At 38.4% G+C, this 113569-nt stretch overlaps 6 protein-coding genes across 8 annotated transcripts; 3 read left to right on the forward strand and 3 right to left on the reverse strand.

Annotated features, from left to right (window-relative positions):
- The first annotated feature begins 17723 nt into the window (after positions 1-17723).
- Positions 17724-20112, forward strand: LOC128742274 (DCN1-like protein). The gene is made up of 3 exons (XM_053838581.1): positions 17724-17836; positions 18045-18629; positions 18694-20112. Exons 1-3 carry the CDS (start codon positions 17834-17836, stop codon positions 19021-19023), a joined length of 918 nt encoding a protein of 305 aa, XP_053694556.1. The 5' UTR covers positions 17724-17833; the 3' UTR covers positions 19024-20112.
- Positions 20113-32123: 12011 nt separating this feature from the next.
- LOC128742188 (protein RFT1 homolog) lies at positions 32124-34632 on the reverse strand. Its single transcript, XM_053838455.1, has 4 exons — positions 34456-34632; positions 34187-34395; positions 33633-34128; positions 32124-33571 (listed from the first exon to the last, which is right to left on the reverse strand). The coding sequence occupies exons 1-4, from the start codon at positions 34513-34515 to the stop codon at positions 32642-32644; spliced, it is 1695 nt and encodes a 564-aa protein (XP_053694430.1). The 5' UTR covers positions 34516-34632; the 3' UTR covers positions 32124-32641.
- A 6868-nt stretch (positions 34633-41500) lies between these two features.
- Positions 41501-42796, forward strand: LOC128743152 (cyclin-C). Of its 2 annotated transcripts, XR_008412287.1 has the most exons (3): positions 41501-42160; positions 42211-42504; positions 42662-42796. XR_008412287.1 is itself a non-coding variant. In XM_053839676.1 (2 exons), exons 1-2 carry the CDS (start codon positions 41573-41575, stop codon positions 42418-42420), a joined length of 798 nt encoding a protein of 265 aa, XP_053695651.1. In that variant the 5' UTR covers positions 41501-41572; the 3' UTR covers positions 42421-42538. The 2 variants fall into 2 exon arrangements, 1 of the variants encoding a protein (XP_053695651.1); XM_053839676.1 differs by lacking the exon at positions 42662-42796 and having other exon boundaries at positions 42211-42538.
- A 5422-nt stretch (positions 42797-48218) lies between these two features.
- On the forward strand, positions 48219-87146 carry LOC128744410 (uncharacterized). The gene is made up of 11 exons (XM_053841406.1): positions 48219-48701; positions 74571-74943; positions 75039-75279; positions 81651-81886; positions 82496-82581; positions 82641-83080; positions 83146-83392; positions 83482-84573; positions 84637-84987; positions 85041-85354; positions 85415-87146. Exons 2-11 carry the CDS (start codon positions 74739-74741, stop codon positions 86259-86261), a joined length of 4059 nt encoding a protein of 1352 aa, XP_053697381.1. The 5' UTR covers positions 48219-48701; positions 74571-74738; the 3' UTR covers positions 86262-87146.
- Positions 87147-95853: 8707 nt separating this feature from the next.
- Positions 95854-96879, reverse strand: LOC128739929 (uncharacterized). Its single transcript, XM_053835430.1, has one exon. The coding sequence runs from the start codon at positions 96877-96879 to the stop codon at positions 95854-95856; it is 1026 nt and encodes a 341-aa protein (XP_053691405.1).
- A 13280-nt stretch (positions 96880-110159) lies between these two features.
- LOC128743299 (zinc finger protein 26-like) lies at positions 110160-113115 on the reverse strand. Of its 2 annotated transcripts, none has more exons than XR_008412294.1 (2): positions 112975-113075; positions 110160-110475 (listed from the first exon to the last, which is right to left on the reverse strand). XR_008412294.1 is itself a non-coding variant. In XM_053839853.1 (2 exons), the coding sequence occupies exons 1-2, from the start codon at positions 113092-113094 to the stop codon at positions 111066-111068; spliced, it is 1965 nt and encodes a 654-aa protein (XP_053695828.1). In that variant the 5' UTR covers positions 113095-113115; the 3' UTR covers positions 111021-111065. The 2 variants fall into 2 exon arrangements, 1 of the variants encoding a protein (XP_053695828.1); XM_053839853.1 differs by lacking the exon at positions 110160-110475 and adding an exon at positions 111021-112910 and having other exon boundaries at positions 112975-113115.
- Positions 113116-113569: the final 454 nt, after the last annotated feature.

Genomic DNA, 113569 nt, shown 5'->3' on the forward strand with positions numbered 1-113569 from the left:
TTTTGGTGTCGGTCCCATGGTGTCGTTTTTTCTGTTGTCGTATCGTGGGTGAGGTCTTGGCTGGTTCCGTTGCATGAATCAGCAGCATCACGCACTTGTATCCGAAGATTGCAAGTCACGTCACGTGTCGCCATATAACATCACTGTTCATTACTTGTTTTACGTTTATCGACGCGGACGGTTTATTGAGGTTTACTTTAGCCTTTGGACTTTAGCAATAGCCCGTGGTAGATCAACGGATCTCGGGGTTGCTTGAGGGACTAAGTTCTTCAGTTAGCGATAGCCCGATTGGGGTCGCATTGAATGCACAAAGTCTGAAGTCGAAATGGCTTGTTTTATTATCCGAAGGGTTTGCTTTTATAGCTAAATTTTGGTGGAAAATATCGGTAATGCATATCAATATTTTCCCTATTCTAAATGTACTCTTAAAGCTAAAAAGAGACAGACTACTGGGACAGAAAGATTCTTTGTTCGATACATTTGGTTCTGAAATTGTAATTTGAAACTTTACACCGAGTCACATAGGCCACCGACAGGTCGGAGAGCCAGCTCAGCAAAATGCGTGCACTTGTGAAGTGTATGCATGGCGCTGGTGCTTGCGTTCGGTGCCCGCCGTGTGTCTCAATACGATCGGAGTTGTCTGTTTTGTTTTGCCTGTTGCATAATATTTATTTACATGATGATGTGCATGGCTAGGGTAGAGTACGGATGGTACACAGGGCTCGAACCGGGAGTTAGTCATGCAACCTCATTCGTTTCCTTGCACCTTTGCTATCTAAACCATAGCGGATGTAATTGAGTGAGGTGAAATTAGTCGCATTTAAATCTTGGTGATATTCCCTCTCATATCATAGCGACTTGTCCTGCATCACCAATAGGGTAGAAAAAGGCGGCAACCGTCAGATGGAAGAGGGCACAAATAGTGGCCGCAGAATAGCAGAATAAGAAGTCAAGTACAAGCCGTTCATCAACACTTACGGCTCGTTTTAATGCAATTGACTAAATGCATTATATTGTTACGTTATATGCGCATATATTGCTTTCTTTAATGCTGATTTACGTTAATGCTTCTATGCATCAACAATGTTAATATACGTTTTATAAGCATTAAGATTGCTCATATACAAAAGTTTAGCACTTGGGATGCAGAATTATTTCCAATATACGGTTTTAGATTAATGCTTATGGTTACTTGGGTGGTACAGGTACAACGCTGGTACAATTGTATATCTGTCTCTGGTATTACTGGACACCGCAGAAAGAGAAAGAGTGAGTTTTGTTTTGTCAAATATTGTGCTTTGCAAAAAAACTTTTCATTCTCGGAAAGTTCATAGCAAGCTGTCAAAATAATTCTGCATTGAGCGAAGCTGACGAATTTTCGTTAATTGAATATCGATATTTTTCACATATCGATACGTATACTCAGCTGAAAGCATAATCAGCAAAATTGCTCGCATCATGGACCATCTGAATTTTACATTTATTTTATTGCCCTTTGCATTGAAAGTTGGATTTTGAGCACACTTGTTCAGTCACACATTTTGTAGGTGAGAAAAGTTGCCAAAATTTCGTGGTAAAAACCCAAGAATCTTGGTTGATTCCTATTTCAATTCTAATGCTCACGTAGAGTTGTTATCGACGCTACGAATAATATAAAAATAGTTTCTAAATACATAATTCCGCGCATAATTCATAATTTGAACAAATATGCAGCATATATGAAATAAATGAAAAATTAAATACTACACACAGAAAAATTTCATGGTAAATTCTACCATTTTAGGGGTAAGCTTGACCAGAAAAGTATGGTGGTTTTCAACCGACTGGGAAAACTGGTCTAGACAACATTTTCATGGTTATTTCGACTATAAGCTTGAACAATGGACGCATGGTACGGTTGACCACGCATAGTAGGCATAACTATAATCTGTATACCATAAAATTGTCATCATTACAATGCTTTAGTTATCTTAACCACTTTTTGTATAGTTTTACTGACAAGAAAATAGTCATCTTGGACAAAAAAATAAACGGAACTAGCTGGTTGCAGTGACAATTTTATGGTAAAAATGACCATGTATGGTTGGGACAACTATAATTTAAAACTATACAATTGTCATCATGACAATGGTTTTGTTATCATGACCAGGTTTTGTATGATATTGCTGACAAGAAAATAGTCATCTTAAACACGCAATGAACGGGACGAGTTGGTTGTCGTGACAATTTCGTGGTAAAAATGACGTTATTAACTATTGTTGAAATAACCATGAACGTAGTCATCTCAACTATAAATTTTATAGTTTTTATGATCATTCACGTTATACTTACTCCGAATGAATCAAACGAATCTTTTGCAATAAATGAATGTGGTGCACCTGCAGGTATACTTGCAGAGAAACTTTCAAGTATACTTGCAGATGCACCACATTCAATTATTGCAAAAGATTCATATGATTCTTTCGAAGTAAGCATAATGTGAACGGTAATATATAAATAAATTAGACGGATTTCTCATTATTTCACAATCCAAATAACAAACAATCGGTTATGTCTATACATATATATCGTAGATTACTATAATTTTAACAGGAATTTTACGTACGTTTTTGGTGTGGCTCTGCAGTGTAGGTTTGCTGACTGTGGTTACCTGCATTCCGAGTATAGATTCATCCGCGGCTAAAACCACAATTTGCGATGTTCAGCCTGCAGCAGAGCCGGTCAGATCTGGCATATTTAGCTGGAATATACTGAAGTGAAACCACTGGCTACCTATTAGTTTGAACTGCCTGAACATTAATCGAATGTGGCATAAACTTCACGTTATCCTATTTGGGATGAGAAGCGGTTTTAGACGTGTGCTAAACTAACACATACCAATATTTACCTCAAAGTTGTCGAGCCCGTGTAGCTACTACTCTAAAAATCCTTATCATGATGGCACATCCAATGACGATCATCGGTTATTGGGACTTCGAATAAATTGGAAACATCTCCCGGGGGCATTATGCAGCAGAATCCTGTACGGATGGGAAAATCGATAATCCTGGAAATAGTTTTCTGGACATATGCCGTATTCTTGACTGCAGACAACACGTCTAACTTAAGTCTATCCATGATGCCAATTAACTACAGGATAAGATTCTCCATCGTGCACCATGCATTGAAAATATTGTTATTTCAACTGTTATAAACGGCAAGCAAAGGTGATCTCCGTCAAGTGATTTAACAATTGGTTTCTGATCAATTTCATCAGAACAGGTTGGTACAACCGACATAATTAGCATTTTATATATGTTCGGTTCTAAGGGAAAGTCTGTCATACGGCAATCTAATCATGCCGGCTGTCTTTCGTTGTCTAATGCAGATAAAGAGTGCAATAGGTCTGAAGCAGGCAACAGTAATTCAACTAGCGGAGCATCCATAAAATCAAACTGCAGGAAATCGTTAATTCCCAACTGAAATATCATTGTGGTCAAATCGGTACGCTAAATTTTTGGAACCAGCATCGGAAGCGTTTTACGTTCCATTCTAGTTTTTGAGATGAAGACTTTTTGCTCAACAAATCCTGGATTAACCACATAATAAATACCATCGACTGTGAGCGATGTTTTCGTTATGTCCGTTCGTAGTGTGTCAGCAACTTGAATAACAGACGACTGAAATGAACAAAATTGAATAAACATTGAAATACGACAAAAATTAAATACTCACTTCGTTCGTTCGTTGGATATGCCGTAGTTTCGGGGTAGTTTAAAGGCCGGCCGAAATCTTCCGATCAAGTAGGACGTCATAACTGCTGGTAGAAGTAGATTTTACGATTGAAATATTTCAGTCTCGGAGTTGCTAATTGTGACTCTGATCGGTTTTAGAAGTCTATTGTGCTCCAGTGTCTGCTGACGGAAATAGTTTGACGATGGTCTAGCTCAGTGGTGGCCACGGTACAAGCATATTGCGGGCTAAATCAGATCTCCCCAATAGATCCGCGGCCCTAAATGACTTCTGACATTAATAAATTCAACCTATAGTGTCCGTCCGCCATCTATCAAACCAGTTCGCGGGCCGCAAAGGCCAAATTCAAGAGCCGCAGTTTGGCCATCACTGGTCTAGCTGGTGTTACATAGGATGTCATTTTGAATTATTCGACTGAAGGTACCGAAAGTGTAATCCTCAATTCCCGACACGAATCAGCCATCGTTGGCAGTTCCAGAACCTGCTTTTTGTTTGTACGTGTGGCAGGATGTTCGAACTGGTTTGTCTGATCATCTGGATGCTACGCTTGCCACTCTACCGGTCAGGAAAAATATGTACCAACTTTTGATTCCTGTCGGTCTACTATATTGCCGCTTTCCTCTGTCGAAACGTATTTACTTCTGTTTTTTTTTTGCTGAAATATCCAGTAAAACACTGTACCTGGAAAACAACATATTAGCCTCAACCGTTTGAAACAGTCCTAATCGAGTTCATTGCTGGTCCTAAAAAGAGTTATTATGGTGTATTTGAAGATAATAAAAGATGATTTTTCTATTTCTTTACCTAAAGCACAAATGGTGCTTCTTGTAGTCCGTACGGTATGGAGTTATGATGACGGCGATTAAAACTTTGGATTGATTCTTTTTTTTTCACTGGCCTAATAAAATAAAAAGTTTCACTGGCCTGTGGATTCCGATATAAAACATCTGTTGGTGAGCAAACCGTGATCATTGTATTGTATTTACGACGAATCAAGAAGATCTATGACGTGGATCTTGGACCCGGCAACAATACCGTTCGCACAATAGAGGCTAAATGTTGTGATTGCTGGATGGTGTTGGCTCATTCCTAGTTTTTGTAAAGAGCTGCAATCCGGTTATGTTCGATATTTCGGAAGCAAGTAACAGATGCAAATTTTCTTAAAAATATGTTGCGGAAAATATAAAGAAAAAGAAAATATTGTACCCAACAAATATTTTTGTTATATAACAACTTATCAGGCGTTTGCTACTCGGTATTAGCTATACAATGGTTTTAATAAGGTATACTATTAAACAAAAATGTTTGTTGGGTATACAGAAAAATGAATTTTGTCTGTTCTGCATGTGCCTTATAGACTAGGAAACTACTAAACCGATCGGAGTGAAAATTTGTATGCGGTTTTTAGGGCCAGGGAAGGTTCTTATTGTACTAGCTAGTGCTGCTAATGAAAATACGTCTGAGCCGCCCAGTTGTAAAGTTTGTACTTCCCAGTATGTATATTAAATATAATACCCATACCATACCCATATGATTTTGGTTCGTTTCGACCACGTTAAATGAATGGGCGAAACGAACTAAAATCACTCGAAACGAAAATCGCAATACCACCCCTGATTCAAGAGCCCTGGGTCTACAAAGGAAGAATACAAGGTATTCAAACAAGAACATGTAAGTTCTTCTATGATGACAAATATGATCCTCCGAGAGCTGCTGTCTTGGCCAACGCAAACATTAATTGTTTGCCCATTACAGAGTTCATCAAACGAGACATAGTGGCGATCAGAGTTGAGGTATCAATCGCCAAGGGAAATCCGATATTATCGTAGCATCGCCCCATTTTCCTGGAGACGTTCCTAAGGTTGCAACTCAAGAGGTTGCGGCGTTCGTCAAATTCTGCATAGAAGTCAACAAAGACTGTATTATCGGCTGCGATGCCAACGCTATCGCATTTTGTGGGGAAGCACCGACCAGGGGTGTGAAATTGTCAAAATTTTGCGGACTAAACATCCATGAATGGCGACAATTTGGAACCAGCCAGCGTATCGAAAATAACAGCTAATAATAGTTAAATTATAACTAAAAGGTTACGTTTAACTGCTTTCTAATTAATTTCAGTTGTTTTAAAACGAATCAACCTTTAAGTAGGTCCCAGCACCAAAGGTATTAAAACCAATGAATGGGACATGGACAATGTACAGTATCCCCCCGCTAATCCGACACCCAATAATCCGACGACTCGATAGTCCGGATCTCGCTAATCCGGAAAATTCTGAATTAAAAAGCATTGTACTTAGCTTCATTCAACCGAACACTGCTTTCATTGGGTGTCTTTATTTGAGTCAAGATGTTACTCATTCCAACTAAATGGAAAGGGTAAATGGTGCTCCTTATAACTGCGTTCAATTTTGCCAGGAGCTCCATTTTTCATCACTCTTCTCAAAAGATTGACGTTCTTGCGCTCATTTCTGAGCTAAACAAGAATTTAAAAGTATTTTATACAATAAATTGAGCATTTCTTAGTACAACACAAATTTGCGTATTGCGTATTTGCAACATTTTTTTCGGAAATTTCCGGAATTGTTTATGTCTGGATGTAAACAATACGACATCTCAAAACCCCGCTGACGTTAGTTTGATTGCCGGATTATCGAGTCAAAATTCGTTAATCCGGCCATGAATTTGTCGGATTAGCGGGGTGGTACTGTATGTGATTTGACAGCCACACCACCTCGCTGGCACCGACATCAGCAATCGAGATGAGTGCCTTTTAGAATTTCTCTCGTTAAACAATATCGACATTGCTAATAAAAACAATGAACCTACATTCATGAATGCTATGAGGCAGGAAGTCTTGGACCTGATCTTGTGAGAAGCTAAGAGGCAAAAGGTTTCGAATTTGTGGGTTTTGCTGATGATTTGGTCATCATGGTTCTTTGAAAATTCGACGACGTGATATCGGATCGGGCCTTGGTGTAGTAAAGAAGGCCTGGGCATCAATCCCTCTATAACAACAATTGTTTGTGTTGTTTCACTAGGAAGAAGAAACTGAAATTACAATCTCTACACCTTAAGGAAGAAATTAAATGTAGAGTCTCGTCTCAGGAGTAATCCTATACGCTAAACTATCTTGGCACGCACACTTAGATTTAATAATTAGCAAGGCAGACTGCCTTATGGGTATGTTCTAGACTGGTAGGAAAAAAATGGGTCCTCAAACCAAAAATGGTGATGTGGGTCTATACCGCCGTTGTGAGACCTAAGATAGTTTATGCCTCGTAAGTATGGTGGCCAAAAACTAATAAAAGCCACAGCTATTGAAAATTTGAACAAACTTCAACGATTATCATGTATGGCCGTAACTGGAGCAATGAAAAGCACACTTTCAAAGGTTCTAGAAGCTATCCTCCACTTACTACCCCTGAACCAACATGTTCAGTTAGAGGCTAAGAAAAGTGTCCTAACACTTAAACGATTGTAGACAATACTCGACGGAGATAAAACCGGTCACTTGAGTATCCTGAATCTTCTACCTGTTTGTCGGTCCAGCTGCGGAAATGAATAGTGATTGGATGGAAGCTAGAACCAACTATGACATCCCATACACATTAAACGAACCCTCACGTTCGGTATGAGTTGGGGAGGGGCCTAGCCTCCACAGTGGTTCAATCAAGTTCTATACCGACAGGTCAAAAATGGAAGTCAAAATGGGTGCTGGAGTGTACGGTCCCAGAACAAGAATATCTGTAGCTATGGGAGACTGGCCCACAGTCGTCCAGGCAGCGATAACAGCTATAATAGAATACAGGGTCAGGTGGAGCAAGACGGGTCACCTAAGGAAAGTACCCGATGCGTTTTTCTACGAATTCAATTTTAAGCAGCTTATCATTTATTTAGATAAATCACTAATAATATAAATCCAAAAATAACCAAAATAAATAAAACGAAACAAAATAAAAGTTATATCAGACAAAAAGTGAAATGTCGGAAAACTACCCTTTTGCCGCATTAACTGTTTTGTGGATAAAATATATGCCGGGCCAGCTAAAAACTTATTTAATAACAACAATAAATAAACTCAAAAATATAGATATATGGACAAACATAGAGTGCCACACAAGTCTTTTTCAGTCTAACCCATCTTGCCCCTATTGAGCTGGTAGAACAAAATACATGTTTATTTAAAACTTTGTAGTATATAACAAACTAGCTGACCCGACAAACTTCCCCCATTGCTTAGCCTGATAAAATAAAGCGGATAGCATTTAGATATTCGCCATCATTGCAAACCATTTAGCCGAATACCATTTTGCGGAACACCAATTCTCGGTTGACTATAACGCGGAATATAGAGTTTCGCAAAATACTATTTCGCGAAAAACCTTACGCGGGATGTACCATTTCACGGAAAATCTTTTCGTAGAAAGTACCATTTCGCAGGGGTGACCCAACTGAAGGAAAGTAATAGAGGTCAGTAGATCTAGGAAAATAAATAAACCTAGATAGAGGTAATCTCTACGGGGGGCTGCCCCTCACAGTGGCCGGCGCTTCCGACTGCAGGTCGCCGGCAACACTCGCGGCGTGTGGCCGTCGCACGCTGAATTATCTAATGTTACTATTGATAGTTTTTGGTGGTTAATCAATAACAAGATTAATGTTTTATGAAAGAATCTAAAATTGCTCGAATTCGATTAGTTTTTGAGTTACGCAAAAATTTCTGTTTTATTTGTATGAGAGTCCTTATCCCCCTACCACAGGGGTGAGGGGTCTCAAACCATCATTAAAAGAATGCTGGCTCCAAAACCCCCCCACATGCCAAATTTGGTTCCATTTGCTTGATTACTTCTCGAATTATAAGGAAATTTGTATTGCATGTGCATGGGAGCCCCCCCCTCCTAAAAACCGAGAGGGGTCCAATTTCATCATAGAAAAAATTCATGCCTCCAAAAACACCCACATGCCAAATATGGTTCCATTTGATTAACTAGTTCTCGAGTTATAAGGAAATTTGTATTTCATTTGTATAGGAGCCCCCTCTCCTGAAGCGGGGAAAGGTTTCAATTCATCATAGAAAACATTCTTGTCTCCAAAAACACCCATATGTCATATTTTGTTCCACTTGCTTGATTAGTTCACGAGTTACGAGGAAATTTGTGTTTCATTGGTATGGGAGCGGCACTAAAAGCCTTTAAAGTTTTTAAGTGCTCCTCAAAAATTGTCTGGGATTGCAATTGCTTCTTACGGCAACTAAGCCAAGTGAACTCGGTAAAATTGTACTAGGTTCCTGGTCATTGCGCTATAGAGTGGAATGAACTTGCAGACGAACCAGCCAGATGTGGATCTAACCCTCCATTCACGGTTCCAAATCCATTTCGCTGCATCTCTGACTGTGTGCTGAAAAGTGAGCTGACACAACGGGAGAGCCGAACATGCATGGCCAATTGGATGGCCGTACAATCCCTCAAACAATCAAAAAAATTATAACGCCGTGTATTAGGGTTACTCAAAAGTTGACATCAAGAAATCTCAGCACGCTTACCGGTCTTGTGACAGGACATTGTGCGAGTAAATACCATCTTCGGAATCTCGGTTTCATACAAGATAACATTTGTCGCTTGTGTAATGCCGAGCGTGATACCTCGGAACACTTGCTCTGCAATTGTGGAGCACTAATAGGATGTAGAGTGCAGTATCCCAAAAATGGTCTACCAGAGCCAAGGGAGATCTGCTTTGCGTCGCCGATCAAGGTAACAACGTTCAAAAACCAAGTCATCCCTGATTGGTACCTGTCTCGCTCCAGCTACGAGCCTATTACTTACTTAACAAGTGATAGGTAAGCTTGAAGCGTACAGTAAAAGAAATAAACGGGGCATAGCACAATAGTTCAAAATAATGGACGCAGTGGTAAGAGTACTCAACAGAAGAGGGAGTTTCATAACGCAATTCTTGACAGTTATTCAAGATCAGTGTTATCGCTCAGAAGTACGAAAAATCGAGCAGATATAGTATAATGGGGACATGGCAATCGTTCGCATTATTCCAATTTTTCTCGGTGACGGTAATTGCGGCTTTTAAAAGTAGAGAGTGTTGGTTATTGGGTTATTAGGTTAGGTTACATGCTATACATGAAACTAAAACTGGCGGTTGCTGAAGGACTCAACAAACCACCTACTCATGGAAGAGAAATTAATGTATCTAAAGTAATTGCTCAGATTGAGTAATTTTTATAAAAGAGAATTTCAAATCAAAGCATATTAATAGCTAATACAATAAAAACATTAAATGCATACCTGTCTGCAAGATTCTTGTGTTTCGCAACTTTTGATGCAATTTGCAATCTATGTTCAGTAATGATTCTCTGCTCAATCGCTTGCGATAGTGCTTTTCCACTCGCGCCTCCACATATTGCGATCTCTCTAAGGCCTAACTCAAGAGCATGTTTGTCGCTTAAGGATTACTCGATCTGTATAAAACATTTCAATTAAATTATGACTATTAAATTTTCAACCGTTACTCACCAGGTCATTGACTAATTCACAAGGGTATATTTTACGCTCAAGGATTGCAATTGGCAATCGTAAAGCCATAGCTTAGCCAGTACATTTCCTAAAAAAGTTATTTATCACAATTTGCTCCTAGTAGTTTGCGTCTCATGTGTAGTAATCCAAATATACCTGACGAATATTAAAGAAAAGATAATACCAATAATTCATACAATCAAAAAATATCGAATACTACCTATAGATGATGGTCTGCATGCAGATAGGATATATAAATTGCCTTTATTACAGTTCCAAATATACGTTTCCAACAGTCTATCCCGCAGCTCCCTCGCCGCAGTCAAGTTAAATGGAAATATTTGGACATCATTTCGCGTTTTATCCAAAAACACTTCACGGACACGTCTAAACCACCGATTGAACTGTTTAGAGCGGAAGTCCAGCACCATCCGCAATTAAAAAAATAAAACAGACAAGCTATAAATAACACCGATTACACCATAACAGTTTAGCAGTTTGTTTTTGTTAGTACACTACACAGTAAAATAATTCAACCTGTTTTCACGTACCCAGAAAATAATTTAATACAATTTGTCACTTAAAGATTAGATTTTTTTTATTATTTGTTTTGCACTAACAAACTGTTCATAATATCAAAAAAATTTTAATAAAAACAAAAAAACTCACAACTAAGCACATCACTCGTTACTCAAATTTTTCGTAATGGCGGTGCGGTTTCAAATGACAGAAAGAAAAAGGGCAAAATAAACATAAAATTGTCATCAAGAAACGCGTTTCCATAGTCGGTTGAAAAGCACTAAGCTTATACTGTTACGATAACCCATAAAAATGTTAAAACTACCATGATATTCTTACAGTTAGTAAGTTACCAATTTTATGGTCCTGTTGACAATTCAATATTGTTATATCAAGCTGCAAAAATATTGTCATTAGAAGTATGAGAGAAAAGTCAATTTAACCACGGAAATAGTCAGCGATTTGCTTGTTGTCATAGTAGTTTTAACCACGAAACTTCTCAAGTTGACAATAATCATGGTAAGCGCTACAATATTGCAATATAGTTAAGATGACCATGCATACATGTTTCGCATTACCATGGTTTTTTTCTCAGTGTATTTGCTTTTCCTACAACTGGTACTGGCGCCACTGCTAAATCAAACGTCAGCTCAGATGGGAGAGTTGTAATGATGGGAAATGTCGATCAAAATCTATAACGATTATTGATAAAATTTTCTTATCGTTAATAATTAATAACGATAATATGAAAGTATAAGCAAAAATACGTAAGAAATAGAACAAAAATGTTAAAATAATAACAAGCCAAGAAGAAGATTTCACTTTAAACCGTCTAATTTTCGATACTCTTCCGTGACGATAAAGTTTGATGGTATTATCGATATAAGATTACTAGCGATATTATCAGTAGCACACTTTTCATCACAGTTTTGAACAGGGATGCCAGGAGATTTTTTGAAAAGTCTTCACGAATCAAGGAAAAATGTCTTCATTTGTCTTCCTTCAGCTTTCCGCCCATTTAAATTGCATGGTGAAGACATGTCTTCACATGTCTTCAAGCGAAGACATTTCACTTTTTTGTAACAAAAATGTCTTCAAAATGAAGACATGTCTTCACTTCTGGCATCTCTGGTTTTGAAGGTTGCACTTTATAAGTGTGCAGTCCAATTGAGTGTGAAGAGCGCAATATATTGCGATTATTATTGCAGATTGCAAGAAAAATCCTCACATCGCGATTATCTTGACTGTTGAGCCAAACCATCAAAAGATCACCGCAGAGCAGATTTCTTTAATTTAATACATGAAAATTTCAAGGGGTCGGTTACTCAGCACAGCCGTTTTTATGTTAGGCGACTTGAAACAAGCCGAACTGTGCCGATGCTGTACCGAAAGTGCCGAACTGCAAGATTTGTTAAATTCGTTCTAATCTGATAGATCTGGCAACCGTGCGAGATGATTTTGACAACTGGCAGTGCTCCCATTTCATATGAAAATTGAACCGGATGTGTGTAAAGCCCTATAAATGTTATTTTTATAAGGCTTTAGAGATGTGCCCGCTTGATATCTCTGAAGTGCCGGGCATAATGTGCTGAGTGTCCGACCCCTTGGAAAATTTACTAAATCAATTATTTTTCATCAAAACTATGCTACAAAACTGTTATTTTGTAGAACTGCAAACCATAAAACCTAAATTTTAATATTGCGTTTATCTCGCGGTTATCTCCTGAGCGCATTATCACCGCCGCTGCAGGCGGATTTTTCATAACCGCCGCAATATCTAAAATTTTTCTTTCGTCGGTTTAGTTGTGCGCCTAACAGTTGCGCGCAGCTCTGTTCTGGTTGCTCGCAGTCAAAGTATATCTTATCTTATATCTTATCTATATTATCTCTTTTACACTCACACGAAATCTCGTCAGAAACTGTCAACGCAAGAGTCATGAGAATAGCAACAATATTTCTCTCTCGCTCATCAGCTAAATGCTAGGGTAGCTTGCTTCGTGTTTGCCCGTTCAAACATGGACAAATTTTTTACAAACGCAATCAGCATTTAAATTTTATCATTTTCGGTTAACGTAAGACATTGTAACTGTGTTGTTTGTAAGTCTGTACGTAATAGAACAAAACAAATGTTATCTAAGCAAAGAATAAGAGCATAAACATAGAAAACTTACACGTGCTTACACTGTCAATAATGCATGATTTACCTTTGCGCACAACTATATAAAGCTGAAAAACGAAATATTTTCTCGGGAAGCACAATACCACTCCGTATAACGTGTTAACCAAAGGGGTCAGACACAGCACATAGTGCCGAGGCACTCCAGAAATATCAAGCGGCACACCTCTAAAGCCTTATAAAAATAACATTTATAGGGCTTTACACACCTCCGGTTCAATTTTACATATATGAAATGGGAGCACTGCCAGTTGTCAAAATCATCTCGCACGGTTGCCAGATCTATCAGATTATAACGAATTTAACAAATCTTGCAGTTCGGCACTTTCGGTACAGCATCGGCACAGTTCGGCTCGTTTCAAGTCGCCTAACATAAAAACGGCTGTGCCGAGTGACCGACCCCTTGGTTAATATATGTTTTATAAGCATTAAGATTGCTAATATACAAAAGTTTGACATTTGGGATGCGGAATTATTTCTAATATACGGTTTTAGATTAATGCTTATGGTTACTTGGGTATCCTTCTTACAAAACGCAACTCCCCAAGCAACCAAAAGTTCGAATTTCACTTAAGGAACAAACTTGAAAGTTCATATTTGGTTCAAATTTAGTTCCGCTGAACTTTCTTGCTGAACAACCAGACACTACATTTGTAAACCGAACTTCATTCTCATTAAAGTACCGTTAATATCTGTAGCAACTTAAAAGTCCAACATGCAGCTTGAAAGTTCAACATACAACTTGAAAGTAACTTAGAGTTCGGATAATGGTGTCTAAGGAAGGTTAACAAGCTTTATGTCTATGGAGGTATAGCTTGCTAAGCAGCTTTACCTGTAATTAACCGAACTTCAAAGTTGCCTTGAGTTCGCTGCATAGAGCGCTAAGCAGCTTTTGAAGAAACTTTGGCAAAAGTTTATAAAACAGCACTTGTAGTTCTATTTTTATACTTTTCCATTTTCTACCTCCGCCTCCTCCTAACTTTTGTAAAGTCGGTTCATGCGATTAAGATAGACCATTTAAAAAAAGTCTAACACCGACCGCTACTGGATTTGAACCCGAGCGTTCCTCGTTGCATGCCTGTCCTGATGCATTGCGCCATCTCTGACGCCGCTAGTGACATGAATTTTGCCGATGAGTTGTTTTTAAGTGTAAGTTCGTTTCGGGGCTGTGCTAAATGAGAAATTAGCACAACGAGTAAAAACGATGCAAATCGCATATTCCAGCAACGGAGCAGTGGTATGCGTCTAAGTTACCGAAAAGAAGTACTCGAGTTCAAATCCCCGAGGTTTATGTTGGTGGTGTGTGGTAAGTTACAATAAATTAATATTTATAAAAAAGCAGTCGATTATTAACCGAAATTAAATACCTTAGTTAATGAGAAATGTCATGAATCTGCAAAACAGGAAGAAGTGGAAAAATATTCCCCCAATCTTTTTTGTTTTGAAAATTATTGGAGTTTCTTTTTAGGCTGAACAGTGTTCTATATAGCGACTTAAGTGAACTTTTTGCGAACTTTCTAGTTCTGTTAGAAATTACTTTGTATTCCCTTCGAAGTTTAAACATCTTTAAACATCATCTATTCATGATCATTTCGTTGGCTGATTAATCCAAAAATCCCAAGGGGTCGGTTACTCAGCACAGCCGTTTTTATGTTAGGCGACTTGAAACAAGCCGAACTGTGCCGATGCTGTACCGAAAGTGCCGAACTGCAAGATTTGTTAAATTCGTTCTAATCTGATAGATCTGGCAACCGTGCGAGATGATTTTGACAACTGGCAGTGCTCCCATTTCATATGAAAATTGAACCGGATGTGTGTAAAGCCCTATAAATGTTATTTTTATAAGGCTTTAGAGATGTGCCCGCTTGATATCTCTGAAGTGCCGGGCATAATGTGCTGAGTGTCCGACCCCTTGAAAAATCCCCTTTTATCGGAACTTTTGGTTACTTGGGTCCTTCCTGTAATCTTTGTTGGGATGCAGAGGTTAACACGGTTCCTAAAACAACATAGATTACACTAACATTCCTTTCCCAATCCCACCTGATTGCAAGGACGTGGCCGGCGCAGTTATTGATCCTTTAAATATCGAGTCATTGAATTTTGCACAGTGAGAATGATCGGTCAATCCCAACCCCATTCATTTGATTCATTGTGCAATTTCACTGGCACTGGCAGTGTGCATCGTCACATTGGCAACGAAAGCCATCAAGCATTGCCATTATAGTTACGCGCGCGCGACGTATCATCGTAACTTCGTATATCAAGATCTATCGAGATTTCGTCCACAAATGAAGATAGAATCAACAAAAGGGCGAATGTCGCGAGCGTAAACAAACCGAGTGAGGGTTGATTTTCCTATGCTGGCCCAGCAAAAATAACTCTCACCCGTTTTGTTTACATTTGCGACATTCGCCCTTTTGTTAATTCTATCTAGAAATGTTGATACCAGTTATATCGATACATTATCGCCCAATGCTTGCCCACTGCTGAGCTCGCCAAATATTGAAGGATGTGCTTTTGTCCAAAGCTGCCATACAAATAGATTAATTTCTATTGTTTAGATATTTGCATCAAGATTGTCATCACCATTCCGTATTTCTTAAATTTTGTTACTATTTACACCAATTTTTATACTTATGATATTCAATGAATTTATATAAAACAGATTTTTGAATGTAAGAGGTTAAAAGAAGTTTTTTATGGTAGTTTTAGTTGCTAAAGCATTAGTAACCGTGAGTAACTTTCTCACGTCCCTTGTGGGACCTGAAAAAATCATTCGCGTGTTGTCTGTATAGTTTGTGGTAGAGTGACTATATACAGAGTGGCGACAATGTCAAAATTGGAATGATAATTATCTGTCAGTGTCATTCCAATCGAGCAGACGACCTATCCAACGCGTATGCAGGAAAGAGAAAGAAAAACCTTGGAAAAACCGCATTGCATACATTTGGGATGACTTGTCGCCACTCTGTATATAGTCACTCTAGTTTGTGGATATCACCCCGTAGGCAGGCAACCATGTTTTCGCTGCCAACATCTCGTGTGTGCGAAAATGAGATACCATGTCAGCACTGCGTTTCACTCAACTGCCAGCAGTCTGATTTGGGCCCGCTGTCAAATTTTGAGCCCCGAACATGCTGTCGCTGACGTTCACTGCAGCTCGATATAGAGATGTCAATGGGGTGGTGGATATATACAAATTACAAACTACAAGACTAATATTGTCAATTGCAAGAAAAATTGTCCAAACAATAAGTGCGCAATCGCTCATAAAAGTGCTATTTTAGCTTAAATCGTCTCGGTCTCTTCGGCGCACTTATTGCTGGGAAGATAACGAAAAAGCACAGAGAACGACATCTCACGTGAGGTGCACCAGTTGCGCAAAATCTACGTTGCCAAACTTTTTATATGTTCTTGTCATATTCAACATATTCAAAATACTACTGTTTTACCTGACTCACTGGGAATATGCGTGTTATTGAAATAAAACGCCACCATGCGTTTTATTCGTTTATAACGCATATGCAGCTAATATCGATAACAAACTGGATATCCAGCTTTTTACGCGCTATAATGGCGGACGCTATAAATTGTGTTCGTAATATTCGAACAATCTTTTTGACAACTCTGCATCCATCAAAACTGGGCACTCTTCTCATGTACGGCAGTGTTGCTCTTTCTTTCGTTTACGCAAAAGAAGGAGAGCAATAGTTTTGTTTACATTTCGCACATTTTTGCTCTCCTTCTTTGGCGTAAACGAAAGAAAGAGCACGGTAGTGTTGCAAGAGAAAAGTGCCAGATTTGATGTATGCAGCGTTGTCAAAAAGAGTGTTCGCATATTACGAACACAATTTATTGCAGATTGCAAGAAAAATCCTCACATCGCGGTTATCTTGACTGTTGAACCAAACCATCAAAAGATCACCGCAAAGCAGATTTCTGCAATTTAATAAATACATGAATACATGAATTTACTAAATCAATTGAAGATAGAATTAACAAAAGGGCGAATGTCGCAAGCGTAAACAAACCGAGTGAGCGTTGATTTTCCTATGCTGGTCCAGCAAAAAATAACTCTCACCCGTTTTGTTTACATTTGCGACATTCGCCCTTTTGTTAATTCTATCTAGAATTGTTTTTCATCAAAACTGTTATTTTGTAGAACTTCAAACCATAAAACCTAAATTTTAATATTTCGTTTATCTCGCGGTTATCTCCTGAGCGCGTTATCACCGCCGCTGCATGTGGATTTTTCATAACCGCCGCAATATAGCGACCATCATTATAGCACAGAGAACAGATTAACAGGCTCGAAGGAAGTAATCGATTTTTTGTGTGTAAAATCTGTCGGTAGCGCCCGCCAGAAATAGTTTACCAAACGCATCAAAAAATATCCATGTACCTTTATCAATATTTCTTTGTGCTGGAGTTACATAGCAGCGAAGGCAGCGACATCAAGATTTAGTTTGCCACTTACTGCTCGAGGGGTGCTCAATTGAAAGATTACTCGTAGATTACATAAAAACCTTTTACACACTTTTTGTCAATTACCTGGTAGTCTGTTCTCTGTGATTATAGCGCGTAAAAAGCTGTATATAAAATTAATCCAGGTGCAGCTGCAAAACCACAATAAATTAGACAGTAATTTTTCGCAATGTACTTAATTGTAATTGCTACTGTTGGTAACCCCTCTTCTAGCAAGAAAGTCGATTTGAGTGAAAATCACGTATATTTTGGTTTAGTTGTTTTTCTATCTAAAAATATTGTTCTATTTAGCACAGGGAGAATTTAGCGGTGTCATATTTTTGATAGATGGGGAATTTCTAAAAATTGTTTTGAAAGGATTTTGAAAATTACTGAATTAAGCAAGCTCTCCTTGGCATAAAACATGGTAAGCTTACATAAACAATTCAAATTAAGGACATGTCCATCTCTTTAATTAGTTAAAGATATCGAATGATGTAAATAGTAGCATTGGTACCTGCATATTTCCAATAGTTTGAAATTTGTTTTGTATATTGGAACTATGTAGGTAAGCTACAGAATGTAGTTGTTTTACTAGATGAGGAAATAATTTTACGTTCTACTGCCGATTTCAGCATAAACTAAAGCTAAATCAAAAGGATAAAGTAAAAAAATTTATATCACTCACACAGACCGGAGAGCAGACCGCAATTTACTGTTTGCAAAATAATGACTGGAAACTGGATCTGTCTTGTGACAATTATTTTCAGAATCCAGATATTTATTACCGTGAGTTAGATCGCAAAAAGATCGAACAGCTTTTTAGCAGATATCGTGATTCCGCCGACCCGAACAAGATAAATTCCGACGGTGTAGTCAAATTTTTAGATGACCTCTATCTCAGTCCGGAATCAAAGTTAGTGCTGATTATCGCATGGCGATTTAAAGCAGAAATTCAATGTGAATTCACCAAGGACGAATTTGTCAACGGATTCAGTGACCTAGGAGTAGACAGCATAGATAAGCTCAAGGCTAAATTACCTCTACTAGAGGTGGAATTAAAGGACCCGATGAAATTTAAGGACTTCTATCAATTCACCTTCAACTATGCCAAGGATCCTGGTCAGAAGGGATTAGACTTAGAGATGGCCATCGCATACTGGAACATAGTTCTTAAGGATAGATTTAAGTTTCTGGAACTTTGGTGCAAATTTTTAGTAGTAAGTTTAATTAAGAAGTATTATTCTTAAAAAATTTTAATTTTCTTATATTTTTCACTCAAAGGAGAATCACAAACGGTCAATTCCAAAGGACACATGGAATCTGCTGTTAGATTTCGCAACATATATCGATGACAGCATGTCGAATTATGATGCAGAAGGAGCCTGGCCTGTACTAATTGACGATTTCGTTGAATGGTGCCAGCAGCAAAATCAGATTAACCATCCATCGGTAATTACTTCTACCAGTTCAGTTGCCAGTAGTGTCTATTTGCCGTCCACGTCTACATCGGCCGTTACTTCACCATCATCGACAGTTCAAAATCCCTACAGTTCCAGTAAAGGTAACCCATACAGTAGCAGCAGTAGCAGTACAGCAAACATGTACTACTAAAACGTTTAGCGCTTTCATTCTAATAGTTACCCTTCTCAACCCTCTGATAAAAGCTGTTTCGGTATGTCTTTTAATGAGAAAAAAAGTTTTCGTCTAGCCCTTTTTCATCTATTCGGTTTGTTGATATTGTAGAATATATTTTCATTTTTATTCTTCAAAGCTAATATGAAAGAAGTGTTTAAGGAATAGATTTCTCGTTATTTGTGGCCACTCAAACCCCTGTTAAATCATTTTGCGCATTTCACGAAAGGTAAAAAGGTTCACATGTAAGGTTCAGGTCTGCATAGTACATTGTTGATACATACTAAATACGAAATATCTTGCAAAAACCCAGTCAAAATAGAAAAACTAGCGTAAATTACTTTCAGTTTGTTTATGAAACCAAATGCTTTAATGGCAAAGCTGATGATACAAGAGCTATTGAAAATCATTGAGTGTTGAAAAAATATATACTACACTTATCAAATATGAAAAGAAATGGAAAATGGTATGATGATAAAAACACTATCTGCGTAATAGAAATAGGAGAAAGTCTTTCTTGGAAATAACAACTAAATTATCACAGTTTTGCGATTTTGTTTTGAATAATATACTCAGATTCAAAAAAAACATTTATTTTCATTATTCATTTCCTTCTAGTAAATATTGTAACTTTTTATTGGAAGCAAATAAAATGTAAATAAACGTACAGATTAACATTTGAATAGATCGTTTGAAATTAGGTATATACCGTGCCAGCACCATATTCTAGCCAGTGCCTAATTCTGGACAGTTGCCAATTTTTCTAAAATATTAACAAAATATTTACAGAATAAGGCACTGTATTGAATATGGTGCTTGCACGGTACATATACCTAATTTAAAATTTGGTGTAGACTAGCAGGCAAAAATAACAATTTAAATTTACACTCAATTCGAGACTCAAACAACAGCGCTGTGATAAAATAGTTGGGTATATCCGCAATGCGCTTGAAACGCTGCTGTCGTTAAAAGTTTTTACTAGGTATTTATAAAGCAAATTAGAAATTCGTTAAAGAGTACAGCACAGGAAGTATATCTGTCTCTTGTTACAAAAAACGAAAGAAAAGAAAACCGCATTTAAAGTTGAAAAACTGTTTTTTCTAAAATTATGGATATATAAAAAGAAAGAATAGATTCAGTTTTCACGTTTAAAGATTAAGTAAAAATGCTAAAATTGCAGTTTTGTTTGTTCGATTAAAAAAACCTGTTTTTTTTTTTTGGGGAAACCGCCCCCCTTCACCCTTCACCCTTCCTTCCTGTGTTGGCCAACTGAAGGGGATGGGGAAACCCCCATCCCCTTCAGTTGGCCAACACAGGAAGGACAAAAACTTTTTTAAATATTTTTAATGGTCTTATTTAGTTTTTTTATCATTTGTCCCTCTTGGAAAAAATGTGGAAAAATTTACATGTATACATCTTGAAAACATTTTACAAGGAATGGTAACTTTATGCTATATGACAAAATGTAACAGACAGATATGCTTCCATAGGCAGTATTGGCTGCTACCATCACAACAATGGGCAGCCATGACATGAACCAGTAACGTCTGTTCCACAAAAAGCCAGACGGTGCTTATGTTTTTGTGAGCTGTGTCATCATATCGATGTATCGTCGTCGTCGTCAGCTTTGTACCGGGGTGGCTCATGCTATTTCAGGCAATTGTCTCCATTCAACTCGAACTTGAGTCACTGGCCCATTTCCAAGGTGTCGCATGTAGCTGGCCATCTGATGGTCGAGCCATCTCGCACGCTCAACCATCAGAACCGGTTGCGACGCGTTCTTGCTCAGTATCTTTACGACATATCTGACCTACCATAGTCTACCGACTTTCGACAAATGTGTGCTGCTAATCTCCATACAGTGCCTGTAGCTGTAAGCTGCATGCGGTGACGTATTTCGAATGGCAAAGTAGGCCCGATATTCTGCTAGAATACACGAACTAAGCCACCACTTCCAGTTTGCCGTTGCGAGACCTGTTTACCGACTCAGTAGCAGATGTACCGTAGATGATTCAGGACGAGACCTTCGCAAGTGTTTGCCGGTGACCCGCCGTCGCAAGCCAACGATAATAGATCGACAGGTTAGGAGGAAAAGGGGACATGAATATATTGGTAACGAAAACATAGTAACCAGTTCTGATGGTAACAAGCGCCAGGTCACAACGTCGAAAGCTTCGTTATGTTTCCTAACTAAATAGAAGTATTCGAGTTATTCGCAGTCAAAGATCTTTTTTGTATGATTGCGATTGGAACGATAACCGATAGTCTCTCGAACAGCTACCATAAAGAAGTCAGAAATCTCCGATTTTGTAGTCTTTAATTTTAACTTTAATACTAGTTCCCGAACAACAGTTATCAGGAATCTCGAATCTGTATACATACTTTACTGGTTGATGATTGAAAAATTTCCCTTCCCATCACACAGAACTGTGAATCGGGATCCTTCATCGGATTGCACTCAACACCAAAAGCACACGACGTGATAGATGTCTTGGAACTTGCCAAAAAATCCTTCATTTCTAGCTGGTCTGGTAAATAAACCTTTACCTGGTCTGGTAAATAAATAGACGCTACCGATTCGCTGAACCATCATGACAAACGATTTCGTCCGGGACAACGAGCGAATACTTCCAAAAAATAATTCCGGTTTAACTAGCGGAACCTTCCAATCCGCCCAGAGTGCTTCGTGTCTAGACAGATGTAGATCGCATTTTTAGCAGCCAGTGGAACTTTTAGTGAATTTGATATTTAAATTCTGCAAATGGTGGTTACCAAAACAAACGTTGTAACGAAATCCCCGATCGCTTTGATTGTTCTTCCTGTATATATACGAAACACGTGCTATTTTGAAGTAGGACTACTTCTTTGATTTCTATATTGGGGTGCACTTTAGAAAAACGAAAAGGGAACATGTAACGAAAAGTGGTTATGGTTTGCACGCTTATAACTCAGTCATCCGTCAACAGATTCTAGAGATATTGGTATCAATCGATTGGAAATTTTTCAAAAAATCCATAACAATACAATAGATTCCATGTTTTCCAAACAAACGTTTAATAATTGAGAAAATTTTAGACGGATATTCATTATTTCATTATTTTTATGTTTTTGCCTTCCCACGCCAATGCTTCCCTAGCACAGATGACAGAAATATATACGAAATGAGCTATGGGTTAAGCTGACCTTTGATTGTATTTAATTTACGCTCTATAGAATCCGCTCGAAAATTGTTGAGCTTCAGCGGTTGCTGCTTGCTCGGAATAAGGCATCGAAGACATTCAAATTCACCAAGCAAGACGCCAACAAACCGAAGAAGCCACCGACTCGTCCGTAGTGATGTCCAAAATTTTCAATTATTCGATTACCGATTAATCGGCGAGTGTTGTCTGCACTAATCGATTAATTCAACTATTCGTACTAGTTATATTCGATTAGAAATATTCGAATATTTTTTTTTCATTTATTCGATTAATCGAACGATTATGAACGATTAGCGGGCATTATTCGGGGATTATTCGCATTCATATTATTGTGCTTGGCAAGAAATCTTTTCATTCTCGGAAAGTTCATAGCAAGCTGTCAAAATAATTCAGTATTGAGCGAAGCTGACGAATTTTCGTTAATTGAATATCGATATTTTTCACATATCGATACGTATACTCAGTTGAAAGCATAATCAGCAAAATTGCTCGCATCACGTGATGATCAGCATTTTACATTTATTTTATAACACTCCGTATAACGTGTTAACATTTACAGAGCTGTTGTATTTATTTATATGCATACCGAAATTAACTATATTTCGAAAAAATCTATCGAGATTTCGTCCACAAATGTCGATACCAGTTATATCGATACATTATTGCCCAATGCTGAGCTCGCCAAATATTGAAGGATGTGCTTTTTTCCAGAGGTGCCATACAAATAGATCAATTTCTATTGTTTAGATTATTTGCATCACCATTCCGTACTTCTTAAATTTTGTTACTATTTACACCAATTTTTGTACTTATGATTTATATAAAACAGATTTTTGAATGTAAGAGGCTAAAAGAAGTTTTTTATGGTAGTTTTAGTTGCTAAAGCATCAGTAACAATTGCACATATAAACCAAAAAATATTTGGCCACCTTTCCTTGTTCTCGTTGCGGTGATTGACGATGCGGACTACCGCCGCAACACAACGAAAATTTATGTAAATAACCGCAATATTTCCTTTGAACTATTCGATTAATTCAACTACTCGTGCTGGCAGTATTCGATTAAAAATTATTCGAATATTTTTATAGTTATTCGATTAGTTGAATTAATCGAACGATTAACGGACATCACTACTCGTCCGCCAGCGAACGATATGGTTTTTGCTGCTATCAATACCCAGTAAAATCAATGGATCCTCGCTGCAAGCCGTTAGAAGTAAATCGCCGCTAGCCACAATTGTGACGTTGCAAGGTTGGACACATTCGTGAAAAAGGTTTTGAAATTAGCTGTCGAAAAGCTGGTCCAAAAAAAAGAACAGGCGATTCCGATTCGTTCAAGGTTGATAAAACGGACGAAAACAATTTATCTTTGCTAACTGCTGCAAAGGCGGCTTCGATTAAAGCTGTACTAGTAAATATGCGATGGTACCCCCGAACAAAAATCTACTAAGCCAACGAAAACCGTAGCAAAGGCACCGAAAGCCCCAGAGTCAAAGGAAGTCGTTCCAGCGGAGAAGGTGCCCGAAAAAAACTGCTGCCTAGATGTAAATTTCGTTGATTTGCATTACTAATATCTGGTAGAAAACAATCAGTTCTTTTAAGAACTACTGAATAAAAGTATACGAAGCATTTAAATTGATTTTTCTCACATTTTAAAGTGATGTTGGCAGTTTAGTATGAGCGTTCGAAGTACGAGCCCGTCAGAAATTACATGTTTAAACTGTATCAAAACAAACCTTCCGAAGAATATTTCTGTCTTCTTTTTCCTAGCGCGCTTTGCGGCCTTTCCACTGATTTTCGGTGGCATGAAGACGATGTCGATGCTTCATATTAGGTTGCTGTGCAGAAACTGGTAGCTCTTCATTAAGGAAGCACCGGACACCGATTTTGTTCAAACAATGTACGGTTTCGTTGTACGTTGCACCGCCTTTCTTTCGTGTCTATGATTCTCTGCCCTACGTTGATCCGCCTTTGTTACAACTTGGTGCCGTTTGCTCTGGTATATAATCAGAAGTAAGCCGGCGAACGGCATCATTTTCGCATTGACATCGGTACGGTACAGAGCAGACAGCAGAGAGTTGCGATTATATCTCCCTCACTGGACTCGGCAAACTGGTAAAACGCAGCGCAGCGGCAGCAGCAGCAGCAGCCGATCATTGTTTGGTGTAGAGTGAGCAGAACGCGTTGGTACCGGAGTATCGATCTATTATCTGCTATATTAGAATATTTGGTTACGGGAGCGGAAGAGCTTGAATTAATGGAAAATGCTCTGTCCGGTAACCATTGTCACCATTGCCCTAAGAGGTGTTGTTTCAAACATTCAAGCCATTCTGCTGGCCGGATTTTCAACCTCATAAATTACCACAACCCGTCCTTTTTAGGACGAACGAATTTGTTAATGAAGAGATGAAAATTTTCTGTATACTAAATTTCTTTAATTAAATTTCCAAATGTCGCTGATTCTTTAAATCATGAAGAATTTCTTCTGAATTGATCTATAAAACGTTAAATACGTGGTGACTCACCATGCGGTCTTCCAACTCATGACGTTGCTTTAATTTTATTTTTGCTAAAAATTTTTGCCTTCCCACGCCAATACTTCCCTAACACGGATGACAGAAATATATAGGAGAAGAGCTATGGATTAAATTCCCTTTGAATCAAAGGGTTCAAAGTTTGATTGTATTTAATTTACGCTCTATAGAATTCGCTCGAAAATCGTTGAGCTTCAGCTGTTCTTCCCCGGAATAAGGCAACGAAGACATCCAAATTCACTAAGCGAGACGCCAATAAAGCGAAGAGTCAACGGATCCTCGTTGCAAGCCGTCTAGAAGTATATCGCCGCCAGCTACAATTGTGACGTTTCAAGGTTGGACACATTCGTGAAAAAGGCTTTGAAGTTAGTTTTCAACAAGAGAAAGCTGGTCCAAACAAAGAACTGGCGCTTCCGGTTCGTTCGCCTACCAAACTTGCTAGCGAGAAGCAAGATTACTAAGTCAATGAAGACCATAGCAAAGGCATCGAAAACTCCAAAGCCAAAAGAAGTTCTAACGGAGAATGCTGTTCGAAAAAAGCTGCTGCCAAGCAGTAAATTTCTTCGATTTGCATTATTAACAGCTGGTAGAAAACAATCAGTTCTTTTAAGAACTACTGAATAATTATATGAAGCAGTTGAATTGTTTTTGCGAACGGCATCATTTTCGCGTTGTTTGGGTTACAAATAATAATGAGAGTTACGATTTTATCTCCCTGTCCGGACGCGGCAAAGGTGGTAAAACTCGGCAGCAGCCGATTATTGTTTGGTGTGGAGTGGAAATTACGCCGACCGTGTTGGATTCAAAACATCGATGTATTTAAAACAAAGCTGCCAGACTGGTGCAGTATTTTGCTTACGAATGATTAAATTGAAACTTTCATTCTTTACTTTACTTGTTTATTATTTAGCTGCGAAAATAGTAAAACTTCTGCGACCTTGCCATTTCCAGCACACCACAGACGACCTTCGTAGCGTAATGGCAAATTGCTGTAAATTACGGCATCACGAAACAAAATACAGATGCCAGCGGTCCAGTGCCAGTCCAGGCAGAATCGTAATCGTGTTCCCAACCTTCCTTAACAAAACAGCAGCGTGTCCATGATGTAGTCGAACGAAACAAATCGTATCACATACACATGTGTTTAAAGCTGCCTAGCGGAACCAGGGATGCCAAATTTTTGCAAAAAATAATCTGCATCTACCCGAAACTGTTCGAAATAATTCCCCAAATCTGCACCAACATGTATCACATGTAAGAACTAAGAACACAATTCTTTAATGCGCAACTTGAGTATCTATCTATGAAATTCATACAAATATCACCGGCTTTAGCATTGGGAGACGAATTGCACTACATTCGTAGTCCTACTTCAAGCCTGCGCCCGTGCCACTAGGCATGGACCCTTGTACTTTTTTAATATTTTTTCTAATACTAAACCATCATCTGCCTAACCTGTGCTTTATTATCATTGGTCGCAAGCGCCAGGCCCTGCAGGGAATCTTTAGGTGCATACATTGTCCTAGGTATAGGGCAACCAACCTATTTTGGACCCCATCAGCAGCTATACATAATTTGGACACTTCCATTTGATTTTGCTGGAAGTGTCCAAATTATGTACAGCTGCTGATGGGGTCCAAAATACGTTAGTTACCCTGCTGAATAGTATACGGGTCATCGCTTAGTTGACTCCCAACCAGCAGCAGCGAGTAAGGACAGCATATACGTAACATTTGTGCAGGTTGAAGTCCGTGCAATATTTTCGGCCGAATATAATAATCGTGTTCCGGTCTTTTGTGATTCGGCCATTAGACATATTATGCCACTTGTTATTTCGGCGTTTTATGTTTCGGCCATTCGTAGATAATCCGTGTTTATCGAAGAACTGCCTCCACTTGTCGATTACCTTGCGCTCATTTGTAATCTGATTCCCGGAGTTCAATATATCGGTTTGTTGCGTTTGTTGTCATTGATTTCTGGGATTTCAAAAGCAGTTTTTATGCTCCAAACAAAGATATGTTAACGAGCCAGATCCGACCAGAAATCGCGCTTCGATCGAAATACATCGTTTGCTATAACACACGTCGATCGGGACTTTTCTGATCGGAACGAGCCCGGTCGGAATGCAGAATCGAGGCGATTTATCATTGTATTCTGTTCTGACGTAAAGAACACAATACAAAATATTCTTGAACATCTTGAACCCAACATATTGAGCCTGGAAAAACCTGGTATTGTCAAGGAATTTAAAATGTCCTTGAAAACCCCGACAAACGTCATATTGCCACAATTTAAACTGTGTTGTACATAAATCGTGAATCTCGGATGACCTTTATCACAATCTCGAGTTTTGTAAGTTTCTGAGGAGTTCATGGGTGTTTTAATATACAAATTTTCCTCAAAGTAAAGTAGAAAACAACTCCCCCATTGCTTAGCCTGATCAATCTGATATAGTCCTACGTCACCCTTTCGTACAACCCTTAGGGCTGTATACCTTGTAGTTTTTCTGAAAAAACCATGTTTCGATATAAGACAACTTTTAGAAATTATAAATTGTCTTATATCGAGTTATCCCTGTACCGACTTTAGTAAGGCATTTGATAGAGTTGATACCCCTCTTTTACTTTTTAAATTATCTAAGATGGGCTTCAATCATAAACTATTAAAATGGGTTCAATCATACTTTTGTCAAAATTTGAAGGATGCTTATTATCAGTAGTGAATGTTACATCCGGTGTACCACACCGTTGTTTGTTAACGATGTAGAATATATTTTAAATCGTCTTAATGTTTTAATTTACGCAGACGATATGAAACTGTTTTTAGAAACATGTAAAGCATCGAATCTTGAACTATTTCAATGAGGAATCGACTGGATGAGGATGAGGATCGATTCAAAACTGGAATCTGATTGTCAACCCAGATAACACAAAATCGTAATAGAAAGTTCATAATAAATCGTTTTCATGTCAATTTCACATTGGAATTGTATAATAATTAGAGTATGTCAAATCGAAGTGAACAACAAGTTGTTTTGCAGTCGTGCGTGCCTTCATATACAATTCATGACTGTGAATTATAAAGCAGGATAGACAGTTGCAATATTTGATTATATCTTAATCATATATTCAGGAGTATTTAGTTGCGTGTTATAAAAACTACGCAAAAAAGAATTACAAATAATTGTCAAAGCTTTCGCACGTATATCGCCTCCACTTTGGTACATATATGTTCTTATATGGCGTGAAATATAACTTTTTCGTTCAGATATGATTTCGTATATCTCAGTTGCAATCGAGATATACAAACCAAATGGTTTACTGGGAAACTAAAAAGGCAACTCAATAAAAAATCCTTCTGCTTTACCATAAATCACGTAGGATAAATCACTCGATTTGGTCGTTTTGGGGTATTTCGTCGGCAGGAAAATTTTCTATTGGGCAATTTGACAATGTAGTTCCCGTATCCCAGACACGAACCAGCAACATGTTTGCCCACCCCATCGACATCTCTATATCGAGCTGCAGTAAACGTCAGCGACAGCATGTCCGGGGCTCAAAATTTGACAGCGGGCCCAAATCAGACTGCTAGCAGTTGAGTGAAACGCAGTGCTGAATTGCTATCTCATTTTCGCACACACGAGATGTTGGCGGCGAGAACATGGTTGTCTGCCCTGGGCTTGTGTTTGCCACCAAAATATCCATGAAACACCAGCGACACTGGCATTCTATATATATATATTGATTATACTGTTTGCACGACGTGCAAATTAAAAATGGTTCAAACGTCATACTCAATATGACATCATTTGCTTATGCAGACAATGCTCATAAACACGATTTGTTTGTGCTGATCTAGCGTGTTTAATCTGTTTCACATTGCGTTTTCCCAACGATTATGGTAGAAAGCCGATCGGAGAATGAATATTCGTTGCTTGCAACTGCCTACTGTATCAAACCACCAAAACAATAACAAAGAGCAGGGCAGCCAGTTCACACAAGTTCCAGCATATTTAGGGTTACCAGTTGTTCAAATTAAAAACTAACCCCGTTAGTTTGCATGAGGAATCGTTCAAACGAAGGGGGGTCCACTGTATCATCCACGAGAAAGCGTGTTACTAGACAAGAGAAAATAGCTATAGATCATAAAGTAGTGACAAGACACAATCAAGTTAGAGACTTAGGCGTTATACTTGACCCTAAATTAACTTTTGCAATTCATTATAACATTACCTATATATAAAGCAAGTAATATGGTAGCATTTATCAAGAGGTTTAGTTTACAATTTTATGATCCTTATACAATCAAAACATTATACGAAGCATATGTTAGGCCTCATCTAGAATATTGTAGCATAATTTGGGCTCCTTATCAGGATATACATGTAAATCGTATCGAATCGGTTCAAAAGCAGTTTTTATTGTTTGCACTACGAAAACTTGGTTGGGCGTCTTTACCGTTACCCTCTTACGAAGCACGATGTTCATTAATTAGGTTAGATGTGCTTAAAAAAACGGGAGTTTGCAATGATAGCTTCTATAAACGACGTCATTGCCCAAAGAGTAAATGACGCAGATATACTATGCAATTTGAACTTTTATGCTCCTACCCGTTCGCTTAGAAATAGGAATTTATTTTATATTCATAATCATAGAACAAATTATGCAAAAACTAGTCCTTTAAATAGATTGATGTCATGCTACAACTTATACTGTGAAAATATTGATGTTACCATGAACAAAAGAGCGTTCAAGAAATATTTATTTTCCAGATTTAGTTAGTTTAATTTCTGTTGCCAAATTGCTAGTTTATAATTGTAATTTTATTATTGTAATGTATTATGTATATATGTGGTCCACTTTGTTTGCCGACTAACAAATAAATAAATAAATCTATACCTATAAAAAAGGATTTCTGTCTGTCAGTCTGTCTGTCCGTATGTTCCTTATAGAATCGAAAACTACTGAACCGATCGGCGTGAAAATTTGCATGTAGGGGTTTTTGGGGCCAGGGAAGGTTTAAGTGACGGTTAGAGATCCCTCCCCCCACCAAGAGGGGGGGGGCTCCCATACAAATGAAACACATATTTCTGCATAACTCGAGAACTAATCAAGCAAACAGAACAAAATTTGGCATGTGGGTGTTTTTAGTGACAAGAATTTATTCTATGGTAAATTGGGACCCCTCTCCTTTTTAGATGGGAAATTATGACTCCTCTCCCCTTTAAGAGGGGGGGCTTCCATACAAATGAAATACAAATTTCGTGATAACTCGAGAACTAATCAAGCAAATAGAACCAAATTTGGCATGTGGAGGTTTTTGGAGGCAAAAACATTTTCTATGGTGAATTAGGACACCTCCCCACTTTAAGAGGGGGGACTTCTACACAAATGAAATACAAATTTCCTCATAACTCGAGAACTAATCAAGCAAATGGAACCAAATTTGGCATGTAGAGGTTTTTGGAGGCAACCATTTTTTCTATGATGAATTAGGACCCCTTACCTTTTTAGGAGTGGAGGGGGCTTCCATACAAATGAAATACAAATTTCCTCATAACTCTAGAACTAATCAAGCAAATGGAACCAAATTTAGCATGTGGGTGTTTTTGTAGGCAAGAATATTTTCTATGGTGAATTAGGACCCCTCCACACTTTAGGAGGGGTGGCTCCTATACAAATGAAAAACAAATTTCCTCATAACTCGAGAACTAATCAAGCAAATGGAACCAAATTGGACATGTAAGTGATTTTGGAGGCAAGATATTTTTCTATGGTGAATTGAGACCCCTCTCCTCTTTAGAAAGCGAGTTATGACCCATCTCCCTTTTAAGAGGGGGGGCTTCTACACAAATGAAATACAAATTTCCTCATAATTCGAGAACTAATCAAGAAAATGGAACCAAATTTGGCATGTGGGAGATTTTGGAGTCTTGAATTTATTTAATGATAGTTAGAGACCTCTTACCCTGTGGTAGGGCGATATGGACTCTCATACAAATAAAACAGAATTTTTTGCGAAACTCAAAAACTAATTGAACTCGAGAAATTCGAGACTCTTCCATTAAACATTAGTCAATAACAAGACCACAAAAGCTATCTATAGTAACACTAGATCATTCAGGATGAGACGGCCGCGAGTTTTGCAGGTGACCCGCCGTCGGAAGCGCCGCCCACTGGGGGAGGCAACTCCCCGCAGAAATCACTACTGTCTAGGTTTATTTGTTTTCCTAGGTCTACCTGGGTTTCCTGGAACGAGCAACAGCGAGTAAGGAGAGGATCGCGAAATGGTACTTTCCACAAAAAAGTTTTCCGTGAAATGGTACATTCCGCTTAAGGTTTTTCGCAAAATGATATTCGGCGAAATGTTGTACAATCATGGCGAATATTAGTATCCGCTGTCTGGCTATGCAATGAGGGGACAGGGGAGTTGTTTTCTACTTTACTGTGAGGAAAAATTGCAAATTTGTATATTAAACTACCCATTCCACTAATAAGCATTAACATAAGCAGCAAATCAGCGTATCTGGCGTTTTTTACTGCACGTTGTTGTATATTAGCTTTTTGACTGCATAGGTGTTGTAAATTGGCATCTAAAATTGTATTCAAATTCTTCGTGTCGGTAATTAGCTGTAAATTAGCATTGTCAGCATAAAAAGGTTATCAGTAAAGTAGCTGTATATTTTGCCAAAATCGCATTTAAGTAGCATTTAAGGCGACTTAAATGCTTATTGGCCTACATTGGTGATGTTTATTGGTTACCTGGGATGCTTTCATAGTTACGTAACTGCCAAAATAAATCATCTAAGGTTGAACTCCTCAGAAACTTGCAAAACTAGAGATTGTGACAAAGATCACACGAGATTCATGATTTATGTACAACACAGGTTATTTTGTGACAATACGAAGTTTGTCGGGTCAGCTAGTAAATAAATAAATAAAATCACAGAAATCAATGAAGTATTCCACCACGCACACATATAAAGATTTTTTGACATTAGCTGAGGCCCTCGCTGAGGCTGTTTGCAGTAGGAGTAATATCAACAACATCAAATTCCAAACTCCCGGACTCCTCCACTCTTTGCTCCCCTCTCACTCCTACATAAGCGATCCTCAGCAAATGTCATTCTCGTTGGTGAGGAAACCGCAAATTACTTCATGACGCATGTTGAACCTTAAGACTGTGTGTTGGTTATAATGTAACACATTATCAAGAGTTGTCATATTTGTTACTATTCACGCTATGCATCTGCATAGACCAACACCATCTGCAGTAAACAGGGTAAACCTTCTTGGAACTTTATTTTCGGAACAAAAGCCGGAATTGAAACTTTATCTATGTCGATTTGAAAAAACAATTTAATTACCATTTTAATCGAAACAAAGTTAGATAATCTAGTATCTATGTCAAAACTGTGCAACTCGATTAACGACGCGTCCAGAGTTTTTGTTGAGGGATTGGGATCTTTTATACAATACGTAAATCAGATTTTTTTAGCCTTCCGCTCCAGTCACCAAAATCTTGCGCCCTCTTTTTCCTTAAGAATAAAAAAGTCCAGGGCAGGTGCACTGGACCGTTCTGGTTTCGCTGCTTGGTCTTGCATTCGAGTGAATTTCACTTTACTATTTACTCAGCACACAGTGTAATTTTAGGATACTTTCAATTCTACCACATTCTTTGGTATATTTTTCTCTAATTGATTATGCTAAGCGTGGATTTACAGTAAAATGTACAATATAAGCCCTAAATAATCCTAAGAATTCCAAATCACACCTGAAAATAAGAATCACAAAATCTGCAATTATCTTCGATCAACCACAAACTAATTTGTCTAACACATACTTCAATAACGGGAAAAATTATTTCAATTCGAATCACAAGAGAGACTCAATTTTCGTTCCCGATATTTATTTATTCCGGTGCGCAATAATTGTCTATTTTCGAAACTCCATGTAAGTAAACTAATATTAACACACAATACGCCAACAAGTATATGGTACAATACTGAATGCCCGTTGAAGTAAGATTCAGAGATTTTACAGACGAAACCGCAAACGATTAATATAACTAGAAAAATAGGGCCCGGAAAAAAACTAAGTAGTGGATTGCAACCGATCTTTTGAAAATTGGTGCGTATGTAATACAGACTATAGCTGATACGGAATCCCATGTTGCAACAATTGGCCAATATAAAACCAACTGGACCAATCCAATTTGTTAGTTGGTATGATAGCATTAGAAAAGCAACAGAGAATACAGCCATATAATAATTATAGGTATCTATTTCTTTTGAAGTATTTGTTGCGAACATATATCCCTCTGTAATACCGTTCAAGGCCAAAAGAACGATAGCTAACGAATGCCATCGCAATAAAATTTCTGGCAAACCACCTTCGACAAAATCCGCTCCTCCATAGAGCAGCAGAATTGTTCCCGAATAAGTTTGTCCAAATACAAGACCTAGCAGACCAATGGAAGTGACTGTTTTACACACATATGATAGTACCAAGCAGGCTTCATTCACCTTGTCGCGATTTTGCTCGCAAAGATCAATATCGCGGGCGATTGTTTGGGTGAAATAAAAATAGCTACTATCCTCAATTGGACGGAATATGAAGCGAGCAGCTAGGCTACCCATATTATTTACTACATCGTAAGTAGCTTGCTCACTAAATGTCAAAACAGGACTTACAGACATCACATATTTTTCTCCTTCAGTTAAAATTTGCTTCAATATACCCTGTTTCGCAAAACTAAATATTAGAGTCTTGAGGTCAGCGTTGAACGCGGGATTCTGAAAAGGATAAAATTTAATCAATGAATAACAATGAATCAATAACTAATAACAAAATTACCGAATTTGGTAAAACTCCTGGGAACATGTCTCGAATCGAGTGAAATGGAAAATCATCCATATTTTCATAGTGTTTCCCATAGATTTTACGTAATTCGTACTTATCATCATTCTTTTTTAACTCTCTTCGGTAGTGCAATAATCGTGGAATATACATATAAAAAAACGTGTAGTTCCCAACTATAATAGTAACAGCGCTTATAACTTGAGCAATTCCAAAAGCATAAATCGTTATGTTTTTGTTTAGAAGTACAATAATGATAAAAACAAATGACCGGATGAAAATATGGCTGGTGTCCATAACAACTTTTAGCTTAACAAAACAGAAAACTTGAGAGACAAAAATTGGCACTTCCGCAACCAGCTCTATTATACAGGAAAAGGCTATCGCGTAACACCCAAACCGATATTGGACGTAGAAATTATCTTCTACTGCTGAAAGCCATTTGAGCCATACATATAGACAAGGTAGCGAAAGAATACAGCAAATCGGAACTCTAAAAATGAAATACTTCCATCTATCAAAAAAATAAATTATTTTAGTGAGAATCATACGTAATCCATAGTTGATTGACAAGTTGGGCCCAGTTGCAATGCTTATTGTGCTTAGAACTCAACGCTGCGCGAAAGATTGCCTCTTTGGATAAGAATAAAAGAGTACTTTCCAAAAGAAGTAAACGTACATTGGTGATACCAAGAACATCCCGTCCGACACTCCGGACGATAAAAGCATTGATGGCAAAGGTAACGCACCTGCAAAATATCTATCGACAAAATATTTAATTTAACGGAGCTTTTAATGGGTATATAAGAGGGTTACATACCTGAAATATTATGCTAAACGAAGCGTTTTGTAAGCTGCTAGCTAGTATATTCCTTGCCATATTATGGCTGCAGTGTACAATTACAATTTGATATTAAATATTTAAAAAAATGCAATTGCCATGCCAGCTGTTACTGCTTTTTTTTATTTGTGTTGTCTGTGTCTCTTGTCAGTTGTCACTGAGTCGGCTAAATGCCAGCTGTTTTTTAAAAAAATGGTTTCGTTTCACAGCACTTCACTATAGCAATGCGGTTAAAAAAAGGTATGGAAGAAAAAGACATCTCGGGAAATTATTCAAAGGGACGTAAGTCGCAAAATGTTATTGTACCTTACAGCAATTTTACGAGTCCTATACGCAAATTCATATTGTCAATTGCAAGGAAAATTGTACCATCCAAAGTGCGATATCGCTCATAAAAGTGCTATTTTGCGTTAAATCGTTTCGGTATCTTCGGCGCACTTATTGCTTGGAAGATAACGAAAAAGTGCGCCGAAGATACCGAAACGATTTAATGCAAAATAGCACTTTTATGAGCGATATCGCACTTTGGATGGTACAATTTTCCTTGCAATTGACAATATTGCTGATTGCAAGGAAAATTGTACCATCCAAAGTGCGATATCGCTCATAAAAGTGCTATTTTGCATTAAATCGTTTTGGTATCTTCGGCGCACTTTTTCGTTATATTCCAAGCAATAAGTGCGCCGAAGAGACCGAAACGATTTAATGCAAAATAGCACTTTTATAAGCGATATCGCACTTTGGATGGTACAATTTTCCTTGCAATTGACAATATTTTAATAATAATTATCCTGTACTTACTAAATACACTGAAACCATGCTTGTCAAGCAAGGAGAGGTGCAGTGGGGAGGCAATAGACCAAATCATCATACCGTCAATTGACAGATACTGGCGCCCTTGTTTATATTTTAGAAAACTTTCCTTTCCGTTTATAGCGAATGTAGCGTGTTTTTTAACATTTTACAGGCATAATGGCTTTTAGATTTAGTCCTAATGCTGTTTAAACTCGGTTTAAACAACAAACTTGCTGTTTAAACAGTTGAAACTTTTTTGGATTCTGCGGTCTGTTTGTAAACAAGGGCGCCAGTATATGCCAGATGACGTCATCTTGATTTGGTCTATAGACCAAATCATCATACCGTCAATTGACAGATACTGGCGCCCTTGTTTACATTTTGGAAAACTTTCCTTTCCGTTTGTAGCGAATGTAGCGTGTGTTTTAACATTTTACAGGTATAATGGCTTTTAAATTTAGTCCTAATGCTGTTTAAACTCGGTTTAAATAACAAACTTGCCGTTTAAACGGCTGAAACTTTTTTGGACTCTGCGGTCTGTTTGTAAACAAGGGCGCCAGTATCTGCCAGATGACGTCACCTTGATTTGGTCTATAACGAAAAAGATCATTTTGCGATGACGTCATTTTGCCGTCAAATGACACCACTTGGTGGTTTGTTTACATGTTTTTCGTCACATCCAGCAGTTTCGATTTAAAATTTCGTGAAGGATTACTGCATCAGTTGCTTTAAAATGCATGTAAGGTACTTTCTCTTAAATAAAAATTATAATTTTTTATCATTATCTGCCGGACAAAGATAGAAAACTCAATTCAAACTTTAACACCATGTAAACAAGCCATCAAGTGCTGTCAAAAAAGTGTGGTTAGGAGCTCCCGTGTAATGATCTATAGCTAAATAGCAAACATGTGTGGTAAACGCAGAAAATAACCACGCTAATAATTTTCGCGTAGGACTCTAAATAGGTGGAAACTCCGCAATAACAAACGGTTTTTTTAATGAAGATAGTACTAACAAAAGGGGGAATGTCGCAAGCGTAAACAAACCGAGTGAGAGTTGATTTTCCTATGCTGGCCCAGCAAAAATTAACTCTCACTCGTTTTGTTTACATTTGCGACATTCGCCCTTTTGTTAATTCTATCTAGAAATACTCACAGTAAAAGCGTCGATGACACTGGGCGAGTTTGCAGTCGGATAGCTAGCGAACCTACAACTCGCTTACTAGCAAGTAGCAACATAAAAACTCGCCCAGTGTCATCGACGCTTAAGCAGCGTATTTTTTGCCGGGATATAACTGGGGGAAAACAAAAACAAACATGTAAAATCTAACAACAGCAACAACAATTCGCACATCAATGTGTGCGTGAGGCAAACGTCAGCAAGCTTAATAGAGCGATATATCTTTCAATGTATTGTGCTTCCCGAGAAAATATTTCGTTTTTCAGCTTTATATAGATCATTTTGCGATGACGTCATTTTGCCGTCAAATGACACCACTTGGTGGTTTGTTTACATGTTTTTTGTCACATCCAGCGGTTTCGATTTGAAATTTCGTGAAGGATTACTGCAACAGGTGCTATAAAATGCATGTAAGGTGCTTTCTCTTAAATAAAAACTATAATTTTTTATCATTATCTGCCGGACAAAGATAGAAAACTCAATTCAAACTTTAACACCATGTAAACAAACCACCAAGTGCTGTCAAAAAAGTGTGGTTAGGGGCTCCCGTGTAATGATCTATAGTTGTGCGCAAAGGTAAATCATGTATTATTGACAGTGTAAGCACGTGTAAGTTTTCTATGTTTATGCTCTTATTCTTTGCTTAGATAACATTTGTTTTGTTCTATTACGTACAGACTTACAAACAACACAGTTACAATGTCTTACGTTAACCGAAAATGATAAAATTTAAATGCTGGTTGCGTTTGTAAAAAATTGGTCCATGTTTGAACGGACAAACACGAGGCAAGCTACCCCAGCATTCAGCTGATGAGCGAGAGAGAAATATTGTTGCTTTTCTCATCACTCTTGCGTTGACAGTTTCTTACGAGATTTCGTGTGAGTGTAAAAGAGATACTTTGACTGCGAGCAACCAGAACAGAGCTGCGCGCAACTGTTAGGCGCACAACTTAACCTACGAAAGAAAAATTTTAGATAATAATCGCAATTAGAGTGACTATATACAGAGTGGCGACAAGTCACCCTAAATGTATGCAATGCGGTTTTTCCAAGGTTTTTCTTTCTCTTTCCTGCATACGCGTTGGATAGGTCGTCTGCTCGATTGGAATGACACTGACAGATAATTATCATTCCAATTTTGACATTGTCGCCACTCTGTATATAGTCACTCTAATCGCAATAAATGTTCAATGTAAAATGCATTGCAATGCTTTATACACCCTGCGTCCGAGTATAATATTCTCGGTGCTCGATTGGCTCCCAAGATGGCTGTTTCCGCGTATCTCTCAGGGATACCAGACTTGCAGATTTGTCTGCAAATTATAGATTTTTGGAACGGTCTTGCAGATCATTATAAATTTGCAGTTATTTGCAGTTTTCATGACTTCTATTGTTTTGGTGCAGATTTTTGTTCGAAGCTCTTTAAACTTTCACAGACTTCCTAAATAAGTGTGCAGATTTTCGCAGATTATTGTTCTTTTCTTTGGTAACAAAACGCGGTGCTCACTTTTTTGATAGCTTGAAATCGTCGCAGAGAGAATTTGCTTTTGCAATACCGATAAATATTCATCAAATTTTACGAAAGTTTCCTCCTTTTTCAATACGATTTTGAGCCTGTGTCTGTAATCAAATTTTTCGGTCCCGCACCTGTAAACATAACCATAAACGCCTAAACTAAATCCGGATCTCAATTTACTTGTCCTAAGTACACATTTCATTTGCAACCACCAGTTGCTACGTTAGCTAGTAAATAAGATTTCTAACCCGCTGTAGAAAAATTAATGATTTTTTTTGATTTGTATATCTGTCCAGCGAAAAATTGTAACTGATCATCATTTTCCTAATTCGGACAGCCAAATGTAGGAGTCGCATGGGATTCATTAGTTTTGCGTTTATTCGCCTATTGTTTTTTATTTTTGTGATTGGAGGTCCGAAATCACGTTCCCCCCCCCCCCTCTCCCCTTGTCCAACAGTGACCGCTTTTTCCAACCCATCGACATCTCTATATCGAACTGCAGTAAACGTCAGCGACAGCATGTCCGCGGCTCAAAATTTGACAGCGGGCCCAAATCAGACTGCTGGCAGTTGAGTGAAACGCAGTGCTGACATGCTATCTCATTTTCGCACACACGAGATGTTGGCGGCGAAAACATGGTTGTCTGCCGATGGGGTGGCTTTTTCACCGTTTACTCAGGGATACCAGACAACCAGACTTGCAGATAGGGTTGCCAAATCTGAAAATTTAAAAAACCGGCCGGTTAGTCCGGCCTTTCAAAAAAAAGCGTCGTGGGGGGGGGGGGGGGGGGCGGTGTAGTGGAGCAAAACAGTGCGTTATTTGTCGCAGAGAGTAATTCAAACCTATCGGTAGCAAGAAGCCAAAATTGGTTGAAATTTTTACCCAAAATTTCAGTTTGTATTTCAGTTTCAGTTAGGTAGAATCACTTAAGAGTGTATATTACCGCTAAAAGCAACATAATATTGTCACTGCAAAACTGGCTATCTTCAATGTTCCACTGCTCAGGATTGCTAATAAATTTATCAGAAAATTTAGCAAATCAGGCAAAAAGTACAAATCCGGCTTTATATGTCGGAAAACCGGCCTTTTTGCCGGATTGGCAGGCCACCGCACGGGAATGACACTTCCAATACCAACCTGTACAAAAAAACGTAGCCAACATAGAGCGGGCACAAGCTGACAGCTTCATAGATGGGCTCAAGCTGACAACCGAGTCGGATGTGTAAATCTAATCTAATCTAATCTAATCTCACACTAACGCAGCCAATTCTTGAAGGCATCCTGGAAAATGACGATTACTTGAATTAATCATTTTTCTTGTCAACGGCCAGGCCAACTACGCAGCATGTACCGCAGAGAGAATTCCAAGGAATCAAGTGGAACCAGAAAAAATATCTAATTCCATTAAACTCCTTGAAATCAAGGGGAAGGAAGAAAGCGTGGACCTCCCGTACCAAACGCTTATACATAGATAATGATTTATTTACAATCGTTGGGAGTATCTTTGCTAATAAAGGTTAAGTGATACTCCGGACCCTCAGGGATGAACTAATGGTATTTAGACCAGAAGCCAGGCTGCAATTGGGTATTTTAGCGGTATATAAATTTTTACATATCCCGCATTTTGCACCTTACTGGACACCGCAGTCTAAAAGTGCGACTGGCACAAAAAGTGCGACAATGCGAATGCTGTGAGTGAGAAAGAGAAAGAGTAACAACTGCAATGTTGCTGTTTTGTTTTGTCATATACATTGGCATTAGAGAAAATAATCTGGATTAATCCAGGTACAGCTGCAAAGCACAATATTATGGTAACATATGATGTCACTGTATCGTCACGTGAAGACTTTTTCAAATTTGATGAGTGAAAGTAATAAAAATACCATTTTTTCAATTTGAAAAAAAAATTTGGGAAAAGACGATAGCTGAAAAATAAACCACTTTTCTTCTCAGCTCACCTCAGACAACACAGTGAATAGATAAACTATGGTCATCGGACGATACAGGTTTCATATGGGAGCTGTCAAAAGCTCGGTCAAAATGAAGAGCTCTATCAGAAAGATAGAAGAGAGGGAGAGAATTTCTGACATCATTTCAAGCAATCAGCTTGGTTGATATCTGTCAAACAGCAAATCATTCTATTTTTGATTTTTATTAATTTTTTCATTAAATATTGACTTAGTTGAAATAAAAAAAGAACTGTTAGATTCAGAAAACGACGGGCTATCAGATAATGTGAAAAAATCCACTTTTCTGGAGAAATTAAAATACCCAATTGGCCAAGGATATAGCGCCTTATTTCGCTCTCTGAAAATAGATTAGTTTGCCAAAAATATTAGTTTAAATCATATAATACTTGAAAGTAAAGTCGTGTGGTTTAATGGTTGCCTAAAACTACATTTGTAAGGTTAGGAACTGAAAACCGCACGACCCCGCACCTCCTAGCTTGGCTACTCAATTATACAAATTGAAGTATTTCCAGGTATGGCCACGTGGAGGCGCTAGGAAGGGGCTTGGGATGGCTAGAGCTATGTTGGGCGCTTCTTCCTAGTTGCCTTCCCCATTTCATACCCTGACAACCGAGTCGGATGTGTAAATTGTTAAATTTTGTTAGTTTTAGTTTGATTTTAGCCAAGGTTTTAGCATCACATAGCCAATGCCAGACAGGCAATTGATGCGAAATATGTGAAACCTTGAAAATGGTTAGTTAAATTCATGTTGTGAAATCGCTTTGCGTTTTTCATGTGAGCAACGAAAATGTGACGTCATATCAGCCCCCTGGGCCACCGGCTTTGCAAGTAATGTCGAATTTGTTTATAAGGTTTTGCACGGGCGAGCATAACCTCACTTCTTTAACGTCTATCAGTGGTTTGTTTACATGGACTTGGAACATGGGTTAACATGTTGAAACTGAATATTGCTTAAAGGTCTTAACGGCAGTCAGAAAAGCACTAAAACTGCCATTCCGAGCAGTTTGGAGGGCGACACTGCTGGATAATACGCTTTTAAAACGTTTAACTCCAATTTATGCATATCGCGTTCGTCTAACAAATAGTAAACAAACCACGAGTGGATGTCAAATGGGTGAATTCCGTTCATTCCGGTTCATTCGTGACGTCACCTTGCAAAACCTTATTCAATCCGGATTGGAACTGAATGAACTTTTTGTGTTCATTTGCTCCTATCTGACAGATTCAATTCATTCACTCTAGGCAACCCTACTTGCAGATTTGTCTGCAAATTCCAGATTTTTGAACGGTCTTGCAAATCATTATAAATTTGATGCAGATATTTGCAGTTTTTATGACTTTTATTGTTTTGGTGCAGATTTTTGTTTGAAGCTCTTTAAACTTTCACAGACTTCCTAAAAAAGTGTGCAGATTTCGCAGATTATTTTCAAACCAGAAAATTCGAGTAACCGGAAAACTGCTCGATTTTTTCGGTTTTCGAGCAGTTCCAGATATTTTTTTAGAAAATATGGCATCTCTGCGTTTACTGTTTGATTTCGATTTGCGGAGGCATTTTGACGGAAGCTTTGCTACTGAAAGTAAATAGGGCATAGTTTCAATTCACATATAAACCAAATCGAATCATTAAATATTTCAAATGGCTGGTAACTTTTGGCAAAGTTCTCACCATCAGCAGTGGATTTTGGATAAGCAAGATCTTATTCGTGAAAGACAACATGATCTTAAATCACTAACCGAAGAAGAGTATCAGAAAGTTTTTATGTTTTTTGCCAATGTTATACAAGTTCTAGGAGAGCAACTTAAGTTACGACAGCAAGTTATTGCCACTGCTACCGTTTATTTCAAACGTTTCTACGCTAGGAACTCTTTAAAGTGTATTGATCCACTACTTTTAGCCCCTACTTGTATTCTTCTTGCTTCGAAAGTAGAGGAATTTGGTGTTATTTCCAATTCTCGATTGATCACTACATGCCAGACAGTGATTAAAAACAAATTTAGCTACGCTTATCAACAAGAATTTCCCTATAGAACAAACCACATACTAGAATGTGAATTTTATCTTTTGGAAAATTTAGACTGCTGCTTAATAGTTTATCAACCGTATAGGCCTTTGTTACAACTGATTCAAGATATCGGACAGGAAGAGCAGCTTCTCACGCTAACATGGCGTTTAATAAACGATTCCCTGAGAACCGATGTAAGCTTACTGTATCCTCCGTACCAGGTAATTGATGTTTTGTACATAAAATTTATCATTATTAACGATTTATACAGATAGCTTTAGGTTGCCTGCAAATTGCGTGTGTTATTCTGCAGAAGGAATTGAAAGCATGGTTTGCGGAGTTAAACGTCGATTTGGAAAAAGTTCAGGAAATCGCTAGATCAATTCTCAATTTGTTTGAGTTATGGAAAAATTATGATGAAAAAGAGATTCAAGGTTTACTAGAAAAGATGCCAAAGCCAAAACCAGCTCCTCAACGGTGATCGAGTGAAACATATCTTGGAACAAAATTTGTTCACTTTAGTGTTTATAAAAACTGCTTTAATTTTACTATCAAAGGAATGCGTGTGAGTAGCTATACGATAAATTAACAATAAAAACTTTATTTTATCGATATCTTGAGATTCAAATACGGAACAACAAATACTAAATTTTAACTCGGGTCTCATGCATAAGCTGCGAGATGGAATAAACAAATTTATTTTTTTTTTTTTTTTTTTCAAGTATTGCGGGGTTTCCACCTATTAAGGCTGTGAACCATTTCGCGAAATTTTTAACTTTTTGGTTAAAATTTGATCTAGTTCAATCTAGGACAGGACACAGGACGTGCCAACTGGCTTCTTATTCTTCTTCTTATTATTACCGCCATCCTGATTGAATATTCTTTGTTACACTCTGCACCACTGTTGCCTGCACATATTATTTTAAGAATATTTTCGTTTGCCGAACAACAGCTCCCGAATTCGCCACAGTTTATGAGACCCAAGGGGTTTCCAACAGCAATGATTACTACGCACCTTTGAAAAAAGTTACTTTTGATTACTTTACTGATTACCTCTGATTACCAGTAATCAAACTCTTGTGATTACTATAAATTAATCATGATTACCAATTATTACTTAAGATTATCATTGATTACTCTACTGATTACCATTGATTACCTAATTCATTCGAAAATAATTACAAAAGTAATCTCTGATTACTACTCACTTATACGCCTTACTGGAAACCCCTTGATGAGACCAAAATCATGTTTTACATTTCATTTTGAAAATTAAAATTCGTGTACAAACAAAACTAATGGTGAACCAAGCATAGAACTACAGAATACAAAAGAAATCAAAATTTGGAAATAATAACTTATTGTATTCCCACTAATGAGTTTCAGCAACACTGGAAGCGATACCGCGTTACATTTTCCAATCAACGGTTGCTCGTCGCTTCCAGCCAATCAGAAATTGAGTCAATTTTGGGTCAACGTCGCGGTTGACACTTGTTTGTGAAGATTTGGTGCAAAGTTTTGTCTATCCTTTTCACTCTTTAACAAACCTGTGCACAGACTTCACAAATAGAACAAACTTGGGAAGGTGGCAGCACCGTTCCGCGCACATAGCGAATGGTTATTTCTCCTTGAGTGTAGAGAGCCTTAAGGTGCGTAGTAATCAGGTGCGTAGGGGTGTGAAATTGTCAAAATTTTGCGGACTAAACATCCATGGACGGCGACAACTTGGAACCAGCCAGTATACCGAAAATAACAGCTAATATTAGTTGAATTATAGTTAAAAGGCTGTGTTTAACTGCTTTCTAATTAGTTCCAGTAGTCTTAAAATGAATAAACCTTTAAGAGGCACCAGAACCAAAAGTACCAAAACCAATGAGTGGGACATGGACAATGTATGTAGTTTGACAGCCACATCACCCCGCTGAGTAATCACTGCTGTTGGAAACCCCTTGTGGCAAACTAAATCTTGATGTCGCTGCCATCGCTGCTATGTAACTCCAGCACAAAGAATTATTGATAAAGGTACATGGATATTTTTTGATGCGTTTGGCAAACTCTCGAGCCTGTTGGCTGTTAATCTGTTCTCTGTGCTAACCGTGCTAACACCACTTAACCAACATTGCCACACCTGTATATATTACATTGGATGTGGGTGCTTGAGCCTTGGCTTGAGCTGTCATCAGAAAGCTCTATCCAGCTTTTTACGCGCTATAATGGCGGACGCTATAAATTGTGTTCGTAATATGTGAACAATCTTTTTGACAACTCTGCATATACAGTGGATCCCCGTTCGTTTGAACGATTCCTCATGCAAACTAACGGGGTTAGCTTTTAGTTTGAACAACTGGTAACCCTAAATATGCTGGAACTTGTGTGAACTGGCTGCCCTGCTGTTTGTTATTATTTTGGTGGTTTGATTCAGTTGGCAGTTGCAAGCAGCGAATATTTCATTCACCAATCGGATTTCTACCATAACCGCTGGGAAAACGCAATGTGAAATAGATTAAACGCGCTAGATCATCACAAACAAATCGTGTTTATGTGCATTGTCTGCATAAGCAAATGATGTCATATTGAGAATGACGTTTGAACCATTTTTAATTTGCACGTCGTGCAAACCAACGAGGTTCAAATTAAAAAGTGTTCAGATTAAAAACGGTCAAACGAACGGGGGTTCACGGTATACACACTCAAAATATATTTCACGTCGAAGTTACCTGAAAAGTTATGTGAATATTTTCCATCCAGCTTTTCCTGTACTATTTACGTGATTTCCAGGTAGTACGCACGCATACTAATGCGTTAACGTGAAAATCAGATAGATGTTAGGGACCGTGCAATAATTACGTAAGGCCTTTTTCCTCATTTTTGAACCTCCACTCCCCCTATATAAGATTTTGTAAGATTTTGGCCAATCCCCCCTCTCCCCCGTACAAATTCTTAGTAAGATTTTTTGAAACATCAAAATTCAAGTTTTATTTAAAAAGATAGACATTGAAAGAATATTGAAACAGTCAACAAAGTTCAAACAAGTTCATAAAAACCAAAGTTCAAACAAATTCATAAAAAAAAAACAAATAATATCAATTATCTATTGTAAATCCCTTAATGGCCCCGTCACGAACAGAACGTATTTCAGCATCAGCAGGCAGGCAAGATATTTGAGAACAGAAGAACAATATATCCTAAGAAACATTTTTGTTGTATAGTAGCTTATCAAGCACTTGTTCCATTGGTACAGCTATACAATAATTGTGTAAGCTACCTTTAAACAAAAATATTTCTCGTAATATCATAAGGGATTGCGGCTGCCTTGCGGGATTGAGATAGGAAATTGCAACGAAATATGTTGGAATGATCCCGGGCAATCTGTAGAAACGAATTTGGTGAATTTCACATCGTTCTGCATTAATAGTATGAGCGCCAAAGCGCAAGTGGATACAGTTTATACTGATTTGAAGGCCGCTTTTGATACCGTTAATCATACTATTCTTTTAAGCAAGTTGGAGAAACTTGGGTGTACCACAAGATTGTGCAGATGGTTGGAAACTTACCTTACGGATAGGCAACTCTTCGTACAACTTGGCAACTGCCGGCCTGCCGCGTTTACAAATGGTGTGCCACAGGGTAGCAATTTGGGACCATTGCTATTCTGTATCTACATAAATGATGCAGCGTTACTACTCAATGAAGATGGAAGGCTTTTCTTCGCTGATGATCTGAAAATCTATCTTGAAGTCAGAAGAATCGAGGACTGCAGAATGTTGCAGAAGCTTCTGGACTTGTTAAGTGACTGGTGCGTAAGGAATCAATTGTTACTGAATGTGGAGAAATGTTGCGTCACCAGTTTCCATCGCACTAGAAGCGCAATAGAGTTCGATTACGAAATTTCCGGATCAAAATTGAATAGGGTAGAACAGGCGAAGGACCTTGGAGTATTACTTGACGAGAAACTCACCATGAAGTCCCACATTTCTGCCATCGTTGACAAGTCCAATCGTAGTCTTGGGTTCATATTTAAGATTACTGGTGAATTCAATGACCCGATCTGCTTCAAAGCTCTCTATTGCTCTATTGTACGGTCAACGCTGGAATTTGCGAGCATCGTTTGGAACCCGCACGAGTTTGTTTGGTCCGCCAGACTGGAAAACATTCAGCGAAAATTTGTTCGACATGCACTTCGTCACCTTCCGTGGAGGGATCAGCAAAACTTAACACCGTACGAAGACCGCTGTCGTCTGTTGGGTTTAAGCACGCTAAGTCGACGTAGAGAGGTTTCGCAAAGGTTGTTTGGCTGCAAGCTTTTAACTGGCGAATATGATGCACCGGACATCCTATCGCAAATCGGACTCTACGCACCTTCAAGAGTCTTACGACCCAAAATGATTCTACAGGAAGACTTCTATTCAACGCAATATGCTGCCAACTCTCCCATCGCTTCCATGATCAGAAAATTCAACTGCTTTGCTGACCTTTTTATTTTTGACGAACCATCACGCATTTACCGCTAACGAATTCGTGCACTTGACAATGTAAATACTAACAATTAAGTAACTTTTAAGAATTCATTTAGACCCAAATTGTCCTATGAATTATACGAATAAATTATAAATTATAAATAATAGCATAAACCGATGACATCAGAGACTCTGGAACAAGTAGGCCAACTGCTGTTTCCTTGAGTGGACAAGGCTAAAATACTCAGCAGGTTGCTATGCATTTCCTTGCAGCATGATAGATTTCGACACTTCACAACTTACCTCATCAATTTAAAAATTTTTGTAACAAATAACATAAGTTGCTATTAAAAATATGACTATTTCATAATTTTTTCGTGTGTGAAAATCTTACGTAAGAAATGGTTAAGCCCCCCTCCCCCCCAAATAAAATTTTGTAAGATTTCGCGGAACCCCGCCTCCCCCCATAATGCCTTACGTAATTAGTGCACGGCCCCTTATTATTTTTCCAATAACAATCAGCTGAAAGTCACGTAAATCCCTGTAGAGAAATTTACGTGATTTTTCACGTGGAAAGGACGTGTGGATTATTTTGAGTGCATCAAAACTGGGCACTCTTCTCCTGTACGGCAGTGTTGCTCTTTCTTTCGTTTACGCAAAAGAAGGAAGGCAATAGTTTTGTTTACATTTCGCACAGTTTTGCTTTCGTTCTTTGACGTAAACGAAAGAAAGAGCACGGTAGTGTTGCAAGAGAAGAGTGCCAGATTTGATGTTTGCAGAGTTGTCAAAAAGAATGTTCGCATATTACGAACACAATTTATTGTCAATTGCACGGAAAATTGTCCAATCAATAAGTGCGCAATCGCTCATAAAAGTGGTATTTTAGCTTACATCGTTTCGGTCTCTTCGGCGCACTTATTGCTTGGAAGATAACGAAAAAGTGCGCCGAAGATACCGAAACGATTTACGCTAGAATAGCACTTTTATGAGCGATATCGCACTTTGGATGGTACAATTTTCCTTGCAATTGACAATATCCAGCTTTTTACGCGCTTTAATGGTGGCCGCTATTGCGGCGGTTATGAAAAATCCGCCTGCAGCGGCGGTGATAACGCGCTCAGGAGATAACCGCGAGATAAACGCAATATTAAAATTTAGGTTTTATGGTTTGCAGTTCTACAAAATGACAGTTTTGTAGCATAGTTTTGATGAAAAACAATTGATTTAGTAAATTTTCATGTATTAAATTAAAGAAATCTGCTCTGCGGTGATCTTTTGATGGTTTGGCTCAACAGTCAAGATAACCGCGATGTGAGGATTTTTCTTGCAATCTGCAATATAAATTGTGTTCTTGATATGCGAACAATCTTTTTGACAACTCTGCATACATCAAATCTGGCACTCTTCTCTTGCTACACTACCGTGCTCTTTCTTTCGTTTACGCCAAAGAAGGAGAACAAAAATGTGCGAAATGTAAACAAAACTATTGCTCTCCTTCTTTTGCGTAAACGAAAGAAAGAGCAACACTGCCGTACAGAAGAAGAGTGCCCAGTTTTGATGGATGCAGAGTTGTCAAAAAGAGTGTTCGCGTATTACGAACACAATTTATAGCGTCCTCCATTATAGCGCGTAAAAAGCTGGATAGCGGCCACCATTATAGCGCGTAAAAAGCTGGATTACCTCGATTATACCATTTTACCCTAATTTTACCAACACAAAAAAAAAACTTTTCCCTCTGCTTCACCTTTAGTCCAACTCATTGGTGCAGTCGTCTCGTTTCGTGGTCGTGTCGTGACGTGAGTCGTGACTGAGTTGAATTTGGTTGGTGTTCGGTGGTTTGATGATGGTTCGATCTTCGATCCGTTCAATCGTATGGTGTCGTATTAGCACTTTAAAGTAAATTTTTAATCGTTTTTATGATACAGTGGTAAAAGTATTTTGTTAACCAGTCTTCAATAATAGTTATGTGAATTCAAAACGACGATTTTTAATTCTAAAATCTGGTGTCCCACGTCCCCTTATAACACGAAAAAATGCTAGAGAAAGAGTTGTAACGAAATGAAAGTATTAGTGAGCATTTTGCTTGGGCGTTGTATGTGTATGTGGTTTTTGTGATCTCGTCACTCACAGTATTTTCAACTGTGTAAATCGGGGGAAGAAAATTTTCGATTTTGTGAAAGATGTTTTTAAAGTGCGGTAAAAGGGCAGCTGGTTAATCTTAGCAAACGAATAGAAGATTCCAGTGCGTGGATGGTGTTTATCACGGATTACACAATTCAAAGGATTATTTGGATAACAATAATAGGTCAGTAGGCAAATTTTGGTGTCTAATTATGGGCTTAAGAAAATCAAGAAAATATGTCATTTGCTGCTGCTTTCCTACTGTATGAAATTTAGATTACAATGTCGTATTTTTTATTGCTAGATACCTGTTATGACTTTCTCTTCTGTCCTTTTTTTAAACAGATACTAATTTTATGGTATTTTACTATTAACAGGTTTGGAGGAGACAAGTATTGCTTTATATAACCCTTGGTTGGTGTTCGCGGTTTTTAATTACTAGATAACATGATTAAGGCTGTGAACCATTTCGCGAAATTTTTAACTTTTTAGTTCAAATTTGACAGTTCGATGGCTCCCGATAAAAAATCCCTCCTACCTTCCCCCTATTTAGTAGCTTCGCGTAGGGTGAATCGCCCGATTTTCGACCCGACGAATCGCCCGATTGTTGCAACGACGCTTATGGGAGTTTAACAGGGCGATCTACTGATTCATCGGTATGTTTAATCGATCGACTAAAACCGACCAAATTGGCTGTTTAGTAGGGTGATCTAATAGACCTGGCCAACGAAACCAGACGAAATAGGTTGATTAATCGAAAGATAAAATTCGTCAATATAGACGAAATAGGTAAATTGATTGGTGCATTCAATTGAGTTCCCTACTAAAGCCGATCAAATCGGTAGAGGAATCGTATGACGAAATACGTAAGTCAAACTAAATCGGCAGATGAATCAACGTAAGAAATTATGCAACCTACCGAACCAGACGAAATAGGTGGATTAATGGGTGCATAAAATTGAGCAGCCTACGGTACCAGACCAAATAGGTGGATTTTCGGATGTTTCAGTTACTTAAACAAATAATGCAGGCATTATCTATTATTTTTATTATTTTATTACACGTACTTACATCTGTTTCACCGTTGAAATTGTAGAGACACACGAGTTGTTAACGCATTGACGGTTTATTAACAAAGAGTTAGACTCACACCAGAGCTAGTCGTATTTATAGTAAACGTATAAATCAAAGATTGCTAAGTTTATAAAACTAATGTTGGGTCTGTATTTCAACACCCCCTCTCAGACCTATAGCGCTACACGGTGTTTGTTAAAGATATTTGCGGGAAGCGCTTTTGTAAACACATCTGTTGTCGCGAGCAACACTTATTTTGGCTAGAGATGGTCTTAGCCGGTGGTTTTCGTTGTTGCTCCAAAGTCAATTTTCCGACTAGGTCGTACTTTGAAATTGGATGTGATATTCACTCGTGCTGATTAACTAAATTCACTTCACTACTGTGGGAAACTGTTCCCAGGAAAACTTAACTTTATTGAAAAAGGTTACAATTGTCGTCTTAAAGCTACGCGTTGAATAATCGATGGATACTTATGTAAAGCATCCCAGAAAAATTTACTTATATACTATGTCCCTTTAGATACCAGACTTTTCTTCAAATATCCATAATTTTTATTTATTTTCCTTCTGGAGTCTAACGGGCGCTTATTCTAAAACACTATAATTGTTTGAACACTGCTCATTGCGTCCTAACGATAAAAAGAGAAAGAAATTCTAAATGCGACACATGGGAGTGGCTTAATCTTTCATGCCCTAAGCAGGTAGTCTAATCAGTACATAATCCCTGCACGAGATGGTTTTTCAGATTCCTTTTCATATTCTGATTTTCCTACTCCCGATCAGATGGATCGTTTTGCTGGCGTGTTTATTTTTTTTTTTTACATCGTTGGCGCGTCTAGCTAAGCAGCTTGTTTGCTCTACCTCTGGAAGCGATAATGCCTCCAGCTAAGTTATTTATTTTTATCATTCCGCTCTAGCAGCGACATTCCGGGGCCCGTAAATCATCCTAGATTTACTAATTAATTTGTTGTATTTTTGGATATAAATATGCTTCGGGTGCAGCCGGCAGATCGGCCTCCCTTGGTGCACTTTCAATATGTAGACTTATTTCATTTGTTTCATTCTTTTGGGCCATTCTTCTCATTGAATCTCGGTGGGACAAGAAGCTCGTTAGTGAATCCCAAAATGATGCTATAAGTTGCCAACCGAGACCGTATATATCATATAATATACGTCCGTGCATAAAAGTATCAATTACAAATTTAATTATCCTACCAATCATGTATATTCCAATAAATGTAGAAGTTATATTCCCCAGCCAAGTTGACCAGGACATCAACTTGCTCCAATATTTTTCGATGACGTTTTCAACTATCCTACTTGAAACAAGCGCATCGAAACGAAATCCTTGAACATCGGGTCGCTGACCAACTAGGATTTTGTGTAATACGTTAGACGCTATACGTCTGTCTCCCTGTTCATATATCATATTCCTCATTTTTTCAACACTGTCCGCATCATATACTCCACTTTGCATAAGATTTGGTAGCGGCGTGTAGGACCATGTAGTAAGAATATCCGTTGCAAGCTGTAACGGAGCGGTAGTCTCTCGTATACGACTATCTGTGGTATACCATCTACCACCGATTCGAAATTTGGCAGGGAGTAAAGGTGTGCAATCAATTTGCGTCCCTCTAATTTGCAGAATTCTGGTCACAGGTGATATAAACATTGATTTGTTATTATAATTTACTGGTATCTCTTGATAGCAGTTTTCTTCCGACCTGGGCATTACGTAAACTGGTTTACACTCCAAAATGTGTAAAACTTCACCTGCTACAACGGCCGTATATCCGGACCGCTTAATTATACTAGAAACAAATTCCGTAGGATTTAATCGTGCTAATGTTAATCTTGTTTCCATTAGCGTTTTATCGACTTTACATATTTCAGTCATAACTGTATTGTAAAGTTCAGTCATGCTCTGACCAATATAATTTTCGACGATTGTTATTTTTGAGTTGAAGTATGTAAACAAGTCAAAATTTCTACCTGATGTAGATCGTCTAATAAAGGGAGAGTTGAAGCCAACTACTTCTACTATTAATATTCGTGGGTGATCAGTTGTAAAACCAACATTACCACAAATTTTCGTTTGCTCCCTAGCACGAATAGAAAACAAATTCGACTTGGAGATTGTGCTGTAGATAACATTCATCGCTTTACGACCTTCGTGTTTATTTTCGTTTTTAGTTTTGTTTACTGTACCCTCGTAAATAACTTCGAACTCAGTTTCTTCGCATTTTTTATTAAGGTTTACGTCCCAGGTGATGTATCCGTCTTCTGAATCTAAACATCGTCCTTGGGAATAAAAGCAATTTATACTGTTTCTCAAATATACAGTATCGCTTTCGAAGTCAACTGTTGCTACATAATCTTGTAACGTTATCTCATACTCGTAAAAAACCAATGCATTCTCCCATGTATATTCGGGTGTCCAATGTCTCCCGCCTACACAACTACTTCCAGAAACGGAACCCACAATGAGTTTCTCACCTCTAACTGTAGAGTTTCGTTTTAGTTCGCGAATCGTATGAGTGTCTGTAAGTGTCACTCTATTAAGTTGATGTGAAAGTCTACATTCTTCTGCAGTAAACTCTTTCACCATGTAAGCATAACCCCTCTCGAATTCAGATGTATGTGAATGCATACCACAATGCTTAATTCGGCGCTTCATTATCACCTTGCATTGGAATACATGTATTTCGCTTTTGACATTACGTTGCAAGACCTGTATTTGCACTTCTTCCGTCGTTAAATTGTTGGAAGGTGGAATACAAGATGCTACATCTAATAATGAATAACTCGTTAAGTTAACTTCAGGATTGCCGCAGTCGTAAGCGATTAGCCCGGAACCTTCATAGGAAAACACGGATCCGAATGCCGCACATATAATGTAAATAAGCATAAGTAAATTACCCCACGTCCAGGGTCTAATTATAGCTTTTCTCTTACGCTTTGGTTCGGGTTTTGAAATTTGAGCTGCAATCCGTTTGACTTCGTCAAGATCAATGCATTTTCTCTTCCCATATTCGTATGGTTTAAATATTTCGGTTGGCGTTCTTTTTACTACACCAGCAAAGTTATGTTTATTGCCTGCACTTGACTTTACAGCATGCGGCTTCCTAGAACTTTGCTCTTCAAAATTTTGCTTTATTGTTTGTTTGAGTTCAACGCCCAAATTTTCTTCTCCTTTTGCGGTACCTCCCTCTTCACTCGGAGGGCTTACATCTAGTACGGCTAACTTAACAACGGGTCTTTTTAATATTCCTGTCGTCGTTCTGATTGTGGCCGAGCGAACCTTTTGGTCTTTGCCCGGATGTACTTCTATTACCATTCCCTTTTGCCACTTTGCTTTATGATGATCATCGGCTATCATTACGATGTCACCAACACGTATATTGCGAATCTCTTCTGTCCATTTGGATCTCCTTGCGATTGAAGGAAGATACTCATGTAACCAACGATCCCAATAATTTTTTGCTAGTAGTTGAACGCGCTTCCACTGTTGTCTTGACGCTTCCGCTTTGGAGGTGTCATTCAGGGAAGGTTCTGATTCCCCGGCGCATCCAAATAAAAAGTGGTTTGGAGTGAGTGGTTCATCATCAGTGGCGTCAAGTGAAATGGCTGTTAGTGGCCTACAATTTATTATAAATTCAATTTCTGCCAAAAGGTGTCTAAAGACGTGCTCAGGCATTGTTTCACTGGGCATTAAAGTCTTTATTTCGTACACCTGCCTCTCCCAGCATCCACCGTGGTGTGGAGAGGCTGGAGTATTAAAATGCCATTCAATTCCTTCAGTAGACAACCGACGTTGAAGTTTTTTCAGCTCATTATCTGCTCCAACAAAATTAGTTCCGTTATCGCTATAAAGGTACTTAATTCTACCTCGTCTAGCTTGGACTGTAGTGAGGCACAATAAGAATGCATCTGCACTTAAGTTCTGTGCTACTTCTATATAAACAGCTCTAGTTGTCATACATGTAAATAGAGCTCCCCATCTTTTCTCCGACCGTCTATTAACCGATACGTTATATGGACCAAAATAATCCACTCCCGTATGTGTAAACGGCTTTACGAATGGTTGTAATCTACACTCGGGCAATGGTGCCATTTTAGGCGCCTTTGCTCTCGCAGATTCATTCTTACAACGCTGGCAACGATTTTTAATTTTTCTCATACCGGCGTCAATGTGAATGATATGATATTTCTGTTGGACTGCTGCTATAGCAGCCTTCATTTTCTTATGCTTGAAACGCTCATGTTGGTGTTTCAGTATTAACTCAGATACATGATGTTTATCTGGTAAAATGTAGGGATATCGAGCCGCATATGGAACAAATTTCGTATTTTTATAACGTGTTTCTGATCTCATTATACCGTTGTCTGCCACAAACGGCGTGAGAGTTCGAATCCTACTGCTTTTATCAACCGTTCCAGTAGTTTGCAATTCCACCATCTCATCAGGAAACGCATTCCATTGAGCGGTTCGAATCAAAAACTCTTCAGCTTGCTGCATATCAGAAGCGGTTATTATGTTATTAAAGGGTAAGTTTCGCCTTTTACTTTTAATAAATTGCGCGAACTTTTTAATTATGCAGAGTGCTCTTTTCAACCGATTCCAATCAGAGCACCAAGTAATACATAAAATATCGAACCGTGGCTTATCGATTTCCTTTAGCGTATACATGGGTCGTAATTCTTCATGACACGACTCTTTAATTGATATATCATTGAATTTCGTTGGCCATTCGGATTCCTTTAGTTTTAAAAAGGATGGGCCTTCTATAAATTTAGACTCTGATGAAATTACCTTTGTTCCTTCATCAGCAGGGTTTGATGCGGAATCTATATATCTCCATTGAGATTCCATTGTACTATCGAGAATCTCACTTACTCGATATTGCACAAACTGCTTATATTTTCTAACATCTGATTTTATCCAGCTCAAGACTGTTTTCGAATCAGTCCAAAAGATTGTTTTGTGGATAGTTAATCTTAACTCGCTTTGTACTGTGTTTAATAAACGAGTTCCCAAAACTGCTGCCTGCAGCTCTAGTCGCGGCACCGATATAATTTTCGTAGGCGCGACTCTAGCTTTGGCGGCGACTATAGTGACATCAGTTTGCAAATGTGACATAGTTCTCATATATATTACAGTTGCGTATGCCTTTAATGATGCGTCGCAAAATATATGAAGTTCTCTTCTAGATTCCTTTTGTTGAAGAGAGTAACATCTTGGAATACTCAAGTTCTCAAGTACCGATAGCTTTTTTATCCAGTTTTGCCAAGTTTTATTCAAATTGTCGGGAATTTTATCATCCCATTCAATACCAGTGCGCCACAAATCTTGCATTATTAATTTTGACTCTATCGTTATGTGAGATATGAGTCCTAATGGGTCATACACACTCATAATGAAAGACAAAACTTCTCTTTTCGTTGGTTCTAATGTGACTGCTTCAGGTATTTTTAATTTGTATTTAAATGTATCGGATTGTGTATTCCAATACATGCCCAATATTTTCTCGAAGTTTTGCTCTTCATCAAGAGAGACTTCTTTTATTGGCGATATTCTATCAGCCGGCAATTTGCTGAGTAGTTCTTTAGAATTTGAAACAAAGCCTCTTATTTTAAAGCTTGCCCCATCATGTATGCGAATTACATCTGAAACTATTCTTGTCGCATTAGTTATGTCATGGAAGCTATCTAGATAATCATCTACATAATGATTTCTGATAATTGCTTCTACTGCATCAGGACTTTCGCTTAAGAAGTTTTTCGCGTTTGTGTTCTTTACGAATTGCGCGCAAGCTGGCGAGCATGTCGCACCAAACGTCATTACTTGCATCTCGTAAACGTCCAAACGAACCTTGGAACTTTCCCTAAAGAGGATTCGTTGGGCTTGCCGATCTTCTTTTATTATTCCAACTCGATGGAACATCTCCTGAATGTCGCCTGAAATCGCGAATGGTGCTTCTCTAAAGCGTATCTTGATTCCTAAGGCTGATTCAGTCATATCTGGTCCTGATAGCAATTGAGAATTGAGGGAAACGCCCTCCATTTTTGCAGCTGCGTCGAATACTAGTCTTGGTTTCGGCGGCTGCTTATTTTTGTTTATAGTCACGAAGTGAGGGAGATAAAATGTTTTTGGAGTACTTTTCATATACTCTTCAACTGTTAATTTACGCATATATCCCTTTTCGACATATTCTTTTATCTTGGCATTATACCAATCTCTTAGCGTTGGATCCTTATCCATCTTTCTTTCTTGTATTAGAAGACGTCCCAACGCAGTTTTAAAGCTGTTTGGAAATTTCACGTCTTCATTTTTCCATAACAGGCCAATCTCATAGCCCTGGTTAGTTTTTGTTAAGGTGTTTTCCATTATTTTAATGGCTTGCTCATCCGCTTTCGGAATCAGGTTGCTTTGTGGGACTTTTACCCCAAAGGCTTCTGTTGAGAAGTAATTCGACATCATTTCTCTAATTGACTTCTCTTCTTCAATAACTTCATCTATGGAGAACAAGTTTTTGGTGTTAGTATTAACTTCGCTACCACCAAAAATAGTCCATCCCAATTTTGTTTGTTTGGCAATGGGCTCATTATTTCCCCTCGAGCGTTCTGCTATTGCCTTAAATAAATAAGCATGAGGTAGCCCCAATAGTATGGTGGGTACCGCTTGCTCATATGATCGCATATTTACATCACGAAGGTAAGGATATCGTGATTTTAATTGTTTCATATCTATTGATTGAACAGGTAAATTCAGTTCATCAACTGTTCTCATGTTTTTAATGGTAAAGATTTGTCCATTATCGGCTTGGACCTTAATTTGTATTACCTGACTATTCCGTTCTTCCTGGACTTCTCCGTTGGTCCAGGCAAGCGTTAGCGGAACACATGAACCTGTTGCTTTAACATCATTTGCAACTTGTTCCTTGATCAAACTTACAGACGAACCTGTATCAAAGAAAGCGAATGTTTTATATTCGCAGTCTTCGCCGATTATTGTAATCGGCACTACTTGATAGTAGATAGTCTTGTTATTTTGCACAAGACAATTTACATTTTCAGGTTGTCTTCTTGACGTGTCTGAATTGTTGTTTCTTGTATTAAAGGGCGCGTGCAGCAATGGATGGTGCTTCAATGTGCAACCGTCAACACCACATGTTTTACCAATCTTGCAATCCTGCATTCTATGGTTGCTGTAATTACAACAAGAGAAACAAATTTTCCTTTCCCTTGTGAATTGCCTTCTTTTGTCAAGTGGCATCCTTTTAAAATTTAGGCAATCAGATAAACGATGATCGCCCTTGCAAGCAAAGCATCTGGACTGTTTATTACCGAGGAAATTCACCCGGTCTGGTCTTGTTCTTTCATAGTTAACGCCTCTTTCCGCGATTAACATGTTCGCAAGAGTTTCTTGTGGTTTCAACCACTTATAAAAATTTTCCAATGTTGGAGCCGTATAGGGGTTTTTAGGAGTTGACATGAGTCTCTCCTCATTAAGGTGCATCAACCATTTTTGATGCAATGTTGTTGGTAATTTAAAGGCCAAGTCTTTAATCAGACGTTGGTCATTTAAATATTCCTCTCTATTTAAACTTTTCATAGTTATTACCAGGTTTCCAATCCCTGATATAAAATCGACTACCGTTTTAGGCATTTCTAATCGTGGAGCCTTTAACGAAAGTACTTCTTTTAATAAGCCATTATAGACCATTTCGGAACTGCCGAAATGTTCTTCTAATTTATTCAAAATTATTCCGACGTTGGCGGAATCCAACAGGAGTGCACTGACTAATTTCAATGCATTTCCTTTGAGACTTTTTTGCAGTCTATACAAATTTTCCAAATTGGAAAAATTACCTTTATTCGTGGTTTCGATAAAGGTTTGTTTAAATCTGGGCCAAAGATTATATGCCCCATCAAAATATGGCAAGTCAATCATCGACTGTTTCATCAAGAAATTGTCAGTTGATGAATGCTTCTCGACATTAATTTCTTTTATTTTGTTAATAATTTCGTTAAATGCCTCGACATGCGAGCTGTCGGGAGTTTCTAATCGAGAAATCTTCTTGTCCCTACTCGAGATCTCGTCGTAGAGTCTCTTACATTTAAAACAAATCCACGGCTCCTTTTCGCCGGGAGTGTGATCTAATCCCGCGCATGACACGTGGAACCAGCGATCACATTCGTCGCAGGCTACCAACGTGCCGATGCTATCGGGTTTTTCACAAAGACGGCAATTGCCGTTTTTATTATTTACTAAAATTTTGTGCATTTTCACTCACCAGATGTTTTTCTTTGCCTTTGCCTGTGTCTGCTGTGTTTGTTGATTCTAGGGTTCACCGACCGTTCGTCGATGCGGTTGCCACCAGCTGATTCCCGATGCTTCTACGCTGCTGCTTCTGTTCACCGACCTTTTGCCACCGACTGGGTGCCGATGTGTTGGAATCACCGACCGCCTGTTGGTTGGAGTGTCACCGGCCTATTTGAGCGTCGATGTTTCGGATTACACTAGTCGCCTACTAGTGACTCAAGCTAGCCCACTAGACTTGAGCTTTTGGATAGCACCGACCTTCCGTCGGTTGGGTTGCACCGGCCTCCTTGTGTGCCGGTGTTTTTTCGGATCACACTAGCGCCTGCTAGTGACTCAAGCAGCTCACTGAACTTGAGATTTTAGATAGCACCGACGCCTGTCGGTAAATATCACCGGTCTCCTTGCTGACCGACGATTACAATGGCACTAGCGCCTGCTAGTGACTCAAGCAGCTCACTGAACTTGAGATTTTAGATAACACCGACGCCTTCTGTCGGTTGGGTTGCACCGGCTTCCTTGTGTGCCGATGTTTTTTCGGATTGCACTAGCGCCTGCTAGTGACTCAAGCAGCTCACTGAACTTGAGATTTTGGTTAACACCGACGCCTGTCGGTAAATATCACCGGCCTCCTTGAGCGCCGACGATTACAATGGCACTAGCGCCTGCTAGTGACTCAAGCAGCTCACTGAACTTGAGATTTTAGATAGCACCGACGCCTTCCGTCGGTTGGGTTGCACCGGCCTCCTCGTGTGCCGGTGTTTTTTCGGATTACACTAGCGCCTGCTAGTGACTCAAGCAGCTCACTGAACTTGAGATTTTAGATAACACCGACGCCTGTCGGTAAGTATCACCGGTCTCCTTGCTGACCGACGATTACAATGGCACTAGCGCCTGCTAGTGACTCAAGCAGCTCACTGAACTTGAGATTTTAGATAACACCGACGCCTTCTGTCGGTTGGGTTGCACCGGCCTCCTTGTGTGCCGGTGTTTTTTCGGATTACACTAGCGCCTGCTAGTGACTCAAGCAGCTCACTGAACTTGAGATTTTGGATAGCACCGACGCCTGTTGTCGGTAGATATCACCGGCCTCCTTGAGCGCCAATGATAGCGGGTGCTGCCCCAAACTGGTAGAAGTCGTCCCGTCTTTTGCCTGCTTGCTTGCAGCAGGTCTTTTTTAATTACCCTTGTGCGGGCCAACAATTGTCACTTCTACCCTTGTGGTAGAAGTCGACTCAAAACAGTCAGCTTTCTGACTGAAATTGCGAGTATTATTTTCCTCGACTTAGTGCCTGTACGCTTGCGACAGGTCTTTTTTTTTTACTTTCTTACCCTAGCGCGGGTCAAGAATTGTCACTTCCACCGCCAGTGGCAGAAGTCGACACAAAAATTCAACCAAACAGTCTGGTTGGAAGCTTCCTGGTTTTATTCCGTGAGTTCGCCTTCCTTACTATCCTCTCTGGATAGCCACCATTAAATGTTGTCGCGAGCAACACTTATTTTGGCTAGAGATGGTCTTAGCCGGTGGTTTTCGTTGTTGCTCTAAAGTCAATTTTCCGACTAGGTCGTACTTTGAAATTGGATGTGATATTCACTCGTGCTGATTAACTAAATTCACTTCACTACTGTGGGAAACTGTTCCCAGGAAAACTTAACTTTATTGAAAAAGGTTACAATTGTCGTCTTAAAGCTACGCGTTGAATAATCGATGGATACTTATGTAAAGCATCCCAGAAAAATTTACTTATATACTATGTCCCTTTAGATACCAGACTTTTCTTCAAATATCCATAATTTTTATTTATTTTCCTTCTGGAGTCTAACGGGCGCTTATTCTAAAACACTATAATTGTTTGAACACTGCTCATTGCGTCCTAACGATAAAAAGAGAAAGAAATTCTAAATGCGACACATGGGAGTGGCTTAATCTTTCATGCCCTAAGCAGGTAGTCTAATCAGTACATAATCCCTGCACGAGATGGTTTTTCAGATTCCTTTTCATATTCTGATTTTCCTACTCCCGATCAGATGGATCGTTTTGCTGGCGTGTTTATTTTTTTTTTTTTACATCGTTGGCGCGTCTAGCTAAGCAGCTTGTTTGCTCTACCTCTGGAAGCGATAATGCCTCCAGCTAAGTTATTTATTTTTATCATTCCGCTCTAGCAGCGACAACATCAGCAAGCTGTTTCTGAGTAGAAACAAACTCTATCGATATAGAACCATTCTGGACACACTCGCGAATATAGTTGTAACGTATATCCAAATGCTTCATTCGTTTTTGTTCTTGTGGTTCGGTTGCAATATAAATACACGATTGATTGTCTTCGAAGATAACCGTGGGAGATTCTAAAACGACATTAAATTCGGATAGCAAATTCCTCAACCAGATTGCCTCGCATGCTGCTTGACTGATGGATATGTATTCAGCCTCTGTAGAACTCAACGATACACTGGTTTGCTTCCTTGTCGTCCACGAAACCGTATTTCCGAAGACCTGGAACAAACAACCGGATGTCGACCGTCGATCGTTCACGTCGCTTCCCCAGTCAGCATCAGCAAATCCAGCAAGTGGTGAAACGGCATCCCTTTGCTGATAAGTCAGAGAGTAGTTTCTGGTTCCTTGCAGATAGCGTAACACACGTTTGAGATGAGTCCAATGAAGATCCGACGCACCACCTTGAAAACGACTGAGAATATTCACAGCACTACTGATGTCCGGCCGAGTTGACAGCATCAAGTACGTCAGACACCCAACAAGTTCACGATAAGGATGACATGTTGGCGATTCGTTTTCCTCAAGCTTGTTCAATTTCAAATTTACTTCCATCGGGGTAGCTACTGACTTGCAATTCTCCATCCCAAAACGTTTGAGCAGATCGGATATATATTTGGTTTGATTCAACGACAACGTACCTTTGCTTCTATCCAGTTCAATTTTTAAACCAAGGAAATACTGGAGCTCCTGCATATCCTTCATTTCGAATTCCCGTTGTAGTTGAAGTTTGATCCGCTTAATTTCCTCTAGTGAATTTGACGCCAGAACAATATCGTCAACATAGAGCACTAAATAAATACGTACACATTTCGACTGTTTCACGTACAGGCAAGTATCATACTGCGACCGCTCGAACCCAAGACTTAACAGGAAACTGTTGAACCGTTCGTTCCAACTGCGAGGTGTTTGTTTAAGGCCATACAGTGATTTGTTTAACCTGCACACTTTATTACCCCTCTCAAATCCTGGAGGCTGCCGCATGTACACCGTTTCCGTAAGCTCTCCGTTGAGAAACGCAGTACAGACATCCATTTGATGTAGATGAAGACCTTGCTGTAACGCTACTGACAGCAACGTTCGAACAGTAGTTACACGCACAACGGGAGCGTAAGTTTCTTGATAGTCGAAACCATAACGCTGGGAACACCCTTTTGCTACCAGTCGTGCTTTGTATCTAGGAAGTGGATCTCCTGCTTTAATTTTGAAAACCCACTTACACGGCACTACTCTTTTGCCTTCCGGAAGATCAGCCAGTCATCGCGTTCCTGCAACTCTTCAATGCTTTCCGGTAACGCTTCCACGAAGTTTTCCGCATTTAGGGCAAAAGCAACACACATGTCATAATCAGCCAGACGAGAGGGAGGCCCACGGACTCGCTGACTACGTCGAACAGGAACAGTTTCTTCCACGGCACTTCGATCCGTATCACTATCCACCTCTTCAGCAGTATCAGTACCAGCTTCCTCCAACCGTTGCTGCGCATTTCCGGTAATTTTATTCACCTCATTACCATTCATCGGCAGTTGATCTGCTACTAAATGATCATCCGTGTAGATTTCCTTACATTGTGTAATCTTTGGTTTGGTTTCCTCAACAATTACGTCTCGAGCAATTACGATTTTTCGCTGAGTTGGATTCCACAGTCGATATCCGTTAACACCATAACCAACCAAATAGCAGACTTGGCTTTTGGCTTCGAGCTTAGACCGTTTTTCCTTTGGAACGTGACTGAACGCCTTGCTTCCGAAAATTCGCAATTTCGACACATTTGGTTTGTGCCCAAACCACATTTCGTAAGGTGTTTTCATTTGCGGGAGTGCAGATGTTGGACTACGATTGATTGTATAAACAGTTGCCACTACTGCTTCACACCACATCGACCGTTTGAATCCCGCATCATCTAGCATAGCTCTCGACCGTTCCATTATAGTCCTATTCATCCTTTCGGCAACGCCATTCTGCTGTGGCGTATAAGGCACAGTTGGTTCCTTTCTAATACCTGCATTCTCACAATATGCGATGAATTCCGCATTAATATACTCTCCACCGTTGTCACTCCTTAACCTTGTAATTTTTGTTCCAAAATGAGCGGTGGCCATTGCAGCATATTTTTGAAATGCTTCCAGTACGTCACTTTTTGCCTTCAGCGTATAGACAGCGGTAAAATGCGTGAAATCGTCAATGAAACTGACAAATATTTTTCTTCCATTCCAGGAGCCGGGGTTGAACGGACCGCATACATCCGTATGGATTAGTTCAAGAGGACGAGCAGAACGAGGTCGACTAATCTCCTCGAACGGCAAACGTGTTTGCTTCCCCATCATGCATGATTCACATACCTTCGTATCCGGTGCAGCATTTCCTCCAATGTCGATTCCCTCGACCATGTTGTGACGAATAAGTTTCAGCAGGCCAGTATTCCCGATGTGCCCGTACCGACGATGCCATAGAGACATTTCATTCTCCGCTTCCGAAACTATGGCTGAATTGGTTCGGTTGACGGTCACATCCAGCTCGTAAAGTCTACCCTGTCGCTTAGCTCGGCAGACCACTTCCTGTCCTCTCAAAATACGCGCATCATTTTCACTGAAGACGACTTCCATTCCTCGTTCCGTAGCGCGCTTTACGGAAAATAAGTTGCTAAACAAACCAGGCACGTACAGAACATTGTAAACAGTGCAATTTAATTTCCTGTTTCCAACCGTCGACACCATCTTCATTTCACCAGCAAAATTACTTGTTAACGACACTCCAGACTTCGCGACGTTTATCAATATCGGCGTTTCCAATTTCCGAACGTTCCCTAAGTATTCTTTGTCACCTACCATGTGTTCCGATGCTCCGCTATACAAAATCCAGAGAAAATCGTCTTTCGGTTCCCCTTCCGAAGTGATAAAAGCTACATCATCGTTCGTTTCCGATAAATTGGCTCGTTGTTTCCTCTGCTTTCCTAGATTTTTCGTTGGCCTTTCCTGTCTGATGTCTGGACAGTTTGCCCGTTTGTGGCCTATTTTTCCGCAAGCGTGGCACTTGAACGTAAATTTTCTGCCCTTAGCAGCAAATGCTATTCCAGGTTCCAGCTTTTCGGTGCTGTGTTGTCGTTTCACGTCTTCATTCAGCAATCTCGTCCTTACAAATTCCATCGAACATTGCTCTACTGGTAACGTTTCCAAAACTGTTATCAACTGATTGTACGACTCAGGCATCGTTTGCAGCAGAAAGAATACTACTACGGCCTCAGCAAACTTCATCTCGGCGGATTCTAGTTCACGTACTACCTTTTCGAAAATAAGGATATGTTCCTCACAGCCCCGTTTTCCTGGTAAAAATCTTCCTCTTCCAACGACGTCTGGATGCAATGGAGCAAACCAACCTCTTCCAGGTATGCCTCCATCCGGAAACTCCAATTTGAAAAATTCCTTCCGTCAAACAGGTACACGCGTTGAGTACGGTCCTCTTCCATTTTCACGATTCTTGAATTCTTCGGTTCTTCCAACGAAAAAATTACTTGTGACTGCTAGTAAATTCGATGAGTGAAAATTTTTTAACACGACTCGCGATTACTATGGTTACCCGTTGCGTGGGAGCCCATAACCTGTATAGAAACACGAGTTGTTAACGCATTGACGGTTTATTAACAAAGAGTTAGACTCACACCAGAGCTAGTCGTATTTATAGTAAACGTATAAATCAAAGATTGCTAAGTTTATAAAACTAATGTTGGGTCTGTATTTCAACAGAAATCGTCGTGGAAATTCCGGATGGTTCCGTTTGATTTCAGAGACCAGTGCTAGGCAGGTGGTGGCGGTGACGGAATATTTGGCACCGGAGTGATAGAATAGCCTTGAAATAAGAAAAAGACTAATCAACTGCATTTGAGACGGTAAGAGCCCAATGGCTCACTGTCGTTGAAACTGGCGTTACCTATTAATGGGGCAGATTTGGGGAAGACTGTCGCCCCATTTTAATGCCAATTTCATTTTGGTGTAGGTGTATGGCCGTCGCCAAGTGGATCAATTCTTTCAGACTTGTATGGCTTGCTATTTACAGCAGGAACATGTATCGATGGAAAGCTCAGAAATGCATTTATGACTTTATGACTGCCGCCTACCTGACTTGGATCCAACGGTAGAGGCGAACCGGAAGGATCAGAAAAATCTTACTAACCTTTTTCCAAAATCGTAGTTGTCCTGTTTGAGTTGGCTATCTTTTTGGCTACCGAAGTCGTCCTTGAAACCAACTTTATTTTGCAATAGACTTCCATTGTTTAGAGACAAGATGTAATTATAAAACCAATCTAAAAATAATAATGAACTTTAAATCCGGCATTGGATTTCAAACTAATTGACACGTAATGTCAAATGATTTGTTATGCGTATTATAAATCATCTTAGTTTAAATCACACTCAGCATATTCCGTACACTGAACTGAACTGAACTGTCAACAGAATAAGCCCCTAGAGAATAGACCGACTTCTCGGTTAATTTAATCGACAACCTATGACAACAGACTAAATATTCCAATTCATTGGGTGACGGAAATAGTCAGCCTACGAAATCCAACGACGCAGGTTGATTAGTAGGTTGATCTCTTAGATACCCTATTTCGTCGGTAGATGCGTAAAACAGCTCCAGTCAAAGTTTTTTATTGGGAGTTAAAATCAGTTCAGAATGCGAACCATTTTAAATTTGACAGATTGATAGTTGTTTTACTCAATGAGAGCATATATAAGGTGAGGATGAAGATATGTTTCTATAACAGCGAATTTATTTATTCAGTCCAGGTTGGAATTGGATGAATTTTTGTGTTCATTTTCTCGTATTTGATAGATAAAATTGATCTCATTTCGTTTCGGGTTGAATAAACAAATTTGTTATATGTTAAACATCCATACATTGGTGAAAAAAAATTCCAGGAATAATCAGTGAAACACATCGAAGCTCTTTCCTCACCTGTGGCATATCTCATTGGCTGTCAGAACTTGGTTAACTTAAAACCACCCCATCGGCAGGCAACCTTGTATTCGCCGCCAACATCTCGTGTGTGCGAAAATGAGATAGCATGTCAGCACTGCGTTTCACTCAACTGCCAGCAGTCTGATTTGGCCCGCTGTCAAATTTTGAGCCCAGGACATGCTGTCACTGACGTTCACTGCAGCTCGATACAGAGATGTCGATGGGGTGCTTAAAACTAACCATGCACACACTTAAATAAAAGCACCGAGCTCGGCAAAATTTTGCCGAAATCTCAACAGCCGACCGTTTGGTAAATTTTTTATGTTGCCAAACGTTACTAAAGATCCGTAAATGTCGATATACACTATCGACATTTTTACCGAACGTTCGGCTGTTGAGACTTCGGCAAAATTTTGCCGAACTCGGCGCTATTTTTTAAGTGTGCAGGGTTATTTTCGAAAAACCATCGTACTGTCAAATTTTAACCAAAAAGTTAAAGATTTCGCGAAATGGTTCACAGCCTAAAATAATGTTTTATTCCTAAAAGAAGGATTATACATTTTTACTTAAAAAACTAAGTAGTCTTCGGCTTAGCTTCGCAAAATGTATTTTGAATATTCAAAACGCATATTTGTAAATTTATCTACGCTAACGTGAGCACACTTCCTGATTTGGGACATGTCCTGCTTTTGTGTGAGTTGTGATGGTTTGCAACAGAGTAAGAAATGTACATGCACACGATATGATGGAAACGAACTCATTCTTTCTGGAAAGGACTGTGTTGGGTTGAGGAACGGTTGAAGATCACCCGATTTCCTAGGGTTGATCCGACTGGCGTTATCGAGATGGGTTATCCGAATTCCTTTTATCCGGATTTATCCGTAAAGGCCCAAACACAATGCATACGGGTTTTACTTCGTTGCGGATATTTGACAGAAAACCCATGGAAAAACTGTCAAATTGCCACAACGTAGTAAAATCCGTATGCATTGTGTCTGGGCCTTAAGGCCACGGACAGCAATGAAGTAGGGATGGGAAAACTATCATTAATTACTGATAGCTATCAGTAAGCAATAATATCACTAAGTATCAGTAAGGTTTCGCAGTTATTGATGCTTATTGATACAGTTACGTCGTCCTGTTAGAAAAATCAGTTGGTTTAAAGTTAATGGTCGGTAGTTTGCTTACGATAGACGAAAGTGACACAATATGTCGTCGTTGTCGTCAGCAGCTTAGAGCCGGGGAGGCTCGTCCTGTTTCAAGCAGTCGCCTCTATTCAACTCGATCTTGGGCCATTCGTCGCAAATTTCCCAGTCGTCTCAAAAGTCATAAATCACTTTCGACTTGGTCAAGTCATCTTGCATGTTGAGTTTTCGTGTTTCCGGTGCCGGTGGGGTTGTTGAAAAGAACTGTTGTCGTTGCTCTGTCGTCCGGCCTTACGACGTGCCCGGCCCACCGTAGCCTACCGACTTTCATCAGATGTAGATGGGATTCTCTGGGATTTACAAGCAGTGAAAGTATGTCGTGATTCATATACTTCTACCCTTGATGAAAATCATGCCTCTCGTTTCGATACCCGTACCCGCTGGTCGGAACACCGCCTCAAGAGTGATGTTGAACAGCATACTGGACAAGCTGTCACCTTGTCTCAACCATCGCCGCGTCTCGAAGGGACTCGATTGTGTCCCCCAGACGTGCGAAACACATCACTCGTTCCAATATAGCTCTGATTAGTCGTGTCAGTTTATCCGGAAAACCGGTTTCGTGCATTATGTGCCTTAGCTGGTCTCGATGTATCGTATGTTGCTTTGAAATCAATAAAGATGTGATCCGAGCACACGATGTACCCTCAACATTTCTGCAAGATCTGTCGGATGGAAAAAATCTGGTTGGTAGTTGCGCGAGCCCCCATGAAGTCCACCTGGTAAATTACAATGTAAAATTACAATAAATAGTGCAGTTATATTACAATTTCCTATTTTTTTGCTGCAATGCCGTGATGTGTAAAATTATTGATATTTACTGATAGTTATCAGTAACGCACTGAAACTACTGATGGTTATCAGTAATGATTTTTAATGATAGTTCCCATCCCAACAATGAAGGGATCCTAATTGAGCAAAGCACACGCAATTCGACTGAGTTAATTAATGTAAACTTTATTTAACGATCTGATGGCACTTTATTAACGATTTAAACTAAGTGTATTTATTTAAATATCAATTAGGGTACGGGTGGGTATTTCCAGCCCATTAAGCGGTAGCCTGAAGAATATTCAGGAACTACGTTGAAACTATATTTATTCGAGACAAGATTTTTATACCAGTTGATAGAATAATATTTACTGAATATCAGCGTGTATTTAGGTCTTAATAAAACGCTACTGAATTTGAGTTATAGTCGCGAGAAATGATGAAGTCGCTGTGACTAAATTGAGCCTATTTTCTAAAGTGGTGTCTGTGTTTTTTAAATCCGACAGGCCGAAATAGCTAGCACAGCAATTAAATGCTATTCAAAACCAGATCAAAAGAGACCAGAAAAGAGAGACCGATAAATAACTTCTCGCTATTGCTTACATTCCGGGCTCATTGAAGATAATTAGTTTTGCAGTGACAACAGCTTGCTGCTGGCGCTAGTGTATCACTGAATCGGTCATATACACTAGCGCCAGTTGTCACTCAAATACCAGATATGTCAGCACATATATTGGTAGTAGTGTAAGTAACGCACCATACGCTGGAATTAAAAACAAAATGCTGCTAATGGCTAGTGAATGAAAATTGATTTATATTTTCATATTAGAGGGGAATTTTTGTGTTCTTCCGTGATAAAAAGAAGTAGAATTGTTCTGTGATAGCATATTCACAGCTGTTTAGTTTCTAGAATAAGTAAACGTGATCATAATTGTGTGTTTTCCAAACCATCATCGAGAGCGGATACGCGTAAGCGATTGCTGCTAGTAGGGATGGGAACTATCATTAAAAATCGTTACTGATAACTATCAGTACGTCCAGTACGTTACTGATAACTATCAGTAAATATCAGTAATTTTACTGGTTGACAGAAAAATTTACCGTGTAAAAGTTTTACTAATCGTTGTTTAATGTGCAGCATAGTTATATGCTGTGTCTTGATAGATCACTTTAATGATTTGATTTTCCTTATATGAGAGTTTTAATTACTACAAAAATACAGTCCATTGCTTTTATTTGATTGACCACCGAATTCCTGAGCGATCATTACCAATCACGGCATTGAAACAAAAAATAGGAATATGTAATTTTATAACTGCGTTATTCATTGCAAGTTTACTTTAAATTTACCAAGCAGACTGTCCACGCATCAGATCTTTATTGCTTTTAAAGCAGCATATGATATAGTTCATCGAAACCCGCTATGGCACATAATGCACGAGGCCGGTTTTCTGGATAAACCGACTCGACTGATCAGAGCTACATTCGAACGAGTGATGTGTTTCACGCGTTTCGAAGACACACTAGAGTCCCTTCGAGGCGCGGCGAGGATTGAGACAACGTGACAGCTTATCCAGTATCCTTCAACATCGCTCTTGATGGCGGTGATCTGACGAGCTGGCATCTAAGCTTTGCAGATGACTTAGATATTATAGCCAGAAATCTTGCGATGGCGAAGGCAATCTACTCCAGACTGAAAGCAGAGTCTAGTAGGATTTGGCTAAAAATAAATGCATCGAAGACAAAATTTGTGAAAGGAAGAGGCTCCACGAAAACAAACGCGAAACAAACCTCCCACAGATGGTAGCCGTTGACAGCGACGAATTAGAGAAGTGGTAGATGAATAATTCATCTTTTATTCGTGTTGTTTGGAATCGTTGGTGGTCGCGGACAACAACACTATTAAGGAGATCAAGCCGGAAATCGGGCCTACGTTTCCATTCGCTAAACGCTGCGATCAAGAAGCATACGCTGCCGTATAAAGCTGGCAATGTGCAAAACCCTTATTAGACCAGTAGTTTTTTATGGACTTGAAGCTGTATTTAAGCGGAAATTGGCGACGAGTAGCCTACGAGCGTGTTGAACGGAAACGATTACTTGAAACAGCACGAGCCACCACGACGGTTGCTGACGACAACGACGACATATTCACCCTTATTCTGCGAGGCGAGTGACGTAACTATTTTGGAGTCGCCGCGAATCAGGTGACAATTGTCACCTAGGTGACTTGCTTTATCACCTAGGTGACACGGTTTGTCACTTAGGTGACAGGGGTTTGTTACCTAGGTGACACGGTTGTCACCTAGGTGACTCGACTCGCCGTGGCGAGCAGCGGGGTGGTGTGGCTGTCAAACTGCATACATTGTCCATGTCCCACTCATTGGTTTTGGTACTTTTGGTTCTGGTGCCTACTTAAAGGTTTATTCATTTTAAAACTACTGAAGCTAATTAGAAAGCAGTTAAACACAGCCTTTTAGCTATAATTTAACTAATAATAATAGCTGTTATTTTCTGTATACTGGCTGGTTCAGAGTTGTCGCTGTCCATGGATGTTTAGTCCGCAAAATTTTGACAATTTCACACCCCTGGTGGCGAGTCACGGCAAGTGACAATTGTCGTATTGAGTCACGTGACTCGCAGAATAAGGGTGATTATGTCATCCTCGTCTATCTGACGCAAATTTCGACGAATAACTTTAATCTAATTGATTTTTCTAACGGGACGATGTTACTGTATCAGTAAACATCAATAACAGCGAAACCTTACTGATACTTAGTGATATCATTACTCACTGATAACTATCAGTAGTTAATGATAGTTTTCCCATTCCTAGCTGCGAGTTTTTTCAGCCTGGTTACGTGCCAGTGGAAAAACAGTGGTTTTGATGTTTGTTGAATAAAATTAAGCAAACTACTTACATTTTTATGAAAATAGTTATAACACATTGAAGCCTATGAGTGCTACATTCGTTTCAGTATTGTTATATAGCGGCAAAGTTTTTATTTGGTAAAGTGTAGCCAAAAAAGGTAATGTATGCCAAAATTAGTAGCGTGATGGGAATACCCTCCCGTACCCTAATTTTTACAAATTTCCGCGCCAAAGTGCAATGGTATCATTGGTCCGCTGCCGTGTGTTCTCGTGGTGTAATTGGAGACGACTGCCGATTGCTTATCTAGTGGACGATGATCTACCCGATTATTTGATATCTCTCTCTCTCTCTCTCTACTCAATCGATCAAAAGTGGTGAATATAGATATCACGGCGCGCGGGTGTATTTGATTGGTAGCGATCATACGAGGGTGTGACATCACTACATAACAGACTGAATGGAAATCATTAAAAATTGCATTGAAAAAAGAGATTTTTCTAACATGATTGATTTGTATATTATTGTTCCTATAGTGTAGGCATTTTGCACTCATAATGGCGATAATTAAACCATCAAATTGCCATTGCCAAACTGGAAATGCTTGGCATAGGTGGGGAGTTGCTGGTTTGTATTCGATCGTCACCTTTAGGTGAATATTGATGGCAGTCTCAGGACCGTTCACTGCTCATTCAAGAATTACACAAGGCAGCCATCTCGGCCCTTTCTATCCCTTATCTACTTTAACAACCGCATGGCTTAGACTGATTGTATATATTAATAGTTACACTCAGTGGTTGACTCGAATCAGTGCCATCACGATGAATCAAATGAATGGGGTTGGGAGTGACCGATCATTCTCACTGTGCAAAATTCAGTGACTCGATTTAAAGCAGGGGGCTCTATCGCTGTCATATTCCTTACATGTGTGCGTTACCGCCGTTACCGCAGATGGTGTTTGGTCCATGACGTTTGTGCTGTTCCGGGCCAACCGGCGTATGAAAGATTTCGAGCGAGGGGACTCACATCTCTATTCGATTCATTACAAATGCAGTTGACAGAAACTCAATCCCAAACATGCAGCGCGGTTGTCGTTTTGTGTTGTTTTGATCACGGTAATGCATTTATTTCCCTTTTAGCATAAATGAAACAAAATAAGTAAGCAAATGAAACAAATTAATTTGGAAGCTACATGTGCCGACAGGGGCATTAGATTGATAAGAAAAAAAGTGGCAAGAACGGCATTTGAAATCATGGTCACTTGCATGCCCGTTCAAATGTGAGTTTCACAATTCCTTACAGATAGATCCCCCCAGATTTAAAGGATCAATAACTGCGCCGGCCACGTCCTTGCAATCAGGTGGGATTGGGGAAGGAATAATAGTATAATCTTTGTTGTTTTAGGGAATGTCCCTGCAAAGATTACCGGAAAGAGTTACGTTTTGTTAGTAGGATAGGTTTCGTTGGATAAGGATTCACCTTGTGCCCTATTCTCACAGTCGAAACTTTTCTTTTACTTCTGCTGACCTTCATGGCAGGTCATATCAAATACATTTTTAATTGAACCAAAATTTGTAAAATAATCCCTCCTGTTAGGGTAAAATATGTCCATCCAAGTTCTACCCAACAATGGAATGAAATTATTATCACAGTTCAACACTAAAAGCTTCAAATTAGCTTGAATATCCCTAGATTTCACTGAAACATTCGCTTCTCCTTCTATTTTCAATTTGTCCCCCTTAACAACTAATTTTTTGTTGCTCTGTGACAGAGGTTTTGTAAAATTTGAAAAATATTGTCTCTTCCCCATCACTGATACCGACGAGCCACAATCTATTTCCATTTGAACTTTAGTATTTTCTATGTAGATTAGTATTAAGCATGGATTGTTAATGTTATTTATTGAAAAAATTTGCATGCACTCTAAATTCTCACCTGTATTCCTATCATCCTCGTTCTCATCGTCGCTATCAAGACCAATCCGCCGCCAGTCTCTCATAATATTCTCCTCTACATCTTCTTACGGACAGTAGGGTTGGCCAACAAACTTTATCGCATCACGCCTTTGGTTCTTAAGCTTGAAACATTTCCGCTTAATATGTCCTTTAATACCACAATAGTCGCAAATCAATTGGGAGTAGTCACGTGTTCTATTTTCTACTGGATACCACTCTGCAGGTTTATACCTTCTCTCCATATGATTAGAAGGTAGGGATTTATATCGTAATCTGCTCCTCACATTTCTACTATCGGTACCCTCGCCTGGGTTGCCAGAATTAGGCATAATTGGTTGCCTATTTCTGCCTTGGTCTTGGCTGGATGAGCTGCTACCCTTCCTGGTTCCATTTGCCCCATTTTTGTACCAAAGCTCCTCGCGTTGTTGTCGGTCATTTACCAGGTAGACAAAAATCTTTCCGTAGCCACTAACGTAGTCATGTTTTCATTGATTAGTTTTTTTTTCTTAGATCGTTGTCCCTAACCTCCGCGATTATTATATCAATTATTGCTGAATATTTAAAGTTTCCAAAAGGGCAAAACTGCGCTTGGAGTTTTAACGCTAAAACATAGTCTTCAACTGTTTCATTTGGTAATTGCACTCTATTATTGAATTTTAAATGCGATTGAATTTGAATGCGATTCGACCTTATCGATTCGGGCTTTTAGTTTAGTTATCATCTCATCATAGCTTATCGACTCTAAGGAGTCGCTAGGATACAATTTTTTCTATGATGAATTAGGATCTCTCCCCACTTTAGAAGGAGGGGCCTCCTATACAAATGAAATACAAATTTCCTCATAACTCGAGAATTAATCAAGCAAATGGAACCAAATTTGGCATGTGGGGGTTTTTGGAGGCAAGATTTTTTTTATGATGTATTAGGATCCCTCCTCTCTTTAGGATTCTAAACCACATTGGCCTGAGGAAATGACTACTTTCCGATCTAACCAAACCACATTATACGGACTATAAAATTTATTGTTTTAACCTACTGATTAGCAACCATCGCATATATTTTTGATCACATTGAAACAACTTAAATGTGTTTCAGATGTCCTGGATAAACAATGAATTATCACAAATAAATAAATATTGTTTTTAAAATATGTGAAAAGCGAAATTACACTCTTAGGTGAATTGAATAATTTTTTTTATGAAAACCAAATGTGCAAATTTCAATAGAAATTATGTAAAGTGACGATTTTTTTGGATGAATGCAGGACATATTGAATGGCTTATTTGCTGAATCGGTTCGGTAGTAAAGATCAGATGGGATCATTTAGAAATTGGGCACTTCATTTTGGCGAAAGCGGTACTCAGTGGCCGTGGATGCTAGCTGTTAGTAGCGTTGTGTTATTTGTAAACAGTTCTGCTCTGGTCGGTATATTTTTTTCGCAGTTTAAAAGTAATGTGGTTTCGAGATATTTATCACGCAGGAGGAGAAATGAAAGTAATTGTGTACCGTTACCTGCAGAATCCATCAGCGTCGACTCGGGATCTGGCGGGACTGACTGATTTTCCCAAAAGAGCTGTGGTGTGAGTAATTGAGGGGTGCAAGGAAATTTTCAAAGCTGTCCACATGGCGCAGGCCATACGTTGGAGTTGAACTCTTGATTGTCAACTGCGGTTGACGGTCATTCGGAAAGTCAAGGCTGATATCAGCATCACGGATTGTGCTTTGACCAAAACACTGAATACTGACCGCTGCACTGTACGGCGAATTCGACTTGGCTACAAGTGTTACCAATAAATAAAGGCTAGAATCCGGTCTCGTGGGCTGTACGGCCGGGTGGTGACGAAACGCGATGCATGATTCGATGATGAATAAGCTTCAGAGAAGGCCGATTTCAGCCAATCCCAGAGGTGCTCTGACTCTCGGTAGGCTTTGTAACAGATTCGAGATTGATTTGGGGATGGATTCGTGATAAAAGATCATGACTTGGCAAGGGATCTGTTTCATTAGCATCCGTGTGAAAACCAGTGTTTTATGACGGATAAGAATTCGGAGATTGACAGGGATAGGTGCCTCACCAGGCGAATTTTGCCCTTCATTAAGGCCCATGGCTTGCCGCAGTTTCCGCATGCATGCTGCAATGGACAATGGACTTTAGTTCATCTCAAAAGAGCTAAGTGCACCAAATTGTCCCCAGGTTCATCCAGTATTGAAATACTGAGGATACTGAAGCGAAAGCTGAAAATGAAGAAAACAGTCACCAGCGACGTTCGAAGACGATGAGGAGTTCGAGGTGCCGGTTGGCCGGGGCCGTGACTGGGAGGGTGAGCACCGGCTGACGAGCGGTGTCAGCAGTAGGTTTTTTCATGCAATGTAACATAATTTAGCTGTTTCGATTAAAAAATTAATCAATGCAGGACACTTGCCAGTACGCTTTGTAATCCGGGACAAGCTATCCAAATCCGGGACAGTCCCGCATAATCCGGGACATCTGGTCAGACTAAATTAATGACTTATACCACAAATAGTACTGCAACGTCACACTTCAGCGAAATGAGGATTACTAATTTTTTATATATTTTGATTAACTTGCATTGAGTTGATATTTTCACTTTGATTTAATTTCTTCAACAGAATCTGGTAATCATGGAATCAACCATAAAGCATACTGACAGCCCTTATGGCGGTTATATGCTTTTGAATTAAATAAACGAAAGTTTAGATTGTTCAATCGGGCTTCACTATAACTATGAAACAAGAGCACTTGCCACGATAAAAATATAAAAAACTGGACGTGAAACAATGGAGACTGTTAATACAGCTACCCTTCCGATGGGTACTAATGCACCTGCCCTTGTACGTCCAAACACATTGCTGCCGCCCGAGAAAGAGCCAGTTCACTTTGAAATCAATCTGATTGGGGCCCCTCCTGAAGTAGAACAACTGATCGAGCATATCAAGGCCGTAGCAGAGCAGTTTCTTTATCACTGGAAAACGTTTCCTATTAGTAAGTAGTCACAAATATTATATAAATAGAGGCAAACATACTCAAATTGTTACAGTCTTTGTAAGTTGATTGATAAATTTATTGTTATGTTTCAGATTTACCAGCACCTCTTTCTGTAAGCCCTGGTGGTGGCGTTGGTAATGGTGGAGGCGGTGCGATTGTTAACAGTAATACCAACATTACTACGACTGGCGTCAACAGGAAAACACGCCCGATTAATCTACGTGATCTATTCATCGCTCCACCATTCGATGAGCTTGATGCAGTTGCAGCGGATGGGACGGGCGAACCCCGCCTGCTCAACACGGCTCAACTGCGATCTCTCCGCGAAAGGGGGTGTGTAGTATACATTTTTTTACGTTGTCTTTTGAGCTCAATTATAACAATCCGTAGAAACGTTCACATTATCAATCACTCTTGCACTTTTACCATCTACATCATGTATATATCATTTCAGACACCATATAATTTTATTTCGGGTTTCTGAAAGATAGTCTACTGCGCTATAATTTTTCCTTGTATGTTAAAAACTTATGAATCCCGAGTCAATGATTTCAATTTTATACGAAGGTGTATAAGGTATACACAAAATATAATGAGTATTTTAATTCTGTAAATATTTCCGTAAAAGCTTACAAAAGGACAAATTTGGCAAACCGAAGAAATTAAATTTGGAACAATTGGACTCGATACAGCTGACAGGGTAATGATCCAGATCTGTGCTGTTTTGCCCTTATTGTTAGGAATTTATTTTTTAATTTGACTGTATAAATGAATACTTTACCCCACACGGTATTCTTGGAAACATTTTTTATTGGATGCCTATTTACATTTCTTTAAATTTTAAAATAAAAAAAAATCACTACAGTGCTATTCAATTTTTTACGTTATTTGCCATTAATTATTAACATGTTTGTCAATGTTTTTTTGTTCTATCAGTTTATTATTAGTACGTGAATGGTGTCTGCTAGTAGGGTCAATTAAGAGTAAAGAGTTTACACAAATAAAAACGACGTCATTCTTTTTTATTCTGGTATTTCATGGTTACACCATGACTAAAATATATGTTCATTTATGTTGTGGGTTTATGAGTATATAAAATTATCAATCGCTTAGAAAGTTTTTTATGCTTTCTACCGCGTGAGGTCCTTTGACCACTTTCGAAGTTTCTGTCAAAGTTAATCAAGAATAGCAATTACGCTGCTTTTAGACCTTATGACTTTTATACACAATAGACTCATAGTCATATAATTTTGTCACACCAAAATATACTTTTAAAATAGGCTTCCGCTAGTTGGAACTCTGTACTTTAACATTATGCGTGGACAAACGCCAATATTGATTTTTCTATTGTATTACATTTTACCTTAGATACCTAAATAAAAAATATTATTATGAGAAAATGACGAAAAAAAATGTTATAAACGAAAAGATACAAAATTATTAGATATATATGATTCCATTTCCATTTTACTACTGAACTCGTTTATTTAGAACGAAATCGATAACGCGGATTTACATGAGAACGACCACTAATTGGATGGTGATAGAACTGAAGAAGCAGTTGTCGATTACAATATAAAACAAAAAGAAAAAAATGCGCGTGAGAAAATATTTTGACATCTATACCATATCCACTTACCAAATATCCAATACATTTATTTACTTACATATTTATTTATATTTTTCCCTATGTTTCGCAATTATTTATACTTTGCCGATATACAACTTTAACATGTTATAACTATTTTCTCAAAAATGTTAGTAATCTACTATTTTTTTATACCCTGAATATACCCTCCCATGCCCTATTTGATTTTTTTTCACAATATATGCCTCTCTTGTTTACTTAATTTCCGACATTTTTTGCAACCTGGCTCATTCACCACAGGGGGTCGTTTGACCCCTAACAGGATATTTGCAGAATTATCAAAAATATGTGTGAGTTGCGTGAAACTTGTTTTGGTAATTGCATCATGTTTGTTGACAATTTGAAAGAGCTGAACCAGCCACAGGCTGCAAATTTCTGAAATAAAGAATCAAAATCAAATGTATTTAGGTATCAGCATTTGTGACTCGACCAGCTGACAGTTGTGTGGAAGATTTATGCCTTGCCCATTTTTTATTTCATTTACTTGATGGGGATGAAAGGAAAACAGAGGCAATAGGACTTTTTTATCAATTATTGTGAATATAATTAACCTTACACTCAATGATGCCGATATGCCAGATATTCTCATATTTATGAGGGATGTCACCAATGTCTTTTGCGAGGCATGTGAGTAGACTTCAATAGATGCAATTTGATTATTTAATGAATTTTATACTAATACTGTTACCTAAGGGTAAAAAAAAGATTGGGAAAACCCACAAGCAAAAATACTTGTGCGCTTTCTTACGCCGAATTTAGAAATCGCCTCCACATAACTCGGCTGCCATTCTCCAATTGTATCAAATACTCGCTACTCCTGCACTCTCGTCGTTCATCTGGCATTCTCATTATGTAGCCAGTAGCCACCCCATTGTAACCTATCGTGTTTTCCTCGCTGTTCTACATCCACATTTTTATACACCTGGTTCATATGCCTGCGCCAGATACCAGTTTATATATCACTATTCAAATATTAATAGCAAGATCTTACACTCGAGTACCCCAAGAGCTCTCCAGTCGCGCTCCTTCAGCGCTCACGTAGAAATGTCGTCTTGTAGATAACCAGTTTTATGCGTATCTAGTGCACCAAGGCAAATAAATCCGTCGATCACTTCGAAAATATTTCCATCTATCATTAGGGTGATTTAAGTATTTTGGACAAGCGTTACACATGCGCTATTTTGGATATTTCCATTTGATTTTACCGTAAATGTCCAAAATGGCGTGCAAAATATTTAACTCACCCTTCAACAGTACTAACATCCGCGAGGCTACTATGCTTCCTGCCAGCTACCTCGAACAGCATCTTCCAATGCTATGTAGAATAGTAGATTCGATAGCCTGTCACTTTGCTAACCTCACGAGACAGGAGCAAATGGAAACGAGCAGACCATCTAACCTCAAAAACAAGTCCGATATCTCAATTGGTATCTTGGTTAAGAGTGGCACGTATTAAACCAATTGATTTGGTTGAAAATTTATGTTCAGTCATAGTCCTCCATAACTAATTTCGATTTGCTGTATCGCATGTTACCTTGAAGTCTATAAACAGAAGGAGGTTATCGAAGATCTGTTACAAGCAGAGCTTGGGGAATGCGTCAAATAAATACCGAATACACCGAGACCAAGCATCGGCGAGCGAGATGTACATGAGAAAAAAGAAAAACAAATGGTTCAATACGCGGAATTTACGAGGCCCCTATGGCATTTGAATTTTTAAAGCTTTTATTGCGGTATTAATCATTACCTCTCGTTTTATCATAGTATTACGCAATACCAAGAGGATACGAGCCAAAACACACTTATAAAACCGTATCTTTAATTTCAGTCAATCAGATTTTCTTCAAATATCTTTGTCTTTTTTGACAGCTTTAGAAATAAATTCCAAAATTTCAGTTGCTATCCATTAATTAGTCACATGCATTCACTTTCGGTAGCATCGCTGAATAAACGAGTATCGTACTCACCGCAAAACAACACGGTCTACTGTTTCTAAAGCAACTAACGCTACTTTAAACTATTATTTGTTCATAGTGATACTATTTTGGACACTTTCGGGCATCCCCGGACATCCTATACTTGCTAAATCGGCCACATTAAATGTTCAGCATTTTATTTTTGAACGAATTCCGATCTTCACAATGAGGCTATATTCGTGATAAAATTAAAAGCCGATATGGATGCATTATTGGCGAAGCAGTGTAGTGTATGTTCATGAGGGATGTTCATCGATATAAATATCGATAATAATTATTTCGCGAATTCTCCAGCCACTGATCACTAGATAAGCGTTTTAGCAAAATACCAAATAATGGAGGAAAGCAAAAGCATTCCGTATGATTCTAGGTACTGCATTTTTTATTATCATTATGGTATTCATTTGACACGGCTAACGGTAGAATGGGTTTTACATAGCCATACGCAAAAGTAAATTTATTACTTACACTAGGGGTATTCACGTAGCGCTTGCTATTGAAATTGCTGACAGCTACCGTACGCACACTATGCCGCGTATACGTACACACGATTTGTTGCTGCTGGTGTTGATTTTTCCATGACGTTTATCAAACTGGGGAAAAACAAACCACCAACACAACTGCAGATTAGCAAGCTCTATGTTGCGTAAACGGTGTATTCCGTGTATATACTACCGCTATTCGCATAACAGTCCCAGTTTCTATATAGATGGAACTGATATGTGAATAGCGGCAGTATAAATACGCAATACGTCATATATGCAACATAGCATGCGCTACGTGAATACCTACTATAAATAATGGAACTTAATTATATTTCTTTCTTTACCTTAAGCGCAAATGAATTATAAGGTGTGAGACATATTTATTTATTTATTTATTTATTTATTTCGTCAACCGATGTAGACTAGTATAATGCATATACAGTTTCTTATATAGAAGTCTTATAATTAGATGGTGATTAAATTTACCAAAGAAAAAAAAAAAGAAAAGAAGAATAAAATAAAAATAAAAATCGATTTCTGTCTGTCTGCCCGCATGTTTCTTATAGAATCGAAAACTACTGAACCGATCGGCGTGAAAATTCGCATGTAGGGGTTTTTGGGGCTAGGGAAGGTTCTTATGATGGTTATCACTTTCTCCATTTTCTGCAAGTCTTCTTCATTGCACTCATTTTTCTTGACCAGCTAAGCAAATGTAACAGTCTTTAAGATTCACGGACAGCCAATGGAAATATATTAAACAGCGCTTGTTCTTTTACATCTGCTCTCACATTTTTATTAACTTAGCATATGCCTACCTAAGTTGCCCTATCACCTCACGCTTCATGTTCACTTGGTTAGGAATTTGTTCTTCCGTTTACGTTCAAATGCGCTATGTGCGCTTCGCTCCGCTCGCTCACTTGTATCGATTCACACGACTGTGGTTGCTTCAGCAATCCCTATGCCTACTCACTCGGATTCGACCCGTCCTGCTGGGACGAAATCTGCAGGAAGTCACTTCGGCACTTGGTGCCTACTCGCACGGATTCGATCCGTCCTTCAGCGACGATTACTAAACAAACGCCACTTCAGCACTCGGATTCGATCCGTCCTGCTAGGACGAGGTCTATACGGAACTCACTTCGGCCCTCCGTGCCTACTCCTGCGGATACGATCCTTCCTGCTGGGACGCTTAACGAGGTTAGGAATTTGATAACTGCACTGCGACTTCAGGTCTTTAAAATAAGTAGCATTAATATCTTAAATGCCATCAAGCGATAAGTGCATACCTCAGCCGAGGGTGGTATTGGCTGCTAAGGATGTATGTCGTCGCCTCATCAGCACGTGGCTCTTCCCGTGGAAAGTCTAGTGAATTATACCAGGTTATGTGCGTGCTGTGCGGGTAATTTTGTATTAGACGCGATTCACTTATGTTTTTGACATTTAATCACGTGCTTGCCTTGCTAGCCTTTTGTCTTGGTGCTCGTTCAGCCAGATATCGTCACCAACGTTTCGTGTTCGGCTTTATCGCAGTTTTTCAATGATAGCCGTAGGCCATAACAAGATTATATCTGTTTTATAACACATCTTGATATTTTTAACATATGTTACAAATCGAAAATAAACTAATTAGGAAGCAAATTCAAGTTTGTAACAGATTCAGATACAAGTAGCACATTGAGTTATGAATGAGCTATATAGATTCCTCCACTAAGAATGACACATTTCGCTTTAATAACAAAATATGTTACTTGCAAATTACTTTTATAGCAAAATATGTTATTTGCAAAACTTATTTTAATTCCCATCATCATTTTGAAAGTATATTAAATTCGTCACTTCACAGTTACTAATACTCGCTAATATATCTTTATTAGCTGTGTTATTTTTGGAATATCTTGAAATATTGACAATTAACTTTTAACACAATTAAGATAAAATCATTACATGGTTTGTTATGAATCAGGTGGTAATTAGAGGCAGTTTAGTTCTAATTTTTGATATTTTAACCACTTACGGAGGCTAATTTATACCAACGGTTGTTATGATATGATCAAATATATCGAATTAATAACAACTGTTGTTAGAAAATTTGATAATAAAATAACAAGATCTATTATAATTTTGTTAGATCCTCCTGATCATTCTCTGCACAGTTGTGTCCTTTCTATTTCATCAATTTACATTAAAAGTCTACCATGCCGAGATTCTAAGTCCAACTACTAATTACAAATATGACGAATCTTACGGGTTTTGTTACTAGGTATTTGTTGTTATCCATCGTTAATTACTAGTTAACTAGTATTTGTCGTAGAACTTTCTGTGATGTGAAAAGGTTGTGCAATTGAAATGTCGATTTTTGTTGAAAATCGTGCATAATCTAATGATAATGAACTATAATCTTTGGGACTCGTGTATTTCACTATATTTTATCGCACAATGAGGGATTAGACCCATTTCAAACTAATAGACACCAGTAGCGAATGATAGCTATTATATGTGTGCATATTCAACGTAGCAATGTATTCGGTTGTAGTTCGTTGCATACATTTGAGCGAAAACTCCTTATGTACATATAATACAATATTTTCCTTGCAGTGAGTTCGAGGTACCAAGTTTAAACTTTCCTGGTCAAATGCATCGTTGGAGATTATCCCAGTTTCTTCAGAAAGGTTCTGAACGAACACGAGACTCACTGCTGGGAGACTTAGCCATGTCGGCTCGATTTTTGGTAATCACAGCCAAGGGACGTCTGCTTGGTTCTTTTTTCTCCGTTGCTCATGCCACCCGTGCATTACTACAAGGTTTAACAAAGTTGATTGATATGGTTGTAGGTAAGGAATAATTTGATTTGGAATTTATGCGTCTTAGAATAATATTATTTTTAGTCTTAGAGCTGTCTCATGAAACTCTTCTGAAATTTCAAGCTTATTTGATAAATATTTAGAAGTTGTGCATTAGAATCTCCAATGACTCTTGGAGAAGACTCAAATTCGAACAAATTTATTGAAAAACGTTAATTAAACGATAACAAAAGGTTTTTAGGTTTCAAAGTAATTATTGTATCTGTAAGCAGCAAAACATAAAATGCTAATATGTGAACTTTTTTCGCTGCTACCCCGAAGATGATTAGGAATAAGAATAACATATTAGAACAAGATGTAACATAAATCTTAATATTGCTTATTGCGAATTGCGTTGCCTTTCGGAATTTTTCTTTAAATTGTATTATGATATATACTCAGCTCAAGTTAGTTTGTTCGAATTCTCTTCCAAGAAACCCAGAATTAGTGGCGATGCCTAGTTGCAATAAAGCAAGGGTGTTTTCTGTGAAAATTTTATTTGCCGATACGAAAGAAAGTTTGGTTAAACAAAAGAGTGCTTTGTCAGCTTTTTGACGACCTATGTAAAATGTGCCACTCTTTAATTGATTTAAATTGCAGGTGTCCCATCATTATTGGCTCAAAATCTGGATAATAAGATAAGAGAAGAGCGATGTCGGTTTTTGGTTGCTGAATTAGTTTGCAGGGTAAGAAAATAAATTTAAATGTAAGAAGTAAGGTTTTAGCAATGTATACTTATGTACAGACTGAATACGAAGACTGTTTGGATGCTCTTTGTGGCTATGTAAGACACCAGCTTCGTCGAGCTACGATGGAAAAATTTGACGTTAACTGTCAACAGGCTCAACCAATACCTTACTTGTACGCTACTCCGAAAGGTCAAGATATCGATATGCGTTTATTTTCAAAAGATATTATGCGAAAAGCACTGCCTATTCTTGTCGGTATACTTGAGAAGGAAACTCGTGGTTGGTTCTTACACTTTCGCGAACGATTGATTGCCGAACTACGTGAACGTAAAATGACCGATTCTGAAATAGAAGAGGAAGTAAATGACGCCGTGATGAAAGAATATCTTCAGCGAGTATATACATCGATTTTGTCGAATAACGATTTGGCACTACTCGGTGAAAATATTCCACAGTTGCTAGTACAGCAAGCACAATCTGTGGTTATAATGCACAAGTATGTAATATAAAATGATCGGGAAGGGTACGAATTTGCATAATCTATTGATTATTAATTTTTAGAGCTGTTGATAAAATCCAAAAAGAGTTGAGAAAATCACGGGAAGAGCAACAAAAATTATTACAGGAAGACCACCCTGTTTTATCACGGATATTGCCTTGGTTGCGTTCTAAACTTGAAGCTGCTGAGCAGAACAAGGTATCAAAGATTACTTGGGGAGCGCATGAAGAAGCGTTAAAAATTGCCCAAAAGCACAACTTATACCAGACCGTGTATTTTCTAAATAGGGATTTGGCTTTTATGAAAGAAGTAAGTTTTGCAGAACATTCAATTATGTCCGTTATTGGGACTGCTTTTAATTAAAACTTCGTGATTTTTATGTTTTTTTTTGTTTGCAGAGGGAGCCAATTCTTCTGAAAGAGTTAAAAAATGCTAAAACTCCAACCAGAAACTTTCAATGGGCCTGCCGAATATGGTCACCAAAGTCGTGGATCATTCGTCGTAGCTTCCAAGGTCACTCGGAAGTGATACCAACAGTTATAACACAGCAAGCCACTTCAATAGTTACCCCACGCTCAGACCCTAGTCAGCCAGTATTTCTCGTTGAGAAAGAACTGGTCCGCTCAACCAGTACAAGATGGCCCATGTGGCGTTTATTGAATCTCTTTCAACGTACGTGGACTTGGACCTGGAATATAATGTTCTTGCTAGGTGTAATTGTACCATGGTGTAGTCCAATGGGTCTTCGCGCTCTCTTTTGTGTTAGGCCATTTATGGCTGATTTAGAATTATCTCAGGTAAACGGAACTCTCTTCCCACGAAAAACTAGCATCACGCAAACTATGTGTTCTCGACTGATAGAGTTGTGGCGGCATATTTCAAAAGCGAGAACACATTTTGAAACGGAACCGGACACAGGATTTGTTGGAAAAGGCATGACGAGACATCTGAATCGGCTGTATAACTATTTCGTGAAAGGTTTTCTAGGATCTCTCTTAATACTCACCGTGTTTCCATTAATGTGTTTAAGTGTTAGCATTAGCAGTATAGCTTTCGCTATCACAGCACTTTTATGGATGCCTTTCATTACTGTCATATTGCACCTATATATGATGTTAGTTTATGATTTGGATTGCCCGGATGAAAGTCGTCGGAATCGTTATTGTATTTTTTTGGAAGCTGTGGTATGGAACATTCTTGTGCAGGGGTTACTTCAACCAATAATGGCTGTGCTAGTAGCTTCAACAATTTGTCCGGCAGTGTCCGTTTTAATTTTATTCGTTGGTGTTGCTAGATATTGGCTGCGACTTTTTTGGGATGCAATCACTTTTCATTTGTTTATTAAAAAATGTGGCAGAGTTCCTGCGAGCGATAGTTTTGCTGTAAAGCGGATTGCGGGACCTGGTTTGGCTCTGGACTATTACTTCTCTATAAAACCGGAACAAGCTTTGGCTGCGTTCGAAGCAAAAATGGAACTTGATGAATTACAGGTTTGGTGTTAAAAAATACATCAGTAACTTTACCAGTCTAATGGATTAAATATTTTCTTTCAGGCTTATCAGCATGCAATGGAAACAATTATCTGCCAACCACAAAAAGATTTTAGCCAGTTTGTAGAGGCTTGTTTTGGGCCCTTTTCTGCACAGCTTTCGAAAACAGTAGGCCCTTATAGACAACTAGAACGTGAAGGTCAAGATTTAATGAGCTCTCTACATGAAAAATTAGAAAAACGTCGAAGAGATTTACAAACTGGTCTGACTTCTGCTGTAAAATCTAGAATCAAACTAAGCACAATGGAGCTAAAAATTGTTATTCAGCAGTCGGCGTATATGTTGGAAAAGTTTTACCCTTCACATGTTATAGCAAGGATATCAATAAGCGAGGACGAGTTCTGGGATGCCAAAGTAACAGCTGCGACTACTGGTTTTATCACGTCATTTTAAAATTATATTTGTAGGGTCTTTCTGTTGGAGATTGGGCAGGTTTAGCTGGATTGTTATATGCTGATATTTTCAGTCTAGATTTTTTGACACCTCTGGCAGAAAGTGATACGCAATTCAAACTGGAGCCACACTCACAATTGGACCTATCCCGTTATACAGAAATGGTACAAAATACGAGCGACATAATGGGTATCAATGGACCGGACTTATTAGGTAATGTTTATGCACCTCGAGGAAATATTCAGGTTCATTCGCCATATCTGGAGGTTTCCGCTTTCAATCCTCGATCAAGAGTAATGATAAATTCTCGAAGGGCAGAAAAAAGAAAGTAAGCTCTTAAAACGCTTGTTTTGTTGAACTTATGTCCAATTTTTAATATGTTATTTAGTGATACATGTTCCGGTTTGACAACCCCCCGGGTTCGAGCACGTCGATCACCCATTCCCACACCAAAAGCAGTCAACAGTTGGAAACCTTGGAAGCGGAAAGAGCAGAAAAAATATGCAGCTGAAAAATTGTTAATTCCGCTCCCCATCCCACATCCTGTTCACATAGCCATATCAATTTACAATCGTGATTCTGAGCATCCAATTCCAACCGAATCAGATATTTGTTGGGATATTTTGAGATCGATTGAAGAATGCCAAGGAGATTTAGAGGCGATTCTCCGTTTCCGTGCATCTGGAGGTGAAGGTAATCGATCAATAGGGATCAGTGTGGATGGTTTGGCTGCAATAGATTCTAGCATGGATTCGTTAGATTCACAAAATTCGTCGAACTCCGGGACCAAGGACAGCATGGACATGATAGCCGGGGCCAGTGAAACATTGCCCTGTACAAATAGAGAAGTAACAATAATAATGCCATCTACCGTCATGGGAGCCAATGAAATAAATGGTATGAACTCAGGGTCGGAACAAGTAAATACTGATCGTGAAGATGGCGAAGAAACGCCGAATGTAGTTCCTTCCCATTTTCATTGGACTTTGAGTAACTGGGGCGGAGGTAGTTCAAGGGCTCAAATGGCAGCTGCAGCACGTCGAAGAAACACAAGTTTTACATACAACAGTGCTGCAGCTACCGTGAAAGATGATTTGAACACCGCCAGTTCCATTTCTCATAACGACGCACATCTCGAACAAATTCGTGTTGACTTAGCAAGCCCTGAAGATATATCGCTAGACACGGACAGCTCTCGAGCTGTATTCAGTGCCGCCTATGGAACTACTGTTTGAAGCAATGTTTGCCTACTAGAAATTTAAGTTACATGGTACATTTGTGATCACAAGCAAAAACAGATTTATTTTTCTTGAATCAGGATATAATTTTCTAACCTTATGTGCATTAGAAATGCATATATTTTAACTGCTTCGTTAAAGTTTTATTTTGTTTTAAACATAGTTTTACTTTATTTTCCACTCGTAAAGTTAATGTTTTTTAACTCAATAGTCATTTTTTGTTATTATAATTCAATTCCGTTTTTCGGTTTCTCTAGTCTAAGACCTTTTATCTCTGCCAAAAACTTCATGGGTTTTATTGATGTATTGTTTACTAGGTGAGTCATTCGGCAATTAACACCTTATTAATTTAGGGATATTTTGAATATAATTTTACTTTTATCGTTGTTTTCGTAGAGAAATTCCAGGTGAAATGAATAAACAGTTCAATTTGATCTGCCCCGGTTTTTTGAATGAAAGGGACAATGTAGAAAATACGCTCGGAGACTTAAGACAAACTTTTCAAAGAAGCTCATGTGTTTTCACATGATGTATTTTTTTAAAAATCAACTTGAGAATTGTTGTCTGCAGCAAAATGGGTGCTAAGAGAAAGTTGTATAGAATCGATTGAACTTCCTAGAAAAAAAGATACGAAAAAATTAATTTTTTTTCCAGAAACCGAAAATTTTAGATTTTATAATCTAAATTTTTGTTTTTTCCGAAGTACGATTTGTTCTGAAACCAATCAAATTTATATGACCAATAATGGAAAATTGTTTAAAATTAAATAAAAACCCTTTGACAGTTTATACAGAAAAAACCTTTAAGGTGTTTTTAAAGGTTGGTATTTTTGTATGATTTTCAGCCCATTTTGAATCAAAATGCGTTAATAATTTCTATGTCTGACCCTTTTGGTGATATTTCAAAATTTAGTTTGAATGGAAAAAAATAATCTTTTTAATGTAAATACTTATTTTAGTGAAATATAACAATTCATTTGAATTTTTTTTTTCAAACGATTTTGCTGCAAGCAACAGTTTTGGATCTAGAAAAATTCATTAATGGAAACACTGAGCCCTTTTGAAAACATAATCTTGAGTTCTACTGATCAATTGACCTGTGTTTCTATTTGAAAACATGTTGAAAGTTTCATCCAAATCTCAGAAAAGCATACAAGATTTTTTTATTTTTTCGGCAAATTTCACCTGGAAATGCTACATAGAGCTAACGTCTTATATTTACATCCTATACAACAAAGCTGAGCGAGTTTATAACTCTACACTTTTAAGAGTAATGCATATTTAATTAAAAGGCATTTACTATTTATGATAAACCAAAAGTACAGATCAGTTTAAAAAAAATTAGGTTTAATAAATTTCAAACATATAAATATGTATGAACTCTCTATGATTCCAGTGAGGTGATAAAAAATACAATCTACCAGGTAAAATCAACCGTAATAAGCATGCAAAAACAGAAGAACGAACTTAAACGGCGGGTATCAATTGCTTTTTAGCGTTCCTATTGTTTTATTTTTCCAGTGCTATATAACGTTTTTACGTCGTTTTGTAAAAAAAGATAGGCACCTACAATAGTTGGGTATGACATCGATTTTTGGAATGCTCCTTAAAAGTTATAAGAGCTCATAGAGAGTTAAAGTGGCAATTTTTCATATGCAAAAAAAAATTATTGATGCTGACTGATACTTTAATTTGAAGTTGTCTTTCAAAATCTATTGATTAATAGCGAATTCATAAATTAACCTGGCTCAGGTGGATTAGTACTCAGTTTTAATAGAACTGCTGTCAAATCTTTCATAATTTAACCGAGATTGCATCTCGTTTAAACTGACAGCATTCAGTTTGAAGCGCAGGTTAAAACTGTTTATCATTACAGTTTACGGGTCGATCTGTCAAACTGCCCGTATCGCTCATTAAATAGAAAATTAGGCCTATATGAATGAAAACATCGAAATGTATGTAAATGTAAATGTAAAAAGAAGTTCTTTTGTGAGTAGTGAAACACATTCCGTTTTTTAAAGCTTAACAGGGATTCGTTTATTCTAGCAACGCCTAAGGTCGGCCCGTCCAGCTAGTTTCGAAATACGATGCTGGTATACCAAGCCAGTCGTCGTATGTTCGAATTTCGGCTGGGGCGGTGCTGCTAGATAGAATCAGTAGGATTGCTACACTAGCCCAGTAATTATCCTGTACCCTAACAATCGGCTCGCGTGGACTTTAACTGTAATAACTGAAAACGTTGTCGAATCATTTTCATCGGCTACAAACTGTACTTTTGAGTGCGAATTTTCATCAGCCCAAATCAATTCACTGTTTCTATCCTCAACGCCTTTTCGTCTTGCGACTGCTTTTTGGTGTTCATAATTTTGCTGCGTAAATGTCCCATGTCTCCCCCTCCTTCTATGTAACACAATCACAAGCAATAAATCGCTCGCTCCCCTCTCTATGCGTTAGGTATTTAATTTGCGTATCAAAGCATTACAGTCAGCTGCGCACCGCGTTCACTAGAAATGGCAGAGAAATGTTATACGAAGTGTAGATGGATTTTGGCAAAGCTGCTTCCAATACAAGCTGTAAATTAGTTAAAACCTTGGATCAAAACCAGTTGCAGCGGTCTGAAGTATTTTTTTATAATCTCAAAAAGTTTTCCTTTTGAGGAACTCAGGAAAAATTGCTTTACAAAAAAAAATTGAAACAAAACTACGAAAAAATTTCACGGCTGAATTCTTTTAAAATATTAAGTACTTAAGGTTGAAATACGCGTTATTTATTTTTGAGATTTCGAAAGTGGTTTCAAAATAAAATATGTTCACGAAAATATATTCATTGTTCTGATATTCATATTCATTGTTCTGATAGAAGGAAAAAATTAATTAAGAATAGTTTTATGAACGTAACTTTAATGTTGAGCATAAGTTGTAAGTTGCAATCTCTATAGCATTTTCAAAGCTTGTTTTTACGATTTCTAAAATGTGATCAGCAACATGTTAATAAAAGACAAAAGTCTTTTCCGTTTTTTCCACAAATCCATACACCGCAGAAAATCTAAATCTTTGGACTATGATAAATAGGAGTGTATGTCTTACGCATAGATTGTAGGACTTGTTTCTAAAAACTATTTTCTCGAATAGGATTTTCCCAAAATTTTCCGCAGTGACAGTTTTCCCAACTTACGCGAAGAACACCTTTCCCACATAAACTGTTTTATCGAGCTAATTTTCCCGAATTAACTATATTCCTGATTTATGTTTCCCCGAATCAACACTTTTCCCAAAACTTATTTTCTTGAATAATATTGACATTGATAAAAACAATGTGTTTAAATTTCTTCATAAAATTGAAAATTATTCTCGCGCATTTTTGCTGAATACATATCAAATAATAAAAGAACATGTCGTCAAATTCTATTGTTTGTCTTTTATTATTAAGTGACCAAATACAAACAAAATATATAGGGGAATGTCGTCGTGGTTGGGCCATCTTTTGGTCCATAAATCTCATTTCAAAAGAAACTTGGAAAATTAACAAAGGTCTAACTACGAACTATTAATAAGACCTATGTTAAATTTCCAAAGTTTCTTTTGAAATGAGATTTGTGGACCAAAAGATGGCCCAACCACGACGACATTCCCCTACTACTTGTACTCCGCATACTAAAATTTCATTATAAGTGGTACTTCTTTCTTTGCTTTAAGGTTCAAACACGCGTTTCGGTAATTCAGTACAATCGGAAAATATTTAAACTTAGCTTTAGACACATTGCCTGTAGTAACACTATGTTATTGAACGAATCAGCAAAATTAAAAAACGAATCAAATGACTATTGAGAGTAGCATGAAGTTTTTATTGTATAAGTACATTCGAAAAATATTTTTCAAGGAAACTTTATTCAAGGAAGCGAGTTTCCAGGGAAATACCACATACAATATTACGCTTTTAGCTTCTCTGGTTTAGTGTGAGACAGGGACGCCAAAGAAAGGTCAATGGGAATACCGCCGTCCGAAGTTATTCCCTTGACGAAACCAACTAGATCACGTTTATGATCGTACTCATGTGTACGTTATATAATATGTTATTGTTTATAGATTTGGTAAAAACAATAGCACTTTATCTATCATATTCGTTCGAGAATACTGGTCATTGTTCGTTATACGTGAATGTCATCGCGGTCACTATGCGGCTTTGTGCTACAACAAATTATTTTCAGGGAATTAGTAGATCCATTCGGGAAATTCTCTTTCGAACAATTGGTATATTCAAGAAAATCATCTTCAAGGGTTGGTACATTCAGGAAAATATCTTTCGCGGCAAATTGATGTATAATTATGCACATACGGTTATAAACAAATAAAATGGTATAATATACATTTGGCAAGATTAAATTATCAATGAGCATCAATAGCTTTTATTTCCATCATATAAAGTTGTCACCATATCTATATGTTTAAGATGTAAGCTGCCGATCATATGTTATAGATTAAAGCATAACCAGCATTAGCGACTTCTGTTTATATCTTTTCAAGTTTTTTAGGATACAAAATATCAGGCTTATTTCGGTCCAATTCATTTTATAAATGCTCGTTATTCCAGATTCCATTATTCCGTTTTTCAATAAATCTTGGCAATTGGCTCATACATACCATTTCTTAAAATTAGAGAAGTAAACACAAAACCGAAACCTCAATAGGTAAGAGCTACTTAATATCTAGCTACATGATTTTTCAAAAAATCTAAACAAGAAGCAGCTCGTTATACATCATCTATAAATAAGTTGGATTGTTCACTAAATAATCAATGATAATGTATTTTATAATCCAATCCGAGGATGTAGGTGTCGTTTTATTTCGTATAGAATTTACCTGCAAATGAGTCTCGCTCTCTAAACATTTTTATATTAAAATAGCATAATAGCTAATCACAAACTGAAGCTAGACATGATTAACTTGTTCAATAAGCATAATTTTCATCGCTCCTTTGAGTTTTGATTCGAATCCAATGCCAAAGATCAATTGGAATAGTTATTCATACGACGGAAATGACTCTTTAATCTGACTACTGCATTCTTTTCTTTTTTTGGTTTTTCAAACAAGTATAAGCATTCGTGTACATATAGAGTTATACATACATAGAAATAACCATCCGTAGCAAAGTCTTTGTAACTCGTATTTCATTAATATATTCAAAATAAAATGGTCATAATCCAGTGATGCACAAGTTTGCAATCGAAAAGAACTACTAGTAATATTACGTACATTCAATCCGAAATGTTCTTTCATTTAATACTTATTAACATTTATTTTTTTAAATAATGCCTATAACTAAAGCATATTTGGATGCATGGGAATAATCAGGGAAAAAGCATTCTGTTGTTAATCCATATTGTTAGAATTGCCCAAAACTGCAGACAAAAAAGTATCCGCACAGTTAATTATAGTTAAAATAATTTTATTTTCTCACTTAGCTACTATCCTGTACATCCTGTACGATCAATTGTTTTAATCTGTTTGGGAAAAATTGATCAATTTCTCGAATATTGCTGTATGAATTGCTCACCTTTTTTGCATGAGCTCGGTTTATTTAAGTAATTTTGATTAGAAATTGATTGATTGTCAAGATTTGGGATACGGAACGACTACCGGAGGAGTGGAAAGACGGGGTTATCTGCCCTATCTACAAGAAAGGTGATAAGCTGGATTGTGAGAACTACCGAGCCATCACTATCCTGAATGCCGCCTACAAAGTGCTGTCCCAAGTCCTCTTTCATCGACTATCGCCAATAGCCAATAGATTTGTGGGAAGTTACCAGGCCGGCTTCATGGAGGGTCGGTCTACAACAGACCAAATCTTCACCCTGCGGCAGATCCTCCAGAAGTGCCGCGAATTCCGAGTCCCCACGCACCACCTGTTCATCGATTTCAAAGCCGCATATGATAGCGTAAACCGACAAGAGCTATGGAAAATTTTGGACGAAAACGGCTTTCCGGGTAAGCTTACTAGACTTATCATGGCTACGATGGATGGGATCCAGTGCTGTGTGAGAATCTCGGGTGGATTGTCGGACCCATTCGAATCTCGCAGGGGACTTCGACAAGGAGATGGTCTTTCCTGCCTGCTATTCAACATTGCGCTTGAAGGTGTTATAAGGCGAGCGGCGATCGAAATGCGGGGCACGATTTTCAACAAATCCAGTCAATTTATCTGCTTTGCTGACGACGTGGATGCTGTCGGCAGAACATTTGAGGCGGTGGAAGATCAGTACACCAGACTGAAACGCGAAGCAGAGAAGATTGGATTGCAGATAAATACGTCTAAAACGAAGTATATGCTGGCGGGCGGGACCGAGCGCGACAGGGCTCGCTTGGGCAGCACCGTGGTAATCGACGGGGATGAGTTCGAGGTAGTCGACGAGTTCGTATACCTTGGCTCGCTGGCAACAGAGGACAACAATACCAGCCGTGAGATTAAAAGACGTATTATCAGCGGAAGTCGGGCCTACTACGGACTCCACAAACACTTGCGGTCGAACAATCTGAGCCCCCGTACAAAGTGCACACTGTACAAAACGCTAATTAGACCGGTTGTCCTCTACGGGCACGAAACGTGGACATTGCTAGAAGAGGACCTACGAGCACTCGGAGTTTTCGAACGGCGGGTGCTAAGAACCATCTTTGGCGGAGTGCAAGAGAACGGTGTATGGAGGCGAAGAATGAACCACGAGCTCGCGCGTCTCTACGGCGAACCAAGTATTCAGAAAGTGGTTAAAGCTGGACGGATACGTTGGGCAGGACATGTTGCTAGAATGCCGGACAACTATCCTGCAAAAATGGTTTTCGCATCAAATCCGGTAGGAACAAGACGAAGAGGGCACAGCGAGCGAGGTGGCAAGACCAGGTGGAGCGAGATCTGGCGAGCACTGGGTGCCCGCGGAACTGGAGATCAGTTGCCATGGACCGAAACAGATGGAGAAATTATACTGCGCAGGCCTTGTCATAAGACGTTAGGCCAATTAAGTAAGTGATTAGAAATCAAATGACGGCTATCGTGGTATGTGTATGGAATGTGTCAGGCAAAATAAACTGGTTGGATAATTAATCCAGTTAGGCGATAAATGATTGTATTTCTTTCCGTGTTACAAAATGGTGTTGGCAATTTGGCATATAGGGTAAGACGGGGCAGAGTGTCACGTAAGCTCAAACTGTGCTAGATTAAAAAATATCGGTATTTTAACCGCAATGCGCTATGTACATAACATTTTAGGATATTTCCTAAACAATCGTGGAAATAGCATTAGAAAAGGTTTTTTTCTATTTTTCCAAGGGTGTTAAAAAGACCTTTTTTCTGGCAGTGGAAAAACACCGGGGCAAAGTGTGTCAATCAATGGAGCATTAGAGTGTCACGTTCTTAAATATGATGATTAAAATTGGTAGGTTTCAGCAAAATTATTTAAAATAGTGAAAAACCATTGTAGTTGCATGTTCAAGACAATCAGTGCAAATGTTGCAGTTTTCCGCGACGCGTATATAATATTTTCGACACGTTGTTTTAAGCGTTTTATCGCTTGGTCTATTTAGCAGCTCATGCGTTCTTTTCTCAATCGTTGTTATTTTATGCACACTTATGTCGTATAGGTGATCTAGATTAAATGGTAGATGTTTAAAACTTATTCAAAGCAGTATTTTTCTAACTTTACATTTATTCCCCTCGCCTCAGACTACTGTGACACACTTGCCTCGAAGCATGTTACTTGAATAAACATGAAAATTAACGCTTGCTTGCAAATAAATAGCCTGTAAATCACTTTTCTATGCAGTCGTTAAACCTAAATAAATAATTGATTGAAAATAGGGGTAAAGACATTGAATTTTCAAATGATAACTAGTTTTCCGTTTTGAAGTATCGCATGAGCGACGGTGCCAAATATTTCTATGATTTTTAAATAGAAACTCTTTACTTACTGGTTATTATCTATCTCTGGTAGAAAAAGGTACTGATGAGATGTTTTAAAGAAAAATATTTCAAACTTGGAATAATGTCATAGGACATAGAAAACTTCACTGACACACTTTGCCCCGTCCTACCCTATATCTTGTTGTATGAGTTTAAGTTTTCCTCTGTATGTGTGAACGAGATCATGCATCATGTGTACAAAAATATGCGTAGTTCGACACTCTCTCGTCTGAGCGGAGCGAATCGTTCGTTTCGAATTGCGGTTGCGAGTTTATTAAAAGCGTGCACGAAACAAGAGGACCAATTTTTTGGAGGATGTAAGCTTGGACGGACGTGTTTCATCGGACTTAGAAAGTTGTGTTGATGGTTGATTTGGAGTTGAATTAAGCTGGAATCACACTTGCCATCACCGAACATTAACGGCAACGTATCGTAAAGGAACGTCAGTGATGGTCGCATGCAATTTCAATGTGCGCATTCTCACGCGTCCGGAACGTCATATCACGGAACGTCAAGACACTCGTGGCACTCGTGTGAATGCGCTCATTCGGGACTTCGAAATTGCTGATATTTGGTTGGATTTTGTGTGAGAAAAAGAGAGAAGGAAGTATTTTTGCTTTTGTTTTCACGCAAGTTCTGACAGTTCGGCATGGGTTTTCGTGTAAGAGCGAATAGGCATAAAAATCTCTTTTACTTATTATGTACTATTAACTGGAGTTTCGGTATGCGGACGTACAGAACAGGAGTTTCACCAAGTTACGAGTATCAAAATAAACTAACTTTTGCGAGTCCCACACAGCGGGTTTTATTCGTACATCTTTACATGTATTGATATTGATATCAGATTGATATCTTCGAAAGAGCATAAGAGAGAATATAAAACTGATAGGGCTTCGCTTTTACTGAACCATTAAGTATACCACAATTCTCATGCTTTTAAAAAATACAACTCTTAATCGATAAGATTTGTTTGTAATCTATTAAAATCACCTATGTTGTAATTTTTTCGAAAATTCACTGAATACGCTCTTAAATTTTATATAAATTTAATCATTTTCGATTGCGTGCATATATGCCACTTCCCTCATTAACTTCAACATCATAAAACCAAAATATGTAAATAATATCACTTCTTAATTATTCATTTGTTTCCTCCGTTCTAGCAATCTCTTAGAACGCCTAGGCGACGAACTCGCCTGATCTCTACCACCAACATTGCGTAACTTTTTTGCAGAATTCTCATTAGGAATCCTAATGAATTCCTCCTCCGAATCCAGCCTTTTGCGTTTGCAGACTTCTCTGCACGGAGCCATAATGTTTAGACGCACTCATGTTTCCGATAAATATCTAAAATGTCATAGGAGAACATTGTTTTATAAATTTTGCTTTCACCAACCTAGAAATCTCTTTGGGGTTATTATTCCTATATCAAATTGTATCTCCTAACTGTAGATTAGTTATCGGATCAGGAGAAACCTTTTTGTTATTACTTGTAATATCACAGTTTCACGAACAAACAAGACACATCACTTATGGTTCTTACAAAACATTAAAATTACCTTTTTCGCTAACCGGTTTCGGGTTTAATCCAACCCATTTACGGAGCGGTGGTCGACTGCATACGCATTGTGATTTGTTGTCTGCTACAGATTCAATTTCGTCAGTTGGAAGAGAGGCGATGAGATGAGCGCCTCATCTTCATTCATTAAAAGTCGATCGGCGGTGCTGATGTACATCGATTCCCACGCATTTAAATGAGAGGATTTTCTCACATTTTTTAGCAGCTTTGCGTTCCCCCAATCAATTTCATGTTGGAGGCAGATAGAATGCATCGCTACACTCGAATCATTGGTCCTTTCATTTTCCACAGCTTTTTTATGTTCTTTTAGCCGAGTTTTAAATTTTCGACGGGTTTGTCCGATATACACCGCTGGGCAATCCTTACAGGGGATTTCGTAGATACCCGACCGTTCTTCGGGCGGAACTTTGTCCTTTTGATTGTTTAGAAGCTCCTGTAATGTATTACCGCTTTTATGAACCACATGGAAGCCATGCCGCTTGAGAATTTTCCTAATGTGGTTCGTCACTTTAGGGTAAAATGGTAAACTGATTCTGTGGATTTGCTCTTTTTCCGGCTGTAAAGTGGTGGTATCTTGACGCTGTTTTTTACGGATATGTTTACCGATTATTTTATCCACAAAACTCTTGTCGTACCCATTTAATTCAGCCGCTTTCTGAATTTTTTGGCTTTCGGCTGCAAAGTCCTCCCTCTCCATGGGTATATTGACCAGGCGGTGCGCCATAGAGTGAAAGGCTGCTTGTTTTTGGGCCCCGAAGTGATTCGAGTCCGTAGTAATGTAGCGGTCTGTAGATGTTGGTTTGCGGAAAATGCTGAACTTCAGAGTATTGTCTTCCTTTCTGGTAATCAACAGGTCCAAAAATGGTAACTTTCCATCTACTTCTCGCTCCACAGTGAATTTTATTTTTTCATGCTGGGTGTTTAACCAATTTAGTGTTTGGGGTAGGTAGCGTTCTTTAACTATAGCGTAGATATCGTCAACATACCGTTTCCACACACGTGCGAAAAGTTTTTCCGTTTTCAGCTTATCCTCAAAATCACTCATAAAGAGTTCCGCCAGAAGTGGAGAAATTTTACTACCCATACCCATGCTAAGGCCGTGGATTTGTTTGTAGTATCTGCCTCTAAACACAAAATAATTTTGGTCCATGCACTGTTTTGCAACGGAAACATAAGCCTCTATGTGGTTGTGTGGGGTTCGGCTACGTTCTAAGTGTTCTAACGACACCAGAATTTCTCCCCTTTTTACTACCACATCCTCTATTTGACTCGATTTGACTATTTGACTTGATGTTAGTGCTCTATTCCCAAGCGTGCCAGTACCAGATGCTCTTCAAAGCCTACGATATCACTTAGAGCGTAGCCGAGCCCCACACAACCACATAGAGGCTTATGTTTCCGTTGCAAAACAGTGCATGGACCAAAATTATTTCGAACTTACGAGTCAAATAGAGGATGTGGTAGTAACAAGGGGAGAAATTCTGGTGTCGTTTGATGTTAGTGCTCTATTCCCAAGCGTGCCAGCACCAGATGCTCTTCAAAGCCTACGATATCACTTAGAACGTAGCCGAGCCCCACACAACCACATAGAGGCTTATGTTTCCGTTGCAAAACAGTGCATGGACCAAAATTATTTTGTGTTTAGAGGCAGATACTACAAACAAATCCACGGCCTTAGCATGGGTAGTAAAATTTCTCCACTTCTGGCGGAACTCTTTATGAGTGATTTTGAGGATAAGCTGAAAACGGAAAAACTTTTCGCACGTGTGTGGAAACGGTATGTTGACGATATCTACGCTATAGTTAAAGAACGCTACCTACCCCAAACACTAAATTGGTTAAACACCCAGCATGAAAAAATAAAATTCACTGTGGAGCGAGAAGTAGATGGAAAGTTACCATTTTTGGACCTGCTGATTACCAGAAAGGAAGACTCTGAAGTTCAGCATTTTCCGCAAACCAACATCTACAGACCGCTACATTACTACGGACTCGAATCACTTCGGGGCCCAAAAACAAGCAGCCTTTCACTCTATGGCGCACCGCCTGGTCAATATACCCATGGAGAGGGAGGACTTTGCAGCCGAAAGCCAAAAAATTCAGAAAGCGGCTGAATTAAACGGGTACGACAAGAGTTTTGTGGATATAATAATCGGTAAACATATCCGTAAAAACGGCGTCAAGACACCACCACTTTACAGCCGGAAAAAGAGCAAATCCACAGAATCAGTTTACCATTTTACCCTAAAGTGACGAACCACATTAGGAAAATTCTCAAGCGGCACGGCTTCCATGTGGTTCATAAAAGCGGTAATACATTACAGGAGCTTCTAAACAATCAAAAGGACAAAGTTCCGCCCGAAGAACGGTCGGGTATCTACGAAATCCCCTGTAAGGATTGCCCAGCGGTGTATATCGGACAAACCCGTCGAAAATTTAAAACTCGGCTAAAAGAACATAAAAAAGCTGTGGAAAATGAAAGGACCAATGATTCGAGTGTAGCGATGCATTCTATCTGCCTCCAACATGAAATTGATTGGGGGAACGCAAAGCTGCTAAAAAATGTGAGAAAATCCTCTCATTTAAATGCGTGGGAATCGATGTACATCAGCACCGCCGATCGACTTTTAATGAATGAAGATGAGGCGCTCATCTCATCGCCTCTCTTCCAACTGACGAAATTGAATCTGTAGCAGACAACAAATCACAATGCGTATGCAGTCGACCACGGCTCCGTAGATGGGTTGGTTGGATTAAACCCGAAACCGGTTAGCGAAAAAGGTAATTTTAATGTTTTGTAAGAACCATAAGTGATGTGTCTTGTTTGTTCGTGTTAAGTTGTTCTTACGTTAAGCAAAAAAGTCAAGTTATAAGTATCACAGTTTCTTTGGTTAATATTTATATCATCAAGTGAATCGTCAGTTTTCTTTAGTTTAATTAGCTTTTTAGGATTAATTAAATCTAATAGAATGTTTGGAGTATATAGAGCTTACTAAGCCCAGTGCAAAAGGCTACAAAAACTTATCGTTTTTCACTCAAACGTATATTTTTTACCGGGGTATAACTGGGGGAAAACATAAACAAACGTGTAAAATCTAACAACAGCAACAACAAATCGCGCGTCGATGTGTGCGTGCGGCAAACGTCAGCAAACTCAATACAAATATTTTCTTGGATGGAAAACTTCCATCCTTGGGTGAACATGAATTCCTATAATAAATGAGAAATAAATTGATTTGATCTTGCGTATCCATCTTCCTCACCTCGTGATCGAGTAGAAATTTCTTTAATACATCCTTAACAATCCTAACGGACCCTTCGGCCTGCCCGTTATTGAAAGGATTGTAAGGAGGACTTTTCATCACAAGTATTCCTTGCCTTTTTAAAAATAATGTAAACTCTGAGGAATTGAAAGGTGGACCGCCATCAGTAACCACAACATCGGGAAGACCAAACCTAGCGAAAATAGCAATAAATTTTCTTAAGACTTTATTTGCATCAGTTCCAAACTTCATTCATTCGATCTCTATCCATTTAGAGAAACTATCTACGATTAACAAAAACATCCTTTTATCAAAGTAGAAAAAATCAGCGTGAATTCTACTAAATGGACGAACAGAAGGAGCCCAATGCGAATTTATAACATTTTTAGGAATCACCGCCATTCTATTGCAAGAATCACAGGATTGCACATAAGACTCAATTGCTGCATTGATACCGGACCAATAAACTGATCTGCGAGCCAACTGCTTCATTTTTACTATACCAGAATGATTTTCATGCAATAATTTCAACACAGCTTTTTGCATGGATTTAGGAATAACTACTCTGTCTTGAAAAATCAAACATCCGTCAACAAACTCTAAATCATGTCGATTAGAATGGATATTTACTAAATCCTAATCTATTCTTTCAGGCCAACCATTCTGATAGTAAGATATTAACCGCAATAAAAATGAATCTCAACTTGTTTCTGTAGCAATTTTGGAATAATCTATTCGAAACTCCTGAGTAAAATTTGTACTCTTCACATAATCCTTGTCGAGCTCAATTGGAACACCCTGAGTAAGCGGAAAACGTGAACAAAAATCAGCGTTACACATTTGAGCTGACGGTCGGTAGCATATGTTGTCATAGATAGACAATTCCAAAATGTATCGCTGTAATCTAGTAGCATAAATTGAATTTTTGCTCACTTTTCCAAAAATGCCAACAAGTGGCTTGTGATCGGTGTAAACTGTGAAACTGACTATATAAAAACTTATTGAATTTTTTAATAGTGCTCACTAATGCCAAAGCTTCCAAGTGAAGAATAGGGTAAGCTTGCTGTACTTTGAAAACGATGTAAAGCAATTTGTTTTTTCCGTACCATTAACCAAATGCGTAATCACTCCACCAAGTCCATAACCTGCATCACTATCAACCACTATTTGCTTTTTTGGATCACAGAATTCTAAAATGTTAGCGTTAATCAAAGCCGTTTTGCTATCCTGAAAAACTTGTTCGCAATTAATATATATAATCTATAATTTTAATAATGCGTTTGAGTTATATCTTTCATTTCTAGAAAGGTGTTTTCTAGAACATCGCATTGAGCTATCTGTAGAAATAAACATGTTACAAGAAGAAATGTGATTTGAAAGGTCGTTTATAAACAAAGGTCTATTGCTGAAAATAGATAAAAGGTAGAAGTTTGATATGTTCAGAAAAAATACTTGAAATTGGTTTATCTTTAATATTTTGAAACCAAAAAGGTGAAAAAAAATTACTCAATAAGTTATTACTTGAATTTTTGTTAAGGTAACACCTAAATATTGTACGACCCCTTCAAAAGATGTATCATTTTTTTATTAAAAAACGTTGCCGAAAAACACATTGAGCTGAGACATGCCGTTTCATCGCAAATAGTTCTGTCCCGGAATTTTATTTTTCTGACCCATTGTGCCATGTTAGGGGCATTGGGAGTTATGAGCGACCATTTGATTCCCAAGCGGCTGACATATTGTTCTATTTCCGAGCTAGAATTCAATGACCGCAAAACTCTCTCGTAGCTGCCGATCGGCACCGATGAAATTAGTGCTGTTATCCGACCACAGCTGACTGAGTGAAAGTGCTGGTTGAAAGGTCAGTAACCGCTTCCAGGTGTACCGCTTTTGTTGTCAGACAGACAAATACAGCAGCGTATTCCTTAACCGTTTTAGATGACTGCAGTGTACTCGAACGAATAATGATTGGTCCGGCGTAGTCCACTCCCACGTTTTCGAATGCTCTTCCTTCACATGTCCTTAGGGATCATTCAATAATGACGTCCATTGCTTATAGGGGGAGGGGGGTGTCAATTTTGTAACAGGTTGTGACAAAGGGGGGGGGGGGGGACGGAGTCTAGGCAAAAGTGACATCCGTCGAAAAAAATTGCACTCATTGATTGATCACTCATTGATTTATTTCGATTTTCGAACTTATTGTTCCAGCTGACGGCACTTGAAAGTCAGGCACAATTTGTCAATGATAACTAGATAGACCACGCGTTACATTGAAGGATCAATTTACACATCAATTTCAGTTCATTTGCAATCAAAGTTTCTATCATTTTACTAAATATTGGATAGAAAAGTACAATGAACTCTAAAAGCTATCGTCACGATGTAGTGAAACCTGCTTCGCAGATTGAAGCTTGTTTTGAAGCGGAGCCGTGCTACTTCAATTGAAACCAAAGCTATATTTCTTCATTGATTTGTAACAATTTGCAATTGAATGATGTTAGAGCCCTTGTTCGCAGATATTATTTTTTATTAATTGTTATTTTCTACATTTTTTTTTAATCTTACATTAACTCTTAAAAGGTTAACCTATTTTTATAAACCACTTTTTACTTTCAACACGCTTTTCATTTTTATTTTGAGTTTGTGTGACGTCCAAGGGGGGGAGGGGGGTTGAGTTTTGTGACACAATCGGACAGAGGGGGGAGGGGGGGTCTAAAAAAGCAGAAATTTGGTGGACGTCATATTTGAATCGTCCCTTATTGCTGGCAAACTACCCATGAGTTGTTTTGCACTGCACAGTTTACAGTCTTCGCTTTCTAACGTATGCACAACACACAACCATTTATTACAGAATTAACCGCTGTGTAACAGCTCAGCACCCAATAGCGCTGGTTTAGAGATGGTTTTACCAGGGTTGCTCCAGCATGGAGATTTCGTAAATGCTGATCAAGGATCAGTAGCGCTGTATTACCGGTGGACCTTTGGGAGTATTATTGGATGACATCTTTCATATGATAGATATGAGTTTTCCAGCCTGCCTAAAACACGCAACGTGCCAGAGCCATCCAAAAACGGACAAACAGATTTGAGTTGAGCGTTGTTTGATTCTAAACCTTTACGTATTTTTTTAATATCATGACCAAACTTTTCGTGTTGGGCACACTGTGCTAATTGGAGATCTGCTTGATGTATTTCGGAAGGCGTTAGGTCGCCCTGTAGCTTTAATGTTCTTATTATTTTCGATAATAGATTTACTTTGAATCGGTTCACCTACGCTAGCTACCTTTCTCACCAGCACTAAAGACGAGTATCGATCTAAAATATATGTTTCAATTTGGAACGTTGATACTGTTTCAACCGCCACTGTCAAACACTTAAATTCTCGTTTTTCCTCGTAAACGTTTTCCTCTGACAAAGGTGGAATCGGTTCGACCTTCCACTCTTCTTCATTCCTTTGTAACCACTTCGGGCCAAACCACCACAAATCATGTTGCACTGATCTGCCGAGAATACGCCACGCGAGGCGCAATCGGCGGGATTATCCGTAGACGATACATGGTTCCACGCGCTGCGCGGTAAGAAGTCCATTATTGTCGATGTGCGATTAGTAATACATGTCTTCCATTTCTGTGGATGCGATAACCACTCGAGCACTATTTTAGAATCAGTGCTGGCGTGAATGGTGACCTCTAAATGCGCGATGGCTCAGGCTTCGAGGATATTTTTCAAAAGCTCGACCAACAGAGCCGCAACATTCAACTCCAACCTTGGCAGAGATACTTGACGAATGGGAACCATTTTGGTCTTGCTGGCCGCTACCGAAACGTATATATTACCTTCACTATCTACCGATCTAGCATATACGACTGTATACGCGGCCTCTGATGCGTAAGAAAAACCGTGCAATTGCATGCGCCTATCATGATTCACTATCCATGTTTTCAATTAACGATGGCAAACTCATTTTGATTTTGTTCCACTCATGCTTGATAACGGCAGGAAGTGGGTCATCCCAAGATAAATCCAAAAGCCGATGATTGGTTTAGAATCTTGATACGGACGACAACTGGCGCTATCCAACCAAGAGGGTCGAATAGTCGAGCGGTGTCTGACAAGATCTGACGCTTAGTGTTAGGTTTGTGCATGTTAAACTTGAGCTTGTAAAAGAAAACATCTTTAGAAGGGTCGCAAAGAATACCTAACGCTTTAATGGTATCTGTTTCCGGGGATACTTATACGACAGACTTCGCAGCCAGCTGTTAGAGTGCAGGACAATTGCAGGGCCAGTTGCTACGATCCTATTGACTCTGACAGCCTCTCCCAGTGGAGATTCGAACATACGACGACTGGCTTCCCAACAAACATTTTTGTTGAATAACAGCTTATCAAGCGCTTGTTACCCGGTAATTAGCTGAACAATGGTTGAATAAACTATTATTAAAAAAATTGTTTGTTGGGTTATTAGGCCAGTGTCATACCTCGAAGGCAACTGGGCGGCAAGAATTTAACTAAATAACGTAATTTATTGTAAATGTAAAAGGTTATTTTAACTATCTGTATCCATTACTCACTCCCGTTCAACTGACGTCTCTGCTAGTCTGGCAACGAATGGGCAGATGGCTATTTAACGGCACACGAAACCACTGCGTCGCTCACGTTACGGTTGCGTTTACTAGCTTTGTAACGGCTAAGTAGGGATGCTTCGATTGCACGTCGCAACACATGCCGATTTTCAACTTTCCCTCCCTCTCCGTGGACAAGTGTGGAGATTGACATAAACCCCTCCCCCTCCCTTGTGTGTCCACGTGGATATAATAAGCAAAATAAGCGTAAAAGGAAGCTAAAATAAGCATGTTATCTAATCTAGTTCTGGGATACGGTTAAGTGTTCGATTCTGAACTGTTTACCGTTCCAACGATGAGAAGCATTTGGATTTTCGAAGAAAGTACCCAAAGCTTTTTGCGTACTCTCTTACTCTCTTGTTCCAAAAATATCACTGTTTAAGAGATTAAATCTATTTTGTTAAAACTCTACCGATACAAACAACATACTTTCAACTATTTTAAGTTAAAATTTCTGTTATGTTTACTCACGCGGTAAAAAGTTATTAACTAATCAGTGTGTCCAGTTTTTTCAGATATAGTTTTCCAAACCCACAACTTAAAAGCGAAAGGTTGAATTAATAAGGTGTACAGGGATATCTCGATATAAGACCATTTATAATTTCAAAAAGTTGTCTTATATCGAAACATATTTTCAAAAAAAAGCTAAAAGGTATACAGCCCTAAGGGATGTACGAAAGAGTGACGTAGGACTATATCAGATCATCAGATCAAAGACTAATGTAAACTGCATTTCTGGCATATGTATGTTTATAAGAATCTGTGTGTGCCATTGTTTAAGTGAATGTTTAAAATATTTTCAGATCAAAATATTCAGATTCAATTCTTCATTTAATGCAATGGTGGCTTTGAAAATAATGCAATGGTGGCTTTGGATGGCGGTTCATAAGTACAACGCCTGCAACCTTTGAGACATAGAGATTTCTTTTAAAAATCACTCGTGTGTATCATAAAGGTTGAAATGGTAATGAATGACCAATTTCTGTTTTATTTGTATAAGAGTCCTTATCATCCTAGCACAGGGGTGAGGGGTGTCAAACCATCATAAAACAAATAAATTCACAATAAATTCATGCCTTCAAAAACCCCCATATGCCAAATTTGGTTCCATTTGCTTGATTAGTTCTAGAGAGTTTTGAGGAAATTTGTGTTTCATTTGTATGGGAGCCTCCCCTCTTACGCCCTTCTTAAAATAGCTCTCTTACCCCCTTATAAAATTGCTGGTAATTTTATCTATAGACAATCTCAAGTTTTTAGTCTTGACCTTGAAATGCGGTCATACATAGATATTAATATTTTTTGAAACGATGGTTCTACAATTGATGAAGGGACGGTAGGGAAAGAAATGAAAATTTTTGGTGAAGGTGGGGAAGAGCGGAAAGGAAGGGGGGGGGGATATTGGTAGCTATGCTTGACAAGTAGTATTGGACAAAAGGTAGGAGTCAAAATGACTACTTGTCAAGCATAGCTCCCAATACCCCCCCCCCCCCCCCCTTCCTTTCCGCTCTTCCCCACCTTCACCAAAAATTTTCATTTCTTTCCCTACCGTCCCTTCATCAATTGTAGAACCATTGTTTCAAAAAATATTAACATTTTATCTATCCAATGACATATAAATTGTTCAGTTTCGTTCAGTAGTTTAGTAGTTATTAACATTTGAAATCTTTCATTCAAACGTTACACTTCTATTTTCGTTTTCACAAAGTGCTACCCAGTCCCAGTATAGTAAACAAAGACGTAGTCCTACGTCAAAAATAGCATTAGCGGTCGCCTATTTTGCTCTGTGTTGAGGATTACGCTTATTGCACTGTTTATTATTGTTTGAACTTTTAGTTTCGTACAATTTTTAGGGTTATTTTGAAATAATAAACATCTTCGTGGCGCCGATTTTGGAATGGAAAATTAGCTATGGTATCGTTACCAGCTAGGTCAAAGGGATTTGTACGATGTAAGACAAAAATTGCCTTATATCGAACTGTCTTATATCGAGGTTGTTTTATAACGAGGCTGTCTTGTATCGAGGTATCCCTGAATTCGGCTAAGTTGTAGAAAATTAAATGTAGTTATTGAAAATTTTGTAGAAACAGGAGTAACAATGAAAAAGGCGTGTTTAAAATTAAAAATTAAAATAAATCCAATTTTTTCTCCGAATATCTCGAAAACGGCTGCGTTTAGTAAAATAATTATTATGACCAATTTTGTTGTAAATGACATAAAGAATTGTTATTTGTATTAAAAATTCATATATTACTTGAAAATCCCAATTTGGAAAAAGGTTGTTATTCTACGAAGTCCGTTCATGAAAGTTGCTCCGTCTCAGAATAACTTTCAAAAAACTGCAAATTACTTCTATTTTTTTCCAAAAAAAATTTAAAGATTTTCAAAAATGGTATATTATTGGTATCTCTTATTTTAAGTTTCATTTTCAATTTTTTGAAAAATTGTTAATATATCTTTCAGTGCCTATTTGTTTCATGATTAAAAATCTATTTTCTACAACTTTTGCTTAGAGATAATTTTAGGACAATCGATAGTTTTCGAGATACAATCTTTCAAAAACATAATACACATGAAAATAAATACGCCCTGTTTAAAAATAAGTTTTGAATCAAAATGGCACCAAAACCTGTGGAAGGTGCATATTTTCTCCTATAAAACACGTTTGTAAAGTTTTCATCTAAATTAAAAAGGTTCAAATTTTGTCATTTACCGATTTCACGTGGAATTGCTCTATATTTTTTATAAGAAAAACCCGAATTAATCCACCTAGCGGCGTGACCTAGTCTTTCTACTGCCACAATAATCATTATTTAATTTCTCAGAAACATCTGAACAGAACAGAAAAATAATGTTAACACAAAAGATAATTTTTGCAGACTTGAATGAATATATATAGAAAATTAGAAATTAACCCTCTAACGGGTCTACAGACGGCCTTAACTCGTCGGGTCGGGTAGCGGAAAATTTGCCCGAAACCCGCACCCGTACCCGTACCCGCCGGGTTCGGGTCGGGATCGGGTATTGAAAAAAAAATAATTTGCGGGTTCGGGTCGGGTACGGGCTCTTAATTTTTGTTTTTGAAACCGGGTACGGGTCGGGTCGGGTATCTCTATTGACCACGTTTAACACTAAAGATGGTCGGGTACCCGGACCCGTGCCGTACCCGACGGGTTGCGGTCGGGTTCGGGTATCAAGAATAATAAACTTGCGGGTTCGGGTCGGGTACGGGTTTTTAATTTTTTTTAATCGGGTACGGGTCGGGTTCGGGTATTCAAATTTTCATACCCGACCATCTCTACTTCAGAGCCACATACGAAACTTGTTTTGAATTGATAAAAAAGGAGAAAAACAAAAAGTTATTTATATCCTTTAATTCTACTACTGTGTTTTATTGATAAATACGTATTTCGGTCTCGACGTGTGACCTTCATCAGTATCTTACTAACTTAGACTGTTTTGTTTTGAATTGACAATATGAAATATGTGTTCACAGCAGATCTTTAGATATTTTGATATTAATACCATTATTTTTGCATAAAAATCAAAACTTGAGCCTCTTTTGAATGTACTTTCATGAAAAGATAGCCTGATCGCATTGTTTTTACAATGTTAGAGGGTTAGGAAAACAAGAAGAAGCCGAAAAATAGTGCAAAAACTGCGCCATAAACATGCTTGAGAATGAAAAATATGATCGACATGATTTCCAGCGCTTGTCATTTTGGATTTATTTATTAAAACATGATACATGACATAAGACATCTGTCCTTTAAAATGTCACTAACGAAAACAAATCTTACAAAATTACTACCGTGCACCGTTTACTTCCTATTTTTCAAATAACATTTCTAATCCCTAATATCTAATGATTGAAAAGAGCATCGATTGATGCGCAAAATTTGTTTGAAATTTGTATAAATTTATTTGGAAAAATCAACTCACTAGTATTTTTGATTCTATACACCCCTATACCTACATGCTTAAATAAACTGCTTTTCTTCGCTTTTTGCTTTTCTTGTACAATTGTGAGTAACAGCAAGTGAAGAAAATGACAATTGAAATCTTAAACCAAAGAAAAGAAAAAACTTTTCGATTGAATCCCACTATTTAATATTTATTTGCAACAGATACGTAGTTCGCCTACGACGTGCAGGCTTCATCAGTGTCTTATTTCAAAGCGTATACGTATCTGTCGCGAATGAATATTAAATAGTGGAATTTAGTCGGTAAAAGTTTTTTCTTTTCTTTAATTTCAGAGTTCGTATTCCACTAAGAGGCTTCAAAAACTTCAGACAATTGACATGTTTCTCACTTTTCTTGAATTTCAATGCAAATTAGAAAATTGAAAATTGTCATCACATACACACGTACATACATACATACATACATACATACACACATATATACATACATACATGCATATATACATACAGACATACATACTTACATACATACATACATACATACATACATACATACATACATACATACATACATACATACATATATACATACATATATGCATATATACATACATACATACATACATACATACTTACATACATACATACATACATACATACATTTGATTGATATGTTTTGATTTCACACGTTTTAACGGTTTAATATACGGTGCTCAAGTGTTAAAGTTTGAATAACTTTTGAATGAACCGTCCGATTTTAAATAACTCGGTTCCGTTTGATAGATCTCAGCAGTAATTTTCAAATAATAATAATATGTGTGATGTTTGTCATTGAATTAATGTTTATATGTTTCAAAAATATGTTTTAAATACTATTTTTTCACATTTCTTTATGTAACTTTCAAACTACAAGGCCAATCGTCATGAAATTTGGAAGTTAAGGGTTTGCAAGACTCCTCTTTCATATGCAATCAATTTTGTTCAAATCGGTTAAGGGACCTGTGAGATAATGAAGTCCCATATTTTTCGTATTTTTATACATAACTTTTGAACTAAAAGTCCGATCAAAATGAAATTCAATAGGAACCTATGGGACACCCAGACCTTTCATTTGACACTAACAGAATTAAAATCGGTCCAGCCATCTCCGAGAAAAGTGAGTGAGATTGAAAGCGTTACATACACACACACCCATACACACACACACACACACACACACACACACACACACACACACACACACACACACACACACACACACACACACACACACACACACACACACACACACACACACACACAGAAAATGCTCAGTTTTCGAAACTGAGTCGAATGGTATGACATTCGGCCCGCAGGACCTTCTTTCCATTTCCGGTTTTAGTGATTTCTATACCTTTATACTATATATTTATATAGTAGAAAGGCAAAACGAAAAACTAGTTAGTCCTTTTCAAAAGTTAACCTGGACCCGAACTCGGAAAAACTAAGTCCTAAGTTGCTTATTTACATGACGTACAGTAGGCCATTGCAAATCATTTTTAAAGGTTTTGTCTTACCCCCCGCCCCCCCTTGGAAGTTGGCTTGAAAAATCGGCGGGCAAAAAAATAATTTGTAGGATATGAGTCAAATTTTCTTTTTATCCCTACGATAAAACTGAACCTTGTCGTGGTGTAGGGCTTTTTAACTAATCAGTAAATGAACAGCGGTCACGTTTACTTCTGAATGTGGGTATATATCAAAATACTTTTGTGATTTCATTTTCAAGTGGGACTCGGGGTAAAAATTTATCAAATGTGATTGTTGCGTATTGCGTTGTTCAGAAAGTGCTTTTATTCCGTTTAAGAATAAGGCCAGTATGGGGATCTCTAACAATAGATGAAGTTTTCTGGGATTCATTCCTATTTATCACAACTGTCACAAATATCTCCGAAAAATGTCGGATTGATTGAGTTGGTCGGGGGCTTAGGGTTAGTAAGGGGATGCAAGCGGGATACCAGATCCGATTGGATGCCGAAGGACCACTCTGTAATGATTACGGGTAATAGCACTTCTTAGGTAGTAGATGGGAAAATTAGGTCAATTCGTGTCGCGTGTTCGAGTTTCGGCTGGGCGGTGCTGCTAGATAGAGTAGGATTTTTGCACTGGCCCCGTGGCTGTCCTGAGCTCTGATAGCCGCCCGCGGGCTCTGTCGTTGGGAAGGGGTCGAGTCTTAAAAAGACGTTTAAGCCCAGAGCTTTACAGCACTTTGGTCTCGAGGGTTGGAAGGCGGGCGAGTCTCTATATTTTGAAGCTTCTGTCGACTACCGCAAACGTCCAGCTTGTGCTGCGCTCAATTTACTTTGTATCGTGGGAATGCACTGTGAATGCTAAGGGGATGAAAGATTAAATTTGCCCTGGTAAGTTGATAACCACTAATGCTCCGAAATTTGTCTTACCTATTGGTTCATTTGTGGTTGTTTGTGTTGGAAAACTGAAAGCGGACGCGCGGTTGAAGACCAGTGTCAGACGGAGCTGACGAATCCTCCACTTCTTCACTATACCACATCTTGCAACTCGAGTGGTACAAAAAGTCCAAAGCACATTTACAAATTCGATCTATCATTTTTCTTCTCCTCATCATCATTATCATCATCATCGTCATCATCATTATATTTAAAATATGACATTCCGGCCTTTGGCAGAGAGATCTTAGAGTCAGTTCGTGGAGTCCGCGCAGGGCCGAAACACCTCCGTCTGCGGGTATAGGCGTGACGGCTATGCTTGGGGCTCTACCTGTGTTTTAGTGGGCGACAGTGCCTGTCTCGTCAGGTAGAACTGATGTTTGAGGTCTCCCTGACACTTTGTTGACATCACAAAAGGGCACAGCGCAGAGTTTTATACGCTATTAAGCGACCAGTTGGATAACCCGAAAAAAAGAAAAAAGAAAAAGATATGAGTCAAATTTTCTTTTTATAAAATCAATTGTCTGTGGGCTCTACAGTCTAAAAAACTCGAAAAATGAGTGTACGAGTTGAGTTAACGCTTCTAGCACGTTACAGAAATGGAAATTCGAACAATGGAATTTCCGAAAACCGTCCAAAAAAATTTTCTTTGTTTTTGTCTTTTTTCTTAGATTTTTGCATAGAAAATAATAACGTATATATTATAAGCACGAATAGATTCGGTTTTCACGTTTAAACTTTAAATAAAAATGCTTAAAACCCTTTTTTTGCTCGATTAAAAAATTTGCTGTTTTTTTTTCGCCCCTCCCCTTCAGTGGCCGAACACCGGAAGGACAAAAACTTTATAAAATATTTGTAATGGTCAAGTTTCATTTAATTATCAGAGGGTGCTACCGGATTCATAGACGAACTGACGCAAAATTCGTTTATTCGTTTTATTTATGTTTTCATATCAACACACTATCAAATGATCTATCTTCAGCAGTAGAGAAAAAGCCAATCAAGAGTTTTAATTAACTAATATTTGTCGTCATACAACTTTATGAGATTTAATCATGTGCCTTCTGAGTGAACCCCGGCAACTGTAGAAAGTGGTACATATTTCGCAGCTGAATGCTTTAAATCCCATATGCGTTGCAGCTACGTGATCATTCAAGTGAGACTTTTGAAAATATTTCTTTGGGCATTCAGAACACTGGAAATTACGTTCCAAACGATGTATGAAGCGAATATGTTTAGTCAAATGGTCTTTGCCGGCAAATCGCATATTGCAATCTTTGCAAACGTGATTCTTCTGCTCGCTGTGGACGTTACGGATATGAGCATTAAGGTTTGAATTAGCAGTGAACTTTTTGTTGCAGTATAAACAAGAAAACGCCTTGATATCTGTGTGTCGTTTTAGGTGATACTTCAATCCTGATATTGACTTAAACTTTTTATCACACAGCGTGCAAAATAGACTCTCTGGAATATCTGCATCTTCTTCGGAGTGTGAAGGTTTATAGGTTTCATTGCAGTTAGGAAAATTGGTATTGTTATAAGAGCAATGATGCTTTTCTAGATTACATTTTTTTATAAATCTTCTATCACAGAGTCTGCAACGAAAACTGTAACTGTTTGTTGTTTCTTGAATTTCATAAGTTTTTTCCTCGTGTTTTACTAATGAAAGTGCTTCTTCAGCTTCTGGTATGATGTTTTCCCTGAAACGTGCGTTTTCCTTTAGATGATCTTGACGATGGTTTTTGTATTCTGAAATTTTATTAAAACTGGCACCACAGTCATTGCAAATAAGACATGCGATATCATGGATTTTAGCTAAGTGCGCTGTAAGATTATGCTGTTTGTCAAAACCATCGTCGCACATAGGACATTTGTATTTTTTGAGAATACGCGTTGTATTTCCTTCCAGATAAAAATCGTAATTATCAATTAAATATTCTTCACCGCCTTCGATATATTTTGTCCATATTTGATCGTTTTCAAAGGCTTCGTCCAAAAATTCCTCGAGAATCATCTTGTTATGGTTCAAAGCGTTAGTCCGTATCTCATGTTTATCTTCTAGGTTTGTACGTAGGAGATTAAAATTGCGCAAAAATATTTCCTGATTTTCGACTTGCCTTGGTTTAGCGTACTCGTTATCTATTTCTAAACCGCTTTCTAATTCTTTGGGAAACAGTGAAACGCTTAGCAATTCATTGCACATTAAACTTGGCTGTTCTAAATGCTTGTGTTCATGGTGAATGTGTTTATTCAATGCAATTATATTATCGAATGGTAATTCAGTTGAGCAATGGCCACAGTAAACTTCGGACGCGGAAACTCCGTGTGCTAATCCTAGATGTCTGTTCAAAGTTTTTCGCATTTTTTCTGTTTTTGTACATTTTACACACTGGAAAAGTTGATCAGTGTGCGCATTTTTAACATGTTCCAGTAGGTGTGCATCCGTGATCCAACCTCGGTTACACAATCGGCATATGAAGTCCTGATGATGCCTCATATGATTTTTGTAATTTGCTTTTGATTTAAAATCTTGCCTACAGAGATGACATCGTAAGCATTTGTTGCTATCCGTATGATTACAATAAAACATATGTTGTTCCAGTCCTCTTACTGTTTTGAATTTCTTATTACAAAACCTACAGTGGATATTTTGAGGATCGCTTGTATGGTTGTTATGTTGCAAAGGAGCGATATCAGCTTGGTGACTTGAGTTGTAAATTTTGTATTGGTAATCCTGATCTTTTGTCGTTATCTCCGAAAAAGTCGATGGCATGGTCATATTTTTTAACGACTGCATAATTCGGCAGTAGAAAAAGTAAGCAGTTCGTAGATCTTTGAAACACTGTTGACAACAACATTTCGGTAATTTCTGCTCCTAAATCAAAAATATGATATATAATCGACATATGTAGTGCTAGATTCGGTTACAAGTTACAAACCGTCTGAAAGTTGAAAATACTGATCATGCATTCAAAGGTAGTTTCAAGTGATTCCGCCGATTTTTTCACAATATCTAAAGTAATCTCATTTTTGGAACACAACGCACAAATTCTGTTCATGTTTTTCCTTTTTCTCTGTTCTCCTGTTGTATTTTCAGTAACTATGCAGTTCGCAAGTGAAATACACCGACCGATGTCTGTTATTGTTATCGTCCACACTGAAAAGAAATTGTTGCACTCAATCCATAAGCGTTTCCGAGGGGATTTCCAGAAACGCCAAAAAATGCGTAGTAATCAGAGGTTACTTTTGTAATCAATTACGTCTTAAGGTCCTAGTTAAATATTACGTAACGCAGCGGGAGGTTGCGGCGGCACAGAGAACAGACTACCAGGTAATCGACAAAAAGTGTGTAAAAGGTTTTTATGTAATCTACGAGTAATCTTTCAATAGAGCACCCCTCGAGAAGTAAGTGGCAAACTAAATCTTGATGTCGCTGCCATCGCTGATATGTAACTCCAGCACAAAGAAATTTTGATAAAGGTACATGGATATTTTTTTATGCGTGTGGCAAACTATTTCTGGAGGGCGCTACCG

The sequence above is a fragment of the Sabethes cyaneus genome, chromosome 3, assembly GCF_943734655.1.
Source record: "Sabethes cyaneus chromosome 3, idSabCyanKW18_F2, whole genome shotgun sequence".
Taxonomy (NCBI): Eukaryota; Metazoa; Arthropoda; class Insecta; order Diptera; family Culicidae; genus Sabethes; species Sabethes cyaneus.

Excerpts from the sequence above, each read along its gene's own strand:
- LOC128742274 (XM_053838581.1), top strand. Across the intron at positions 18,630-18,693 it reads TTTGGTGCAAATTTTTAGTA|GAGAATCACAAACGGTCAAT; the intron begins GTAAGTTTAATT and ends TTTCACTCAAAG.
- LOC128742188 (XM_053838455.1), bottom strand. The coding sequence starts at position 34,515 with ATGGCAAGGAATATACTAGCTAGCAGCTTACAAAACGCTTCGTTTAGC. Across the intron at positions 34,396-34,455 it reads CGTTTAGCATAATATTTCAG|ATATTTTGCAGGTGCGTTAC; the intron begins GTATGTAACCCT and ends TTTTGTCGATAG. Across the intron at positions 34,129-34,186 it reads GTCAATCAACTATGGATTAC|AGTTCCGATTTGCTGTATTC; the intron begins GTATGATTCTCA and ends TTTCATTTTTAG.
- LOC128743152 (XM_053839676.1), top strand. The coding sequence starts at position 41,573 with ATGGCTGGTAACTTTTGGCAAAGTTCTCACCATCAGCAGTGGATTTTG. Across the intron at positions 42,161-42,210 it reads TACTGTATCCTCCGTACCAG|ATAGCTTTAGGTTGCCTGCA; the intron begins GTAATTGATGTT and ends CGATTTATACAG.
- LOC128744410 (XM_053841406.1), top strand. The coding sequence starts at position 74,739 with ATGGAGACTGTTAATACAGCTACCCTTCCGATGGGTACTAATGCACCT. Across the intron at positions 83,393-83,481 it reads ATTTGGCTTTTATGAAAGAA|AGGGAGCCAATTCTTCTGAA; the intron begins GTAAGTTTTGCA and ends TTTTGTTTGCAG. Across the intron at positions 85,355-85,414 it reads CGAAGGGCAGAAAAAAGAAA|TGATACATGTTCCGGTTTGA; the intron begins GTAAGCTCTTAA and ends TATGTTATTTAG.
- LOC128739929 (XM_053835430.1), bottom strand. The coding sequence starts at position 96,879 with ATGGGTATGGGTAGTAAAATTTCTCCACTTCTGGCGGAACTCTTTATG.
- LOC128743299 (XM_053839853.1), bottom strand. The coding sequence starts at position 113,094 with ATGAACAGAATTTGTGCGTTGTGTTCCAAAAATGAGATTACTTTAGAT. Across the intron at positions 112,911-112,974 it reads GTATTTTCAACTTTCAGACG|GAGCAGAAATTACCGAAATG; the intron begins GTTTGTAACTTG and ends TTTTTGATTTAG.